General features: G+C 41.4%; 2 protein-coding genes across 2 annotated transcripts; one reads left to right on the top strand and one right to left on the bottom strand.

Annotated features, from left to right (window-relative positions):
* Positions 1–43924: 43924 nt before the first annotated feature.
* Positions 43925–92583, bottom strand: LOC311495146 (paired box protein Pax-6-like; the record flags this gene model as incomplete). Its single annotated transcript, XM_084554491.1, has 11 exons — positions 43925–44150; positions 50288–50429; positions 56838–56947; positions 59062–59212; positions 59625–59707; positions 63390–63542; positions 68846–69008; positions 69444–69659; positions 70575–70705; positions 84831–84884; positions 92571–92583. 11 exons carry the CDS (start codon positions 92581–92583, stop codon positions 44065–44067), a joined length of 1302 nt encoding a protein of 433 aa, XP_084410617.1. The 3' UTR covers positions 43925–44064.
* A 31235-nt stretch (positions 92584–123818) lies between these two features.
* Positions 123819–131752, top strand: LOC311495060 (uncharacterized protein). Its single transcript, XM_084554371.1, has 2 exons — positions 123819–129957; positions 130065–131752. The coding sequence occupies exon 1, from the start codon at positions 123958–123960 to the stop codon at positions 129607–129609; it is 5652 nt and encodes a 1883-aa protein (XP_084410497.1). The 5' UTR covers positions 123819–123957; the 3' UTR covers positions 129610–129957; positions 130065–131752.
* The last annotated feature ends 12427 nt before the right edge of the window (positions 131753–144179 follow it).

Below are 144179 nucleotides of genomic sequence, written 5' to 3'. Positions count from 1 at the left end.
GGCTGGCCCATCAGGCCCGCTGGATGCAGTGGGACGAGGCACTCGAGCAGCGGCTTTCTTGGAAGGAGCTTTGGGGTACCGAACCAGGGCAAGCTGAACTTTCTGCTGCACACTGTGGCCGACCTCTTGCCTACTCCAAACAACTTGAAGATTTGGGGCTAGGAAGAGGACGCAGTCAGTGCGGAGCCAGTCTCTGCACCCTAACCACATCTTGACTGGATGTCCAAGGGCACTCGCAGATGGGTGCTACAAGTAGAGGCATGACATAGTCCTTGTGGAGATTGCTAAATGGACGTGTGTGTTTCCTTTCCACAAATAATTATTATTATGATTATTATTATTATCATTGCGCTGTTTAGTGTCTTCTTGTAGTTTTGTCTGACGGTGTTGTTGTCTCTGCCTTGTCTGATTATCTTGTCAATTAACACTTTGCTTGTTTTGGCAACACTACCTGCCAAGACCCTTGTCTTGTCTTAAGAGTTTGTTCATGTCTGTTTAGAAAAGCTTAATAAAAAAATAGGGGTGGGACTTACAATTAATTAATTATACTTTAAACACTTTAATTCCGATTAATTAATTGTAAAAAAATAAATGCATTAAAAAAACGCATTTAATCGCAGTTTGCATACTCCGGCTTCCTCCTACTGTCCAAAAACATGCTCCTTAGGTTAATTGGTCGTTCTAAATTGGCCGTAGGTGTGCATGTGAGTATGAATGCTTGTCTGTCTTTCTGTGTTAGCCCTGCCTGGCGACCTGTCCAGGGTGTACACCCCGCATCTCGCCCAATGATAGCTGGAATAGGCTCCAGGTTTTTTTAAAACCATTTAAAGTCAATACTATACTGAAAAAGTACCTAAAGTACTTAAAATGGCACTTTAACTTTAGGATCTTTTCTTTCTTTTTCTACTGTTTTGAATTGAAACACAATTAAATGCATTTTTTCACATTAAAAGAGCTTGAATTTATAATATTCATGTCTGTGTCTATTATTTGATTCAGTCGTCCATTAAAATCCATTTAAATTGAAAAATGTTGCTTTTTGGGGCAAATCCTCCTGATTACCCCACAAAGCTCTATGTGCATTAAAGTCCTGACCACAACATTGCTCATAATGAAGCTTTTATTTTAGTACTTCAGCTGCAGCAGTGTGAATTAGCATATTAGCTAAATGGTTAGTTTCACCAAGCACTAGATATAACATTTAGATTTAACATTTAGATGTAACATTAACATTTATTTTACAAGAACAGTGAATATGTAAAAGTCCATGAATATTGCTGTAAATGTAATATAAAAGTGACTTTAAAAGTTCACACCTAATCATTTTAATGTTTTGGAGCTAAATGTGGGGGAAAAAATGCGTGTTCATTTTAACATGCAACTTTACAAACGACGCCTCATGCTAAACCACTCCTAGCAGCAGTGCTTGTTATTTTTGACAATTTAGACATAAATTGACATTCAAGGCCAATTGTAATATCAATATATTATATAATCTAAGACAAAATAGATCTCCCCAGCTCAAATCTAAGTTTATTTAAAATGTAACTGTGGACCTACAGTTTCAAGAGTATAAATTAGCAATATAACTTTTGAATTACAATCTGTTCATCCACAGCAGTAGACTTATTGCATGTTTTTATGGTAAATGGTCTTATAGTTTTTTGTTTATTTATTAGTACTTTACAGTCGCAATGACACATCAGACCATTTGAATGAGTGTGTGTGTGTTGCCAACTCTGGGTATAGTGTCTTGAAACTTGTGGTTCATAGGCTCTGGGAACTGAGCCACAGCTGCCTGTAAAAACACTACAATATAGTATTGCAGTATATATGTTACACACAACATTAAAAATCGCCCATCCTCCATTGCTTATAGCTGCCATCAACTAATGTTAGACGATTTGTACACAATCAAGAGCAATGACAAGCGTGGCATGGAGCCTACCATTTTATCTTAATAATAATATACAGGATAAACAACACTTCTGCCTACTTCCACCTAGTAGTTACAAGCGCAGTCCAAGTGTTCAAAGTAACCCATTTGGAGCTCAAGAGAGGACAGCAAACAATGCCACTTGGGGTAAATGTTCCAGCCAACATACTTAAATTAACAACACTGACAACCATTCACTTTGTGAAGTTAGTATTAAGCACCTATCATTATGGGACAAGCTGAACTCAGGACTAAGCATTCCAGTCGGAATTCTTGGGATTCAGCCATTCATACCTCCACAGCAATAAACTGAGCAAAAACTGCTGTGGGCTTCAGGTAGGGAGTCTCAGCTGTTAATTTGTCTCAAAAACCTTCTCTGAGGCTGTATTTAGATTTACTGCCTCTGTATAGAGATATACTGAGCTCTATTAAGATGAACAGAGCATTGAGAAGCACTGAGGTTGAAGTGAGATGTTTTGAGCCATATTTAAATTGCACTGAAGCCACATAGAAGGTGTATTGAGATGTATTAGAGCACAGCTAATTGAAGGTGAGGAGCAGAGAATGTCATGCTTTGTAACTGGATGGGATTGTCAGTGCTGTTGCAGCACTGCATTGTGATCTAAAGGAATCCTCCATGCTATTGTGGTATAAGAGATTGTCTATAGAAGAAGGTAAGAAAAGGAGAAAAGCCATGAAGAGAAGAAACACTCCAGTTGCCAGAGCGAATGTAAGTCTGTTTGGCTGTGTTGTCTATCTGAGTGATCTGTCTGAATAGCAAAGCTGAGTTCAGATTAAATGTATCAGTGTGTGGCCCAGGCCAACCTATCTGATATGTGGATCCATCTGACCTCCACATTTGATGTGTAGAGCAGCCTGGTCCTTCTTTTGTCCTAAAGAAAAGCTTCTAAAAATGAGAGTAAAGGTCTTTACTAGACTAGGGTTGGCTGTGGCATCTATATTTTACATGTGCATGTGCGTCAGCTATATTTTCTTTGTGTGCGTATGTGATATATGCCACAGGTTTCAGCAAAAATCATTTATCTGTTGGTTGTTCAGAATATTATTGTGGAGTTGTATAGAGCTGTAGAATACTGAAATTTCTTTATTCATTTCCCTTTGCACAGTTAGGTGAGGAATACTGAATGAGTGAATAATTGCTTTGATTGGATTTCTCCACTGATGAAATAACACTCTTGACAAGTTTGACAAGCAACTATTGTGCTCACAAAATTCCTGGTCTTTTACTTAGTTGTTATCAGAGAGTGCAGGACAGCCATGCATATCACAATGAGTTTATTTATTAGGGTCTGTGTGCACAGAGGCCTCACTAAACATATCTCCTTGCTTGAAATAAAAATTGTCAAAGTGAATCTGATGTCAAGCTAATTCCCATCTGCTCTGTGGTTTCATTTCGATTTGCCTTCATCTCTTTGTCTGTCCACACTGTCCGTTAATGCATTTGTGAAAAGGCACAGTGTTTCCATTATCACAATTTCATCCTGCTGTGATTGCCATGCAAATGTATTTCATTAGAATGTAAATGATCAACATAATGGTGATTTTTAATTAGAATGTAAATGATTATTATTTGTATGAATATATCAGCAGCTGTGAGGGTATAACTGTGAGCGAGCTGTTGTTTGACTGAATGGATGGATGCACGTACATTCATCTTCTAACAATATTCTTTTCCACTCTCATTTGTCTGTTTCTCCTATTTTTCCTGCATTCTTCCTTAAATAAATGGCCACACTTTATGCAATATTCAATAAGGTATCAACCCCTTTAACTCTAACTCTATACGCTATAATCAGGAATTCCATAGCGAGGGGCCCATGCCAAGGGATTTCACTGCTCGACTGCTGCAAGAATTGCTGTCCCTGTCACCATTGTGACCCCTGGTTCTGAGACTACACTACAATTGTGTGCTCGAGTAGATCCTGCCCAACATTTCAGCAGAACAGATCCATTATGGAGTTAAGAAGATTCACATCTTCTATGTAAGCTGCCTTTAAAAGGTTAACCTTTGTTGGATATGCCGGATTATAGCAGCAGTGCTAATTTGCATCCGCAGTCCCTAGGCAGGTAACGCAAAACATGATAAGACATAGGACAGGACAATAAATCACAATAAGAGCACATCAGAAGACAAGAAAATAAAAGTCAGTGGTTACAAGACTGGCTTGCTTTCAACCACTGCTTGAGGTTAGTTTTTAAGGTTTGTAATGTGGGACACTCCATTATGGAGGGTGTCAGACTGTTCCAGATCTTGTTGGCCTTTACAGAAAGGGCAAGTGTAAGTAAACAATAAATTAACCTCACTCGAGTGGCCCTTAGATTAACTTTTGATGACACAGTAATTCCACTAGTGGTGTAATGACACAGTTGGCCACTAGATAGCGCCTCCAATGCAGACGCCGCCTCGTGCATGCTTTCTCCAATCTAGACGTCTATTTAACCGGCTCAGTTGAGTCCTCCCACATTTGATTGATATAATAAACGGCACCATTCAAACATCTTACATCTCACTCAGCAGAGAAACAAAACGTACTTAACCACTAGCAAGCAGCACAAACTAAGGCACTCAGCCACTCACTTATGCACAATACGCAGAGAAACGAAATCGACTCATGACCGCTACTCGCCTAATCGAGACTCGTGGATCCCTGCTTAACTGAGCAGGAATAAGATTTGTTTGTCTGCAGAGCGAGTGGGCGAGTAAAGCGCCATTCCCATCTCAGAGAAAACACAAATACTGTTAATCTTCTTCTGTAACCGCTTGTTCCTGTGAATGGTCGCGGGGTCTACTGGAGCCTATCCCAGATGTCATCGGGCGAGAGGCGGGGTACACCCTGGACAGGTCGCCAGTCTATCGCAGGGCTAACACAGAGAGACAGACAACCATTCACACTCACATTCACGTACGGCCAATTTAGAATCACCAGTGAACCAAAGCATGTCTTTGGGCAGTGGGAGGAAACTGTAGTACCTGGAGAGAACCCACGCAGACACAGGAAGAACATGCAAACTCCACACAGAGGGGCCCAGTCGGACCGTGGACTGGAACTTGGGACCTTCTTGCTGTGAGGCATCAATGCTAACCACCTCGCCACTGTGCCGCCCATACTCTTAATCTGTTGCGCCTACTACTTGATATGATTTTCAGTGGCCAGTTTACATGACCACAATTAACCCGATAAATGGCAGTAACAGGTAACCGTAATAATCCATTCTTAGGTGTTTACTATACTTTATTATGTCTCGAATGAATGTACTGGAAACACTTTCTTTCGCAATCGGGCCATTTTGGGTCAGGTGACTCAAGTGGCTCGCACAACCCAAGTGACTCCACTCAGAATGATCCGAATGCCTCGAAAGTTCCGGATTTTACACTACTACTACAGACTGAGTGATTGAGTGACTGACTCTGAGCAGCGTGCCGCTGCACTTACGCATTACGCACTTACCCAGGTGGAAAAAAGTAGTTCCCACCAATCGTGTATCATTTAGAGAAGATCTGAATAGTTTAGTTACTTTACACTGTGTTCCTGTTAATGGTATAGATTACTTCAAATGACTTAAGTATCAAAATTATCGATATTTGGATTTGAGAATCGATTTTTTTGCATAAAGATCTGGTATATGAGGAATCGATATTTCAGTATCGATCCGCACGTCACTATTCTCCACCAGTGAGGAAGAGACGTTGAGCCATGGCTAAGAGCAGAGGAAAGAGAAAACTTGATTGAGAAAATCGTGTGTTTCAGGTGAAATGGGAAGAAGATAATCTATTAACAGATTTTAAAAGCAAACCTAGGTGCCTTGTGTGCTTCGAGACGCTATCTGCCATGAAAGATTTCAATTTAAGCTGCCACTACAACACGTTGCACAAAGCTAAATACGAGAAGTATACTGAAGCTGCAAGGGCTGCTATCGTCGCCGACCTCAAATCAAAAGTACACAAACAGCGACTTTTTACCAGTCCCACAACCACGCAGGAGTCTTCACTCAAGGCATTTTATGCCGTTGCGCTTGAGCACGCCAAAGAAAAGAAGCCCCTGTCAGATGGCGAAATTGTGAAGAGATGTGCTAAGGAAATGGACAGAGCTTTCGGTGACGACACCCTGGTTAAAAACTGTGATATGTGTAGCACTTATAATATAATACTGATATTAAACAATGCACAATAGATATGAGTAACAATAATAATTAAAGCTGTGAGCAGCGTTGAATGGGCCCTCGCACCCCACGCCCGCCGGGGACCGGCAAGTGTGGGGGTTACTGCAGGTCTCAGGGGATACACTGGAGTAACAATGCACCATGGCACGAAGCATAGTCTGTGCAGTTAAATATTTTTCAGAGCACATCATCTGTGACAGCTTTAAGTCTTGGCCATTTGAATGTATTCTCTCTGTGGAATCAAAGTATGTTAAAACAGCTTCACCAACTAGGTTAACCAACACACGCACACAGACAGACAGCCCACCAGAGAGAAATGCAATGGCTCCATCTGCTGGACAAAGTAGCACACTACTTGAAATGATACCAGAACTAAGGAGACTGTCAATGATTTCACTTTCACAACCAGAACAGGCCTAAATTTCAATGAAAACTCACAAGTTTCGCAGTAAGTCATCAAGACAATCGTAAGACCGTCCTGACAGCATTTGAAGTGAATCCAATCACCCTGACAGTAACAGCAGGTCACACTACAAACACACTACAAAATAAGACATTTCCTGCTCTCAATAGGTGGCGCTACAATAATTGTATGCATATTGACATATGGATGTGTGCAGTTAGGGACCATTAACAATACTCTAAAGTTTGATGCAGTTTGGACAAAGTATGGCTGAATTACAGCACGTTTAATGCAACTTCCTGTTTCATGGCAAGTCATGGAAATTTGAGGGGCCAGAATATCCACACCCCTTCAATGAAAAGTCAAAAAACTTTTGTCAGTTTCCTTTGCCTATCTTTCAACAACTTATTTCCAACTTTTGAAGTCAATCTGATAAGGCATCAAGCCTGCAGGTATGACAACCAAAACAAGAAATATGTCCAATTTTCACAGTTTCAAATCAAATAACAGGCTTCATGTTGGGTTTAGAATATGGCATCAATTGACTTTTTTGTGCATCCTGGGATTTTACATATATTATATATATATATATATATATATATATTTCTGATTTTTAGACGCAATGGGCTTCAGGAGCTGGTCTGTAGATGGCTCAACAGAGCCATTTTGCCACAGCCTTGCTCAAGACCCTCACAGATAAAAATTTTCGGGCGCATGAAGGCGTCTGCAAATTTTCACGACTTTTCGTGCATGTTTAGGCACTCTCAAATTTGATTGAAGAGTCATAAGACAAAGAATAATAAACAGTACGAAAACAACAGGGTCCTTGCAATTCCCATTTGCATGGCCCCGTTGGGCCCCTGCTACTTCGTTCCTTGGGCCCCAATAATGCTAGGCTACTATATGTAATTATTAGGATAACGCAGGGCTAGAGCTAGTGTAAGGTTCGACTCTTGGAGCTGTGTGAAGATTAATGACACACAAGACACAGAAATGATGTTGTGGCAAGGTTGGAGGAATCTAGAATTAAAAGAAAAAGATGTGTAAATTGAAAAAACAAAAGGCAGACAACGCCACCTAGGTTTAAGGAGCCTAGGACTCCTACAGAAAACGCAGGTTCTTATCTGGGTCAGGGTGAGCAGAGTTAAAGACCACAAATGGACTCAAAGCGTATACAACATTTATTACAATAAAATGAATAACCCCGCCCAAAGTCTCCCCCGAGGGTCCCACAGGTAGTCCCACTCTCCCATCAGGCTGAACCGACAGGTGTCGACTCTCGGCGGTGGCGGCCAAGGCCCTCAGCCGCTCCAGGGCACATACACAGGAAACAGATAAAAAAAAACAAAAAACGTAATAAACCTTTGGGCAAAAATCATTCAAGTTTCAGAAGGGAGCTCTAAAATCCTGGTAAAAACTCTAGTAAAACTACTACAAATGGTCAGAGAGGGTCAGAGAGGAGAGGGTACTTAGCTTGCAAGAGGGGTGTGTAGGGTAGTCTACACCTTTTAAATGTCTCGTTAGGGCACCACCTCCTGTTATCGTAGGAAGAACACGGTTTAAATCAATTTATCAGTCTCAATTAAATAATTTGCATATCTGAAGGAGTGAATCCTTTACTACAATTTGTACCAGTCATTCTCTGCCGTAAAATAACATCACAAACAACTTCTTAAGTGTGAAGTAATATTTATTTAATAAAGTGACAACTATGAATAAATGAGGGACTAATAGAATATAGGAGTGTAATCAAATGAACGAATATAATAAGGTATGAAATAATTTCTGGAGCGATGGTGAGAGATGGAGAGATGGAGATGTTTAAGTCCTAAACTAAAGGGAATGGATTTGATACCTAATCTAATCAATCTTCTCTAAAAGATGTTAGTAGGGAGTTTCAAAGTAGTGACACCAACTCTTTGTCTTAAGCGGTAGGAACGATTCAAGCCTACTTTTCCGTAGAGTCTTCTCGGCGTCGGTGATGGCGGAGCGTCGGTGTGACGAGATGGTGACGAAGCGGCACAGCTGATGCAGGTCTCTCTTGGACCGGTAGACAGGACTTGTTGCTTGATCTGCAACTCCAACACCCAGCTTTGCTTGAGAGCGTTGTAGGTGTTCAGTCAAAGGCAGTAGATGACACTTGGCAATGTCTTTACGTTTGAAGAAAGAAACTGGATCGTCACGTCTTCTTGATGTCGTTGCTATGGCAACAGCTTCTTGATTTCTTGATCCGTCGAAGAGATTGGGTCTTTCTCTGATATCCCAGCTGACTACCCCTGCAAACATTTCATCAACCTGGGGGTTGACGGCAGGTCTAAGGGGCGACCTCTAGCGTGAAACGAGTTTAAAATAGGTCTAGGTTGCACCTCGACCACAAACCAACTAGATGAAAAAATTAAACGTATACAACCAATCGGGTGAGAGCCCTTCTAGCCAATCAGAGGCGAAAGGGGCGGGACCTTCTACTTCAAACCTGGCAGCGGAACACGACTGCAGAGAAGCAAGCACGGCATGTACCGAACAGTGTTTTCGGTAAATTCGTTGACATAAAACATTAGAGACGGTTTATATGTGTTCATATCATAGACTGTAGGTTCATATGCAACTTTCTGTGTTTTAAAAAGTGGCATTGACCGACCGTGCGTTATGTGTTTAACTGTCGAGTGGATTTCAAGCTAGCTGCTCACTCGGCTAGCATGAAACGGGGCTCTTCAGTGTGCTTTCTGTCTAATATTCTGATATTTTTGGACTATTGGAGTTTAGAAATCCAGACATAAATCAGTGAAGCACTTATGCAGACGAGCTGACATGGAGGTGTCCAGAAAATGCATTTTTTCCCCAAGATAATTTGAAAATGTTAATTTATCTTCATAAAAAAACAATGATAGCCTAATCTATTGATTAGCTGTTAAAATGTTAACATTCAGTGGATTGTGAACATAAAAATTTGACTCCCAATGCAATGCCTAATTGTCTGCTTTGTTAATCAACAATGCTTCTTCTATTTAAAATCATGTAATGTTTTTATTTTATCATTATCTGGGACTTTTTGGCCTATGTAAATATAACCAAAAAGCAATTTATGTCTGTTTCATGACTTAACATTCATGTGATGTATGTAGTATGTACGTAGGTGAATTAGATGGTAAAACGGTATATAATTTCCCAAGATGTGTTTAAGAATTGTTAAGTAATATACTTCAAATGTTTTTCCAGCTTCACATGACAGAGTGAGGATCTCCACTCCAGGTGAAGAAGCCATTGATAGGAGGGAGAGGAGGCCAGAGGAGATCGTGATCGCCTACAAAGTGTTTTTCAACTGTGTTGGTGTTTACAAGGTGTTAACAGTTTTGGTCTCATTTTTTTTTTATATATGTTTATTGCACATACAGCTAAAAATAAAAAGACCACTGCTGAGATTAAAAATTGGGATTATTCCACCAATGTTGATTTCTAAACTCCTAAGTTTGAAAAGTAGTGTTGTGTTCTAAAATGAATATGAACCTGTTTTCTTTGCATTATACGTCTGAAAACACCAGAATTGTTTTGTCATTTTGACCTGTTGCCATTTTCTGCAAATACATGTTCTAAATGACAATATTTTTATTTCCAGTTTGGGAGAAATTTTGTCAGTAGGTTATAGAATGAAACAAAAGTGTTCATTTTACTCAAACACATAGCTATGAATAGTAAAACCAGAGGAACCCCTACATCAACTCATCCCTGTTATTGCTCTCAGAAAGTAGAAAAGAATAGAAATGAAGACAATGAAATGTAATAAAACTATTAAAATCTTATTATCTAATAAGACGAATAAAATAATAATATAGAGTACGATAAAGCAGATAAAAGAACAACAAAAGAAATGAATGTTTCCTCATCAAAATCAAGTTTACATAAAATATTTCAACACTTCCATGTTCAGGAATATTAACACTGAGTTCTTTATGTAGGGTGAGGAAGGGAAGTCCAGGCAATGCAATATTATTTGCATATCCTGATGAAGAAAATCTAGAAAGAGACTGAAACAGGGGCCAAAGGCGGTTGCGGTGCTCATGTGCTACCCCTAGAACCCCCCCCACTTTTAAAATTGCTGCTCCACCCCTGCACTGTATTTATATAAATGTGTTAATTTATAGCAAAAAATATTTTTAGTATCATTTATTATTCATTAAATGTATTATCTATATGTAAACACTGTAATTGTTTTTACAGTTAATCAGTCAATTTGAACAGATAACATTTCGACGTTGAACAGACGTTAAAACGACGTCGAGACCTAGACGCAGCCATGGGGTTTAAAAGTAATGCTGAAATGCAGGTTGAAAAGATGTCAGATCGCAACGTTAACATCTTCTCTACCTGCATTTGTCAACCTCTTTTTAACTCCACTTCACTGCAGAAACAACATCTAAAACTAGACACATACAGCTGTAAAAAAAAAAAAATATATATATATATATATATTTACACTGGATCATTTTTAGAAGGTGAATAATGCGCGTTTAGAAGACATCTGTGTTACAACGTGATGTTGTGGAGACGGTTAAAAAGACGTCGAGGTTGCAACGCGACGTCGTTTCAATTTGCATTTCAGCATTACTTTTAGACCTCCTGGCGACGTGTACGTTTAGACGTCGTTTCAGCGTTTATTAGACGTCGAAATGTTTGCAGGGAATGTTACGCTATAGTAAACAGAGAAACGTCAAGCACTAGGACCAAGCGGAAAACGGCCGCTCAAGCTGAAGCTTGTTTCCCTTAGTTTAGACCCGCCCACAAGCTCCTCGAATGGTTCTGCCGTTTCTTGTGTGAGTGGTCGTCCCCGCTCTCACTCCACCTTGCTTGCACACCGGTCTGCTTGTCTGTGGTCAGGAGTCCTTGTTAACCTGCTACTGTAAGTTGGGCGTTTGTTCTGCCTGGGTCACATCAGCTAGAAGGATTGTAATATCAGAGGTTTCATTTGCATTAACGTTTGAATCGGTGTCCATGTGCGTATGTGCATGCCGACATTTTAGACTTAGACTTAGATAAACTTTATTGATCCACAAGGGAAATTGCTTGGTTACAGTAGCTTAGTTGTCCATAAAAAACACACTCTTAAGAACCTCAGATAAAAAGAAAAGATTAAATAAAATAAAATAGAAATAAAAAATAAGTAGAATAAAATCTAGTAACATAAAATAGAAATAGTATAAGCCAAAATGTACAAATTATCATGTTAGCATATGAACAAATGTACAAGAAATGGAAGAATATCAATTATATATACAGGGTAAGGTGTAAGGTGCAGTAGTGTCCATTAACATTAATAACATTGAGTTATCTGTCACAGAAAGGTGAGTTGTTGTACAACTGGACAGAGAATGGTATGAAAGTAGTCCTGTAGCGTTCAGTGTGGGAGCGGAGCTGGATCAGCCTGTTGGAGAATGAGCTCCGCTGCCCCTCTATTGTCTGGTGTAGTGGATGTGACGGATTGTCCATGATGGCGAGCAGTTTGTCCAGTGTCCTCCTGTCCCTCACTGAGACAAACGTCTCCAACTTACTGCCAATCACATGACCAGCCTTTCGGATCAATTTGTCGATCCTACTTATTTCCTTTTTGCTGGTGCTGCTCCCCCAACAAACCACAGCAAAGTACAGGGCACTCGCAACAACAGACTGGTAGAACATCTCCAGCAACTTGCTGCACACGTTAAAAGACCTAAGCTTCCTCAGGAAGTAGAGTCTACTCAGTCCCTTCTTGTACACAGCATCACTGTTGTCCCTCCAGTCCAGTCTGCTGTTCATGTGGACTCCCAGGTACTTATAATGGTCCACTACTTCCACCTCCAGACCCTGGATGGTGATGGGCTCCACTGGTGTCCTCTTCTTCCTGAAGTCAATGACCAGCTCCTTGGTCTTGTCCACATTTAGGAGTAGGTGGTTTGTCTGGGACCACTCCACAAAGTCCGCGATCAGCGTCCTGTACTCCACCTCCCGTCCATCTCTAATACACCCAACCACTGCAGAGTCATCAGAGAAGTTCTGCAGGTGGCAGGACCCAGAGCTGTACTGGAAATCAGAGGTGTAGAGAGTGAACAGAAATGGAGACAGGACAGTCCCCTGTGGTGCCCCCACATTACTGACAACAGTATCAGACAGGGAGCCCCCCAGCCGCACAAACTGGGGCCCGTCAGACAAGTAATCAGTAATCCAGGAAACAATGGAAGAGCTGACACCCATCCTGAGCAGCTTCTCACTCATCAGAAAGGGCTGAATGGTGTTAAAAGCACTGGAGAAATCAAAGAACATGATCCTCACAGAGCCCTTTCCACCATCCAGGTGAGAGTGAGCACGGTGCAGCAGGTAGATGACAGCATCATCCACACCAACATGAGGCTGATACGCAAACTGAAGAGGGTCCAAGACAGGGGTCACCAGGGGTCTCAGCTGAGCCAGGACGAGTCTCTCCAGGACCTTCATGACATGTGTCGTCAGTGCAACCGGTCTGAAGTCGTTGAGGCCAGATGGGATGGGCTTCTTGGGCACCGGCACTACACAGGATGTTTTCCATAGCACCGGTATCCTTTCCAGCTTCAGACTCAGGTTGAAGATGAAGTGCAGGATGCCAGGCAGCTGTGAAGCGCAAGTTCTCAGGACCCGGGGGTTGACACGATCGGGGCCTGCTGTCTTGCCTTGTTTGACTCTCTCCAGCTGTCTTCTCACCTGGCCAGGCGTCACAGTCATAGGGCTGGTCTTCTCAGTGGGGGTGGGAGTAAGGGGGAGAGCAGAGGTGATAGGCAGGAAGGGATCAGTGGTGAGTTGTTGATTGGCCGTCTGGGGGGATGTAAAGACTGGAGTGGTGGGGGGTGGAGGGCCAGCAGGGGGTCCAGTGGTGAATCTATTGAAGAAGACATTAAGCTCGTTGGCTCTGTCTGGGCCACCATCCTGTTGTTTGGCTTTGATGTTGAAGCCAGTGATCAGCTTCATGCCCCTCCACACGTCCCGGGTGTTGTTCTGCTGGAGGTTGGCCTCCAACTTCCTCCTGTAGGCGTCCTTACACTCCTTCAGCTGGACCTTGAGTTGCCACTGTATCCTCTTCAACTCGTCCTTATCTCCAGATCTGAAGGCCTGCTTCTTCTTGTTCAGCAGATCCTTCAGCTGGCTGGTGATCCAGGGCTTGTTGTTAGGATAACAGCGGACAGTCCTTGTAGGGATTACTGTATCCTCACAGAAGTTTATATAGTCCGTGATGCAGTCTGTCATGCTGTCAATGTCATTCCCATGGGGCTGGCAGAGCACGTCCCAGTTGGTGGTATCAAAGCAGTCCTGCAGAGTGTCGCTAGCCTCCTCACTCCACCTCCTAACTGTCCTCGTGGAGACAGGCTGTCTCTTCGCTGCAGGGACATACCCAGGTGTTAACAACACCAAGTTGTGATCAGACCGTCCCAGTGGGGGCAGGGCAGTGGCACTGTATGCATCCTTTGAATTAGCACACAGTAGGTCCAGAGTTCTATTTTCCCGGGTCGCACAATGAACAAACTGGTGGAAAGTGGGTAAAACAGTGTCCAAGGTGATGTGGTTAAAATCCCCAGAAATGACAACGAGGGCCTCCGGGTGTTTGGACTGTTGCCTGGCAACAGTGGCGTGGATGGTGTCACTCGCTGCTGCCTTGTCCGCTGAGGGAGGGATGTAAACTCCCAGAAAGATAACAGACGTGAATTCCCTCAGTAAATAATATGGACGCATTCCCACAGCTAAAAGTTCAATGTCCGGCGTACAGACACGCTCCTTCACAGTCAAATGAGCGGGGTTGCACCATCTCTCATTCACAAAAACAGCAATCCCGCCGCCGTTCTTCTTACCGCTCAGGACCGTGTCTCTATCCGCCCGTAGAGTCTTGAAGCCGGGTATAGACGCACTGTGGTCCGGGAAGTTCGCGTGCAGCCAGGTCTCCGTAAAACACAAAATACTGCTCACTGCGTACTCCCTCTGGGTCCTAACAAGCGCACACAGTTCGTCCATCTTATTAACCAGAGACCTCACGTTCCCCATAAGGATAGATGGTACCGCTGGTTTGAATTTCCGTCTCCGCTCTTTCACTTTCGCTCCAGCATGGCATCTCCGGCGCTTCTTCCTAAGTTCCTCGGGAATCTCAGGCCTCGCTCCGGACAGCGCAGGGGGTATGGACAGCGCTAGCAGTTGCTCTTGTGTGTATACGAAAGGACGGCCACTCTGCTGAGCGCTACAGCTCAGCACTGAAAGTCCAGAAAAAACGAAAAAAAGCAGCTTAAAAAGACAAAAGCGGCCAAAAAACATGGTGATTGTTTTTTGGCATAGGATTCAAGAATAAGTTAGAAAAAAAAGATCGAAGGAACACACAAAAATTGTAAGAATCACGGAGCTACTGTGACCTGCTGCCACTCTTTCAGGCACTCGACACCTATGTCTAAAAAAAAAAAAATCAGGGGAGAGCGCGAACGCAGTCCCCCACTACCAGAAATTATGCAGTCGAGATTCCCACATTTGGGGAATTCGCACGGGTCAGCACAACCTGGAGTGCAATGGCTGAGCCTCGCCCTGGGTGAACCGCCTTCTTGATCACGGTATCTCCCCTGCCAGGTAAGTATGAAAAAAAAAAAAAAGGTTATTCAATTTCTCCCCACCTGTGATGCCAGTTTGACCTGCCCACCACTGGGGGGTGCTATGTAAATGAGGTCTGTTTACCATATGTTCCATAAATAAGTGTAAAATTGGGTTGAGTTGGAGTGATGTTGACTAACTAGGTCAAACACAGAATTGGGTGATAATGTTTTGCTACATGCTTTACAACCAGTCAAACCAAAAAAGGGAACAAAAGTTAAAAGTAGCAATAGAAAACTAGAAGAACTACTAGAAAACACAGTGACACACACACACACACACACACACTTCTGAAATCAAATTTTCGTCCTTGTGTGGCACAGCCGGACATCGAGGCTTCGGATGTCATTATTTTTGGCTCTCCCCCTAAACGAAGCAAGCCTCGATACGCGCTTCGCGGAAACTCCCCCTCCATTACTTGACACACACTTCATTCATTATATCATTATAATCATCATCATCACCATCATTATAATCATCATCATCATATAATCATATAATCATATAATCATCATCATCACCATCCTCATTAGTCTTTCCACGCTAATGTATGATTGTTGCTTATGTAGCCAGATGTAGTCTCCCTCAATGCCACTGTTGGGCACTGTGCCAGGGTCTCTGTGCTCTTATTTCTGGGTGGTGCCGTATGCACCTTTATAGTCAGATGCATGGCCACTCCTCTTCCCTCTCTCTTCCTCCTATCATCCCCGTGGTGGTGGCTGCAGCCTGGCGATGATCAGGCATGCAAGAAGTGTTGTTTACCAGTGTGTCCTATTGTTCACTTCTGCAGGTAATCTGCTCGGCCGTTTTCTCCTCTCCATTCATGTGCATAATTGGTGCGATGTGTGCTTTGGTGCCACTGGTGTTTGCTGTGTGCAATTGACTTTTAATGTTGCGGGAGACGGATTGCCCGCTTGGAGCCCTGTTTTGCTGCCATCCCGGTCTTTGTGGTAGGTCGGCGTTGCCTGCCAAGCCATCTTGGCTGGCACTAGGCTCTCAGCTGACTGACTTTTCATTAACGTTTGTTGCAGTCCCCTGTCACAGGATTAAACGACTACAGACCAGTCGCCCTCTGTGGTCATGAAATCCTTTGAACGACTGGTGCCGGCCCATCCGAAGGACATCACGGATCCCCTGCTAGACCCCCTGCAGTTCGCCTATAGAGCAAACAGGTCAGTAGATGATGCAGTCAACATGGCTCTTCACTACATCCTGCACCACCTAGACTCTGCGGGGACCTACGCACGGGTCCTATTTGTGGACTTCAGCTCTGCGTTCAACATCATTGTCCCGGAGCTCCTCCACCAAAAACTGTTCCAGCTCATTGTGCCCCCCTCCACCTGTCAGTGGATTACCAGTTTCCTGACTGACAGGAGGCAGCAGGTGAAACTGGGTAACTTCACATCCAGCACCCGGTCCCTCAGCATTGGCGCCCCCCAGGGATGCGTTCTCTCCCCACTGCTTTTCTCCCTTTACACTACTGACTGCACCTCAAGGGACCCTTCTGTGAAACTCCTGAAGTTTGCAGACGACACCACCGTGATTGGACTCATCTGGCACGGCGACGAGTCTGCATACAGAAGGGATGTGGAACAGCTGGACCACTGGTGCGGTCAGAACCACCTGGAGCTAAACCCGCTCAAAACTGTGGAGATGACAGTGGACTTCAGGAAGAGACCCCCATCAACCCCTCCTCTCACAATCCTCAACAGGACAGTCCCTACAGTAGAGTCATTCAGGTTGCTAGGGTCCACAATTTCACGGGACCTGAAGTGGACCTCCCACATAGACTCTGTAAGGAAGAAGGCCCAGCAGAAGCTGTACTTTCTGCGTCAGCTCAGGAAGTTCAACCTGCCTCAGGAGCTGCTGAAAATCTTCTACACTGCAATAGTCCAGTCTGTCCTGACCACGTCCATCACTGTCTGGTTTGGATCTGCCACCAGACATGACAGGGACAGACTGCAGAGAACAGTCAGGTCTGCAGAGAAGATCATTGGCACTGACCTTCCCTCCATCCAGAACCTGTACCGGTCCAGGGTCAGGAAGCGGGCCAGTAAAATCTCCACAGACCCCTCACAACCTGGTCACAATCTGTTCAGACTCCTTCCCTCAGGCCAGCGTTACAGAGCACTGTACGCCAAAACAACCCGCCACAAGGACAGTTATCTGCTCTTATTCTATATTTTATGTGTATAGATTGAGATTTATTTTATTTTATTTTTACTTTAATTTTCTTTCACTTATTTAAGTTTGTGTGTTTATGCACAAGAGAGTAAAGTTACCGGAGTCAAATCCCCTGTATATGCACATACTTGGCCATTAAAGCTGATTCTGATTCTGATTCTGATTCAGTGGGTTTGGGCTGCGGGCATGTTGCCCTAACCCTCCTGTCGCCAGTGAGGCTGTACCTGTGTTGCTGGTATGTACTGTAGAAGTCTTTTATGAATGAGACTCACATTGAAATAGTAAATAATTCAATAAATTATTAATTGTGTTGTGTTTGTGTTTTGTGTTAATTGCGTTCTGCGGCTCGTTCGCTGAGCCCACCTCCGATGTTTTGTTGCCCATAAATATCTATTTTCTTTCTTTATAACCACTCCTTAGTTATTTAGTAGTTTTTACTTTATTTTGTGTTAAGAATGTAAAAGAGGATTTGTTTGTTTGCTTCGTGAATATTTTTTTTGCACATTTGCAGATTTTTTTCTCACCACCAGGGTTTTTGTATCTTTTTTTTTTTTTTGGCAATGTGTTAATTTTTCTTTCTCCCTCTTGACAGGTGCTGTGAGCTCTGGCAGCAGTTCACTCCCCAGGTGGCGGGTTTCTTCACACTTATGTGTTTGGATTGCAGTGTCACAGGTGATTTTAGTGGTGGACCCCTTCCCCTGTTTCGTTTCCTGTTGCCGTGGTAAGCATCAGTTACCTTTTGAGTATTGTATTTTTGTGTATTTTGCATTAAATAAACCATTCAACTGAACACGTCTCTGGCCCAGTGGAATTTCCCTCGAACCTGTGTCCTTAAGAGTGGAATACAACTTTAATCAGACTAATTTCCTGGGGGTGAAATTCCACTGGGTGGCAGCGTCGCAACCAACCATCCCACCGCCCTGCCACACTTAGTTTGTCTCACCAGTGTTTAGCCAAATGTTTGAGTCACAACAGTGGCACTTTAGCATATTCACAATATATATTCACATCCAAGGCAGCAGCAGAAATGGTTGGGTAATGGTGGAGGCCTGTTAGCATTAGCATTAGCTAGCTTTGATACTGAAGAGCTTCCAACTTGTTTAAAAGGAGATTTGGCTCACCAATTCAAGGAAAAGTCCAGTTTCCAGTTTGCTGCTTCCAACTGGTTTATGGTAGAGATTTCTCGATGCGGAGTGGTGTGATCAAGTGGCTGCTGTGTGTCCAAAGCTGGATTCACTTCAAACATAGGGACAGGGTTGAATACCAGGTGGGAAAGTCTGCAGTTGATTGGCTCGAGTGACAGTGAGGAGGTCCAGTGCTATGAAGGTGACTGATTGGCTGTTTCCTGTGATTCATGTTGGCCAACAATGAACTGTGGCAGAGTGATTACCAGTGCTACATCCTCCCCCGTTGAAGTAATGCACGTCCCACTGCATCCTTTTTTTTCATAACTTTATTTTGCAGTTTTCCATTAACAAACTTACAATTTACAAACGTAGAGACCAAAAGACATGTACCCCACCCCCCACCCCCAAGACAAATACAAAAACAGTCAGATAGGAACTTTTCATCATACAGTGGGTGAATTGATGTCTTGAGCATGTTATCAATAGTTGTAACTATCCAATACAACTAGTGTTAAGATATATCATTGAAAGGGGAAACCTTCTACGAAATTCTATGAAGGGACTCCAAGTCAGGGTAAAGTTTTTGCGGGATTTACATATCTTGTATCTCAGTTTCTCTAAAGGTAGAAAAGACAGTACAACCCTCAACCACTGCAGAAATGACGGTGCTGAGTTTGATTTCCAATTAAAAAGTATGAGTCTACGTGCAAGCAGAGAAGCAAATGCTAAGGCATTTGCTTGTAAATTTGATACTTTGCAGCCTGGGGGTGGTACGCCAAAGATGGCTGTATGATAGTCGGGTGCTATAGTTTGACCACAGATTTTTCGGAAAATACAACAAAAATCTGTCTCCAATAGTCATTGAGGGTGGTGCGTGACCAGAACATGTGTCCTATTGTGGCGAGTACATAACTGCATCTCGGACAACCAGGATCTGCATTGGGGAAGAGTTTGAACAATTTATCCCTTGAATAGTGCAAGCGATGGAGTACTTTAAATTAAATTAAACCATGGCGTATGCATAATGATGAGGTATAAATACGTTTTAGACTATCTTGCCACATATCTTCAGAAAGCACAACCCCCAAATCTTTTTCCCAAGCCATTTTAGCTTTATCCCATAATCAGGGTTTCCGCGGAGTCTTAAAAAGTCTTAAATTTGATAATGTCAATTTCGACTTAACCGCGATTTAGCCGCGGGAGTTAGCCGCGAGCTAACGTGGAGGCTAGTGGGGTTAGCCACTAAAACTGTGTCAAACTGAAAAATATATTATTCCATCACATAAAGTAGGAAACGTTTATGGCTTGTAACAACATTAATGACAGTAGCTATATATATATAATTGGAGTAATTTAATATAATATGATATTTTTAATTAAATAAATAATAAGCTGTTGAACACTCATAAGAGTTATATTCAGTATGTTACATAACATTATTTGACATGTCTATTTGTCTGTGTATAGTTTTCCTCCAGCTGATCCAGACAGACTGCAGTGATGTCCAACATGAGACAAAGAGCTGGACTAACAGGACATTTTGAAGGTCTTCACTTCATCGCTGATTCCTTGTTACAGCCTGGATGTGTTAAGTTTAATATTGATGTTTTTCTAACTGTAAGACTGTGCCGTAAACTGTTAAACTATTGCTCAGGTAGGAGTAATGAGTTTTATTGTTAAAATTATTATGATTAACGATCAATTATTACGATTTGCTCGTTCTTTGTCTGGGGATCCTAGTGAGGACAGCCCTCTTAAAGGTGGGGGTGTGACGATCCCTCCCACTCTCTTCCTTATTTGATGCTGGCTTTCAGGTGGAGCTGGGAGGGGTCTGCTGCCTGTACCTGCCCTTCAGTTTGTAGAAGGCGAAGCATAAAGGACGACCCTTCTCAGTGTCTCTCTCTCTCAGCCAGGCCTACTGCATCCTCCTCATCCTGTTTGGTTTGTTGTACCCTGCATGACATCAAACTCACACCCATCCAGTCAGTAGGAACCAGGCCTTAAATGACTATTTGAATGCTACAATGCTATGATGCTAAGATGCTTTAATGATGCTACCATGCTATGATGCTTTAATGATGCTACAATGCTATGATGCATTGTAGTATCCTAGCATCATAGCATCTTAGTATCTTAGCTTTGTAGCATCTTAGTATCATAGCATCTTAGTATCTTAGCATCATAGCATTGTAGCATCTTGGCATAGTAGCATCATCATAGCATCGTACTATCACAGCAATATAGCATGGTATCGCAGACTGCTGCGGCCACTGCATCACTCTCGCGATTTCCCGCAGGGGAATTGTCTAGTTATTTTTTATTGTTTGATTCAGACTGGTATTTAATTGATGACAAGAGTGAAAATCAGTTATTATATATTCTTTGATATAACTGCTTTATGATCTATTTTGCTTGATCTTTGAGGAGGCAGGCTACATGAATGATAAATGTTAATGTCTGGTAATGTTTTGAAATGAAATACCTGCCACCTGTCTCTGTCTGTGTTCATTTCCATTCAATTCAGTTTCATGATTGTTTACAGTTAAATTGCCAGCCTGAATAGGTTTGTTTTCACTAAAAAAGGGTGAGGGGTTAACGGACAACTTCATCCAATCACACCCATTACAGTAGCTTAGCCAGCATAAAAGACAAGCCCATGTCATCAAGAAGTACATTCTTACCCATCAGATTTATTTTTGTGCTTATATTGCTTGTTAATTACTCAGAATTGATTTAGTTTTGATTAACATTTATTGTGAATGAATCTGTAGTTACACTATAGGGAGGATAGAAGTTACAATATTCTGAAATCAAGGAATGCCCCTGTCGCATATCCTCATTAGTGTTTTGAGTTGCTGTTTTTTCATTGAAACACACAGATGTCAGAAATGACCTATTGGACATCATAACAACGGTATGTGTAACTGATTTTCTCAAAGTCCCTTGACAAATAGCTGTTGTGATGTTAGTTTTCACACGGGTTCAAGAAGTCTGGTGGAATTAATTAACTGGCAAAAACAAATGAGCACATACAATATAAATTACTAATTCAGTTGTTAATCTGTCAGATATGATTACCTTACATGATTTTTCATGGGTTGAGCCTGCGAAGGGCTCTCGGAATCTCAGCCTGAGCATAGCTGTGTCCATGAAATGTGAAAATTCATATTTTGTTGTAGGACTATAATAAATATATCATTGGAAAGGTCTCAACCTGGGGTCAGTTAGGGGATTGTGAATGGCTCCTTCTTTGAACTATTGACCTTTGAACCCTGACTTCTGAGAAGTTCTGAAGGGCTGTAATTCTGCATCAAAAGGGGCTATAGACATAGGACAAAGTGTTCTAGAAAGCTTATGAACTCAGCTGTGTGACTATACCTAGTGGATATAGACAGAAAGTGGGGGCACTGTTCAAAATGGTAAACATATCTTTTCACCCACTTGACAATTATATACTTAAATTCTGGTCACAGAAATGTGTTTCCCACTCCCTTAAACCCCCGGCCACGTATTCACTTTATTATTTATAACCTCCTATTCTAGGAAATCACTAATCGTTGTAGAAACTACAAATCCCTTGAGCTGCGACATGTAGCTTGATACCAAGTCGTGATATTTGTAGTTTTTCGGTTTTCTAACACATATGTTAAAATAGGGTTGTAAAAAAGATATATATACTGATTACATCAAATATCTAGTATTGCCGAACTAGCGATGACATTGCTTTAAGTTGATATATGTTAAGAAAAAGTAAAGATAGTTTATTTAAGATGTGTTTAGAACCGCCCAATATAGATTTACGCCAAAAAGCAATGCAGTTTGGTTCTCCGGCTTTATAGAACAGTAGATAGGGTTAGGATTGGTTTATCTGCTTAACACATGAAATATTTACTACAGCCGAACTTGTAATGGCAGTGATTATAGAATCAGAATCAGAATCAGAATCAGACTTTATTGGCCAAGCATGTTTACACATACAAGGAATTTGCTTTGGTCCAAAAGGATGGACCGTGGCTACCCTCCGCGGAGCCATCTTGGAAAAATTGGGGTCAGAAGGGGTGAAAAAACAAGAGGAGAGAGGAGGAGAAAAAAGCAGCTCCCAGACTACACTCCTCATGGGGAGTGCAGTGTGTGACCAGGAAAAAACCTCAGCAACATAAGCACATGTAAACACACTTTACAACATAATAAGTCAAAACATCTTGCACCAGGAGGGGAAAGGGGGGTGGAGGTTTTCCAGCGTAGACAGGCATCTCCCGGCCACAGCCAACTGCGGCGCGGCCATGGGACCCCGCATATTTCACTGGAGGGGTAAAGCTGCGAAGGCGTGGGATTGGGGCTAGGGAGGTGTATTGCATATGTGTGTGTGTGTGTGTGAGTGTCCTTGTGTGCACATAAGCCTGGAGAGTTGCTTAGTCTAGCCACCAGTCAGTGCCTCAGTTCGCAGGATGTCATCGCGATAACACAGCAAGTTGCCGTGGAGACATCCCTGATTGGGTCCCAGGCGAAGTCAACAATCGCAGGTGTTTGTGAAGAAAGGGGGCAGGGATGGGACAGAGCATCTCACTACAGCAATCTCCTGGGGGGTTTGTTCCAGCAGCGGCCTTGGCCAAGGCCGGCTGGCTCCGGAATGCAGATTAGAATATCATTGTTTGGGTTAGGTCGAGTATTCGCATTACAATAGACACGATCTACTCTGTTTGTCCATTCTGGTCACCAAGGTCGTTCATTCGCCTTTGCAGAGCCGAAAGCTTCTCCATGATGTTTCCCATGTTGCGGTTACTGACCACAGTCAGAGCATGAACAGCCTCCAAGGTGGTGTCCATCTTGCGGCTAATAGTCACAATAAGTCTCTCCACGGTGTTATCCATGTTGCGATCTATAGCCACAGCCAGTGTGCTCATAGCTCTCTCCACAGTCTGAGCGCTAACAACTTTGCACCCTCCATCAATTAATTCGGGCAGCATCGTTGGGCTTTTGACTGCTGGCACCGACATCTGATTTTTCCGATACACCAGGAAAATGCCTAATCCAATCAGCAGAAATCCTGTTATCATGGACCAAATAAGTAAACATCCTCTACGTCCTCTACGGAAAGGATCGCCAGGCACACGACCCTCCACTTCTCCCAGGAGTCCATCGTGTATCCAGCAGCAAACATTCCGTCAGGGCAGGCAGGTTCCCCCGAACCAATGCTTCTCGTCGAGAAGATTCTGTCAATTGCGTTGAGAGACCAGTTGATCAATTCCATGATTTAGACTTAGAGAGCAATGCAGGAAGAGGCTCTTAAAGTTTGAGACAGAACAAGACGAGACGAGAGAGGCAAAGCAGGAAAGATAAGGGAGGAAGAGAGAGGGAGAGATGCGACTGCCTTCGTTGAGAGCTGAGAGGGAGTTGCTTTAAGTTAAGAAATGACACACAACTCTGCATTTGAGTCGTTTATTTGAAAATATTATGAAGCTTTGCTGTTGCTTGGTTGAGCGGCAGAAACCGAACGCAGCCAATCCACGGTGGACAGCTATAGACAGGAATCGAATGAGTCCAACTACGTCACTAGGCTTTCTGCCGATCTCATAAGCCTTCTTTTAATAATACAGTTCAAAATGCACATGTGTACCAGGTTTAACGAATGCATTGAATAACACGGCATTAGTAGCATTCACTTTGAGGATGTGGGTAGTATTTTCACACTAATCGGCTCATTTTTTACCCCAGGATGACGACAGAGGTTGACCGGCCGATCACCTCAGGAGGCCGGCTGCTCGCCTCTGAGATGACTTGCTGCTCCCGGTTCCACGGTGGCGCTTCACTTCTCCGAAAACGTCCGAGCAAACTTCCAAACAGGCGTTATTTGGATAAACTGATCACATATTCGGGATCTACACGGTTACTTTCTTGCATGAAAAAATATTAAAACTTAATTAAGTGACGTATTAACAGCTCTAGAGCAGGAATTAAAACAGCGCGGCTAGTCACCCTCAAACATAACAGTGAGTCGTAATTTGGGTACATGCAAAACGACAACTATGACCGGAGTGTTGATATTTACTCGACCACTAGAGGTCACTCAACTTTGAAACGTAACATGAGGTCGTAATTCGCCGCTTGTACATACGACGTACAAGTGGTCGTTTTTTCGAGGAGGACAGTCTCGATACTAAAACGTTCGTGTCTTGTAGCCTTCACCGGCGTCCACATCACGGAGATGGAGGAAGTCAAAAAAAAGAGACGGATGCAACAAGAGTGACACCTGCTGAACTAAGTGATGAAAACAAAGAAGGCGCCGCCGTGTGGCGTAAAGTGGTACTGCTCCATGTAATACTCTGGCTGTTACAGCTTGAACGAAATGATTTCGTTGATTAGCTGAAACGTGTATCGAACAATCCTTATGAGGCAAACTGCAGATTCTACCGATTCTGCTGCCTCCTCATCATAAAGTGAAAACAGTCCCCCCCCCGGACTGTTTTAATGCTCGAAAATAGCACACCTGGGGCATGATAAGGGTCCGTGATATATAATCTGTTTAAAGTGCGCAGTAAACTCTGACGGACTGAAATCACCACTGGCTCTATAAATATTTCCTCAGAGTTTTCCTGCCAATATGCCGGTGTCAACAAAAACAGTCACGTAACGCCCGGAGCTCTATAGCTGTCTACAGCGATGTGTTTCAAAGCCATTTAATTCCATTGAAATACATTACAAAACTATGCATGGCACATTGGATGGAGGTTAGGGCATGTCTCAATGCATGTTAAATCACATCTAGAGGGTAGCTGATAGTTGAATGACAATACATTTTATTATTATGAAAGTAATTCTGGGTCTCTGATTTTCCTTATTTTTTGTACTTCGAGTAGGTCTTAAATTTAACCTATAATGGTCTTAAAAAGATCTTGAAAAGTCTTAAATTTCACTTGCTCAAACCCGCATAAACCCTACATAATATCGATTTCAAGTCCCTTATTATACTGTAAATCACCGATACACGTTTCTTCTCATAAGGATCCAGTTCTAGAATTGCATCCAAGTGATTTCTAGGTGGCATGAAAGGAAATGAGGGAAACTTTTCTCTGGTAAAGCTACGTATCTGGAAAAACCTAAGATAATGCGATCTGGGTATATTGTGGTCATTTTCAAGTGTTTCAAATGAAATAAACGTGTTCTCAGAGTACAAATCACGGAAGAATATCAACCCATTCCTATGCCAATATTGAAATGCATTGTCAAATCCAGATGGGAGAAAGAAATGGTTATTTGCTACTGGGAAATACCTGTTGTGCTGCTTTAGATCAAAATGTCTCCTGAACTGTAACCATATCCTAAGTGAGGCTTTAACAACTGGGTTTGTGAACTGTGTATTACAGTTCTGTGGCAGGGATGATGTGAGTGTTGATAGGGGGTTGGATAATAATTCCATATGGACCCAGTCTGGACCCTGATTATTCTCATGTGTGTAAATCCAGTGAGTAAATTTTACTATGTTAGCTGCCCAATAATACCAAAGAAAATTGGGTAATCCTAAGCCCCCAGCATCTTTAGGAACCTGCAGGTACATTTTTTTCATCCTTGGATTTGAATTGTTCCATATAAATGAAGAGATTAGTCCATCTAGCTGTTTAAATGTTCTCAGAGGTATAAATATGGGGATCATCTGAAACACATAAATAAATCTAGGTAGAACTGTCATTTTAACTATATTAATGCGACCTGCTAATGAAATCAGTAATGTTGACCATTTCCCAAGATCTTGTTTGTTCCAATAATGACTTAAAGTTGTGTTTCTCCAACTTCTCCATCTTGTGGGTAACTTTAAATACAAGATATCTAAACATACTGTGTTCTATTTTGAATGAAACTGGGAATAGTCTCCATCTGTGCGGTCAATTGGAAAAAGCAGACTCTTTGAATAGTTCACTTTATAGCCTGAGAGGTGTCTAAAGTTTTCTAGCATCGACAATGCTAGCTAGGCTTTGGTATCGATACTATCAGGTTGGATATATACAAAAGCAGGTCATCTGCATATAGCGACACCTTATGAACTTTGCTGCCACAGGAGATACTGGTAATACCCTCTTCTGCTCAAAGGGCTATGGCAAGGCATTCGACCGCCAGATCAAACAGATACGGGGAGAGGCCGCAGGCCTGCCTACAAGACCTATGAAGAGGGAAATTGTCAGAGACGTTGTTATTGGTCCGTACAGCTGCAGTGGGTGCGTCATATATTATTCTAATCTAAAAAGTGAGAATTTTGTAGTCACAGTTTGAAAGGCTTATTGGGCGGTATGAGTCAGATAATAAAGGGTCTTTGTCCTTTTTGAGCAGCACTGAAATTATCATCTGAGCCATGGTTTGTGGCAATTTCTGTTTTTCAAAAATGTCCTGGTACAACTGGTTAAGTGTTGGTGCTAGCTTATCAGCAAATTCTTTGTATATCTTAACTGAGAACACATCAGGCCCTCCAGCCTTGCCGCTCTGCATCGATTTAATCGCCTGCATTACTTCACCTGCCGATCCTGGAAAAAGAGTGGTGAACTGGGGAGAAGAAGGAGTATTGCCTAGTACTTGGGTTGTCTCTCCTCCAGGGGTCAAAATGTGCGTATGTGTCTATGAATGACTGGACAACTGGACCAGAGTTTGAGATCTTATTATTGGGTCTGGGGTTCGATCTGTCCAGCTTCGGGTGTAAAACACAGTTGAAATCGCCCCCCAGTATCAATTGGTTGTTATTGAGATCTGGTAATACTGCTATAAAGTTAGTAAAAAAAAGTGGGTCATCCCAGTTAGGTCCGTATACATTAGCTAATGTTATTTGGGTACCGTACAATTTGCCAGTTACTACAACATATCTACCCCTGGGATCACACACGGTCTCCATGGCAACGGGGACGCTGGCTGCTCAAGCCGCTCCGTCTGACCTGTTTTTGTTTGGATTTTTTATTTTTTACTATTTTATTCCCGATTATTTTTCTTAAATTCTTGTATATTCGTTACTTTAGCTGTACAGTTATAGATAGCCTTTTTTGTTTTGATTGTTTGTTTTGTTTTTCCACACTTTTGTTGCGTTTTGTGGGGTCTGTCTCCGGTTCGCGTTTTGGTCGTTTTGGTGATCAACTGTTTTATTTATTTTTTTTCTGCTGGTTGCCATCGGCGAGGCCTATTTCACTGCTGTTGGACTTGCTGTCTGCTTGTGTGGTGGGAGCTGTGTTGGACTCGAGCTTGCTGGTGTCTCTCCTTTTCCATCCTGACGCTGGGCCAAAATAACGTCAGTATCAGGTAGTTTTCGAGTCTAGCGGTTGCTGTTCGTACAACACCTGCTCGGAGACTCCCTGGAATTGGTCATCGCTGCTGCTACCTCAGCTGGCAAAGTGGACACAGGACAACCTGGGCTCAGCTTGTCCCTGCCATCGTGAAGTGCATCTGGGAAGTCTGAAACCACCCATCGCCCCTGCCGCAGAGTTGGAAGTCCTTGTAGCTAGCATCCTGGCTACACGGCTAAAAACAACCTGCACTTCTTCCACGCTGTCGCCGGCACCACCACTATGTTGAGTTACACCCCCAACCAGCTGATGAATCTCAACAGTTTTTTCACTCCACCATGCACTGCAGTGATTAAGCAACTTGGACTTCTCCGCCGCCCACGCTACATCCATAGAAGTTCCCGCAGAAAGTTTGTCTGCTCACAGACAAGTCCTACCATCCCGGTCCATCCCGGTCCATGCATACGTCATCAGAGCGCTGTCTCCCACCGGATAAGTAGTTTGGGCGTCTCCATGGCAACACCTCTCAGTGAGCTAAATGGGAAACGCGGAGTGGATTTCAGTCTGCTACGGCCAGTGCAAAGACCTGTTGCATCATCAAGTAGCAAAATTGAACTCTTAAATGCACAGTCTATTACAAACAAATCCTGCCTTATTCATGACCATATCCTGGATAAACGTCTGGATTATATGTGCATTACAGAGACCTGGCACCCACCAAATACTTTTTCCTCTTTAAATGAGAGCTGTCCCCAGGGATATAGCTACCTCCAGAAAGCTCGCAGCACAGGACGCGGTGGCGGCCTGTCAGTTATCTATCGCAGCGATCTGGAGCTATCTCTGCAACCATTACCTGAACTGTCTTCATTTGAATGCCTTGCATTTAAATCTAAGTCCCCTTCCCCTGTGCTGTTCCTCCTCATTTACCGACCACCAAAACCAAACCCGTCATTTATCACTGAGATGTCAGATCTTTTCACAACTTTCTGCACATCCTCTGCCGATGTCATAATTTTAGGTGATCTGAACATCCACGTTGACACCCCCTCCTCCCCTTTTGCAGCTGAATTTCTTCAGATACTGGACTGTTTTAATTTAAAACAACTTGTTGATGTCCCCACGCACACCAGGGGACACACCTTGGACCTGGTCATTACAAATTCTGCCCCTCTCACCAACCTGCAGGTGTATGACCTAGGTGTGTCTGATCACAAGGCCATTTCTATGGATCTGCAATCCCCATCCAGCCTCTCCAAGCCTAAGCGGAATATCTGTTTCAGAAACCTAAAAAACATAAACCCAGAACTCTTGGCAGCAGACTTTCAACATCTTTCCACACACTTTTCATCAGCCGATGAAGCAGTGGACTACTACAACAGCCATCTGAGCAGCCTCCTGGACCTCCATGCCCCTGTTAAAACCAGAACAGTCACCTTCACCCGCTCAGCTCCCTGGTTCACAGATGGGCTTCGTAAGATGAAGGCAGCAGGGCGAGTCCTTGAGCGGTGCTTCAAAGCCTCTGGCCTCACTGTCCACAAACAAATGTACCGGGTGCAACAGCAAAAATATGCTCAGTCCCTCAAAGATGCAAGGTCACAGTTTTACTCCGATTTTTTCCACCGTAAATCACCTTCTCAAACCACAACCCCCTCCACTTACTGCCACTACAGAAGAGCAGTGCAATAAATTCATGGATTTTTTCACATCAAAAATTGCACATATTCGCTCTGCCCTTTTTGGTCCTCCCACCCAAACTGTTCCTACAGCGTATACTGTCTCACAACCCCTAATCTGCTTTCCTGTGGTTTCATCAGAAGAGGTGCAGAACATCATCAGGAAGATGAAATCCTCGACCTGTCCTCTGGACCCTCTCCCAACCTCCCTGGTGAAAACCCATATCACTGTCCTAACCCCCCTGATCACCGCTATTATAAATCATTCCCTCCAAACTGGTCACGTTCCCCCTGCCTTAAAAAATGCCATAATCAGACCATTACTCAAAAAACCCACTCTTGATCCGGACGTCCTATCCAACTATAGGCCCATTTCTAATCTCCCCTTCATATCGAAAGTACTTGAGAAAGCAGTTGCCACCCACCTTCTGGACCACCTCAAACATAATAACCTTTTTGAAAAATTCCAGTCCGGTTTCCGCTCCGCTCACAGCACAGAGACCGCCCTCGTCAGAGTCACAAACGACCTCCTCATGTCATCTGATGGTGGCTCTCCCTCCCTCCTCATCCTCCTGGATCTTTCTGCTGCTTTTGACACTGTCGACCATGGCATTCTTTTAAACCGGCTCCACCTCACCACTGGACTCAATGACACTGCTCTCAGTTGGTTCAAGTCATACCTCACAAACCGGACAGAATACATCTCCCTGGGTCACTCCAAATCACATCCACACACAGTCACCTGCGGTGTCCCCCAGGGATCAGTCCTTGGCCCCATCCTCTTCATCCTCTACCTCACCCCCCTTGGCCAAATCATCAGCTGTCACAAAATTTCATTCCACTGCTATGCTGATGACACGCAGCTTTATGTAAATACCACAGCTGCAACCCCATCCTCACTGTCATCCCCATCAAAACTCACCTCCTGCCTGGAGGAGATAAAGTCATGGATGGAGCACAATTTCCTCCAACTAAACAGCTCCAAAACCGAAGCCATACTGATTGGCACCCCTCACCAGACCAAATCATCATCCATAACCAGCATCACCTTCTCTGGCGCCAACATCCCCCTTTCATCAACAGTCACTAATCTTGGTGTAAAAATGGACTCTCAACTCACGTTTGAAGCCCATATAAATCACCTCTGCAAGACCTCCTTCTACCACCTCCGTAACATTTCCAAACTCCGCCCCATTCTCTCCCTCTCAGATGCTGAAAAGCTGGTTCATGCTTTTGTCTCCTCCAGACTGGACTACTGTAACGCACTTCTCATCGGGATTCCTAGCAAGAGTCTGCAGAGGCTTCAGTACATCCAAAACTCTGCAGCTAGGATCCTGATGAGAGTGCGGAAACATGAGCACATTACCCCCATTCTCCACTCACTCCACTGGCTTCCCGTCTCCACCAGGATTGAGTACAAAGTTTCCCTCCTCACTCACCAATGCATCCATGGACACGCACCCCCCTATCTCAAAGAAATCATCAATCCACAAAACACAACACGCTCCCTCCGCTCCACTCAATCAAACCTCCTCCACATACCCAGAACCAGACGGAGGACCATGGGAGATAGGGCCTTCTGTGCTGCTGCCCCACGTCTGTGGAATGCCCTCCCTGACACCTTGAGGGCACCACAATCCACTGACTGTTTTAAAAAAGGTCTTAAGACATTTCTTTTTAGCAAAGCTTTTGGTCCCCTTTAGATGTTTTTTTCTTTTTTAAAACCTTTTCTTCTTCTTTTTAACCTGTAGCACTTTGAGATATTTGATGTAAAGTGCTTTATAAATAAAATTTATTATTATTATTATTTATTATTATGAATGGGATGCCCTTTCTAATCAAAATAGCTGTACCACGTGCTCTATCCTCATTTTTGGAACAGAATAATTGCCCTATCCAAGCTTTCTTTAGCTTTGTACATTCACCTGATCGTAAGTGAGTCTCCTGTAAAAACATGATATCACTTCCTAACGTTTTCATATGTGCAAACACCCTACTTCGTTTCACTGGGTTATGGATTCCCTTCATGTTCCAACTCAAAAAACGAATATGGCCCGACTTTCGTATATCTGACATTGTGCTTCTAGGGTAGATAAGAAAAACAAGAAAGTACTAAAAAGTCCCTGTCTAACTACCAAACTAAAACTGAGCCTTAAATCCCTATGCTGATCTAATGAAACTGTCGAGATCGCACACCCCTCTCATAGCATTGTGCTGCAGATAACCATCTAACCTATCCTCCTAACAGACCAGGGCGAACCATGAAATATATACACTCCTAATCAAAATTTTAAGACCAGTTGAAAAATTGCAAGACTTTACATTTTGCACTGTTGGATCATAAGAAGGTTCTAAGTAGTGCTTCAAAATGCAAAAAGAAGAAATGGGAGTGAGACAAGAAAAAAATTGGAGTAAGCAATTTATTGCAAACAACCATTAAACTGAAATAGGCTGTTCATCAGCTGATCAAAAGTTTAAGACCACAGCCTTTAAAAGCCCAAATCTTCGCAAAAATGTGGATTCAGTGTCATTTTCTGTCAGGTACCCACACTGTCATGACCTCCTGGTGGCAAAGGCGGAAAAGCTTTCTCTCTTTGAACGCGGTCGGATTGTTGAGCTGCATCAGCAAGGCCTCTCGCAACATGCCATTGTTGCTGAGGATGGACGCAGTAAGACAGTCATTTTAAACTTCTTAAAAGATCCTGAGGGTTATGGGGAAAAAAAGTCAAGTGGTAGACCCAAAAAAATTTCACTGGCCCTGAGGATCCAATTTGCTGTTCGTCAAGACACGGGACGATCCTCGGCCCAGATCAAGCTTGTCACTGGTGCCAACTGCAATCCCATAACCATTAGACGGCATCTGCGAGAGAAGGGTTTTAAGAACAAAAAACATCTTCAAAGACCTCGTCTCCTTCAACGGCATAAAATTGCCCGTTTGGAGTTTGCACGAGAGCACCAAACATGGGACATTGAAAGGTGGAAGAAAGGTTTATTCTCTGATGAGAAAAAAAATTTAACCTTGACGGTCCTGATGGCTTCCAACGTTACTGGCATGACAAGGAGATCCCACCTGAGATGTTTTCTACACGGCACAGTGGAGGGGGCGCCATCATGATCTGGGGTCTTTTTCCTTCAATGGAACAATGGAGCTTCAGGTTGTGCAGAGGCGTCAAATGGCAGCTGGCTATGTGGAGATGTTGCAGGGGGCATCCCTCATGACTGAAGGCGATCGTCTGTGTGGTAATGACTGGGTTTTTCAACAGGACAACGATTCAGTTCACAATGCCCACCTGACAAAGGACTTCTTCCAGAGAAATAACATCACTCTTTTGAACCATCCTGCTTGTTCCCCTGATATAAACCAACTGAGAACATTTGGGGTTGGATGGCAAGGGAAGTTTACAAAAATGGACACCAGTTCCAGACAGTGGATGCCCTCCGTGAAGCCATCTTCACCACTTGGAGCAACATTCCCACTAGCCTCCTGGAAACACTAGCATCAAGCATTCCGAAAAGTAATTTTTGAGGTGATTAACACAAATGGCGCAGCTACTCAATACTGAGTCCTTTTTTGAAAATGTTATTTCTGTTTTAGGGGGTTTTTGTTTTTTTTTGAGATGTGGTCTTAAACTTTTGATCAGCTGATGAACAGCCTATTTCAGTTTAATGGTTGTTTGCAATAAATTGCTTACTCCAATTTTTCTCTTGTCTCACTCCCATTTCTTCTTTTTGCATTTTGAAGCACTACTTAGAACCTTCTTAAGATCCAACAGTGCAAAATGTAAATTCTTCAACTGGTCTTAAAATTTTGATCAGGAGTGTAAATTGGATTGAACTTAGAATGGAAATTATTTGCATATAGTCAACAGCAGAAAACAGACAAAGGTGCCACTATATGACCCATCCCACTTTTTTTTTTATTTTTTGGCCTTCACGTACTTCATGTTAACGGACATCCCTCCCCTATATCTGTATGTTTAATAAAGAAATAGAATAAAACAGGGAAAAGGAACCTGGTTATCAGACCTTCCACAATTGGACTCACCAGTTCGTTATTAACATCTAGTCTCCATTTTTCAATTGGTTAAATCAACTTGCAGAGCTCTTAGGCTTCAAGTTCCTTTTAATATATTCCACCGCTGCCGCTGGATCTTCAAACCGCTTCTCCTGACCAGTCGAGTCGGTGATGCGAAGCACCATGGGAAACCGGACACAGCATATGCTTTTGAAGTGATGGATGTTGGCTTGACTGTACCAAGATGATGCTTCATACAACAAGCTTTAACTGCTCGTCTGTCCTCCTCCACGTGAAGCAGCAAGAGTAACTCTGCAAAGGATGGAGGGTTGTCTCTCTTTTGCTTCAGCTGAAGATCACAGAGAAGAGTATTGTCACGACAAAACTGTTTCAGGAGATGACGATTGAATTCAGTGGGAGAGACACCATCTCATTTTATGGCTGTGTTCAAGACTACTTGAAGACGATGTAAATACTCCAGAATTTTGACAAGTGCTCAAAAACTTAGCAAAGCACTCATCCCCATCCGCTACACTGCCATATGCTGAATCCAAGAGCTCAAGATATGCATGAGGTAAGACTCGAGGGCCCAAGTGTTTCACAGTATCTGCAGCAGGTGGCAGCAAGCTTTCAAAAATCTTGCGAGATCTATCCAAATCAGTTATAGAAGGATCAGTAAGAAACAAATACACATTGGTTGACCATGTCTCATAGTCAGCTTCATTACTGGGTCGTGTAGTTTTTCCAGAAAAAGCTCTGAGTCAAGAAAAAACATGGAAATGGGACACAATATTGTCTGTCTTAACAATGTGTTCTACCACCACCTTTTGAACTTCTGGTGGATTAAGCATATCACTTGAAAGGTTGTAATGACTGGGGTGAGGTTTTGCTGTTGTTGGAGGGGCAAGATAAGAAGCAAATGTGTTGGTTAGGCTTGATGGAGTCATTTCAGTTGGTGTTGGATTGATATTAGCTATAGAATCTTTGGGAGGGACAGCTGGGATAGGCTCCAGCAGACCCCCGCGACCCTTAACAGGAATAACCGGGTATAGAAGATGAATGAATGAATGAATCTTTGGGAGGACATTTCACCCCGTCTTCTGTAGTAGTGGGTGATGCTTGTTCACCACCGTTCAATTCAGGCTTCACCTCAAGTTCCAGAGAAGAGGGGGTAATCTTTGCTAACTCCTCCTGTAGCAAGAGTTCAAATGGCTTGGCACTCAGTTTTGCAATTGTCTGCAGTGACTCCAGGAAAGTCTGGGTGGCTCGTTCCTACAAACGAGCGCACTGTATATGCTGTACTAGCCAAAGAACAAATTTTGTAGGTGCCATTTAGTGCAGTAGGACTTGTGTATGTTAAAGGAAGTGTGGGTGCAAAATACTGCATTGCACTGCATGTGTAAACTCTATAATACCATATCTTGGTTATTCAGGAGTGTCAACAAAGAAAACACGGTGCACGGTACCAAATGTAGCAAGGCAAGTTTCAATTTCCTTATCTATCTCATTGTTAGTCAGTCCAGCTATTACAACTGAATCTGGAACTTTTATGGACTTACTGGCATAACTATTTCCATGATTTCACAATTTTTCATTTAATATACCCAAAAATAGATTTTCATTAATCTTCAGACATAGCTCCTGGCTAGCTCGCCATGTTTGATGTAGTGCTTATAATAGAATACTGATATTAAACAATGCACAATAGATATGAGTAATAATAATATGTTACTATATGTAATTATTAGGATAACGCAGGGCTAGAGCTAGTGTAAGGTTCAACTCTTGGAGCTGTGTGAAGATTAATGAAACACAAGACACAGAACTGATGTTACTGGTATACTGAATATTCATATAACAAAAAAATACTTGAAATGTATCAAGGAAAACAATGAGCAAAATAATAAAGCAAAACAGTAACACAAAGTTCTTGCAGTTACAGTGCAATAGTTTGTATTCAAAGTTCTAGTAGTGGTTTCTTTCAGTGCACCTCAAAGTTTCAATCAAATTCAATCAAACATTTCAATCAATTAAACCATTAGCATTATGCAATGGTAGTTCTTTGTTCAATAGATGAACAGTGAATGTGGTATATGTTGCTATGTTCCTACCACACCGTTACGAAAAGGCATGAAGCTGTTAGGCTTGAATCCTGCCAATAGGTGGGGTGGGTGAATGGTTGAATCTCAGAACAGTGTTGTTTTCGTCAACGATGAAGATGACGAAATTATTTCGTTGATGCCCCTTTTTTTCATGACGATAACGAGACGGTGACGAGCTAAACATGGCTCTTTGATGACGAAAACATGACTAGACATTTGTAAGCTTTCATTGACGAGACGAGACTGGGCGAAAATGTTAGTGGGTGTTTTCGTCAACGATGACGATGATGAAATTATTTCATTGACGCCCCTTTTTTTCATGACAATATGTTGTGGGTGGTCTGTCAGACGTTCAAAATGCATGACATTTCTGCCTATTGTCTGTCAAAAGCTAAAAAGTATCAGCAATGGTGCTGCATCCTATCCTTGTTTGGTCACACCCACCACATGGCATCACGCCAGCATCTGTACAACACAGATGTCGGTCACACTAAATGATGGACCTTAGTGGCAGCGGCAACGGCCTTGGTGGTCAGAAACGACGAGATGATCTATGGCAGGGGTGCTCATTATGTCGATCGCGATCGACCGGTAGATGGCGAAGGTAGTGCGGGTAGATCGTGTGCCACTGAAAACTTTTTTTAGATGTTAGTCTAAAACATTTATCTGTTGCAACTCCAAAACAAACAGCAAGAAAAACGTTCATCTTTATTTATTTTTACTTTATATTTGCAACATGCCCTCAGTTCAGCGGCACACATCCACAGCCACGCACAACTTCAACAACAACTCTTTTTTAAAGAGACAGCGCTAGTTTTGTAAAGGTGCAGTGCACCAGTTTTTCTTGATAAAAATAAAAACAAAGATGGATAGAGCTTTTAACTCTGTAGCACCAATTAATATGACTATATATACACTGTTACCATTTTATCTGTGTGTAATGCATAATCCTTATAGTAGATCAGAAAGTATTTGCTGTTCGGTGGAAAACTTCCTCCATTCCTTTGTTATTGTAATTATTGGTGAAAATACTTTCTTTTTTTCTTTTAACTAAAATTGACTAAAACTAAAGCCTTTTTGAGTTTTCGTCGACTAAAACTAGACTAAAACCATCACATATAGAAATGACAAAAATGTGACTAAAACTAATAAGCATTTTCATCCAAAAGACTAAGACTAAGACTAAGGGGTATCTCATCAATTCTTTCGATCCATAAAAGCCTGACCTGTTTAGCAAACAGGCATCATTGTCTCATCATCACCATCCTCATCATCAGTCTTTCCATGCTAATGTACTGAACAGCTTCCAACTTGTTTAAAAGGAGATTTGACTCACCAATCCAAGGAAAAGTCCAGTTTCCAGTTTGTTGCTTTCAGCTGGTTTATGGTAGAGGTTTCCCGATGCTGAGTGGTGTGGTGTGATCAAGTGGCTGCTATGTGTCTAAATACAGCTGGATTCACTTCAAACAAAGGAACAGGGGTGAATACCAGGTGGGAAAGACTGCAGGTGATTGGCTCAGGTGACAGTGAGGAGGTCCAATGCTATGAAGGTGACTGATTGGCCATTTCCTGTAATTCATGTTGTGATTCACGTTGGCCAACAATGAACTGTGGCAGAGTGATAACCAGTGCTACATACGGTCTCCGTGTCTCGTCGCACAGCATTGACATTTAAGATCATGTCGAGGGGAAGCTGAAACAAGTTATGCAGGACTGCAAGTACTTCTCTTTGGCCTTGGATGAAAGTACAGATGTGATGGGCCTCAGGGTGGCCTCAGAGTCACACAAGAAATGTCCACCTACTATTTCGGCATACTGGAACCACAGGAACAAGATATCAGAAACAAATGGTAGCCTACTAAAAGGAGAAAAAAATCATTGTGCCCCATTCACTCAGCAGAAAGTTTGCGCAGGACACTGGGGGTTTGAAAAAATGCAAGCAACGAGCGAGAGATGTACTACTCTGTCCCGGGATGGATAAAGAGATGGAAGAATCTTGCAACATCTGCCTTTTGGGACGCAAAATCAAAAGGAGCCGATGATGTCACATCCGTCCATGGCAGGTGATAGCCAGAGATTTGTTCATATGAAACAACGCTGATTACATTGTTGCTGTCGACCACAGCGTAGATATTTTGAGGTGGAAAAAATCACCAGCCTCACATACACCACAGTCATACAAAAACTCAAGGTTATGTTTGCCAGGTTTGGAATACCACAGACACTAATCAGTGATAATGGACCTTGTTATAGCTCACAGGTTTTCATAGACTTTGCTTGTGCGTGGGATTTTGATCACATCACAAGCAGCTCACTGTACCCAATTACATATATGCTTTAATCACATGTAAGTATCTATGACAGATGTACAGTATGTTTAATCATGTTTTTCTGCTGTTCTCTGTTCTGGGGTGGCTGTGGCTCAGTAGATAGAGGGGATTGTCCACAAACCAGAGGATTAGCGGTTCAATCCTCGCAATGTGCCATATGCTGAAGTATCCTTGAGCAAGAACCCCCTGAATTGAACTGAACTGAACTGAACCCCCAGTTGCTCCTGGTGTGTGAATGTGTTTGTGCTTGTGTGAGTAAATGCGTAGAAAGAACTTTGAGTACCAATAGGTAGAAAAGCGTTACATAAAAACAAGGCTGCTTACCAGTTAAAAGGGAGGTTTTCGCTTGCCACCGTTGCCTTCAGGCTTGCTCTGGGGGTTTCAGGCTGGGTTTCAGACCAGATGTTGTAAAGCATCTTGAGACAATTTGTATTGTTATTGATGCTATATAAATTGAATTGAATTGAATTTACCACTTCCTGTTTTAACTGATGGTCTTCTGAGAATATTTTAAGGGTAGATATACAGTCCATTTTAGGTACAGAGAAAAGATCTTGTACAGTTGACTCAGCGTAGAAGAAGAGCAACAGCATGAATCCGTGGCTCACTAGCACCCTCTTCCATGAGGCAGAAATACTGGGTGCCTCATCTTGCGCTTTAATGTACATCATTCATTCATTCATCTTCTGTATTTAATGTAGATCATTCATTCATTCATTCATCTTCTGTATTTAATGTAGATCATTCATTCATTCATTCATTTCCTGTAACCGCTTATTCCTGTTAAGGGTCACAGGGTCTTCTGGAGCCTATCCCAGCCAGTGTTGAGAGTAACGCGTTACAAAGTAATATAATTACTGTAATGTATTGCTTTTTGCTGTAACGCTGTAATGTAAGGCATTCCAAAAAAAAATTAGGTAATATTTTACTCGGTACAAAGGTCAGTAACGCGTGTTACAATGCATTTTAACCCAAAATTAAGTGGTGTTTAGTTTTTATACTATCGCCAATAACACTGCGAGATCAGCAGAGGAGAACAATTCAGCGCAAATTGTAAAATGTTCCTTCCTGTAGGGCTACTGGCTACTGTCCAACGTCGAGCCTGCTTCAGCAGGCTCGACGTTGGACAGTAGCCTGTTTCCCAGCACCCCTAAAAATTGAAAAAAATAATTGGTTGTTTTATTTTAAAAGGGTTTGTCTATGATAAGATGACAAAAAATAGCACAATCGAAGAAAGTATGTGGTTTAAAAATAATATTTTAACAAGAAAATGCAGTTTCTGCAGTTTTTTCTCTCTCTGGTAAGCTAATATTGCAGGTTGTCAATCAACCACTGTCCACAGTTTATATTAAGCTTTTGGTTAGTGCATATGTGCTGATGTTAAAGCCAAGGTGTAAGACTAATACTGCCTATCTACAGAGGACATTTACAGCTTTTGCAGTGATGGGTGGGGCTTTGGTACCTTTCTCTTTCTCGTTAAGGAAAATGCCGTCCATCAGTTATATGAAATCTAAAAAAAAAACAAAACTCAGCATTCTAATTACCATACAAAGATTGGGGAATTAAAAAAAAAAACTGTGATTGGATAATATTTTTTTTTCCTGGTAGTCAGGAGGTTAGCTTGCTAGGGGTTGCTTTTTTGATGTTTATTGACCTTAAGTTTTTTTGCACTTAATGTTCCTACCTCATCTTCTCATTTAAATGCAATTTCTTTTCTTTATTTTGTAAACTGCGCCTATTACATTCTTCTGTTGTTAGCCTTAAGCCTAGGAGCATAATAAGATACATTTAGAATAAGTGTATATATATTTCCAGTTATTTTGGTGAAAGTAACTTAAAAGTAATGCAGTAGTAATGTAATGCATTACAATTCAGAGACAGTAATATTATAATGTAACGAATTACTTTGAAATGACAGTCACAAGTAATACATAATGTATTACGTTTTTGAAGTAACTTGCCCAACACTGATCCCAGCTGTCATCACGCGAGAGTCGGGGTACACCCTGGACAGGTCGCCAGTCTATCGCAGGGCTAACAAAGAGAGACAGACAACCATTCACACTCATATGCACACCTACGGCCAATTTAGAATCACCAATTAACCTAACAAGCATGTCTTTGGACGGAGGAAGCCGGAGTACCCGGAGAGAATCCACGCAGACAGGCCCAGTCGGCCCATGAATTCGAAGCCGGGATCTTCTCGCTGTGAGCCGTCAGTGCCAACCACTGTGCCGCCCTTAATGTAGATCAACAAGACTAAATAAGTTACGCTCATGAAATAAATTAACTAGGCTATGGAAGATTATGACATGTGATAAAAATGTGCACAACCATTATGTTGGTGACATACAGAGAGTTTGCCACATGGACAAGGACACAAGCTTAACCCAGTTTTTGAGAGATTGCGCAATTCGAAATTCGAACTGACCCTGTATTTACACAGGCAATACATAAATTCAGCAATTCTGACTCTAAAAATGATCGAAATAACTAGAATTGTACTGAAATTACATCGATATCACAGACCAGATTTAGATTTAGATTTATTTTATCATTACTTTTCAATGATGGCACCTGTCTCCCCTGACCGCACATCCCTGGTGCAGAAATAATAGAAACGATACAGTGACAGTAATTCTATCTTTTCTGAATTACAGCTCAAAATCTACAGCAGAAGTGTGGCCCAATATTATTTGAAATATTTTTGCTGATCTCTGTGTATATAAAATGTATGTAAGTGTACATTTACATAGTTTATTAATAATTTATTTACACCTTCTAAATGATCTTATGAACTACAGATAACTCTTTAATAATTAGTTTGTAAATACTCAAGTATTTAATTTATAAAGCATGAATTATGAAGCATTATTAATTATGGATAACAACATTTATAACTGCATTTATAAACTGCTTACTAATGTCTCTTAATGTCTACTACTAATGTTTATTGTAGGACTCATTCATTCTTTCATTTTCTGTAACCGCTTGTCCTCTAGAGCAGGGGGCGCTAGGGGGTCCTCAGATAATTGGAGTGGAGATAAGAAAAAATTGCAAAAATTGCAAAAATAGAATTTATTTTTAATCATTATTGTAAAATATAATCTAATTATTTTTAAAATCATTTTCATGATATAATAAAATATAAAATAATATTATAATAATTTGGATATATCAAAATGTTATTTCCCATGCTTATCTTTCCAGTCAAAACATTGTTCATGGCCTCATAATCTGTGTCGACCTGGCGGTTTGTGTTTATCAAGCTGCTTTGCCCCTCAAACTAGCGTGTAGCTAGTGCAAAATGGACAGGTTTTTGACAAGAAAGAGACTGAAGGAACAGACCAACAGCCCTGCTGTGGTAGACACTGCTGCAAAAAAACCTAAGAAACCTAATTCCAACTAAAATCAGAAAATATGAGGCAGCACTTATGCTAAACAAATGAATTAGTTATTGAATAGTGAATAAAAGTAAGAAAAAACATTCTAAAAGTTGATGTTTCTTTACATATTTTGTAGCATTGTCTGTGGGTTTGCAAAGGGGGTCCTCGGCTAGAAGCCAATGCTGTTTGGGGGACCTTGGCATGGAAAAGTTTAGGAACCCCTGCTCTAGAGGGTCACATTTTATACACGTGTCCAACATGGGTTCAACATATAATGGAAGATCTGCCAAAGTCATAGAAGGTTATTTGTCTCTTTCTTAGCTCTGCAAATGATTGGGGACTTGTCGAAGTTGTACCTCAGCTCAACCTCAGATAAGTGGTATAGGTCAATCATTTAATTATGTTGCAATATAACGCTTGAGCAGGCAAGTGTCTTATTTTCAGATATTAAAAAAAATAACTCAGTAGCTGCATATCCATCTCACTGGAAATTGTGACTGGCTTGCATGTCACTAATTAGCTCTGCAGCCTCAGAAGTTCCCCAACTGGTTTTAATCCACCACCAGTGTCTAGAACACTGAGCAGGGGCGGATGGTGTATAGGGGCGATTTGGGCGACGCCCTACCAGCTGGGAGAAAGAGGATTTTTTTTTTTACAAATTCTATCACAGAAAAAGTAGTTTTCAGTGTTCTAGACATAATATCTGTCATCAGAATCGTCAGGTTCAAGTCGCGTTTCAAATGGTCCCGCCTCTCTGGGCGAATTCATCAACGTGGAAAATCGCCCCAGCTTCTCCCATTGACTCTCATGTTAAAAGTTTTTTTTTCGGAAAATGAGCCTTCAATGCATTTTCAATGAGGATTTGGGGCTCGCCCTAACGCGCTTGAGTCATACGTAACTGAGCAAAGAGATGGCTGCTTGATTGGACAATTCATCAATCAATCACGTCCATCAGGAAGCATTCGCGCAATTTTCGTCGGTCGGCTGAATTGACTGTATATACTAGGTCGGCTGTGGGGAAGAAAAGGATGAAGGAGTTGGGACCCGACTGTCCGGACTTAAACATTTCGCAGCAGGCTACTGATCGTGGGAGGACATACACAAGGAGCTTCACCTCAAACGTGTTAAACGGCTTTTTTTGTTTCCCCTGCGTGCTGTTTCAAAGTCCCGGGACAGAGATGTTATGGACTACAACGGGGATGAAGGACTTAAAACTAGGGCCGGGACTTTAACTTGTTAATTAAGATTAATTAATTACACAAAAATAACGGGTTAATCATTTTTTACGCATTTTAATCACACTTATTTTTGCACCGCGGAACGTTTCTCACTGGATGAGTTCGGCGGACCGATTATACTGGAGCACCAACTAGCGTTCATTACTTCAGACTACAAACCACAGTGAACATGAACGAAGAAGCTGATGAAACCGCTTTGGTTGGCCCCGTGGATGGGAAATTTCAGTCATTATTCAATGGTATACTAAAAATCCATATGAAAAAATAACTGTTCTCAGGTCAAATATTTATATGCGATTAAAATGTTTGATGTATTAGCATTTTTAAACTTGCTGGATTTTACAAGGCAAATAAATTAAGTTAAAACTTAGTTCCATGGCCCCATTTGTCTTTGTAAGGAGATGTTCTATTTTGTCTTTATTATTTTGTCAGAATGCACCAAAATGCTTAGTTTGTACGTGAAAATCACAAAAATCTACTGGGGGAGGATGCCCCCAGAGCCCCCTACAGGGGTTTGATTTACAAACTTTGCGCCCCCCCTAATACAAAATTCACCAGCCGCCACTGACACTGAGTATTAATCTCCCTGCCCCTTGATGTATGTGATCAGGGCTAAATGCTTTCTCTAGCATCACTCAAAATGCATGTTCTTATGCACACTGTATTTGTTTCTCTTGATTGAAATACAGACAGGAATATATTTTAAATTACTTTATTATGGAAGACCTCCCAGATCACTTGAGGAGACAAATACTTTTACACTTTGAAATTACAAACAAATTCACAGGCACATACTAATGTTCATCTTATGAGCGTTTGTTCTGCTTCCAGGCGTCCATAGTTGGTTTTCTGGACATTGGAGCTGGCACTGAAACAAACTTCCCCCCTCCAAAATAAACTTAGTTTTAAGTTCAAAATTAGAATCCATATCATTTAATAGTTTACATCCATGTCAGAGATTTTACAATACCAAATACATATCAGTAGAACCCACAATCTCAAATTCTATACACATTCCAGGCCAGAACCTTTGAAATCTGATTCCCAGAATTCTAAATCCCAGAAGGAAATTCATTTGCAGTTTAATTAAGTTCTTCCCTTTATAATCTCAGTCAACAATTTTGTTTTTGATAAACACAAGTATGATGTTAATTACCAGTATGATATTAATTACCATCTTAAAATGGATGTAATAAGAAGAACCCAAATGGATACTGAGCAGTTTATTTCTGTCTGGAACATACAGTTAACAAACAATCATCCACTTACTACTGCTTCCTGAGTATAGTTCAGGGTAGAGCTTTTCATTCCTGGCAATCTGCAAAGAATTTGAACTTCTATTGGTTTGCAGTAATACTTAAATTTTTACAATCCTGAAGACCATTCAAATCTGTGGTGTCCTGGTTTTTTCCAGACGTTGGTTCAAATATTTCCTCACAAGCATTAATAAGAGCAATTGCTTCATTTATTTGCTGAGGTGCAGCCTTTTTCAGTCAATGACGAATCCTTTTTGACATTCAAGATTTGAATAGTGATCCATACAACCCTGTTGCTATAGTCACTGCTGATGCTCACTGTAGGAATGAATGATTGCCAAAAGAAATGGCTATTATGGTATGCGTGGCCAGTATTGTGACATATCTGCTTGACTCCCTGGAACTTGGACTGGAACTGAAACACCGGGGGAAATCAGACCTGGTACAAGAGGATACAAGAAGTCATAAAAGAACATTTATATAAACATGAAACAACAAAAATAAAGGTTGAGATGTGTTTAAAATAAATATGAACAGTGGGCAGGTGGAAAGGATGCAAATAAAGTTAATGCAAAGACACAAGCAGATTCAGGTGAATCTTTCCATATAGAGAAGAGAGAAACTGTGCTGATGCTGTAGAAGTTCTTATATAGGATAAATCCTATATGGGATCTTGAATTAAAAGGACTGAACTAAAATGGATTGTAGTCCTAAGCTTATTTTTAAATCTTTAAATGCCAGCTAAAGCTGCTAGACTATCCACCCTAGGCCATCCTTTGCAAACTAATATTGTCCAAAAGGATAAAACATCTATTTGAAATATTAGTCAACATTCGAAACTATGCAAATGTGATTAATTTGGAAATTTGTGGAGAGGTGTATAAAAATATGACAAATCTTTGCACAGTGATAAATAATAATAATAATCATTTTCAACCCAGGTCAACTAGGTTAGCCTATAATTAGTTTTTTGTTAGTGATTTGTATTTAATGTACAATTTATACGGTGGCTCAGTAAGTAGAGCGGCTTGTCCGCAAACCAGAGTATTCAATCTCTGGCAAGACACTGGACCCCAACTTGCTCCCAGTGCTTTGAGCTGATGTTAATGTGAGTGTGCTTGTATGAACGAATGGGTAGATGTTTCATTGTGACTGTAAAGCACTTTCAGTTATGGAGTTCCTCAGGCAATATTATTAGGAAAAACGGCATAAACTTCCATTGCTATGCAGATGACATCCAGCTATATTTATCCATGAAACCAGATGAAACTAATAAGCTGGTTATTCCAAGTATGTTTTAAAGACATAAAGGCTTGGATGACCTGTCATTTTTGTAGGGGAACCTGTCGTTCTCTCTATTCTCCCCCTCTCTGGAATTTAAATTTACGAAGTTGTTTTGCAGAAGAACTCTTCTAACAGATCAACCTTTTACACCTTAGCCATAAAGGTGCCATGTCCAAACACTGAACAGACCCACGCTATCGGATCTCCCTGATGCTGAGGACGTCATCTGAGCCAAAAAGGACAGATTTACACTTCTGTGGAATGTCCCACTCTTGTTAGAAATAACTGACAATTAGTCCTGAATCGAAAGAACATCAGCACGACATCAGGAACTACAAAGAATGAAAGTTTCCTCTTCTACTTCATAAGGACAAAATCTAGAAACCTTAATGTTATATTCATTGTTTTAAGTTTGTGATTCATTAATTCTCCTTTTTCAGAGACACACATGCAAACATACCACTATAACACGTTCTTGCTCCCCCCTCCCAGAGTGACCAAGGGAGTGAAACACAGATAAGCAGGTCGTAAATAACTTTCTTTCCCCAGAGCCAGACTCTGATCTGCATTCTCCTCTCTAAAAAGAGCCTAAGTTTGATAATATGACTATCGAAATTGTAATAACCTGGTAAGTTATATATTGTTGTTCAGGAAGGGCTAAGGGTCACAATGAGACGATTTTGATCCTTGTACGATAAAGCTAGCCCAAATTCACATAATTTCACAGTAAGGATGGATCGACAGTGCCCCAAGTGACATTCTTAAAAACATTTTCTTTCTTTTAATCATTGTTGAAGTTGAAGCATGTGGAACCTTAGATATGTTATTATTATACTATTGGAATTGTTATTTTAGAAACCCCAACCTTTTATTATTAGCAAAATATCCTGAAGAACCTGAGTTTATTAATTCACTGATGCTTTTGAGTTATTTTGATTTTGCCATTCAGATATGTCATCTTGTCGTGTTGTAATGTTGACTGTTGCCGCATAGGTAAGAACATCGCGAACAAGCCATGGTGAGTGATGGAATGGTCAAATTAAATAATCTAAAGTAGGTTAAGAAGATCAGGCAATAAGACATCTTGAGACAAAGAAGTATAGGCGTGCCCTTCTCTTTCTGCGCAAAGAATTTGGAAACCCGATCCAAACACGCCCTGAATAATTAACACATAAAACCAGAGGGATGCTCCCTCTTCTCCGCACTTTCTCCGCACTTTTAACTTTCCACTTTCCGTTTCCGTTTTACTTTTACTTGCTCTTCTTTTAGTCTTCTTCTTTACGTACTTAGTCACGTTTATACTTACTAATTTTGTTTTAAGAACAACTTGAATATTGTTCCGAGGTCATTTTTAAGCTCTGTTTGTTTCTAGTTGGATATTTTTCCCTGACGTACAATTTTTATAGTGACTTAAATATTTTTCTAGTTTTATTCACTTTTATACTCTACGAACCGAAGTACTAATCATCATCGTTTATAAGTTAGCCAGCATAGTCAGCTGGGATATCAGAGAAAGACCCAATGTCTTCGACGGATCAAGAGACCATAGGCTGTTGCCATAGCAACAACACCGAGAAGACGTGACGATCCGGCTTCCTTCTTCAAACACAAAGATATTGCAAAGTGTCATCTACTGCCTTTGACTGAACACCTACAACGCTCTCAAGCGACGCTGGGTGTTGAAGTTGCAGACCAAGCAACAAGTCCCGTCTACCGGTCCAAGAGAGACCTACATCAGCTGCGCCGTTTCGTCACCACCTCGTCACACCGACGCTCCGCCATCACCGTGCCGAGAAGACTCTACAAAAGTAGGCTGAATCGTTCCTACCGCTTAAGACAAAGAATTGGTGTCACTACTTTGAAACTCCCTATTAACACATTTTAGAGAAGACTGATTAGATATCAAATCCATTCCCGTTAGACTAAAACTTAAAACATCTCCATCTCTCACCATCGCTCCAGAAATTAATTATTTCATACCTTATCATATTCGTTTTATTTGATCAAACTCCTATATTCTATTAGTCCCTCATTTATTCATAGTTGTCGCTTCATTAAATAAATATTTGTTCACACTTAAGAAGTTGTTTGTGATGTTGTTTTACGGCAGAGAATGAATGGTACAAATTGTAGAAAATGATTCACTCCTTCAGATGTGCAAATTATTTAACTGAGACTGATAAATTGATTTAAACCATGTTCTTCCTACGATAACAGGAGGTGGTGCCCTAAAGAGACGTTTAAAAGTGTAGAATACCCTACATTTTCTACCCAAAACAAAAGTCATTGTATTTGGCCTTAAATATTTTACAGATTCATTATCTAATCACTTAGTTTCTTTGGATGGCATTACCTTGGCCTTCAGTACTACTGTGAAATACCCTGGTGTTATATTTGACAAGGATATGTCCTTTAATACGCACACAAGTATCAAAATGCTGCAGCAAGAACATTAACAGGAGTTAGCTAGAGAGATCGTATTACTCTAGTTTTAGCTTCTCTTCACTGGCTCCCTTTAAAATCTAGAATGGAATATAAAATCCTATCACTTACATACAAGGCCCTTAAAGGCCTAGCTCCATCGTATCTTAAAGACCCCATTGCACCATATCATCCCAGATCACTTCAATCTCAAAGTGCAGGCCTACTTGCCTTCTAGAATTTCAAAAAGTAGAATTAGACGTAGAGCCTTCAGGTATTAGGCCCCTCTCCTGTGGAACCAGCTGCCAGTTTGGGTTCGGGAGGAGGACACCCTCTCTACTTTTAAGGTTAGGCTTAAGACTTTCCTTTTTGGTAATGCTTATAGTTAGGGCTGGACTGAACCACCCCTTAATTATGCTGCTATAGGCCTAGACTGCTGGGGGACGATGCACTGAGCTCCTGAGATCTATTCTCTTCTCTCTCACACCGAGCTCCTCTCTTTTAATAAATTTTTTTCTGGCATCAAGCTCCTGGGGCCGTATTCCTAAAGATTCTGAAAATCCTCTCAGAGAGCTCCTAATTTAGCCTAAAAATTCCTAGCTAGGAGTCTTAGCTTAGGAGTGATTCCAGAAAATTCTTAGAGAACTCTGATCAAGGAATGGACAGAAACTCTTATCTTAGTGAGGAGGTGTGGTTGACCCCGTTGCTAGGTACGAGTCATTATTTCAGAAGGTGTGATTGGCTGATCCTAAAAGCTAGATAAAAATACACTTTTGGTGATAATTGGCCTAGAATGGACTGTCAAATCAATAGATTTAATAACAGAATCTAATCTCTATGAAGACTGTGTAATTATAAATAATACTTTACATAAGTAAAGCACGGTGGCACAGTGGGTAGCGTTGGTGCCTCACAGCAAGAAGGTCGCTGGTTCAAATCCCCGGGACGGAGGCCTGTGTGGGTTTTCTCCGGGCACTCCGGTTTCCTCCCATCGTCAAAACATGCTAGGTTTTAGGCACCAGTCAGGTTGGCCCACAGTGGCGGCGCGCGCAAGTGCAGCGGCTCAGGACCGACCCTCCATGTCTGACCATGCAATCTCGTTATATGATACTTGTATAATATAATGACAAATAAAGGCTCTTTATCTTTTATCTTTATAAAAATAAATAAATAGTAAGCTATACTTTAAAAATGTTCCTATAAAATGTGTGATTAAACTCAGGCCCACTTGCACAGTATTCACATGCTGATTGTTCTATTTATTTGCTTCCATTCATTTACCATGCTGGTCATTTTTGCCCTTCATCCATTTGGTATTAATGAGGGTAAAGTGGCTCAGCTTTCATCAATTTCTGTGATTGCTAACCAGTCTAGAAGAAGCAGGGTTGGCTGGTGTTCAAATCTTCCACAAACCGAACAGCAGTGGAGACGAAATGAAATAGGAAATCCAACTGGACAGAGGAACGGTGTTTGCTTCTGACTGAACTGGTCAATGTGAATAAAAGTGTTTTGAGATGTAGATTTGAACCCAAGTCATCACTGCTGCATTGTTGCATTTTTGCATTTTTTCCTGTTGCTAAATACCTCAGTGTTGTGATGACTTTCATTTCCGGTGATATTGCGATTGTAACAAGCTTGATTGTCATTCAGTGTTTGGAGAATATCTCTCCTGCCTCTTCTTTCAGCCATTTTCTCCTCTGATTAAGAAATTCCTAAGCCTCCTAAAAGTCCTCCTCCCTGCTCTGACAGATCTCACCTTAGGAGCACTCTTAAGAGCTAAGATTCTTTAGGAATACCTTTTATCTTTGCTAGGATCTACTCTTAACTTTGAGAGGAAATTCTTAGAAAACATCATGATTCTAAGAATTTTCTTAGAATTTTGCCACTAGGAGCAACTCTTTGCACTAAGAATTTTTAGGAATACGGGCCCTGTCCTCTAATTTCTTATCTTTCTTCTCTTTTACTGCTCATGCTACTATTGTATAACAGTGTTAACTGCTGTCTCTCTCTCTCTCTCTCTCCCCCTCCCCGCTGCTCCCTCTCCCCCTCTTTCTCCATCTTCTTGTGAGTGTCTCTGGCCTGGAGTTATGTGTTGCTGACCTGTGAAGCATGACCTGGAGAGGTCCCTCCATATGAGCTGGATTCTACTCAAGGTTTCTTTCTGTTAAAAGGGAGTTTATCCTTGCCACCATCGCCTTCAGGCTTACTCAGGCCGGGTTTCTAACTGGATTACAGGGGTGGCTGTGGCTAAGTTGTCCACGAACCAGAGGGTTAGCAGTTTGATCCCCAGAATGTGCCACAAGCTGAAGTGTACTTGAGCAAGGTACTGAGCTCCCAGTGCGTGGCACTGGTGTGTGAACGTGTGTGTGCTCATGTTGAACATGAATTAAAAATCAGTAAAGTTCACGATATTCAAGATTCAAGATTCAAGATTCAAGGGCTGCCTTTAGTTTGTTTCCCATCTTTATGACCGTTACATTAGACTCATGAAGCTTAAGACAAGGCCATTTACCATTTTGTAAAGCGCCTTGAGACAGTATTGTTATATTATACATATGTGTCATATATAGAATACAGTACATGATGCATGTCCTCTGTTCTATTTTGTCAATCTCACAAGTTTTTCCTTGAGTAGATGGGTCCAACTTTATGAGTTTCTGCTCAAAATTTCTTCCTGTTGAAAGGGAGTCTTTCCTTGTCACTGTTTCAGGCTCCAGCAAAGAATCTGTAAATATTCTGCCAGGATTATTGATACAGTTTTGATTGTCATTGGCTAATAAACAAAACCAAATGGAATTGAACAGAATAAACAGCAATTTAATTTTTAGGTATTATAGGGCACCAAACAGAAGTCAATTTTCCTCTTCCTACCTGTTGATGATGTTGCAGAGGATGACACTGACTGGCTGCTGATGGATGGCTGCATGTGTGTAGTAGTGTATGTCTCATAACTTCTTCTATTTACAGTGTGACTGGTGGCCACCATACAGGAATACGAGGTCTGGTTTGAAGCCTGGAAATAAGAATTAATACCATCCAGTAAATCAACTAAGTTTAGTAAGACAATCATCCATTTTTCAACAGTGTTGCTTAGGGGTGTAATGGTATTTGTATTTGTCCCACGGTGTCACAGTCGGTGCAAGCAGTCATATGGCAAATACGAGTGAGTAGCCTATTAAAAAAAAAAAAAGAGAGAAAAAGTCCTCACTTCAATCCAGGTGGCGGGAATGAGTCTAAAAGCTGCCAGTCATTACAATACAGAAGAAGAAAAATAATGGAGCGTGTTAGTAGTGTAAAACCCGGATCTTTTGAGGGATTCGGATTAGTCTGAGTCACTCACTTATATGGGCCGGGTTTTGCGAGTCACTTGAATCACTTGAGTCACTAGACCCAAAATGGCCCGATTGCAAAAGAAAGTGTTTCCAGTACATTCACTCGAGACATAATAAAGCATAGTAAACACCGAAAGGATTATTACAGTTACCTGTTATTGCCATTTATCAGTTGTGACACATAGCCACTGAAAATCATATCTTACATAAGCCTAAACCTGAAGCTCAAAATTAAGTTGTGCAAAATAAATAGATAAATAAAAATAAGAAATAAAATAAAAAAATAATAATAATAATGAGGACAGGGGTCTTATGGTCTAAAATATACGTGGAGTGGATGCAGAGGCTATTAATTCACTCACAACGTTAAGTTTCGTTTCTCTGCCGACCGAGTGAATGGCTGTTGACTCCCTGCTCTCGGTTAAGCAAGGGACTCATGAGTAGCGGATCCGCAGCGGATTCATGAGTGGCGGATTGGACTCATGAGTGGCGAATCCACAGCGGACTCATGAGTGACGGATCGGACTCATGAGTGGCAGATCCGCAGCAGATTCATGAGTGACGGATCTGAGTCATGAGTGGCTAATCAGCAGCGGACTTATGAGTGACGGATCAGCAGCGGGCTCATGATTGGTAGATCGGACTCATGAGTGGCGGATCTGCAGCGGACTCGTGAGTGGCAGATCAGCAGCGGAAACTGTAGCAGATTCGCTACTCATGAATCCCTGCTGGCTGAGTGCAGCTGGCGCTGCTTGCTAGTGGTCAGGTCGGGTAGTACATTTTGTGATCTCACTCAGCAGAGAAGCAAAATGTACGTATGTAAGATGTTTGAATGGTGCCGTTTATTGATTATGTATCAATCAAGTATGTTAGGACTCAACTGAGCGGGTTCAATAGACGTCTAGATTCATGATTCTTGAGTCTTCTTTGGTGGCCGGTTCAATGAGCCGAATCTCGTCTTGTCTCGTCTCGTCTTCTTCCGGTTATCTGGGTCCGAGTCGTGGGGCAGCAGCTTCAGCAGGGAAGCCCAGACAGCCCTATCCCCAGCCACTTCAGCCAGCTCCTCCGGAGGAACCCCCAGGCATTCCCAGGCAAGACAAGAGATATAATCCCTCCATCGTGTCCTGGGTCGGCCCCGAGGTCTCCTTCTGGTGGGACATGCCCGAAACACCTCTCCCGGGAGGCGTCCGGGAGGCATCTTTACCAGATGCCCTAGCCACCTCAACTGACTCCTCTCGACGTGGAGGAGCAGCGGCTCTACTCTGAGCTCCTCCCGTATGTCCGAGCTCCTTACCCTATCTCTAAGGCTGAGCCTGGCCACCCTACGAAGGAAACTCATTTCGGCCGCCTGTATTCGCAGTCTTGTTCTTTCGGTCATTACCCAAAGTTCATGACCATAGGTGAGGTTTGGAATGTAGATCGACCGGTAAATTGAGAAGAACCGACCGGTTAAGCATCCGCATCACTGCAGATGCCGCTCCGATCCACCTGTCGATCTCCCGCTCCCTCCTACCCTCACTTGTGAACAAGACCCCAAGATACTTGAACTCCTCCACTTGAGGCAGGAGCTCCTCCCCGACCCGGAGTGGGCAATCCATCCTTTTCCGACTGAGGACCATGGCTTCAGACTTGGAGGTGCAGATCTTCATCCAAGCCGCTTCACACCTGGCTGCGAACCGCCCCAGCAAGAGCTGGAGGTCGTTGTTTGATGAAGCTAAGACGACCACGCCATCCACAAAAAGCAGGGACGAGATCCTCCGATCACCGAACACGACACCCTCCCCCACCTGGCTGTGCCTAGAAATTCTGTCCATAAAAATTATGAACAGAACCAGTGACAAAGGGCAGCCCTGGCAGAGTCCAACCCTAACTGGGAACAGGTCCAACTTACTACCGGCTACACAGACCAAACTCGCACTCCTTTGGTACAGGGACTGAATGGCCCTTAGTAAGGGGCCATCCACCCCATACTCCCGGAGCACCCCCCACAGGATGCTTCTGGGGACACGGTGGTAAGCCTTCTCCAGATCCACAAAACACATGTAGACTGGTTGGGCAAACTCCCATTTTCCCTCCAGCACCCTCGTGAGGGTAAAGAGCTGGTCCATGGTTCCACGTCCGGGACGAAAACCGCATTGTTCCTCCTCAATCTGAGGTTCAACAATCGACCGGACCGTCTTTTCCAGCACCCTGGCATAGACCTTGCCGGGGAGGCTGAGGAGTGTGATCCCCTTATAGTTGGAACACACCCTCTGGTCCCCTTTTTTAAAGATGGGGACCACCACCCCGGTCTGCCACTCCAGAGGTACTGCCCCGATGTCCACGCAATGTTGCAGAGACGTGTCAGCCAGGACAGCCCTACAACATCCAGAGCCTTGAGATACCCAGGGCGGATCTCATCCGCTCCTGGAGCTCCACCGCCGCGGAGTTGTTTCATTACCTCGGCGACTTCTGCCCCAGAGATTGGATGATCCAACCCCAGGCCCTCTGGCTCTGTTTCCTCTATGGAATACGTGTTGGTGGGTTTGAGGAGCTCCTCAAAGTATTCCTTCCACCGCCCGACGATATCCCCAGCTCACCACCCCCACTGAGAACAGTGTGAGTGTGTTACTGCCTACCACCCCTGAGGCGCCGGACAGTTTGCCAGAACCTCTTCGGAGCCGATCGTTAGTCTTCTTCCATAGCCTCACTGAACTCCTCCCACGCCCAAGTTTTTGCCTCAGCGACTGCCCTCGCCGCTGACCACCTGGCCATCCGGTAACGGTCAGCTGCTTCAGGAGACCCACAGACCAGCCATGCCCTGTAGGCCTCCTTCTTCAGCCTGACGGTTACCACCGCGATCAGCACCAGCGACCTTGCGGCCGCAACTTGCAACAGCCGCCTCCACAATGGCGGAGCGGAACATGGCCCATTCGGACTCAATGTCCCCCACCACCCCTGGGACGCGGTTGAAGCTCTGCCGGAGGTGGGAGTTGAAGACCATCTTGACAGGTTCTTCCACCAGGCGTTCCTAGCAGACCCTCACTACTCGTTTGGGCCTACCAGGTCTGCGTGGCATCTTCCCCTGCAATCTGATCCAACTCACCACCAGGTGGTGATCAGTTGACAGCTCTGCTCCTCTCTTTACCCGAGTGTCCAGAACATACGGTCGCAGGTCAGATGATATGACTACAAAGTCAATCATCGACCTACGACCTAGGCTGTCATGGTGCCAAGAGCACCGATGGACAACCTTATGTTTGAACATGGTGTTAGTTATGGACAAACTGTGACTTGCACAGAAGTCCAATAACTGAACACTACTCGGGTTCAGATCAGGCAGCCGTTCCTCCCAGTCACACCCCACCAGGTCATGCTGTCGTTGCCCACATGAGCGTTGAAGTCTCCCAGCAGGACAATGGAGTCCCCCGTCGGGGCGCCATCCAGCGTCCGTCCTAGGGACTCCAAAAAGGGCGGGTACTCTGAACTGCTGTTCGGTGCATATGCGCAGACAACAGTCAGGACCCGTTCCCCGACCCGAAGGCGCAGGGACGCAACCCTTTCGTCCACCTGGGAGAACCCCAACATACAGGCAGATAGTTCCAGTCCCGACGCTATGTTTCGAGGTGAGGCCGACCACGTATATCTAGTCGATAGCGCTCAACCTCTTCCACAAGCTCCAGCTCCTTCCCCGCCAGAGAAGTGACATTCCATGTCCCAAAAGCCAGCTTCCATAACCGAGGATCAGACCACCAAGGCCCCCGCCTTGGTCTGCTGCCCGATCCACAAAGCACCGGACCCTTCATAATCCTCCTGTGGGTGGTGGGCCTACAGGGAGGCGAGCCCATGTCTCCCGTTCGGGCTGGGCCCGGCCGGACCCCATGGGCGAAGGCCCGGCCACCAGGCGCTCGCCCACGAGCCCCAGCCCCAGGCCTGGTTCCAGGGTGGAGCCCTGGTATCCCTCCGGGCCGGGTACTCAGTCTCTTCTTGGTTTTCCTCATCAATGAGCCGAATCCCGAATCTTTTTTTCCTAGAGCGTGTGGAGCATGGATGTACTAAGAGAAGTGTGGAGTTGGAAGAGCCGCTGGCTTTAAATCACCAGTGTGGAACACTTTGGTTTCCCTGTGCAACATAACGGCGATGGCACGCGAGTGGTGTACCGGACAAAGACTGTCTGCCGACAATGTTTTGCAGAAGTGCGGTACGTCGCTGGAAACACATCAAACATGCTAACGCACATAAGACGGCATCACCCCAAAATATCTATAACTGGTGCGAGGAAAAAAAACGTGTGTGCAACAAGTTAGTTTAGTTAGTTTCTTATGATGAAGTTACCAAAGTTGCCAGTTGCTACCTGACTACCTCAGTTTATCCCTACAAGAAATTGTGCTTTTTCTTTTCCTCGGTATGAACAAAATGAATGAATGTTGAGAACCCTCCTAATGCATTTATTTTATTTTATTCTATTTTTTACTTTTATAACAGGAGGTGTTTTTTTTTTGTTTTTTCTGTCTATTGGTGTCTGTTCAAAGTAAATGAAAAAAGCTAGTTTTATACATGTGGGAGTTTTTGTTGCTTTTTTCCCGTTGTACTGAACCTTACCGAACCGTCAACCCCACACCGAGGTACGTCCAGAACCGTGAATTGTGTGTACCGTTACACCTCTAGTGTTGCTATAGTCTTTTAAACATGGCTTAAAGGCTTAAAATTAACTTCTTTAAAACTGAAATCAAAATTCATTAAAAATGAGCTGTGTTTAGTATACTGATGTTGGTATTAGTATGGAGACTAAGCAGCAACAGCATATACCAAGTGCAAGTATATGTTTGTAATTTGCTATATACTTGTTGCTATGATGGAGTACACACTTCATAGGCCCCCTTCAGAACTTGCATTAACATCTGTCGTGGGGAATCCGATCACAAGTGACCAGCTTAAAGTATAGAGGTGAACACACCTATGACGCATTTGAGAGATCTCTGACCACATTTGGTAGTGTGAACATGGGTGGTGGGCCTACAGGGAGGCGAGCCCATGTCTCCCGTTCGGGCTGGGCCCGGCCGGACCCCATGGGCGAAGGCCCGGCCACCAGGCGCTCGCCCACGAGCCCATATGTCCTGAGACATATTAAAGACCTGCTACTCAACAGGGATCCTTTTGCAAGTTTTGCCTAATTCATCCATTAAAAAACACACAACCGCTTTTATAAATGATCATCTGAAAAGACAAAAGCACCATAAGGGATGTCTGTTCATTAATAATGAGAGAAAGTATTCTGTTCTTAGGTGCTGTAGTTTATAAAACTACAACTGTAAAAAAAACTATAATTAACAAATGAAATTATTGAATATGCACTGATTCTGTCATCAAATAACATATTGGCATATGGTTAATTGCCGATATGATCATGTTGGTGTATAAAGAGTCCTGTGTGGTTAAGTTATACATTTCCTCAATAATATTTGTATTACTGGAGTTTACGGTGTGTGTGGAAACTTCCAGGGTTGACTAACATCAGGGCAGAGATCATTAAATAGTAACTTAATGTGTGTGCCCAAGTCATGATGCGCACATGCAGAGATCCAGAAGCTGAGATCAAATCTGAGAGCTAGCTGGAGATGCATGTGGAGGTTTCTTTTAATGCGAAGTGATAACATACTGGTCACTTGATCGGATTGCCCAGGACGCGTTTTAATGCAAGTCTGAACAAGACCTTAAATTCAGAGACACACCATGTGCTGACAAGCTTTAAACTATGGCACTATGGCACTATGGCAAAGTGCTAAGTTTTCATTGACCACAGGAGACTTTCCTGGGGAGACTGCCTAACACAACTGCATCCCACTGAATGTTGTGTACATGACTCTTTAAGACTCAAACACAAATAGGCAATAAGAAAGAAAAAGATGGTGGCAAGAAAATGGTAAGCAAACAATCACATTAGTCACATTATTTAGTTTGTTCTGACTGTTAACACTGGCTTACTTAGGTAGAAACTTAATCAACTTAGAGCAGTGAGTTCAGATCTGTTGTGTGTGACCTCATCTAGTATGTAAGCCACCAGACTCTAAAGCAGTTGTGTAGTGTGCAATCCTGTTCAATAACCTTACTTGCATAGGCAGGCTGGTAGCCATACTAAAGCTGGGCATTGCTGGTAGGCTATAACTGTTGGACAGACCTTGATCTGACCTTCCCAAGATAGATCCTGATGGAAAGCACACTAGACAGACAAGGATAGAGAAATGTGGGGAAGAAACAACGTGAACATTTTCTACAGAATTGCAAAAAATATGATTTAGCATACATTTACTGTAGTTCAATGACATTAGTGAACACTACCAGTCAAAAGTTTGGCTCATTTACTGTTTTTTCGTTATTTTCATGGTTATTTACATTGTACATTCTCACTGAAGGCATCACAACTATGAATGAACACATAAGGAATTATGTAGTAAACAAAATAGGTGTGAAATAACTAGATATGATTCATATTTTAGATTTTTCAAAATTGCCACCCTTTGATTACTGCTTTGCACACTCTTGGCATTCTCTCAATGAGCTTCATGAGGTAGTCACCTGAAATGGTTTTCCAACAGTCTTGAAGGAGTTCCCAGAGATGCTGAGCATTTGTTGGCCCTTTTGCCTTCACTCTGAGTCCCACCTGATCCCAAACCATCTCGACTGGGTTTAGGTCAGGTGACTGTGGAGGCCAGGTCATCTGGCGCAGCACTCCATCACTCTCCTTATTGGTCAAATAGCACTTACACAGCCTGGAGATGTGTTTGGGGTCGTTGTCCTGTTGAAAACTAAATGATGGTCCAACTAAGCGCAAACCAGATGGGATAGCATGTCGCTGCAGGATGCTGTGGTAGCCATGCTTGTTCAGTGTGCCTTCAATTTTGATTAAATCCCCAACAGTGTCACCAGCAAAGCACCCCCACACCACCTCCTCCATGCTTCACAGTTGGAACCATGCATGTAGAAACGATCCGTTCACCTTTTCTGCGTTGCATAAAGACACAGCGGTTGGTCTCAAGATCTCAAATTTGGACTCATCAGACCAAAGCACAGATTTCCACTGGTCTAATGTCCATTCCTTGAGTTTCTTGGCCCAAACTAATCTCTTTTACTAGTTGCTTTTCCCTAGTAGTGGTTTTCTAGCAGCAATTTGACCATGAAGGCCTGATTGACACAGTCTCCTCTGAACAGTTGATGTGTCTGCTACTAGAACTCTGTGTGGCATTGATTTGGCCTCTAATCTGAGGTGCTAACTTGCAATTTCTGAGGTTGGTGACTCGGATGAACTTATCCTCAGCAGCAGAGGTGACTCTTGGTCTTCCTTTCCTGGGGCGGTCCTCATGTGAGGCAGTTTTGTTGTAGCGCTTGAAGGTATTTTGCAGCTGCACTTATACACATATAAGGGACATATTCAAAGTTTTTGCAGTTTTCCAGACTGATTAACCTTCAGTTCATAAAGTAATGGACTGTCGTTTCTCTTTACTTAGCTGATTGGTTCTTGCCAAAATATAAAGTCTAACAGTTGTCAAACAGGGCTGCAGCTGTGTACCAACCTGACTTCTGAACAAAACAACTGATGGTCCCAACCCCATTAAGAAGGCAAGAAATTACACAAATGAACCCTGACAAGGCACACCTGTGAAGTGAAAACCTTTTCAGGTGGCTACATCATGAAGCTCATTGAGAGAAGTCCAAGGGTTTGCAGCGCTGTCAACACAGCAAAGGATGGTTACTTTGAGGACTATGAATCATATCTGAAGTTATTTCACACTTTTTTGTTGACTACATAATTCCATATGTGTTCGTTCATAGTTTTGATGGCTTCGGTGAGAATCTACTATGTAAATAGTCATGAAAATAAAGAAAAACCATTAAATGAGAGGGTGTGTCCAAACTTTTACTGGTAGTGTAGGAAAGGCTGTCACACGCATGCCCAATTTGTAGTTCAGAAGGACAACAAAACTAAAATATACATTATTAAAAACAGATCTCAAATGAGCTAACTGACTGACTATGGCCACTTTACGTCTTTACTTTGTGAAGATTTTGATATTTCGGAGCAGGAAAATAATACTAAAATGGGGAGATTTTATGTAGGTTATTCACTTTCAATGTTTTCAATGTCCACTGGAATACTTGGACAGACTAGAACAAAGTTGTTACAAGTCATATTTTGCTTATTGCTATTTCTTGACACATATTAATGAATAAAGTTTTTTTGGGACTCTTCATAAAAATATTTTTCATCAATATCAAGCTTAGTGCTAGTTGAATGTGTAATACGAGTTGCAGTATACTGTGTTCACTAATTAATACCTGGAGTAGTAGTTTGTGGTAGAGGCTGGTAAACAGTGGTATTGAAGCTACTGCTAATAGGAATATGGTTGGAAGTGGTGGACACCTGATGACGCTGATTTCTCAGCTTCTCCTCTCTTCTCCACTTTGCTCGTCTGTTGGAAAACCATACCTGAACAAATAGCAGAAGGATGGTTGAGGGATATGTTAAAATATTTCCAGTTTTATCTTCCGTTATCCTGACATGATATGTTAACTGAATGGATTGTTGGTCACTGTAATTGTTCTTCCTCCCTCCTCTCAAGAAAACCACACTATTGAGTATACACTCACACGCACATACAGTAATTTTTGTACATCTCACGGACTATCAAATACTTAATTTTCTTTAAAACAAAGCTTATTAATAAAGGTGATGTAAGAAAAAATAGCAGAGGATATTGCCCTTTTGTTGTCAGAATCAGAATCTGGGTAGATAGCCAATGAAACTTCTTGGAGAACATTTGATCCTCTTTGAAACAGTGACTTCAAATAAAGGAAAAGGAAAAGGAAAAAGCCCTAAATACTAAATCAAAAAAACCTACCTGTATTCTTGCCTCTGGAAGGTCTATTTTGTTGGCAAGTCGTTCTCGGGCAAACACATCTGGATAGTGAGTCCTTTCAAACTCTAGAACAAAATAATTTAACAGTATGTCATGTAAAGTGTCATTATATAATAATAATGGATGTGTGGTTATATATGAAAATGATACAAGTGCTGCGAGGAAGGAGCCTGGGGAGACTCCGTTATATAGCACTCGCACTTCCCACAGGATAAATAACATATCTATCTGTCTGTCTGTCTGTCTGTCTGTCTATCTATCTTCGCAGCTACGCCTCCCAAGTAAGAGCTACTGGTTCTACTCCTTTAAAAAGTTAGTCCTTTAGTTATTGTTCTTTATGAAGTATTATATATTTATATACATTAAAGGCCCATGTTCTGTCTTTCTGTTGATTTACATTTTACTCTTAGCTGGTTTTGTGTGCTTATATTTTTTATTATGTTGCAATAATTTTGCCCTTCGAAGTAGAAGGGTGCAGTGCCTTACGTCACCTCCTTGGCACCAATGAGAGTGATAGCCTTCCCAGTACCTCTCTTTAGTTCCTTCCTTTTTTCTAATTTTTATTTATTTTTTTTATTTTTGGTTTGATTTATGGAGCTCTTAATGGATAACAACGTTGGTAGTATCGTGTATACGAGGGATCAGCTTTTCGCGCTACCAGTAATGGCCAACACCGGCTACACACCCCACTTACCTGAGGAGGTAAGACGGTTGTACTGGGGCTGCAGAGCTGGCGTCAAGCTGAAGGCTATGCGTTTAGCGAAGTGATGGAGATACAAGCCCTGTGTTCCATCGGTGGTTATGGGGAATGTGAACTCCCTGGCTAACAAGACGGACAAACTGCCTGGACTAGTGAAAAATATTAGAATCTACAGGGAATGCAGTCGGCTGTGCTCCACGGAGACGTGGCTAACGCCTAGCATTCCCGAAGCTGCCGTGGATCTATCAGGCTTCATTACAGTGGACAGATACACCAAGCCAAGTGGGAAAAGGAAAGGTGGGGGGCTTGGACTGTTTATTAATACTATGTGGTGTAACCCAGGGCACATAACGGTGAAGACGACCATCTGTTGCCATGATATAGAACTTTTAGATTGTCAGATCAACAATTTGGCAGTTTATGTCATGGTACGGACCTATGAATATTTTCTGCATTGATCTTTTGTTTTGGTTCCTGTGCTATAATCCTGTTTGGTTTCTTTGTGTTTCCTGTTTGTGTTTTGTAAAGTTCTATCTTGGTGTTTCTTGTCTTCACTTCCTGTGTTTTGTACCCTATGATTGTTGGATTGGTGTCACCTTATGTGACTAGTTGCTTTCTAAATTTCAGCACATTAATAGGTTAAGAAGAAATGTGACATTTTCATAAAGACTTTAAAGCATTAATTATGACAACTCCAGTCCAAATTGTTTTCTTAAGTGTGTGTACATACACTGTGTTAAAAGACACATGAACCTTTTTTCCTCACTGTCTGAAGTTAAATCAGACAAAACCTCTCCTGTTTTAGGTCAGTTAGGATTACTAAAATTATTTCTATTTGCTAAATGCCACAATAATGACAGAGAGAATTTCTTAGAGAATTTCATATTACTTTCTTCAAAGTCAGAAGTACACATACATTTCCTTAGTATTTGGTGGCATTGACTTTAAACTGTATGACTTGGGTCAAACGTTTTGGGTATCCTTCCACAAGCTTCTCGCAATAGTCTGCTGGAATTCTGGTCCTTTCCTTCTGACAGAACTTGTGTAACTGAGTCAGTGTTGTAGGCCACCTCGCTCGCACACGCCTTTTCAGATCTGTCCAGAACTTTTCTATGGGATTGAGATTGGGGCTTTGTGATGGCCACTCCAAAACATTGATTTTTTCTTCAGTATTTCCACATAATGTTCTTTCCTCATGATGCTGTCTATTTTATGAAGTGCACCAGTTCCTCCTGCGGCAAAACAGCCCCACAACATGATGCTACCACCCCCATACTTCACAGTTGGGATGGTGTTCTCAGGCTTACAAGCTTCCCCCTTTTTCCTCCAAATGTAACGATGGTCATTATGCCCAAACAGTTCCACTTTAGTTTCATTAGGTCACAGGACATGTCTCCAAAAATTAAGGTCTTCGTCCCTGTGTGGCTTTTTTATGTTGCTTTTGGAGTAAAGGCTTCTTCCTTGCTGAGTGGCCTTTCAGCTCATATTGGTACAGAACTCGTTTCACTGTGGATAATGACACTCTCTTACCAGCTTCAGCCATCATCTTGACATGGTCTTTAGCTTTTGTTTTGGGGTTGATTCGCACGTTTCGGACCAAAACACGTCCATCTCTGGGACATAGAACCAGTCTTGTGGAGCACCACAATTCTCTTCCTGATATCTTGGCTGATTTCTTTTGATTTTCCCATGATGTCAAACAAGGAAGCAGCGTGTTTGAGGTGTAGCCTTAAAATACATCCACAGGTGTGCCTCCAATTAACTCAAATGTTGTCTGTTAACCTGTCAGAATCTTCCAAAGCAATGACACCATCTTCAGGGCTTTCCTTCATTGTTTATTGTACACGATATAGTAATCTTTGTGTATGTAAACTTCTGACTTTGAAGAAAGTAATAAAAAAATCTCTAAGAAATTCTCTCTCTCATTATTGTGGCATTTAGCAACTTCAGACAGTGAGGAAAAAAATGTTTGTGTGTGTGGGTGTGTGTGTGTGGGTGTGTGTGTGTGTGTGTGTGTGTATAAACAAGAAAACACAACAGCCACAACATTAAAATCATGTAAATAACATTGACCATCTGATGACAATGCAATGTTCTGCTGGGAAACTTTTGGACCGGGAATTTGCATGGATGTTACTTAGACATGTACCACCCACCAGACCAGACACCCCTACCCCATAGCAATGACACTCCTTGATAGCATCAGCCATCCCTAGCAGAATGCACCCTGACACAGGCACACACACAAAATCGATCTGGAAACAACTCAAAAAACATGAAAAACAGCGCAAGGTGTTGATCTGAGCTCCAAATTTCCTACATCACAAACAGATCAAGTATGCACTGGGACAAGTCTGATTCACAGAGGCCCCTCCCACAGGACCCAGATCCCCCCCACTAACAACATTCTGTTGTCAGACAGAACAGGACACCTTCGGAAGGCTGGTGTCCAATCTCTGTTGAGTCAGGACTGTTTTGGATGCACAAGGGATACCTACACAATATTAGGAAGGTGGTGACAATGTTATACCTAATCAGTGTTAGCCTCATTGGTTAGCCTCTCATTTAGGAGAGTCTGAGGACCTAAGGACTATGATCATATAAGACAGCCGTGACAGTAAATAAAAACTGCTTGAAATATCACTGCAATCCAATTATCAATTCACCTGCAATTAGAATGACACCTTCAGTCTGAAGTTTCTTGCCATTAATCGGTCTTTAGACTTTCCCTAATTGTGGGGAAAAAAAATGGATACCACTAAGCTAATCTGAGCAACACTCTCTGATTGCAGGTGAGTATTGTTAAGGTGTAGTTAGCAGAACTTGTATTATGTGAGTTTTAGCTGGGTACCACTCACTAATAAAACCTAAACTCCCCCAAGTCTTTTATGAAGTAAAGAAGCCATATAGGGAAACTCAAACAAGTTCTGTTCCCTTAGTTTTAGTTTTGTGTTATAGATACAATTCTTTAGTGGTTAGCTATGGTGCACAATGTTGTAGCATGTTAAGCAATACAGTCCTCTGATGATTGCTTGATTGAATGTTACCTTTCTCCAATGCTTCTATTTGATCCTGTGTAAAGGATGTGCGGTTTCGCTGCAGTTTCCTTTTCAGCTGAAGCCTCAACTGAGTCTCTTCTGAGTCTTCACAGTTGGAACTAACAGATATGGTGTTCTCCCCTCCTTCTACCTGTGAACACTCTGCATCAAGAAAGGAAATTAAAAAAAGAAAGAAACAAATAAATAATCCAAAAAAATATTAGTACAGTCATTATTAGTAAAATAAGGATGGTGTGAATTCAGCTGTATTATTGCAATTTTCTAAATCTCTCTGCTGATCACTCGATACATTTATGAATTCCTCAAGGTGTCTATATTTTTATTAAGCATGGCTCGAAATGGATTATTACATAAGCACTCTTACACCCAGAGGTTGCGCTAGACTCAAGATTCAATAGCATTTAACTTTCATTCATTTTTAATTAATATTCAGTCCAAACAAGCTGAACAGAGAATCCACACCGTGGAAACATACATCAAGCAGATGAATATACATAGGCTAACTATCTGACAAAAAAAAAAAAGTTGACAGAAAAGTGTGTTCAGTGGCAGGCTGCTGTCTCAATCCTGCTCCACCAACAGACTGAAGAACTCTTTCATCCCCCCAGCCATCAGACTGTACAACAGCTCTCAGTGATGGCAGGAGGCACAATAGACAATGGACAAATCTTTTTGCACTACTTACTGGACACTCTGTCATTGCCATGTTTGTCTACCTCTGCTACATGTGATGACTGTGACTTTCATTCATTTATTCATTTCATTCATCTGTTTACAGCCTAATTTAATTGCACACAGTCCTCCCCATTTGTAGTTCTCATATTTATAAAAACAAAAAACTTCTACCTCTACTGGTCACTTTATATTTTTAACAGGTCACTTTGAATCTTTAACATAGTTTATAGTTGTATAAAACATTTTATTTCTAGTTACTTTCTATTTTTTATATAGTTTTTGTATTGTATGTTCAATGTATGTTACTGCTACTGGATGCTTGAATTTCCTTCGGGATCAATAAAATATCTATCTATCTATCTATTTCTATCTACATATGAACAATGAAATTAAACGATTTAACTAAAAATTAGGGGTGGGACTCGATTAAAAAAATATATTATCTAATTAATTACAGGCTTTGTAATTAATTAATCTTGATTAATCATATTTTAATCGCATAACAATATTTGCCCCAAAAAGCAACATTTTTTAATTTAAATGGATTTTAGTAGACGACTGAATCAAATGATAGACACAGACATGAATATTGTAAACTCAAGCTCTTTCAAATGCATTTAATTGCATTTCTATTCAAAACAGTAGAAAAAGAAAGAAAATATCTCTGGCCAAAACTGAACAGACCTAAGGTTACAGTGCCACTTTAAGTACTTTAGGTATTTTTTATTTATTTATTTATTTTTTTTGGTCTTAAATGGACTTAAATGGACCAGGGGCCTCATGTACTAACAGTTGCGTAGATTTCCACTTAAATCGTGACGTAAGCTCAGATCTACAAGCATTTATAAGCACATTTCCTTTGTACATCCCGATCGAGCGTACCGGACCCCTCCCTGTCCACGCCCCTTTTAAATATGCAAATCCGGTCCACGCCCTTTTTAAATATGCAACTCACTGTCCACGCCTATTTTAAATATGGAAATCATATTTAAATTGGCACTGCACCTGAGATTCCCCTCTCTGCGCGATCAGAAAACGAAAACACAAGAATGAGTAAGACGGGAAAGAAGAAGAACTTCACAGAAAGAGAACTGGAGACGCTACTCACTGGAGTGGAGATGCGTAAAATGTGCTCTTTGGCACGCTGCCACAGTGTTTACTTGCATTTGCGCATCACGTATGATCTTCCTGTTGACATTTACAAATTCATGCGATGGCGCTTTTATATCAATGTGTGTGCAGTCGATAGCTCTGATTACAGTCAGAAAACCGTCTCTCGCTGCAGATTGCTCTTGTTGACCTGTTCAGATGCATTGTATGGGAATCTGATATACCTGGCTGACATACGGATAACTCCGTCCCACGCGGCTGGCATGGCTCTGTTCAGGGTCGACCGGCACAGTCCCGATCGGTCGGAGTAATAGTTTTCACATTGATGACAGTTTCCCGGCATCACCTCTAAGTGTCGCCAAAGGATCGACATCTGTAGAATCCTACTTACGCCAGCCAAATAGTTGCCGTAGGAATGTACGTAAGTTACGGACCTTTCACTCTTGATACATCTGAACTTTTACGTGAGCGAGTACTTACGTAACGTTTTTGTACTTACGCAACGTTCGTACATGAGGCCCCAGGACTGCTAGCACTAACTGCTCTTAGATGGCACCATAGGGTTGGAGTGCTTCGGTGGTATGTGCTTTCCATCAGTCCTAGCAATGTGCTTTCTTCCGATTCTTCAATTTTGGAAGCCGTTAGCCGAGCTCTGACGTGTGTATCTGTGTAATCGGTGTACCAGGAAATTGTGCACTGACAAAAGTTCCGCAATGTTTGGAATGCAAACTGAGATTAGAGACAAGAGCCAATTACAGTTTTTTACGATTGTTTACACACTAAAATAAAAATTTCCACACAATTTGCAAAATTCTACTCCAAGGAGCAAAACACCTCCACAGATTTGCACAACATTACACACAATGTCTGTTTCACTCTTTTTGCAAAACATTACACACAGTGATTTGTAAAACTCTACACACATTTCGACACCTTAGACACAGATAAGGATTGTGAGGTGACTTCCTTGTCATTACAAAGCCCCGGATTGCCAATGACCACACTAATGAACGAATTGGATAATCACATCCAACAGGTGTGGAAGCACACGTGCTAATTTGAAAACACAGCACTCAGGTGTGCTATAAAAGGCAGCAGGTGAGTTCACCTGTATTCATCAAAAATGGAAGGAGCTAGAAGAAGAGTGAGAATGAGAGGGGGAGCTCAAAGAGGAGAAGAAGGAGGTAGAGGAAGAGGAGAAGGAGGTAGAGGAGGAGGCCCAGGTAGAGGAAGAGGAGAAGAAGGAGACAGAGGAAGAGGCCTAGGTAGAGGAAGAGGAGAAGGAGGTAGAGGAAGAGGAGAAGGCGGTAGAGGAAGAGGAGAAGGAGGTAGAGGAAGAGGCCCAGGTAGAGGAAGAGGAGAAGGAGGTAGAGGAAGAGGCCTAGGTAGAGGAAGAGGAGAAGGAGGTAGAGGAAGAGGCCTAGGTAGAGGAAGAGGTAGAGAAAGACTTGACGAGTTGATAGAATCTGAACAAAGAAGACGAGGACCAAATTTGACTCAAGAAATCCGTGCAACACTTATTGACCATGTTATCAACCATGGACTGACACTGATGGAAGCTGGACAAAGAGTTCAACCAATCTGTGCAGGGGTGGATTCGTCACACAAGGCGATTCTTCCAACGGTGCCTTGCCAATGAAGACATAGCCTGTGATGTGGATGAAATCTTATGGCCTGATCCAGCCAGACGGAGAGATGATGAATAGTTACAGTATTCTTGTTGCTTTTTTTTTTCTTCAGAGTCAAACTGTATGTACTTAATTTTTATTTGTCTACAGATTTTATTTGTTTCATTGATTTCATTGTTGGTTGATCACTGTAACTGATTATGCTAAGAAATACTGTATTTCTTGAATTGAAATAAATACTTGAAATATTCAGTCTGCAGCATCAGTGTTGTGCAGTGCTTGGTAAGTTTATAGTAGGCCTATTTGTGTACATTCTCCCAATCTCAAACTAATCATGAAGAATGTTGTGGGTTTGTCACTATTTTTTTGTCATCGAAATGATCCCTTACATAACAATGTCTGCCCAAAAATCTAGCACATGCTATTTCCTAAAATTAGTTTTTTTACAAATGTGTTTTTTATTTATCACAGCAGTGTGAAACTGGCTGCAATAGTGTCTGATCATTGAGGACTGTGTTGGTTAAATGAAAACTAATAGCATTTTCACAAATATGTGTATATGTTTTGACTGAAGTGTGTTTTTTTTGACTGAAGTGTGTCATTTTGCAAATTGAGTGTGGTGTTTGGATAATTGTGACTATATTTTGAAAAAAAGAACCCGGTTTTCAAAATTGTGTGTAAACAACTGAAAAAAACTGTAATAACCTCACTCGCCACCAAGTGGTCACGGGTGTGAATTACAGCCTGTCAAAATGACAGACAGTCTTCAGATTTTTCCGTCACGGTTTAAAAAAACGGTCAATTACGGAAAAAATCGGTTAATGCGACCTCTGCTTACACCAGTAAGTTTCGACTTGTTTTTCCACTGACTCTTGCACTGTCTCCCTCAATCTGACTGCCATGTTTCCTGGGTGCCATTCGGTAACTGGTGTTCAATTCATATTGTATATACATTAAACCACTGACTATACAGAAACTTCCATTATTATTCAGATAGGCTCATCGGACTAATCGTCTACTAATACAAATAATTAGAGGGATTATCACTTGAAGACTGTTCAAAAATCAATAAAATGTTTTTCTGTCAGGTGTTCTGTCAACTTAAAAGAATATAGACTGTCTCTCTGGATCTGTGTTGATGTGGAATTTATTAGGTTGCGTTAATAGACTTGTGGTACATGTAATTTTTTACCATCGTCCCAACTTACTTGAAACATGTTGGGCCAAAAGAATCCATGAGGAAATTGAATATGAATGTGTGATACTTTTATAAGTGAAATGATGTATTGTAGTTGTATATGTCTAATCTATTTAGTGACAAGTAACTCACATAAGATTTAGTGGGTTAAAAAGAGCAATATGAGCCTCACTGTAGAATGTCAACGCTACTAGTAGTCAAAAATGTTGCTGGACTAGTTTTGCTCAATTTTTGTTTTTGTTTGTTTCTTTGGTAGTTGGGGTTATTTTATTTTGTTAATTTTGTACCGATTACAGCACTTCTGTTTTATTTTTGCTAAACAACAAAGCTATTACAAGATGTTGTTACAAATGCATTACTGCAACCGTGCTTTTAACCTGGGGAGTAAGCAGTTGTCAAAATGTTTTCAAAACTGGGTCTTTAATTTCACCTTTAATCAGTGTTCTTTAACTTATACTATATAATTTCAATGTAGTCATTATTATGGGGACACTATTTCCTTTGTCCAGAGTAGAGTTGTAGGACAAATGCTGTAAAGTACATCCCATGGAAATAATTTTGTTTTTGTTTTCACACTCAAAACAAACGAGTTAAAGCCTATACGCACTGTTCTTAAAGGAGACAAAAGCAGTGAGCATGTCTGAACCTGTACCTGATTCCATCCATAACTATTTTCTTAATTAGAATATAGTCAGGCTTTTCTGGATCTGTGCCTGTTAATTCATACTCAGACATACTGATTAGGAATCACTGTAGTGAGTGCAGTCCCACTATTAATAGTATTAGAAGTGAAGATAGGGCATTGGTGTTAGCAGTATGAGTTAATGTCTTACCAGTAGGTGAGAGAGTGGTCCCACCATACCACCCTGAGCGTCCTCCCCAGGTGGCATGCGCATCGATAATCTTAAGTTTGTCAAACATCCCTTCAGCTCCTATGGTGCCCATTTGCTGCTTGTCACTGGCCAAATTTCTGAGCACTCGATTTATTGACGAAACCTGGTATTAAATACAACAACATTATTACATTAGATAACCTATTCTTGGATATTAAATACATGGGGTGAACAGCTGTCAAATGGAGCAAGCACAGTCTTTGTTTCTGGAAAAGTACAAGTTTGAAAAATATTTTGAACCTGAGAATACTATAGTTTTTTGGGTTGTTGATTGTTTGTTTTAACCAAACTTGTATTTCCCTAATGTACAGTAGTTCATTACAGTAGTGAATATCAGTCTGATACAGCCTGGTGCCGACTTTTAACATGAACATATAAGGGCACATTTTGTAGGGTCCCATCTGGGTATCTGGGTGTTTCAGTTGTTTGTTTTTTGTGTGGTTTTTCACATTTCAATGACGATGAGTCTAGACTTTAGCTCTGATTTGCCCAGAACAGATCTCAAATTGACATGACTTGAAAAACAGAAGCGTCTTACACTGGGTATATTGTCGTTGGTACAGACTCCCTCTGCCAGCAGTCTGTCTCTGATCTCCCAGGCAAAAATGGATGGACACTCACGCTTGTACTGAGCAATCCTTCCTACCACTTCTGGAGTGGCCACCCTTGGTTTACTCCCTCCTATGGCACGGGGACGGATTGAACCTGTCTCATAATACCGGCCCAAGATCTTACTGACACAGCCATTAGACACCTGTACACAAAAATAGCATACATCTTTGGTAGATAATCAGGGCAATGAACAAAGGGGATCTCCATTATTAAGGAAAATTTCACTGATGTCAGTTTATAGTTAGGGAGCACTTCTGTGTATGTAGAAGAAGATGTGTAAAGCCTTTTATGGCTTCAGAGGAAGCGTAATGGTCTGCTGGGTGAGATAACATGGTTGTGGTGTTACATTCATGGCTAAATTAACCTTCTGAAGAGGCGGTAGCAAAAACTTGTTGAACCCCAACAACAAACTTTCTTGTTGCCCACCAGTATACAGTGCAGTCAGCTACATTATTACCCCGGGCAACCAGAAGCTGACTAGTGCTCTAGAGCTGAAACTGTGATCTGGATAATTTTCATACAAACAAAAATCGCAAAAAAGTGCAGATTCCAGCACTTTTTGTTTGCATTACTTATTAAAAGAAAGCAGTCTATAAGAACATTACAATGTGTTCATACCAAACTTAATGATTATAGTCCCTCTTTGAAACTGGGGATAACACGATTTAGGCATAGGACCAAATATTCACAAACACATTTCTAAGAAATTACTAGTAACAAAGTTATTGAAGAGTGAACCAAAGGCCATGCGAACATCAGATGCCCTCGGGCAATAGATAGTAGCAATAGATTGATTACTGGACGAATGAGGAAATAAGCATTGTTCTCTAATGACAAAGTCTGATGCTTTTTCAATCTAATAATCTTCAAATCTAATCCAGTGTCACACCTATTCAGCAAGTGGAACTTTCCACTTAAATGCAAACATATATACATCATATTGACCAAGCAGCCATTGCTGCCATTTGTTAAGCAGGGATGGACTTGATATACAGTAATACGTATATGAAGTGCAAGTGGAAGCTTAAACCCACAACCTGCAATTCTGTCTACATACCTGCAGTATTCTGGATATGTCACATGGTCTAGCTCCACTGTGTGCGAGCTCCACTATCTTCTGCCTTGTAGAATCAGGTAAAGGTCTCCCATTCACAAACACACCTCCCAGCTGGTTCACTCCACTGTGACCTATGCACACATACGCACAGTGAAACATTACATTTAATCAATTACCAAGAGGTCCTACAGCAATAAAAGACTACACTAATTAGATACATGTATGAGGAAATAAGGCAGAAGACATGAAGAAAGCTTGCACACAAATGCCTTTACCAACAAATTAGTTCTGGTTCTTGAACTACTTTTATTTAGGAATGTTGGACTCCATTTTTAGAAATACTGTTTTCCTGAATTGAATAGTAATCCTCCAACGTATGTTGGATTATTCCTGACTAAACCACCAAATATTTCTCAATGTTCACCTGTGCTTAGTTGCTCATTCTGCAGACAAGCAAAACCAATCTGGGCAATAAGTGTAACACAGAAAAGCACCCAGTCAAAAGCACAAAAAATCACTCCAAGCCTAAAACAAAAAGCCACATTAGTAATGCAGTGATAGTTCTCAGTACCTGAGAGTTTGCACTTCAAGCTGAAGCTCAGAGGAAAGGACATTTGCCATTTAATCAGCCATAGATAAACACCGGATATTTTGGATTGATGCACTTAATGTGTGGCTTCACAGAGTATAAATGATATAGTTAGTGAATCTCAAATATCTAAATCAAGACCGATAATGATGCCTCTGAACATTAAATTTAATCTAATTCACAGCTTTGACCAAGAAGTACACTTTTTTCAAATCACAGTTTGGCCTATTTTTAAGGACAAAGAGACTAATTGCATGAAATTCCCAGTGGCAATTTTAAAAAAGAAAATCTGACCCACCCCTTTAAAGGCCTGGCTCATGTTTTGTTGTTTCTGACCTTTTACATTGCTCTTGCACCAATCCAGGTTTCAAATACTGAGGTCTATAGTTCATAAATAAATATTCCTTTGTCTTATTTGTTTTTACCCTTGTTGAGATGACACATTATGGTTAATATACCTACTCTACCACCTGCACCACCCATCTGCAGAGAGATGATATGCCATTATTTCAACTGCTCTTTGTTAGTAGTGTTTTGTTATTCTGCCTTCCACAGGTATTCCACTGGAGTCAAGCCATGGGAAAATAGGCTTAAATTACTAACTGTGCCAATGCAATTCAAATTAAATTTGTGTCTTAAATGTTAAACAGCATACATTATTTGGACATCCAAGAATGACTAATGAACCAATGATCACAGTTGTAGAACGTGTGTTCTACAACTTTACTTCATTACTTTACTACCCAGCAATCAAATCTTTAGAAGGCAGAATTTGCTAAGCATATCATCTACACAGTTACATTTACCATAACATGTGTTTCTTTGTTCTATGACATTTTAAGAAATAAAAGATTTAGTGTTAGGGTACTTACTTTAAATAAGGTTTACATACATTAACTGACCCAATACATTTTATGGTAAATGCAACTGGATGTGAATGATATGCTTAGCAAACTCTGCCTTCTAAAGATTTGATTGCTGGGTAGTAGAAGTAACTTCTTTTGAAGCAATTAAGCAAACCCAGTTCCATTTACCATGAAATGTACTGGACCAGTTAATGTATGTAAACCTTATTTAAAGTAAGTACCCTGACCCTAAATCTTTTATTTCTTAAAATGTCATAGAACAAAGAAACACATGTTACGGTAAATGTAACTTTGTGTAGATGATATGCTTAGCAAACTGGGTAGTAAAGTAATGAAGTAAAGTAACTTCATTAAGCAAACCCAGTTAAACTAATTAAGCTACCAACTGGCATATTTGTAAATTTGTGTGAAGTTTAAAATCCTTTGTCTGTTAAAAATGTTGCAGGTCTAACATGTTTCAACAGAAGATTAGAGCTTTCACTATGACATCGTATGGGTTAAGTAGAGATTTACACTGAATCAATTGTCTATTGTCTGTTAATGGCTGTGTGGAGGAAAGCATATTGCAGATTAATAAATCTCTCAACAGGACATTAATAAATCAGTCAACCAACCACAAATGCACACACTTGAGCATATGCACACACACACATGCATACAATATTATCTTAAAAAATATCTACAATTGTATTGTGTTGAACCTGTGTCTATGAACCTGCCCTCACAAGAAAAGTTTATTCAAATCCTTGACTATGACATGTTTGCAGGTGTTAGACTTTGAATGAATAATGAACACTACTGTTTGAAAATAGTTGTTGTTGGTTGAAGCTTAAACTATTGTGATGTTGAATCTTTTTCAGTGGAGTGTTAAGTCAAATGAAGGTTTCATCTTTATTTGAGGGGTGGGACTTTAACGCGTTAATTAATTCTAAAAAAATTAACGCATTAAAAAAATGAATGTATTCAATCGCAGTTTGCATTCCAAACAATGCAGAACTTTACACAGTTCAGTGTTTTTTTTGTTTGTTTGTTTGTTTGTTTTTCACCATTTAAAGTCAATACAGTTCTGAAAAAGTACTTAAAATGGCACTTTAACTTTAGGTCTGTTCAGTTTTGGCCAGGGACATTTTCTTTCTTTTGCTACTGTTTTGAATTGAAATGCAATTAAATGCATTTTTCTACACTGTAACGAATTGCTGTAAATTTACAGTTTATTTTCAACAGTATCTCACTGTATTTTACAATAATTGTAAAATACCGTACAATAATTGTAAAATACTGTTAAATGTGCATCCCTTGCATATAAATTAACAGTTAAATAGGTCGGTTAACAATCACAGTAGATAACTGTAATTTAACAGTATATGTAATGAATTGCAGTAAATTTACAGTGGATTACAACAGCAGTTTACTGTATTTTATAATAATTGTAAAATACTGTAAAATATTCATCCTGTGTATGTAAATTAACAGTTGATGCTTGGTTAACAATAAAAAACTGTAATTTAACAACATAAAACAGTATTTTCTGCACTTTACCTCCCCATAGGCACTATCATCGTCCCTTCACAAGTCCAGTCACAATCCATCTACATCTTACTGATGATTGTGGGCTTATGTTTCTTTTTTGATGATAAGTCACTTCTTTATTAATCAAACTCCTCACACTACACATTTTTTGTGACAAGATGTGACTGGCTGTTCTTAAACTTGACTTTGGACAGCACAACTTTGTCATCATTCCAACCAGAGCAGTCCATGTGGAGTTCAATCGAGGAGGTAAAGTTATGCACATCTCTTCCGAAATTTGCAGAGTTCAGTATTGTTTTGTCTGCATGATTATTGAACTGTTGACATTTCAGATAATGTTTCATTAGGTCAGGTTGCTAAAATTGGCGAAGCAAGCTCAAGCTAGCTCAAGTTAGCTTGTAGCTAGCTTATCTTATCGTCTTATTTGTTTATTTGATTTGATTTACAAATTCTTACAAATATATCAAATATATTAACAACACACTATTATGAAATAATTAACTTGTGTTTACTTTTGCTATTATAGAGCTGACTGTACAACTGCAAATGGGAAGGAACAGGAGGATTGTAAAAGGGAGTGAGGACTGGGAATTGCCACCGTGTCTTAGCTGATGGAGAATTGAGGTGTGTCACTGTGTTCTTCCTTGGAGCATTAAAACCAAAGCAAAAACATGTTATTATGTACTACGTTGTAGCCAACATCATATTAGCCAAGTATTGCCTTGTTGTCCTAACATATAGTACTTTGTTGTTCCTAAATGTCATAAATTTTCCTTTTCCCTTTTCAGTATGAGTTCAGTAAATCCTGTCATTAATGATTTTAATGACAGGATATATGGCAATGCAACACCTTGTCATGTTTTGTATTTCAAATGTATGTTACAAGTCTGCTGTACAAATGAGGGTTTGTAATAAACAACAGCAATGTTATAGAATGTATATTCTCTTGTGTTCAATACCCAGGATTCTCAAACTTATTACTCAGCAGTCTGCATGTGTTTTTTTAAAATTTGGTAAGAGGTCAGGAATGATTGGTGTGGAACAGAGTGACGTTAAATCAACATTTGATTAAATGTTGATTAAATGCAAAAATAGCAGATTTCATTACCCTTTGTGAATAAAACAGTAACACACTGGCACATACTGTAAAATTACCATTACCCACAGTTATCCTACTGTCATATACTGTAATCTAAAATACAGCAATATACTGTTGAAAATTACAGTAAATGCGCAGTGAAACTACCATAACACCTACCGTTATCCTACAGTTGTGTACTGTTATCCAAAATACGGTACTATACTGTAAAAATAAATTACAGTAGATGCACTGTAAAATAACAGTAAAATACTGGCGTCCCTGCTGCCAGTATTTTACTGTTATTTTACACTGAAATTTGTTACAGTGTAGACATTAAAAGAGCTTTAGTTTACAATTATTCATGTCTGTATCTATTATTTGATTCAGTCATCCACTAAAATCAAAAAATGAAATTAAAATGAAAAAAATAGCCATAGTTTTGGGGCAAGTATTGCAATTAACATGTGATTAAACAAGATTAATTAATTACAAAGCCCCTAATAAGTTTGAGGGTTTTTTTTTTTTTTTTTAAGCAAGTCCCCTACTTTATTTATAAATGCTACCTTGGTAAACTATGAAACTTTGATAGTGGTGAAGACTGACACAGAAGACCGAAGATACATTCTGAAATGTATTTAACCCCCCAAACCGCTCCCTGGATGATGCTCAGTGCAGCCCACTGCTCCGATGCATTAAATGCAAAGAAAGAGTTTCCCCATGAGGGATCAGAAATACAAAATAATTGTCCCTTCATTTATATGCATATAAATAAGAAAGATTAGAGGCAAACAGAGATTCTTTTTGAAACCAGCTGCACCCCTCAACCCCCTTTGGAGCAGCACTACTCCATTGGAAAACACATGGATTACTGGATTAGAGAGGTTTTTTTCCATTTCAATACATCTAACTCTATCTCGCCTGGTTTATTAAATTGTAGGAAAGATCATGGCTTCTCTAAAAGCAGCCATTGACCTAAAATGTGACAGTGGGCTGTTTCTAATTAAAGTTTTGTGGTTGATCATTTTACCATAGAAAACAATCACTGTGTCATTTCTCAGAGGAACAGACCCAGGCTTTCGTCTATAGACGCACAATTAATGAACCAACATATGGAGTCAATTTTGCTCTCTCCCACTGTGACACACTCAGTTGACAAGTAAACAGTCACACACACAGGGAGCAGGTTGGCCCTTGGGAACCACTCAGCAGCTTACATTTGAATCAGCTCATTTACAATGTACCTGACTTCAATTAATCTTCACTTTAAGAGTGTACTGTTATTATCAATAAAGTCCTCTATAACATGGAAAATACACTGTCCATAGAACAAAACAGAATGAGTTTCAGGCCTCCATATTGGCAGAACAACATAATTTGTCTGTGCTTTCCAAAAGGTTCAAGGAAACAATGTGGTTACTATAATTTTGGATATTTATTATAACTTTCTTGTTAAACTTATCAGTAGCTCATCAATGCACATTAAATACAAAGGGGATAGAAGGTAGTCATGTCTATGCTTAAAATAAAACTGCCTCAGTGCAGTGAACCATTTCATTAAACTCAACCTCCCCTCTAAACGGACTGTACCAATGTATAATAATGTTAACCAACATATTAGAAATACACAGAGAATTCCTTGACACAATGAAAACACTCTTGAATCTAATTCTCTGCTCTACACTTACATACACCAATCAGCCACCTGCCTAATATTGTGTATGGCCCACTTTTGCATCCCTGATCTGGAGTTATGGACTCCACCAGACTACACATTAAACCATGATTCTGACCTCTAGTAAATGTTACATGTAAAAAGCAAGCATATTATAATAGACATATTTGTGTTATTTGACTCTACTTATAAGATATAAATAATTCCAACTTAAAATGTCAAAATTATGCCAATCGTATTTAATTCAATTAAATATAACTTGAAAAAATGACGTTCATCCCCTGGTTCATCCTAATTTGCGCATAACATCCTGTTTGGTTTGAATTTTGGCGCATGCGTACACACATACTGCCATTTCAGGACCTTGGCGCACATGGTCGGTTAGCCTACTCACCATGGACACCTGCCAGATGAGTTGCAGACTCTTCATTCCACAACTGAATTCCTACTTTGGGTAAGTCTTTAATATTCATTGTTGTGTGTTAGTTTTACTTTAACCACAGTGTTTTAACTCATGTTGGTACAGCTATGAGCGCGTTGGATGGTGCAGCTAGCTACATGTCTGTGTTTTAGCCAGCTATGCTAACATGCTCCTAATACACGGAGCGTGTTATGTTTATTTTTTTAATGATTCTGAGGAAGTCAAGTGAGACAAAAACTAATAACCACTGAAGTTTAGCGCTACCAGCGACCACGAGAGTTCGAAACCTTTCTCCTCTCTGTACAAGTTCTAGTTTAGGCGTTGGCCTGCACTCAGATTTTATCTTAAGTTGTTGCTGTAGAGGTAGTTTTGTAAAATTGTTTTTACTAAATATACTCCAAATCTCCACCCTCCATCACTGCACTTGCTAATTTTGCTAATGAAATCTCAACAAAAACTTGCTAATCTCGCATTGTCATGACAGCATCCTCACCTGTTAATCATTCTTTTTTTTTCTTTTTTTTTCATCAAGGGACGCCAACTCTGCTTGGCCTCCTTGTGGACAACAGTGTGCAATACTGTATTTCACCACCCTTTCACTACGTAACATTTAGAGGGGCGCTGTTTTACGCATAGTTAAATGCTCAATAATTAGTGAAGAGAACTAAGGAAGAAGTGACAGTGACACAATAGAGAATAATTGTTGAAGCTGTTAAAAGGAGTGTTTTTATTTAATGACAGTTACAGTCTGATAAAAGAGAGGAAGCATGGCTTCCCTTGGCCTCCAGGAGAAAACCGATCAGTAGACGACGCGGTAGCAATAGCCCTTCACCACACCCTGCAACACCTGGAGAGCAGCAGAAAATATGCCAGGATGCTCTTCCTGGACTACAGTTCTGCATTCAGCACCATCCACCCAGGAAGACTGATCAAGAGGCTGGCAGACTTTGGAGTCCCTACTCCCACCTGCAACTGGATCTTGGATTTCCTGACCGACAGACCGCAGGTGAGGACGGGTGTCTGCTGAGCTCAGGGTCAGCACAGGATCACCGCAGCCTGCTGCCTCAGCCCCAAACTCTTTACCCTGTACACACATGACTGCGTCTCCACCCAGGACAGCACCATCATCATCAAATATGCTGATGACACCACCATCCTGGAGCTCATCAAGGGGGGAGATGAGTCAGGATACAGGGCCCTGGTCAACAACATTCTTGTCTATGGAGAGGAGAACAACCTCATCCTCAACACAGACAAGACCAAGGAAATAATTCTGGACTTCAGGAAGAATCCTCCCCCTCTAAAGCCTCTTTTCATCAGAGGGAATGAGGTGGAGAGGGCAGACAGCTACAGATTCCTGGGACTGCAGGTCACATCTGACCTGAGCTGGACTCTCAACACCACAGCCACAGTGACAAAAGCCCAGCAAAGGCTCTATTTCATCAGGCTGCGCAGGAAAGCTGGTCTGAACACCCAGGCCTACGGGGGGCTGATAGAGAGCATCCTCACCACAGGCATCACTGTCTGGTACCGCAACACCACACAGGCAGAGAGGAAGGCTCTGCAAAGAGTCAAAGACTGCGGAGAGGATTATAGGGACAGAACTTCCTTCCATGGACTGTATGTACGTGCAGCGCTGTAGGAAATGAGCAGAGGGAATCATCAGAGACTCACTCCACCCAGCTCACTCTCTGCTCAGACACAAACACTGCACGTACAACCTGAGACACAGCAGAGCGGACAGTATCATCACACATAAAACTCGCTTTTTCAACAGCTTCTTCCCTGCCACAGTTAGACTGATGACAAAACAAAACTACTGAACTTGTGTAAAAATAACCAAACACTACCTCACTTTAATTACTAGGGGTGTGCCATCTAAGGCACCTCATGATTCGATTCGATTACGATTCAGGGTGCTATGATTCGATTATTCAGCGATTATTGCGATTATCACGATTTTCGATGCATCTTTTTTTTCCCCATTCAGGATTTCTATTTTTCTCACTCTGTGGCTACTTCATACTCTTCATACTTTTAAACAAGGTATTTGTCTGTTTCCATTAAAGTATCCAAACAAATTTATCTCCATTATCTTTTATTTAGGTAAAACCACAAAATGATCCAACATATTTTCCACCTTGGAACCAACAGGAAAATAGTGTGCCTTTAGCAGCGCCCTATACAACAAAAAGCTGCTCTTATTCACAACAAATAAAGATTGCTAGTTACCTTCCTTATGTGCAAAACAGTTGCTGTATCAAAAGCAATACTTTTCAAGATATAGAATTCTCTATTAACAATTCTCTATTAAAAAATTGAAATGAATTCCATATTTTCAGGAAAACAAATAACATAGTGCCTTTAGAAATAAATAAGACTTCTTTTAATCAAAATCCTTGGTTTTCAAAGATTTCTGTACTAGCGGGTCTATTACAAAAAACCCAGTTTGCTTATTCCGTTCCATCCGCGACTTGTGTTGTTCCTGTCATTTATAATGTATATTATTAGCGGTGGAAAAAAGATTCGGATCCAGCTCATATAACCGGCCATCAAAGACGACTCAAGAATCATGAATCTCATCTATTTAAGCGGCGCAGTTGAGTCCTACCACATTTGATTGATATCAACAAACTGCACCATTAAAACATCTTACATCTCACTCGCAGAGAAACAAAATGTACTTGTACTTGACCATACTATAGCAAGCAGCGCAAACTAAGGCACTCAGCCACTCAGCCACTTACCCACAATACGCAGAGCAAGGAAACTTAACCGACTAATAACCGCTGCTCGTGCATCCCTGCTTAATCGAGAGTCAGCAGCCACTCACTCGCCGGCAGAGAAAATAAACTTATCTGACTCATAACCGCTGTATCCCTGCTTAACCGAGAGCAGGGATAAGTTTCGTTTCTCTGCCGAGTGAGTGGGCGAGTGAAGCGCCATTCCCATCTCGGCTCATATCAGTGAGTGACTCAGAATGTTCCAAATCCCTCGAAAGATCCGGGTTTTACACTATTAGTTATTATTAATAATCGTTTTTGAACATTTATGAATGTAATCGAATCGTCTTGGGTGGCATCGCGATGAATCTAATAATCGATGTATAGGCACACCCCTAATTACATGTGCAATAGTTGATTTATTATTATCTGTGAAATAGGACGATGTGCCATACCCCCTCCTGTACAATGTGCAATTTCCTGATCAACGTGTAGTTCTCTGATAAATGTGTAATAGTCTTATGGTAAATTTTATATAGCGCTTTTCTACCTATTGGTACTCAAAGCGCTTTACAGTCATAGACACATCTACCCATTCGCTCACACAAGCACACACACATTCACACACCAGTGCCACGCACACTGGGAGCAACTGGGGGTTCAGTGTCTTGCTCAAGGACACTTCGGCATGTGGCACATTCCGGGGATCGAACCGCTAACCCTCTGGTTCGTGGACAACCCGCTCTACCTACTGAGCCACAGCCGCCCCCTTATCAGTGCAATATTCCTAATACTCTCTCTCTCTCTCTCTCTGCCTCTCTCTCAGTCTCTGTCTCTCTCTCTCATGTCGTATAATGTTTCTATATTTTGTATTTATATTTTTCTTACTTTAGTACCTCATTTCCTAATGTTGTATAGAGATTTCTATATTTTATACTTTTTAAATTAAGTTTCTTTCTTACTACCTAAATTGTTGACTCTGAGAGCCCTGCACAACATGTCCAATGTGCCTGGACAATGCACAAATGGCCAATAAAGAACCTTGAACCTTGAACCTTGAATGCTACTGGTGAATAATTAGCTAGAAAAACATAGCATCTCTTTCCTTACTTAACTCTAATCTGTTGCTATGTATCTGTGTGTATATGTGTAACAGACAAATGCTGAATTTCAGCGAATTATAACACATCTTAAAACAACCTTCATGGCACAGTTGGGACAGTCTTCAGCTGCAGCTGACATCAGTTTTCCAGAAGAAGGGAGGTGTCACTGACCAGAAACTAGCCAAACATCTGCAGATCTTACAAGAGGTAACTATGTTCATTTAATGTTGTTTAAAATTAGTCATATGTGTGCTTTGATAAACTCTTTAAGTGTTTGTGAAATCCATTTTGGTTTCAATAACAGCCTGGATTATTACTGTAAGACACATTTCCAAAGAAATGATGATGTAATAAGGTTATTTACAGTATAACAGTATAATTGTACATTTTATGTTTAAGTTGCTGCACTGTAGGAACTTTGAGGAAAGAAATTTCAATCCTGTTATGTGTTGCACATGTCAGAATTGACAATAAAGCTGACTTTGACTTTGACTTTGAACCAAAGGCTGAAAATTCCAAAAAGTTTTGTCGTTATTCAAGTGCCTGGAAATGTTTTCAGTGGAATCTGTTCACACGGGCCACAAGTGATGTTCATTCAAGAAGAGCAGCAGTCCTCAGGGCACTTTGTCTCTACCTTGGTGAGGATGATGGACATCTAATCCATGAGTATATGGTAAGTTAGTGTATTTGCTGTAGTGGGTCCTTCACCTAGCAGAGGTGTCTAGTGTATGCAAAAGCATCATTTACTGTTACAGTACACTATAATGCACTACATGATTTAAATTTTCTTTTTTTTTTTTACAAATAAAAAACTGAAAAGTGCGGTGTGCAAAAGTATTCTGCCCCCTTTTCTCTGAGTGCAACCAATTGCCTCCAGAAGTCACCTGATGATTACTGAATGATCGAATGTTGACCCAATGACTAAACAGAGTCTACCTGCGTGTAATCTAATCTCAGTACAAATACAGCTGTTCTGTGACAGCCTCAGATGTTTGTTATGAGAATATAGCTGTCCACCTAAACTTACAGGCTGAACAAGGAGAGCATTGATCAGGGATGCAGCCAAGAGGCCCATGGCGACTCTGGACGAACTGCAGAGGTCCACAGCTCAGGTGGGGGAATCTGTCCACAGGACAACTATTGGTCGTGCACTGCACAAATCTGGCCCTTACGGAAGAGTGGCAAGAAGAAAGCCATTGTTAAAAGAAAACCACAAGAAGTGCCGTTTGCAGTTTGCCAGAAGCTATGTGGGGGACACAGCAAACATCTGGAAGAAGGTGCTCTGGTCAGATGAGCCCAAAATTGAACTTTTTGGCCTAAATGCAAAAAGTTATGTGTGCGGGAAAACTAACACTGCACATCACTCTGAACACACCATCCCCCCTGTCAAACATGGTGGTGGCAGCATCATGTTCTGGGGTGCTTCTCTTCGGCAGGGACAGGGAAGATGGATGGAGCCAAATACAGAGTAATCTTGGAAGAAAACCTGTTGGAGTCTGCAAAAGACGTGAGAGTGGGGCGGAGGTTCACCTTTCAGGAGGACAACGAACCTAAACATAAAGCCAGGGCAACAACAGAATGGTCTAAAACAAAACATATTCATGTGTTGGAATGGCCCAGTCAAAGTCCAGACCTAAGTCCAATCGAGAATATGTAGCAAAATCTGAAAACAGCCGTTCACAAACGCTCTCCATCTAATCTGACTGAGCTGACTGGGGTGTTTTGCAAAGAAGAATGGGCAAAATTTGTGCAAGGCTGGTAGAGACATACCTCAAAAGACTTGCAGCTGTAATTGCAGCAAAAGGTGGTTCCACAAAGTATTGACTCGGGGGGCTGAATACTTTTGCACACTGCACTATTCAGTTTTTTATTTGTAAAAAAATTAAAATAAAATCATGTATAATTTTCTTTGTACTTCACAATTGTGTGCCGCATTGTGTTAGTCTTTCACATAAAATTCCAACAAAATCTATTTATGTTTGTGGTCGTAATATGACAAAATGTGGAAAAGTTCAAGGGGTATGAATACTTTTTCAAGCCACTGTACATAGTCAGCAAGGAGACTGGAGATCCTGGACACCATTGGAATTTCTGTTGAAGGAGTGATCATCTTGGACAACATTGGATCTGTAGCCCAGGCCTGTGCAGTGATGCTTGGAGTGATCTACACGCTGAACCTGGCCTATCCTAGAGAACTGAGACACTATTATGAATTCATTCAAAAAGTACTCATGCAGATGGACGGGGAAAAGCCAAGGTCCTTGGACTAAAGAACAAAATCAGTGTTGGACTGTAGGAATTTTTCAGCCACTTTGGAATGACATGATGTGGTTTGTGTTTGTTTCCTTTTTTTTTTTTTCTTTGCATTTAACAGGTACATGTCTTATAAGACCCATTGTGCATGTTAAGAGCAAAAGTTGACTCCTGTCTTGTCTCTGATCAGGAGACTCCACTTACAATGTATCAGTTTGTTGTCTCTCTAATGGTCCTTTACAGAATCAGGGCCTCTGTTTGTTTTTTACAAACATGTTCATGTATCTTTTAAACAGTGTTTGCTATCTCTGCACTTAGTATTTATGAATTTAGTACACTATAAATTTAGTATTTATTAAATGTATTAATTATATTACTAATTATAGCTAAAACATTTAATTAGAATCAATTGAATTAAAAGTTTTAGTTTTAAGCAATTTAATTGGTTTGAAAGAGCACAAAAAACTTGAAAAAGCATTACTAATGTAATTTATTTGAATTTACTTGTTTATTTGTTGAGTCAATTTAAATAATATATCTAGCTTCAGATAAAAAAAACTTGACAAAATAAAATAAAAGGTTTGTTCAACAACAAAAAGAAAAATCAGTGTGTGGTTTAAAGTGTATCTAGCAACAAAACATTTATGTGCCGCAAGTTGTGAGGTGGGGACTCCATTGATTGAACGTGTTTGTCCAGCACGTTTTGATGGTCAGTTGACTTGAGAATTGGGGAATTCAGAGGCCAAGTCAACGCATTGAGCTCTTCAAACCATTGCTGAATTATTTTTGCTTTGTAGTTGGGTGGCTTTTCCTGCTGAAAGAAACTATTGTAATCAGGGAATGTCATTTCTATAAATGGTCTGCAACAATGCTAATGTAGCTCATACAATTCTGATATATTGTAAACTAGACTAAAGCAGACATCAGGTTCCTTAGTCTTCAGATTGCAGGCCAATGATATCTGTGGCTGTTTCAAGACCTTCTCCATAAGTAACTTGATTTTCTGTATTTTTAGCCATTATTGAAGACTGTGTGTTACTGATGTTTAGTGACAAATATTTGATAGATAGCTACAAAAAAAAGTGTAACTTGGAAATAAAGTAGGTGTAATGTGGAAAACTTAAGTTTAGGTTTTCCACTTTACTTTTCCACTTTACTCTTATGTTACATTTACCTAAAAAAATTTTTACAGTCACAGTCTTGATAAATTGTTTGTTCACAAGTTCACTCAAAACACTTGGTGACAATAATGTAATAGGCCAGTCCAGACCTTTGTACAGGGATCTACAAAAATGTTGTTTGACAACGTAAAGGTTTCTGGCACAAGCTTTTCACATCTTTTAATACTGGGACTAAAAGTGGTAAAATCTCCTTATCTCTGCCATGCTACAAAACCATGTTCAAAACATAATTTTACAATACTTATGTACTAATACTAATGTAAAGTGATGACAAGTTCAAATTAAGACAGGCACTGTGCTTTTTAGTAATTGTATTTGCAGTTTATATTGTACAAAGTTTTTTTATCTGTGTCATTTTTTGATGAGGCAGATAAAGATGCAGTCTAAGGTCAGGTTTCTTCTACAAATGAACTGAACACACTCTTCTTCAGTGTAACCTGTGCTCCATTCACTATGATCTTAGAAAATGAATGTTGACGTTCATCTTCAGTTATTTCTCTTCAACTTCCAGCTGCAAGTATTGGGGATAGCAGTTTATTAAAACAGATTATAATAATAGCAACCATTGATGAATGATGATGAAATTGTCTTACAGAAGGAAGAGCTTGCTTGGTGACTACCTTATTATTATTAATAAAAATAAAGACAAATGAAAGTTCTTGTGAAGCAATTATGTTTGAAGTGTGTTTAAGATAGGAACCTTTTATGTTAAAATGAGTATCATTCTTAAATATGTTTTAGTTGATTTTATTTATATATTACCTGGGTCTTATTTCATCTCACCTACAGTTAAAGATGTAATGTTAATACAACAAATCGTTTTGAGATGTAACTCACTGTTTTGCATCATGGAGGCAACGTCAGTCTCCCAGCTTGTTTGACTTCTGTAAACTGTAAAACCAGAGAAACAATATTTCATTATGCACTGAAAAAAGGGGGAAAGGGGGATTGTTCAATTTACATCAGGGGTCTCAAACTGATCCGTGAAAGGGCCACTGTGGCTGCAGGTTTTCATTCCAACCATGCAGCAACCATGCAGCACCCATGCAGTGGGTGTGGCTGGCAAGTTTTTGTTCCAATCAAGCAAGAGGACACTTGAAATGACTGTGTGAAGGCATAGACATATAGATAGACGCGACATTGACTGTGGAGGGACGTGCCTAAAGCGCCGCCATCTTGGTACAGGGCTCGCAGAGGCAGCGGTGCATGAACATATGAAGGAAAGAGGTACTCCTCAATCTCAAAGTAGAATTATTCGCTGAATTTTGGACCGATTTCAAAACGTATTGAACTGTTAAAAACGTCACACATGTAGCTATGATAAAAATATGGTTTTACTACCCAAATACAATTTTTACTTAATGTTATCAGCAGACTAGCTTCTGACAGAGGTTTGTAAAGAAAAGATGCCGGACTTCAACTGAGCGATTTATGATCACTTTTATTGTGTAGAAACCCCATTCCTCCATAGATGTAATCAGGGTTGGGTAGTAACTGATTACATGTAATCTAGATTACGTAATCAGATTACAAAAATCAAGTAACTGTAATCAGCCCAGACTACAATACAAAAATGCGTAATTAGATTACAGTTACATTGTTGGGGATTACCTGATTACATTTCATCATGCAAACAATGCAACTTTTTTATGATAGCCTAGCCAGTGTTTTCATTTGACAAGCAGCCCATTTGTTTGTTCACTAGATGTCATTATCATCCATTTGCCTGTGTAGTTTCTTGACAAGAAAAAGGTTCAAATCAAAACCCAAGATGGAGGAACCGTCAACGTCAACCAACCCAGATAGCAAAATCAGATTGGCAGATAGCAGACCGCTGGTGGCATGCCACTTGTGGTCCACCGTTGGACCACCATCTCTTGAAATTTAACTTATCATGAATATTAAGAAAATACATGAAATGTTATTAAAGTGATGGATGAAGTATAACTGAATAAATGAAAAAGGTTTTAGACCAATAGTGACAAAATATTGGGGCATTTGACGACAACTCTCTCGCGGACCGCCAGTGAACCGATGAGCAAAACTCCAGCGGACTGCCAGGTCTATCCCCAGTGGGCTGACGGTGGTCCGCCAGCCTCTTGCTATCTGGGAATAGACCTGTTCCAGTCGGCAAAAATACGTTCAGTACTTGGCAAAATCGCCACAACTTTGAATTAAAGACAGAGGAAAATAAGATTGTGTATGTCTTGTACAAGTTGTGTAAAAAGTAATCCTAAAGTAATCAGATTACGTTACATGTTTTGGGTAATCAAGACACTGAACCCCCAGTTGCTCCCAGTGCGTGGCACTGGTGTGTGAATGTGTGTGTGCTTGTGTGAACGAATGGGTAGATGCGTCCATGACTGTAAAGCGCTTTGAGTGCCAATTGGTAGAAAAGCGCTATATAAAAGCAAGGCCATTTAATCCAATAGATTACGTTACTGATTACAAAATTTGCCATGTAATCTGTAATCAGTAATCGATTACATTTCAAAGTAATCTGACCCAACCCTGGATGTAATGCACTGTAGGAGCGAGTGGCCCTGTTCCAAGATGGACGGCAGCGCTCAATGTTGCGTCTATCTATATATGTCTATGTGTGAAGGCAGTTCAGTTGATTGATTGAGCCAAGTCAGGTGTGCTGCTGCATGGTTGGAATGAAAACCTGCAGCCACAGTGGCCCTTTCACGGATCAGTTTGAGACCTGTGACTTACATGTATACATTTCGTATAGAAGACATGATTGAGTTATGTTCTCCTCTGAACATGCTTCAATCATGTATAGGTCCTAATCCCTTAAATCTTGGTGGATGCCAAGTCTACAAGTCTCAGCCATGTTAAGAAAACAGAAAATAGTTATGTTTCCTCTGGAAACTCCGCCTCCTTGGAAAACAGGAATTTTGGCCGCCATCTTTTCACCCTCACTGGACAAATTGAAGTCGACTTGGAGAGTTATGGACAAGGTAAGGAAAATTAAAACTTATCAAATGTTTGTCAGATTTCAAGGTAGTTACTTTAGACGTATAGTTTTCATAAAGCCGATGTTTTTATCAGCCAGGAACATTGAGCAACATGAATGAGACGAAGTTAGCTAACATTTACTGGAGTTTACGTTTAGTGGGGAGGGGAGGGTCATAACCGCCCTGTTAGCCTGCGGAGTCATATCCGCGGTCGTCAGGTGTGGAAAGTCAAAGTCGCCCATAAAAGTTTGGAGAAACAGCTACGGCTGCCTTTTACTGTGGATTTTTACAGTGGACGCCCCTACTCGGCCGAAGTCCATCCACATTATCCGATGAGAGAAAACTTAGCATTATGAATTATATCAGCCTTAAGGAGAAAAAAAAAACTTTCACAGTAAAGGCTTCATATTCAGCACATGAGGAAACTGTACACTGCTCTAATAACTGACCGATAGTGAGACAAGGAGGAGCTAACAGGCGCTAGTTATTTACATTTAGTTATATTCATCACATGGATTCCTGTCTTCCACATCCAGTTAGTACGGTGGCTTTGAAGATCAAAACACAACATTTCACAAGACACAACGACATTTGGAAATGGCTGGAACAACCAACACTTCTTGTTTCCGATTGGACAGAACCCGCCAGTGTAACGTCATTTCCTGTTTATACTTCACTGTTTCCGAGTTTTAAACCGCGTTGGAATAAATGGAGGACGAAATGGCATTAATAGATTATTATAAAATATTCAGAGGGATTCAGAGATTTGTATTATTTGTGCAGACATTCAGTATAATGTTTCAAGTGTATGTTTAATGCGTTTTGTTTGATCTCACTTTGTTTTTATTTTCTGACTGTGCGCTCTGCAGGCAGAAGATGAAGCCCTCGTTCCAAGGATCCATTGAGGAGACCATGGTGGGGGAATATATGTCGTTAGACATGATGCTACCAGTAAACCTGAAGACATTGTGGTCGTCTTAGAAGGCCAGATGGTACTGCATGATCTGGACAATATTGCATTAGATGCTGCCATGTTATTTGGCCTAATGTATGCTTTGAACCTCAGCTACCCTCTTTATAACTTAATAGTGTAAGATTTACTTGTCCGGGTCAGGTAGATTTAACAGAACAACAGTGTGTGTAATTTATGTAAAAAACTTATGTTGCTTTAACAGATGCTAACTGAATATAACAAGCATAAAAAAGCTTTAAAGTAACATTTAAAAAATTATGTTGGTTTAACATAGAGTAATTTAATACACTTAACATTAAAGAAAACTGTTGAATTAACATAGAAAAGTCATGCTTCTTTAACAAAAAGTAATTCGGTATATATGTGCAACCGATGTACATACTTTTTTCATTTAGATCCAACAGCCTTTTTTTTTTTTTGCAGTGTGTTATTATGAACATGAGAATTGGGAGGCAGATCTTGCACACAATATGTAAATCAAGGAGTTTATGTTTTAAGTTTAAATATCTACTGTAGAATTAGCTTTATCCAAGTATCTAGTGCTACTGTAAGTATACACCCTATTGGACATCATTAATGTAGTTTAAATGATTCATATTCTGTCATGGGCTGATTTTCCCACAGTTCACTGACAGACAGATTAAATCATACCAAACTAGGTGTTTTGACACCATGACATTTTATTGTGAAACAGAAATGAAACTCTGAGGCAAAAACCTACAGTATTCTAAATTAAATAAAGTATGGAATGAACACACACAGAATTAAAAAAAACTCAATTTTATGGCGATCAAATTGTGAATGATTACAAAAGGTAATTTCCTTTTCCATTCAATTTTCCTGTTTATTTTCACAAACATTACAGGTTATTCCTGGCTGTTTGTTATTACCAGACCAGAGACCGAACATTATTATCCTGACTTGGCAATAACTCATGGTATTAAGAAAAATATGTGGAGAAAATCACAGCATATATACTATATATGAATTAAGGAATGAACAGGATTTCTTAATAATCAGTTTTTAGGTGGTTTAACAATTTCATTGTTATCCTGTATATTTTTTTTGCAGTGTGTTATTATGAACATGAGAATTGGGAGGCAGATCTTGCACACAATATGTAAATCAAGGAGTTTATGTTTTAAGTTTAAATATCTACTGTAGAATTAGCTTTATCCAAGTATCTAGTGCTACTGTAAGTATACACCCTATTGGACATCATTAATGTAGTTTAAATGATTCATATTCTGTCATGGGCTGATTTTCCCACAGTTCACTGACAGACAGATTAAATCATACCAAACTAGGTGTTTTGACACCATGACATTTTATTGTGAAACAGAAATGAAACTCTGAGGCAAAAACCTACAGTATTCTAAATTAAATAAAGTATGGAATGAACACACACAGAATTAAAAAAAAATCAATTTTATGGCGATCAAATTGTGAATGATTACAAAAGGTAATTTCCTTTTCCATTCAATTTTCCTGTTTATTTTCACAAACATTACAGGTTATTCCTGGCTGTTTGTTATTACCAGACCAGACCGAACATTATTATCCTGACTTGGCAATAACTCATGGTATTAAGAAAAATATGTGGAGAAAATCACAGCATATATACTATATATGAATTAAGGAATGAACAGGATTTCTTAATAATCAGTTTTTAGGTGGTTTAACAATTTCATTGTTATCCTGTATTCATATATATATATATATATATATATATGTATATATCTTATCATCTTGTCTTAAAATCATGGCAAACTGCCTTGAATTAGTTAATGAGACATTTTGAAGAAAGAATGAAAAAGTCTTCAAAGGACCTCTTTCTATGTTGCTCTTGTCATTAACAACCAGCAACTGAATATGAAGCTGCTCCACACATGAACAGACGCATACATCAGCCGTCTATGGCTCCTTGTTACCGTTATAATCCAGTCCCTTTCTCTCTATAAAAGCAGACAAAGAGCCGTAGGAGCGGAGCCGCAACTCAACACGGTAAATACTCGCTCGTCTTTGTGAATCAACGGGATGGTGTCTTCTGCTCGTTAGCTGCGCCTCGTTAAAAACGTGCGACACAAAACCTCGGTGGGGAGCCCAATTTGACCAGTAAAACTGCCATAAAAGACTTCTGTTGAACACACTAATGTCAATATAGAAGTTTAATTCAGCCGCATTCAGTTCCCTGATACAAGGAGAAAGGAGCCGAAGAGGGAGTTTGCCGCTGCCAACCACATGAAAATCCCGCTTTTGAAATCACTTCACCAAATAATAAGAATAGAGAGTAATACGTGTTATTATTATTATTATTATTATTATTATTATTATTATGGGCAATAATAATAATAATAATAATAATAATAATAATGTTGAATGTGATTCTGTGAGATATATATTTTTAAGTTATCCAACATTATGCGCAATGCGAGACACTGACAAGAAGTTGGCCTTTTTATAAGGTATATTTTTAGTCCCCTTGCCGACATAAATAACATTGTGCTAGTCTAAATAGAGAAGTATTTACAGTTTTTATATAAATACCCCACCCCCTTTTTTTTTTTTTTTTTACAATTTTGTTGCAGTTGCAATGGTTATCAGCTTAACTTAAACCTTTAAATATGGTATGAAATGACCATTTAGAGAAATAACTTTTTATTAAAGGAAAGCAATTCAGTATAATCTTGAGTGTCAGTCAGTCAAAGAAAAAGCGTCTTATGCGCCACAGTCTGTTCTTTTTTCAGATAGCATTAGATGCTCTCGTACACGTGATTTTTGAGAGCGCAAACTAATCTTCGATAGCATGCGAAATGTTTTTTTATAACGTTGTATGACCACAGTGACATGCTCTACACAGCCTGCTCAGGTGGCAGAAAGGTTTGTCCACTGTTCGCAGGGTTGTAAGATCCCGCCACATCCGAAGAGGCTTTGGGCACTTTGAGAACTATTGAGGTAGAAAAGCGTTATACAAGTGCATACCATGTTGTATATTGTATACCATCTACAATTTTACAGATATTTGGAATCACATAGCCTTCACTGTATAGCTAGAATTTGGTGTTATGGATCTTTTTTTAAAAAAAAACAAAACAACAACCAATTAATCACTTCCACTTCTAATGTTAAAAACTATTATAGAAATTTAAATTGAAAAAGCTATTTATTTTGGTTTTTGGATCTGATAATATAATGTAATACAAACCTGTTGGTTGTGTTTAAAAAAAACAAAAAACAATTACAATAAAGTGACTCAGACGAACAAGGTGATCCCTTTTGCACATGTATTAAATCTTATGACTTCATTAGAACAAATGGTATAATGCTCAGCCTCTGACACACAAAAAAGAAAAATTCCGAATTCACACGCTGTATGAATTAATTTTTCCTGATTAATGTGTACAGCAGGCTTCAATTTAATTTGGATGGAAATTAACAGCTGACTTAAATAGATCATCAATTAAGATGAACACATCATCTTATATATGCTAGCTCTACATTTTTACAACCCCAAACACGCGTAAACATATAATAGAAGAGACTTTAATTAATTTTATCTCTGAATTGTCCTTGAACTTTCAAGCACCTACACACTGTCTAAGCCTATAATGTAATACTGAAATGAATAATGGAATGGATAAACTTATGTAAATTAAGTCATGAAAGTAAGTGATGTGATACCATGTACCTTCATTTTTATTTAAATACGGTTAAAGTAAGGACACCTTGCATGTACATGTTTTAGCTGACAACAAGTTTAAACAAATATGAATGTTTTCACAGATACCAAAAGATGGCTTTCAGTTTAAGTCAGCTATTTCTGTCAAGAAAACAGAGCAACATTTTTTTATCTCAAACACAAATATTCATGACTAGTTAGAACAGTGAACACACCATTTGGGCAAACATAGGGAAAGGTCAAAATATTTGAAACCCATGTGGTGTTCCAGATCATTTATGTGGCTCCACCTGCATATTTACACTGTCTTCAATTTTATTGTCAAACTTGAAGTTTGTCATTGTACATTAACGTTTTAATAGCCTGACTACAGAAGGATGTAAAACTATCACAGTGCAGAAATGGTTTATTAAAGAGGCTATTTTCACAGCGCTATACAAAAAGCCAAATAGTCTCACAGTCCTTCCTATTGTAAACATGGTAGTAAATTACATTTCCAACAATCCAACAACTTTATTGACAATTTGTTCAAAATAATTTCTGGACTTAAAGGTCCATGAAGTGTAAAAATTACCCTGGGAATTTGGGTAACTTATTTAGGTGAGAGATTGCTACAGTTAAAAGTGTGTTTTGTCATAGTCGTATCCTGGGCAAACCAGCCCAGAGGCAAGGCATATGCAAATGACAAAGAGACAAATGACTTCTAACATTTGTATGTGTTCCTTCTTTTCTCATTATGTTTTTAAATTCCTATTGCTCTTAAAGATGATATTTATATCTGTCCCGTCCAAACTATTGTCTTGTCTTGTTCTTTCTTTTCTTTCTTGCTGATAGAATGAAATGGTTTTTTTGGGGGGTTTTTTGTTTTGTCTTTTGGTCTTCTTGTCCTCATCTGTTTTGAAATACATGCCATGACTAATGAAGACAGGGATGATGAAAATAGAATAAAAAGAGTGCAAGCTTACCTTTCTGTGGCATGATATGGATAAGTTAAGTTTTGGTTCGTTTAGTTTTTCAACAGCTCCTTTCTTCTATTCTTTCCTTCAATTAGTTTCTCCTCGACTGAAGAGACAAGTGCAGAGAGACAGAGCTGGTCCTCTGAGGAGTTGACGAGAACAAGTGGGAGGGTTGAGAGGCAGAGAGAGAGAGAATGGGGACCAAGAGTGGCAGAGAGTGAATGGAGAGTTTGAATGGCGAGAGCCAAGACTTTGTTCATGAGTGAGAGAGGAAAGTGTGTGTGTGTGTGCGTGTGTGTGCGTGTGTGTGTTTTTGTGTGTGTGTGTGTGTGTGTGTGTGTGTGTGTGTGTGTGTGGCCATTCAGTTGCCGGGATAGGATAGCATCCCTTATTGTTTTTCAGCCAACACATATGCATGCGTTTAGTTTGGTTATTTTGATATAATCTAGTATAAACAGCTGTATCACAGCAACATTTGAAACTTTAAGTCAGGGGTGTCAAACTCATTTTAGTTCAGGGGCCACATACAGCCCAGTTTGAGGTCAAGGGGGCCAGACCAATAATACGATGTTTACCTATAAATAACGACAACTCCAAATGTTTCCCTTTGTTTTAGTGCAAAGAAGAACATTATAAAAATGTTTACATTTAATGACTGAACATTTCTTAAGAAAAATAAGTGCAATTTCTGTTTAGTTCTAGGTCTCAGTGTTGTGTTATGTCCACAACTCTTACTAAATCTTTGTGAACCCTAGGAATAGCAATTACTTTTAATGGAAAAATTGAATGTCTTCAGTGTAATTTTTGCAATTCGCAAATTCATTCCGCCGGCCAGATTAGACCCTCTTGCGGGCCGGTTTTGGCCCCCGGCCCGTATGTTTGACACGTATTGCACGTATTTAAGTTGACACTTAAAAACGTGGTCTGGGCTAACACATCTGAAAGGAGCTGGGAACACCTACACAGTACCTGGATGCTTCTGACACCTGTTGGCAAACCGGAATGACATTATAATGAATTTTACCATCTGACCCTGAAATATTTTGTACTTTGAAGCACTGGGATGGAGACCATATGAGACTGACTTCCATAAACACTGTACACTGTGTTTATTTACAAAATCTGTCTACAAAAAGTGATGTTTATATGGATGTTTAAGTTGTAATCTCAAAGATACTTAATACATTATAGCGACTGCACAATTAAAATTATAGTTTATTAAAGAGACCAAAAGAGATCTTTGAGAATACATCCTTAGTACGAAATAATTTTGCTGCCATGGGTATGTAAATGTATGTTTGTAAAATATAAAAATAAAATAATAAAAAAATAATATTAATGAATGTCAACAAGTTTTATTGACACAAGTACAAACATGGAATTTGTTTTCTGCATCCAATCCATCCACTTGGACAGAGAGTGGAGAGCACACTTGGAGCAGTGGGCAGCCAAATTAGCCGCAGAGCTGTTTTAATTGTTATGTGCCTTGCTCAAGGGCATGTTAGCCATAGAGCAGGGATTCGAACCAAGGTAAGGAAAAGTCACTTCCAGCACCATGCCTTGACATACTCAACAATTTGGGTATAACTTTAATATGCAGAAATGTATATCACTTCACTTCATTTCACTTCACTTTATTTCCATGTAGCATATATTCCAGTGGAACTTAAATGCAAGATATGTAGGCATACAAAAAACAGAAACATATTAAACTTAAATCAGACAGGGCAAAGTCCTTCATCACTCCCAGCCAAGATAAATTTAATTCAAATGACCATAATATCTAATTCTGCTTAAACTTGCAAAACACAATCCACATGGAGATCAATTGAATTATTCAGCACAAAGGGATGAAAACAGTACATGAATACAGTCAGAAGTCAGTTTTGTGCAAGAAATTATGTTGTTGAAAAACATTAGTAAACACTTTAACCTTATTCCAAATAATAAGAATAAAATATTACATGCAATATATGGTAACAAAGGAGATTTCTCTGCTCTGGATAAGAGCATTCAAATGCACAACAGAGAAGGTAGGTTGAACAAAAAGCAAAAGGCAAGCTTTAAAATACAAAAACCAGGCTGGAAAACAGTCACAGGGAATGCAGAGGATTCCATAGTACCATTTTTTTTTAATTATTATTATTCATTTTTTTAAACAAAGCATAAAAACAAAATGTCTATAAGGCTAAAATGTAAAGCAACAAAGACAATCTGAGTAAATGTGTGGTGGAGTACTGGGCATATACTTAAAAGTGGAAACAAGTGACTGTGAACTTGGAGCAGGTAAGGTGGGTGTGACTTAGCATAGAGAAAGGGACAGAGGACCTCTGGTGGCTGGAAAATACAAATACAAACAACAAGACCAGATAGATAGATGCTTTATTTAATCCCAAACTGGGAAATTTCACCATTGCAGCAGCAATGTACAGGCAATCGACACCATACATAATATATAACAAAAAGTTACAAGTAAAAAGTAACAAATTAACAATAAAAAAAGAAAATTAAAAAATAGAGAACTAAAAAAACAAAAATCTATACACAATATTTACAAGAATTATAAGATAAGTGTATATTAAAAAGAAGTGAATATTGAAAATTAAATTAAATTGCAATGAAATGTGATGAATTTACAACCAATAACCAAACAACCATGTGCAAGAAAAACAAAAGTCCAGAGTGTCATCTGTCACGCTCAGATGAGGAGTTGTACAGACTGATGGCTTGAGGCAGGAAAGATTTCCTGTAGCGTTCTTTGAGACAACGAAGTTGTCTGAGCCTTCTGGAGAAGGAGCTTAGTTGTCTGTCTATTGTGTGGTGGAGAGGGTGGTCAGGGTTTTCCATGATTGATAACAGTTTATTTAGAATCCTCCTCTCCATCACTGATTCAAATGTTTCCTGCCTGCAGCCAGTGACAGAGCCAGCCTTCCTGATCAGTGTGTTCAGTCTGTTAGCGTCACTGGCTGTAAAGCTGGTCCCCCACAGTAGAGAAAAGTGTGCTGGCCATAACAGACTCAGAGAAATCAAGATCAACAATATAGTTCCAGTCAAAGGTTTGGACACATTCAAGGCAAGGTTCTTTGCTGCCACCTAGTGCCCAACTTTAGTGCCAACCAGGAAGTCGGACAATAAGGAAACCGGAAGCTTGTAATCAACGCGATTCTAAACACCGGGGCATGTGCGGCGATCGCGGTTGTTCCAGTAGGCTCCTGGCTGTCGTTACTTTAGCCAGAGAATGTCTAATAAGGGGAGAAGTTCAACTCTCAGTGAACTTACGGCTTCTGAACTGTTCGTTACAATGGGACTTAGTAGAGAGTGGCGAGGCTCTCCGTAGACGGGCTCTGCTTTAGCCCTATTCGCACGGGACTACTTTTACTTGGGGACGTCATGTGATTCAGAAACGACCCCTCTACGTCTGTGTTTCATGTGGCGCATTCGCACGGGATTAGCAAACTCTGTGTTTTACTCTAATTTACTGCGTAGTTATGTCTCTGCTACTTTCCGCTTCTTTCCACTGCATGCAGAGGGCATTTTACACTTTTTGACAGCTTTAGTTACTTTGAGAATTCTAATTGATAATAAAAAAAATATATATTTTTAAAAATAAAATATGATGAGACTATTGATCCCGGGAAAGAAATTACGAACGACCTTTCTCCCACTGTCCAGACTTTGATTTACAGCACATCCTTCATAATTCTTAGTGACGCGAGGCAGAAAAAAGCTGAGAATCAAACAAAAGTCTTGAAAAGGTAAAAACACGGCCCAAAATCACAGAGATGACGATTCGCAGCGAATAACGGACATAATCGATTCGCACAGGATTAAGATCACAGACGAACTTCGCTATTTTACAAATTACCGGAGATCCCTGGGTAAAACTACCCCGTAAAAAAAGAAATTATTCGAGAAAACTTAAAATTTCAAGGCAACCTTTTGCAGTAAGATTTTTGAACTGTCAGTGATTTGCTGTCATTGTCCTAAGCAGGGCTGGTTCTAGGTAGGCATATATGAGGGGACAGTCAGAAATGTGAAGGGGGCATCGTGTGTACACATCATGCTCCAGCACTTTTTTTCTGTGCTTACAGTAACAGTATTTTCTTTATTGAATTGGGTTGTTAGCTATGTGTCCAACCCCAACCTGGAGAAGTGGATTGCACTTTGTCAGGCCTCTACCTTCAGACCTGTCCAACTTAGCTCTTAAGGTCACCAATGGGGCTGGGGAGGGGGAGACTGAAAAATAAAAATAAAATAAAATATCCTTCATCCAGATTTTATCAACCAGCAAAATAACATTTATCTTAACTGGATGGCCTAGTTCTCAAATAAAATGTAACCTAAAGTAGGACTTCACACATTCTATTCAATATTTACAATATTTCTTTCTTTTTTTTTCTTTTTTTTCTTTTTTGAAGTTTAAATATGTCTAAGAATTGGATTTTTTTGCAGCTCTTGCTTGTGGCTGGCTGTAGTCTGAGAGCCAAGTCGGATGTCTTCAATAGCTCCGGGCATCATCTTACTTTTTTGTTGACACCGCCTTATTGTCAGGAAAACTGAGGAGGTTCATGACAGTAACGTAACTACAACAAGTAGCTGTTTAATCCTGAATTTCTTTCTCATTGTTGATGGTTTTAGTGCTGAATGAGCAATACTCCTTTGTAATCCATGTTATTAACATTAGCCTAATTTGCCTTTATGAAAAGAAATCTGTGGGACATGGTGTTAAAAACATGCTAAATAAACAAGATAATGCACTTGGAAAACGCTGGATTCTGTACCTGATATAAAGTGATTGCTACACAAGACAAATCCTTTTCTTAAGGGATCCCACCGCTCCATTTTCTGGTTCCTACTTTTTGAGCGTATTATTGCAGTAATCCACATCTGCCGTCTTGAGGGATCTTTGGGAATCCTTTAAAACGATTTCCCCTTTTGTCCCCGACTATTCTGGCATCCTGGGGCAAAACAGTTGATGACCATTTTTGGATGTAACTGGTACAAGGACAAGTTCCCTGCAAACATTTCATCAACCTGGGGGTTGACGGCAGGTCTAAGGGGCGACCTCTACCGTGAAACGAGTTTAAAATAGGTCTAGGTTGCACCTTGATCACAAACCAACTAGATGAAAAAAATAAATGTATACAACCAATCGGGTGAGAGCCCTTCTAGCCAAACAGAGGCGAAAAGGGCGGGACCTTCTACTTCAAACCTGGCAGCAGAACACGACTGCAGAGAAGCAAGCACGGCACATACCGAACAGTTTTTTCGGTAAGTTTGTGTTGCCTCTAAGGCATTTATGTTGTTTATCTTTATCGTTTGCTGTAAAAAATAATTCATTTATATGTGTTTAAGTTATAAATAGCAGTAAAAAGGGTAAAATGGTTTGAGAAGATTTTATTTTGAAGGCGGACTCGCTAGTGACATCACTTCCTTGTTTACTTTCTCTTCCTGGTTGCTCTGAGAGGGAAAACTGACATGCTGTTCATGCTCTGAGACTTATACACAGTCTTCCACCTGGAAACATTGTTCGGGCAATGCCGTAAGTGTATATATTTCATGATGAAGATGTTAAAAGGCATAAATAGCGGTAATTGTTAAAAACTTATATTTCATTTTTAGTTTCGAAAGGTCATTTTGTACACGTTAAAAGAGCATTCTTCTGATGGTCATTACTGTTGCTCGAGGGTACATACAAAGATGTAAATTCATATTTTGAGTTGTTTCATAATGCAATATTAGTACAGTAAATATCCATTTTGTATTTACAGTTTTCACCGCTTGTCAAATGAAGATTCAGAGAGTAAAAGGTTAACTCTACTCGGACTCCTGTGTTCGTTGACGAAGGTTTAGCTTGGTGTTTAACCAGAGTTGCTACACTCTGCAACAGAACACTACAGTGAAAAGGCGGCACTTAATGTTCCAAAGTGTTGAAGATGGCAAGCAACAAGTCGTCGGTGTCAAACGCCAAGAGCAATGCAACATCAGCATCGTCTGCGAGTGCGGCTCGCGCCAGAGCTAAAGCAGAAGCTGCTAAGGTGAGAGCATCATATGCTAGCCAGGAGGCTAAATTAAAACTGGAAAAGGCTGCTAGAGAAGCAGAAAGGAAAACAAGAGAGGCTCAAAATCAGCTGGAAACTGCTAGAATTGAGACAGAGCTAGAAGTGCTAACATTAAATCGTGAAGCAGATGCAGCCATTGCTGAAGCACAAGTGTTGGAAGATGTAGCAGAAATAAATGGCATATTGGGAAATGTGAAATCTGAGTCAGAAGAAAGGCTTAGGCTGCAACGTACTAGTGAATATGTTCACTCCCAGAATGATCAGAATCATTCTACCGCCACACCAGTACCAGTCCCACCTATTAAATTTCCAGACCATGTTGAGTCACAATACAGCTTCAGAACATGGCATCCACCTGCAAGCATGTCAGAATTCCAACTCACTAATAACAAGCCCAAGCCTGAAAGTGATGTTGAGGCTCATCCACCCGCACCAATCGTGTCTGAACTGACGAGAGTTGAGCCAAAGACTGACATCAAAACGAGGAACCCTCACACGTACATACGTGCTCAGTCACAAACACCCCAACATATGCTTCCAACCAGCGCGTCACACCCCCCAGACCCTCTAGCACAGTATTTGGCACCACGAGACCTCGTTATGTCAGGACTGTACCAATTTGACGATAAGCCAGAGAATTTCCGTGCATGGCAGTCCTCATTCAGTAATGCAGTGGCTGAAGTCCAACTTACAGCAACACAAGAACTAGACCTCATGACCAAATGGCTAGGAAAAGAGTCTGGCGAACAAATGAGGTGCATACATGCAGTGCATGTGAACAACGTCGATCTGGCTCTACGCAAGGCGTGGGAGAAGCTGCGCGACTGCTATGCTGCCCCTGAGATGATCGAGCAGTCACTGTTCCACAGACTAGACAGTTTTCCAAGGATTGCAGCCAAAGATCACATCAAATTACGCGAACTTGGAGATTTGCTCATGGAGATACAAGGCGCCAAGGAGGATGGATATCTCACTGGGCTGTTTTATCTAGACACCTCCAGAGGTATTGGACCAATAGTAGACAAGCTTCCATATGGGCTCCAGGAGAAGTGGGTGTCATCTGGGTCGTGGTACAAAGAGGAGAACAATGGTTGCTTCCCTCCCTTTAGTTTCTTCTGTAACTTCGTGTGTCATGAGGCAAGGAAACGAAATTACCCCAGCTTTATTCGTCAAAGCACCAGCGCAAATCCCATAAAACCAGAAAGGTTACCTGTGAAGAGCTTTAACACCAACAAGTCTATCACAGTTCACAAAACCGATGTCTCTACAATCAACAACGACCCTAACAAGAACTGCCCACTGCATGACAAACCACATCCACTTAAAAAATGCAGGACATTCAGAAACAAGTCTATCGATGACAGGAAGGCCTTTCTAAAACAGAAAGGAATATGCTTCAAGTGTTGTTCTTCAACTTCCCATGTTGCCAAAGACTGCAAATCTTCTGTGAAGTGCTTTGAGTGTGAAAGCACTTATCATGATGCAGCCATGCACCCTGGCCCACAACCTCAACCTACCAAGGCTCCTCCACCGCTACATGAGAACGGCGGGGAGGGAGAAGATGGTTCTAATGTAACTGATGTTAGAACTAGCTGCACAGAGGTTTGTGGATCCGGTCAGTGGGGTCGTTCTTGCTCTAAGATCTGCCTAGCAACCATCTACCCAAAAGATTCAAAGTACAAAGCCATTAAAGTTTATGTAATCTTGGATGACCAGAGCAACCGCTCTTTAGCCAGACCAGAGTTCTTTGAGCTGTTTGGTGTGGAGAATAATCCACTCTTGTACCATCTCAGAACATGCTCCGGCATCATGGAAACATATGGCAGGAAGGCGGAAGGATTCCAGATAGAGTCGTTGGATGGCAAAGCTCTCATCTCTCTTCCACCACTCCTTGAGTGTCCTGAAATCCCAAACAATCGAGCTGAAATTCCAACACCAAGTGCAGTTTGGCATCAGCCTCATCTCCATCACATAGCCAGAAGACCCAGAAGCGGAGATACTCCTGCTACTCGGAAGAGATGTGCTCAGAGCACACAAGGTCAGGCAGCAAATTAACGGACCACATAATGCTCCCTTTGCACAACGTCTTGATCTAGGCTGGGTGGTGATAGGAGAAGTGTGCCTAGGTAACCTGCATAAACCGACGGTTGACACATTCAAGACTCATGTGCTGGATAATGGTCGCCATTCCATTTTTCAGCCTTGTACAAGTTTCATGCAGGTCAAAGAAACACAGCCGAGCTTCAGCAAGCCTAACAAAGTGCCAGAGGGGATGCTAGGAAACAGAGTGTTTGACCAAACTGAACACGATAACAAACCTGCTCCATCAATAGAGGACCTCCTCTTTCTAAAGATCAGGGACACAAACGTCCACAGAGATGACACGGGCAGTTGGGTTGCCCCATTGCCATTCAAAGAGTCACGCCAGCGTTTGCCAAATAACAGAGAGCACGTGGTCAAGCGGTTTGAATCCCTGCAACGTCAATTCAAGAGGAGACCTGAGATGCAGAAGCAATATGTGGCATTCATGGAGAAGATTATTGCCAATGGTCATGCAGAAGTAGCGCCACCTTTGGGGGAGGATGAGGAGTGCTGGTTTCTTCCATCATTTGGGGTATACCACCCGCAAAAACCCAACCAAATCAGGGTAGTTTTCGATTCCAGTGCCCAGTACTCTGGTATCTCCCTCAATGATGTGCTTCTGACAGGTCCTGACCTCAACAACTCTCTCCTGGGCGTCCTTCTACGCTTCCGGAAGGAAGGAGTAGCTATCCTCGCTGACATTCAACAAATGTTCCACTGGTTTTTGGTCCATGAAAATCACCGCAACTTCCTTCGTTTTTTGTGGCATGAAGATAATGACCTCAGTAAGGCGGTTGTCGACTACCGCATGAGGGTTCATGTTTTTGGCAACTCGCCATCTCCTGCGGTAGCCATTTATGGCCTGCGGAGAGCCATTGCCGAAGGTGCTCAGAAGCATGGGGCCGACACAGTGAAGTTTGTGGAAAGACACTTTTATGTGGACGATGGCTTGGTGTCTCTGCCATCTGAAGCAGATGCAATCGACCTTCTCCGACGGACTCAGGCTTCACTTGCGAAATCAAACCTTCGCTTGCACAAGTTTGTGTCGAACAGTCCAGCAGTCACAAGAGCTTTCCCGCCTGGAGATTGTATTCCAGCCATCAAGGATCTGGATTTGAATGAGGAAACAACACCCATGCAGCGCAGTTTGGGCTTGCTATGGGAGATCAAAACGGATACATTCACATTCTCTGCATCGACTGTTGTCAAACCTTTCACCCGACGTGGAGTTCTCTCTACTGTCAACAGTGTTTTTGATCCCATGGGTTTGTTGGCACCCGTCACGATTCAAGGTAGAGCTCTTCTTAGGGAGCTTACTTTGGAACTGACTGACTGGGACACGCCTCTCCCAGCAGACAAGCTGAAGAAATGGGAAATATGGAGAGATTCTCTTCAAGTCCTAAAGGAACTTCACGTGCCATGCACATACACACCAACCTCGCTCATCAAAGCCATCCACACAGAGTTGTGTGTATTCTCGGATGCCTCAACCATGGCCATTGGAGCCATCGCTTACCTGAGAGCCATTCAAGAGGATGGAAAAGTGGAAGTAGGACTTGTTATGGGCAAAGCCAAATTAGCACCTCAGTCCGAACCCACAATCCCAAGGCTTGAACTCTGCGCCGCTGTCCTTGCAGTAGAAATGGCAGACCTCATCTGAGAAGAGCTACATCTGAAATTGGATGCTATCAGATTCTACACGGACAGCAAGGTGGTGCTCGGGTACATCAATAATGTGACAAAATGCTTTTACACCTATGTCCACAACAGAGTCCAACGTATCCGACAATCCTCCAAACCAGAACAATGGCATTATGTACGCACGGAAGAAAACCCTGCGGATCATGCATCCAGATCTTTACCTGCATCCCATCTTGCACAGAGTTCCTGGTTCACCGGACCTTCATTCCTGCATCAACCATCTGCAGAAACAACACAAACAAGTGGGACGTTTGAGCTCATCGAACCAGAAAATGACTCAGAAATTCGGCCACAGGTATGCACCTTCACTACTCACCTGGAAGAACCTGTGCTTAACCCTGACCGCTTCCAGCGCTTTTCCACCTTCATCTCTCTACTGCGAGCGGTGGCGTTCCTTATCCATATGGCAAGATCCCACAAACACACCAACCAAAACAGCAGGTGCTCAGGATGGCACATATGTCACTTACCTCGTACTGTGGAAGAAATGGCTCAAGCGAAAGATGTCATTCTGAAAGCAGCACAAAGGTCAGCCTTTGCAAAAGAACTGTCAGCCCTCCAGGCAAACAAAATGGTGCCGACAAACAACCCTTTGCTTAAGCTCAGTCCGACCTTGGAGGGTAATCTCATCTGTGTTGGAGGCAGACTGAAACATTCTCAGCTTACATGTGAAGAAAAGAACCCAGTAATCCTAGCCAAGGACAGTCACATTTCCCTACTGCTTGTACGACATCACCATGAGCAGGTGAGACATCAAGGTCGGCATCTCACGGAAGCGCAGTAAGGGCAGCTGGACAGTGGATTTTGGGTGGTAAGCGACTGATCAATTCTGTCCTCCACAAATGCATAATCTGCCGGAAGCTGCGTGGGAGACTGGAAGAACAACGTATGGCTGACCTACCGCCAGAACGTCTGAAGGTCTGCCCTCCTTTCACGTATGTGGGGCTTGACGTCTTCGGGCCTTGGTCCATTGTAACCAGACGCACCCGAGGAGGACATGCAGAGAGCAAACGGTGGGCCATAATGTTCAATTGTTTGAGTTCAAGAGCTGTCCACATTGAACTGATTGAGTCTATGGATGCGTCCAGCTGCATAAACGCTCTCAGGCGTTTCTTCGCACTCAGAGGTCCTGCAAGACAACTCCAGTCAGATTGCGGCACTAACTTCATTGGAGCTAGCAAGGAGTTGGAGATGGACAACACTGTGCAGAGGTACCTCAGCAAGCAAGGATGTAGCTGGAACTTCAGACCTCCACATGGGAACGGATGATCGGTGTTGCCAGGAGAATCCTTGATTCAATGCTCTTGCAGCAAAAAAGTCGCCTAACCCACGAGGTGCTGTCAACGCTAATGGCAGAAATCACAGCTATCATCAATGCACGTCCACTCCTACCTGTGTCCACAGACCCACAACGACCTTTCGTTCTTTCACCAGCCATGCTCCTCACACAGAAATCAGGAGTTCCACCTCCTCCTGGAGATTTCACGGACAAGGACCTTTACACAAAACAATGGAGGCAGGTTCAAGCTCTCGCAAATCAGTTTTGGAACCGTTGGAGCCAAGAATACTTACCTTCATTACAACAAAGACAAAAATGGACAGTGCCACGCAGAAACCTTCAAGAGGGAGATCTGGTTCTCCTCAGGGACAAACAGACTGTCCGCAACTGCTGGCCCATGGCCATAGTCACGGCAACCTTTCCTGGGAAGGATGGATACGTGAGAAAGGTTGAGATAAAAACGACCGACCAAGGCAATGCAAAAACATTCCTCAGACCAGTTGCAGAAGTAATTCTTCTTCTGCCTAAGGACTGATTCAAGGACTGTCGTTCTGGACTCCTTCTAGTTCATAGTGGCCTCATATAGGCCAGACGGGGAGTGTGTTGCCTCTAAGGCATTTATGTTGTTTATCTTTATTGTTTGCTGTAAAAAAGAATTCATTTATATGTGTTTAAGTTATAAATAGCAGTAAAAAGGGTAAAATGGTTTGAGAAGATTTTATTTTGAAGGCGGACTCGCTAGTGACATCACTTCCTTGTTTACTTTTTCTTCCTGGTTGCTCTGAGAGGGAAAACTGACATGCTGTTCATGCTCTGAGACTTATACACAGTCTTCCACCTGGAAACATTGTTCGGGCAACGCCGTAAGTGTATATATTTCATGATGAAGATGTTAAAAGGCATAAATAGCGGTAATTGTTAAAAACTTATATTTCATTTTTAGTTTCGAAAGGTCATTTTGTACACGTTAAAAGAGCATTCTTCTGATGGTCATTACTGTTGCTCGAGGGTACATACAAAGATGTAAATTCATATTTTGAGTTGTTTCATAATGCAATATTAGTACAGTAAATATCCATTTTGTATTTACAGTTTTCACCGCTTGTCAAATGAAGATTCAGAGAGTAAAAGGTTAACTCTACTCGGACTCCTGTGTTCATTGACGAAGGTTTAGCTTGGTGTTTAACCAGAGTTGCTACACTCTGCAACAGAACACTACAAAGTTCATTGACATAAAACATTAGAGACGGTTTATATGTGTTCATATCATAGACTGTAGGTTCATATGCAACTTTCTGTGTTTTAAAAAGTGGCATTGACCGACCGTGCGTTATGTGTTTGACTGTCGAGTGGATTTCAAGCTACCCTGCAAACATTTCGACGTTTAATAAACGTTGAAACGACGTCTAAACGTACACGTCACCAGGAAGTCTAAAAGTAATGCTGAAATGCAAATTGAAACGACGTCGCGTTGCAACCTCGACGTCTTTTTAACGGTCGTAAACAACGTCTCCACAACGTCACGTTGTAACACAGATGTCTTCTAAACGCGCATTATTCACCTTCTAAAAATGATCCAGTGTAAATATTCTGATATATATATATATTACAGCTGTATGTGTCGAGTTTTAGATGTTGTTTCTGCAGTGGAGTTAAAAAGAGGTTGACAAATGCAGGTAGAGAAGATGTTGACGTTGCGATCTGACGTCTTTTCAACCTTCATTTCAGCATTACTTTTAAAGCCCCTGGCTGCGTCTAGGTCTCGACGTCGTTTTAACGTTTGTTCAACTTCGAAATGTTATCTGTTCAAACTGACTGATTAACTGTAAAAACAATTAGTGTTTACATATAGATAATACATTTAATGAATAACAAAATAATATTAAAAATATTTTTTGCTATAAATTAACACATTTATATAAATACAGTGTATTAACAGAACCTACCTTTGGGGGGAAATTATAAGTTTGACAACACAAAAGTTCTTTAAAGTTTTATTACCAACATAATCAGAACACAAAAAAATAATGAGACCAACATGATTCTTACACATACAGCTCTGGAAAAAGTTAAGAGACCACTTCAAAATGATCAGTTCCTCTGGTTTTACTATTCATAGCTATGTGTTTGAGTAAAATGAACACTTTTGTTTCATTCTATAACCTACTGACAAAATTTCTCCCAAACTGGAAATAAAAATATTGTCATTTAGAACATGTATTTGCAGAAAATGGCAACAGGTCAAAATGACAAAACAATTCTGGTGTTTTCAGACGTTGTATAATGCAAAGAGAACAGGTTCATATTCATTTTAGAACACAACACTACTTTTCAAACTTAGGAGTTTAGAAATCAACATTGGTGGAATAATCCCAATTTTTAATCGCAGCAGTGGTCTTTTTATTTTTAGCTGTATGTGCAATAAACATATAAAAAAAAAATGAGACCAAAACTGTTAACACCTTGTAAACACCAACACAGTTGAAAAACACTTTGTAGGCGATCACGATCTCCTCTGGCCCCCTCTCCCTCCTATCAATGGCTCCTTCACCTGGAGTGGAGATCCTCACACATTTCTTCATTTTACCCACAAACTGCATATCTAGACGTTCAGGAAAGCCTCAAGATGCCCAAAGTTAAGTCGGTTCAATGATTGGAAATACGGTTTGGCCACAAGTCCTTCCTGTTCAAGGCGATATTTCAGCATTTTCTCTCTCTCTCCCCGTCTTCCAACTGACATTCTAACAGGAGCAGTTGACCCTGGTAGCCATGACAACCAGACTCCAACCAGCTTACACACGTTCACACACGCAGCTGCAGGGGACGAGAGGCGGGAAAAGAGCTCTCAGTGGAAAACATGATCTGCCAAAACATTAAAACCCCCCAAACCATCCCTGTCTGCCATGGTGCTTTCACACAGCTGCTGGGCCTCTTAGCTATAGCTCTTCTCATTGACTGAATGACAACTTCATGTTTGACCTTTTCCTTTATTTTAAACAGAAATTATATCTGGCTGCTTTGCTGAAACTCCTGACACAACATCCCTGACCCGTTTCCTTCATCTTATTAGGTCAGTGAATAGCTAAACTGCTAACAGACGCTAACGACTAGCCGCCCAGTGATTTAGCCGACGACTAGCCTTCCAGCATAGCTCATGTATGTTAGCAAGCTAGCGGAGCTAACGGAGCTAGCTAGCCGCTACCTTAACGCCGCGGACTCAACCGCGGAGTTAGCCTCGAGCTAACCGCTAGCAAACCGGGATTTAACCGCGGACCCGCGGGAGTTAAACACGAATTAGCCGCGGCAGTTAGCCGTGAGCTAACGCGGAGGCTAGTGGGGTTAGCCGTCGGCTAATTCGCCGCGTTGCAAGCCGGGGGCTTATCACAGTAATAATGTTGAAGTTTTACAATTTAAAGGGAAGATATTTTTTCATTAAACTGTGTCAAACTGAAAAATATATTATTCCACCACATAAAGTAGGAAACATTTATGGCTTGCAACAACATTAATGACAGTATATATATAATTGGAGTAATTTAATATAATATGTTTTTAATTAAATAAATAATGAGCTGTTGAACACTCATAAGAGTTATATTAAGTATGTTACATAACATTATTTGACATGTCTATTTGTCTGCCTATAGTTTTCCTCCAGCTGATCCAGACAGACTGCAGTGACGTCCAACATGAGACAAAGAGCTGGACTCGCAGGACAATTTGAAGGTCTTCACTTCATCACTGATTCCTTGTTACAGCCTGGATGTGTTAAGTTTAATATTATTGTTTTTCTAACTGTAAGACTGTGCCGTAAACTGTTAAACTATTGCTCAGGTAGGAGTAATGAGTTTTATTGTTGAAATTATTATGATTAACGATCAATTGTTACGATTTGCTCGTTCTTTGTCTGGGGATCCTAGTGAGGATGCCCCTCTTAAAGGTGGGGGTCTGACGATCCCTCCCACTCTCTTCCTTATTTGATGCTGGCTTTCAGGTGGAGCTGGGAGGGCTCTGCTGCCTGTACCTGCCCTTCAGTTTGTAGAAGGGCATAAAGGACGACCCTTCTCAGTGTCTCGCTCTCTCAGCCAGGCCTACTGCATCCTCCTCATCCTGTTTGGTTTGTTGTACCCTGCATGACATCAAACTCACACCCATCCAGTCAGAAGGAACCAGGCCTTAAATGACTATTTGAGTTGTGCTTTTTGTTATAGCTGCTGCTCATGGTAGTAAAGACATGCTACTTAGTAAAGACAAGTAGCACGTCTTTACTACCAGTACTTTCATACCTGTCTTGACCTGACCATTACTTTTTGTAGTCAAACATGAAATTATTTGCAACGTTAGTCGCAAATATTTTCACCAGGATTATATTATGACTATATGAACAGGTGATCATTAAAGCATCATAGCATCTTAGTATAATTGCATTGTAGCATCTTAGCATCGTAGCAACATAGTATCTTAGCTTTGTAGCATCTTAGTATCATAGCATCTTAGTGTCTTAGCATCATAGCATTGTAGTAGCATCTTGGCATAGTAGCATCATCATAGCATCGTAGCATCGTACTGTCGCTGCAATATAGCATGGTATCGCAGACTGCTGCGGCCACTGCATCACTCTCGCGATTTCCCGCAGGGGAATTGTCTAGTTAGTGATGCAGTGCTACGCAATGCAAACTATTGACCCTCATAGCAAAGCTATGGGAAACAATAGTTTGCAGTGCTTCGCACTGCAAACTATTGTTCTTCACTACGTTTTTTCTTCTTATTATTAAACTTTTTCCACACCCGATTTTTCGAAACTTTTCAACTCAAATACCGTTCGTCGCACACAGACACAAAATACATCAAAACGTGCGTCTCGATCGGACTCGGTGTGCTTCTATACAGTTCTTTCAAACAAGATTTTTTCGCGACATAGTCGCGAAAAAAACGCGATAAATTTCCCATTGAAATGAATGGAGAAGCCCGAAAAAAGCGGCAACATTCCAAAATTTACAGCTTGGCTTTGTCGAGTGATTACTCGGCCATGCTTTGTAGTAGAAACTTGCTTGGAAGTTTGTACGAGGCACGGGAAGTGTATCTTTCTCTTCCTGAAAACGGCGTTTCGATACCTTTTACGGTTTGGTCAGGGTCGCAGTTTACGTTTTGGTGAAATTTGGGGAAAAAAATTAAAAATCAGCGTTTATAATGGGGCACTATGGGCCCACTCTGACCGACACTCTAACTTCAGAGTTTCGGTGATATTCTGAAAAAAAAAGGTTCAATCTCACGTGGTGGCCACAGATTTTGAGGTACAGAGATAAAACATACGTAAAAACGTAGGGATTTTTGTTGGCTTTCAGATGGTGTGGGTTTTATTTGTGTGAGACGTACGGTTTGGGCTGCAGGCTCCTCCGAGCGAGGAGTGCGCCGACCAGTTTTCGAATTTTTCCCCATGTGTGTGTATGTGGAAAGCGAGAGCGATTTTTCGACGATTTTTCACGTCGCATACTTTTTTTCTAAAACGACTACGGCCACAATTTTCGCAGTAGGCGCGTGGGAACAACACTAAATTGTAGAAAACCCTCGGCTGACGCTCACGATGTGTTCGTTTTCCCGATAGGACTTGTAGTTTTTGATTTATGAGCATTTGTTCGGAGGGCAAATCCTAGTTTGGACTTTCCCTCTGACTCAGGCAGAGGTGAGAGAGAGAAGGAGACTTCAGCGTCAGTTGACCCTGGTAGCCATGACAACCAGACCCCAACCAGCTTACACACGCAGCAGGAGGGGACGAGAGGCGGGAAAAGAGCTCTCAGTGGAAAACATGATCTGCCAAAACATTAAAACCCCCCAAACCACCCCTGTCTCCCTTGGTGCTTTCACACAGCTGCTGGGCCTCTTAGCTATAGCTCTTCTCATTGACTGACTGACAATTTCTCAGTCATGTTTGACCTTTTCCTTTATTTTAAACACAAATTATATCTGGCTGCTTTGCTGAAACTCCTGACACAACATCCCTGACCCGTTTCCTTCATCTTATTAGGTCAGTGAATAGCTTAACTGCTAACAGACGCTAACGACTAGCCGCCCAGTGATTTAGCCGACGACTAGCCTTCCAGCATAGCGCATGTATGTTAGCAAGCTAGCGGAGCTAACGGAGCTAGCTAGCCGCTACCTTAACGCCGCGGACTCAACCGCGGAGTTAGCCTCGAGCTAACCGCTAGCTAACCGCTAGCTAACCGGGATTTAACCGCGGACCCGCGGGAGTTAAACACGAATTAGCCGCGGCAGTTAGCCGTGAGCTAACGCGGAGGCTAGTGGGGTTAGCCGCCGGCTAATTCGCCGCGTTGCAAGCCGGGGGCTTATCACAGTAATAATGTTGAAGTTTTACAATTTAAAGGGAAGATATTTTTAAATTAAACTGTGTCAAACTGAAAAATATATTATTCCACCACATAAAGTAGGAAACATTTATGGCTTGCAACAACATTAATGACAGTATATATATAATTGGAGTAATTTAATATAATATGATGTTTTTAATTAAATAAATAATGAGCTGTTGAACACTCATAAGAGTTATATTAAGTATGTTACATAACATTATTTGACATGTCTATTTGTCTGCCTATAGTTTTCCTCCAGCTGATCCAGACAGACTGCAGTGACGTCCAACAGAGAGCTGGACTCGCAGGACAATTTGAAGGTCTTCACTTCATCGCTGATTCCTTGTTACAGCCTGGATGTGTTAAGTTTAATATTATTGTTTTTCTAACTGTAAGACTATGCCGTAAACTGTTAAACTATTGCTCAGGTAGGAGTAATGAGTTTTATTGTTAAAATTATTATGATTAACGAGCAATTGTTACGATTTGCTCGTTCTTTGTCTGGGGATCCTAGTGAGATCCCTCCCACTCTCTTCCTTATTTGATGCTGGCTTTCAGGTGGAGCTGGGAGGGCTCTGCTGCCTGTACCTGCCCTTCAGTTTGTAGAAGGCGAAGCATAAAGGACGACCCTTCTCAGTGTCTCTCTCTCTCAGCCAGGCCTACTGCATCCTCCTCATCCTGTTTGGTTTGTTGTACCCTGCATGACATCAAACTCACACCCATCCAGTCAGAAGGAACCAGGCCTTAAATGACTATTTGAGTTGTGCTTTTTGTTATAGCTGCTGCTCATGGTAGTAAAGACATGCTACTTAGTAAAGACATTCGCGACGTAAGTCGCAAATACTTTCATACATGTCTTGACCTGACCATTACTTTTTGTAGTCAAACATGAAATTATTTGCAACGTAAGTCGCAAATATTTTCACCAGGATTATATTATGACTATATGAACAGGTGATCATTAAAGCATCATAGCATCTTAGTATAATTGCATTGTAGCATCTTAGCATCGTAGCAACATAGTATCTTAGCTTTGTAGCATCTTAGTATCTTAGCATCATAGCATTGTAGCATCTTGGCATAGTAGCATCATCATAGCATCGTAGCATCGTACTATCACAGCAATATAGCATGGTATCGCAGACTGCTGCGGCCACTGCATCACTCTCGCGATTTCCCGCAGGGGAATTGTCTAGTTATTATTATTAGTGATGCAGTGCTACGCAATGCAAACTATTGACCCTCATAGCAAAGCTATGGGAGTCAATAGTTTGCAGTGCGAAGCACTGCAAACTATTGTTCTTCACTACGTTTTTTCTTCTTATTAGTGATGCAGTGCTACGCAATGCAAACTATTGACCCTCATAGCAAAGCTATGGGGGTCAATAGTTTGCAGTGCGAAGCACTGCAAACTATTGTTCTTCACTACGTTTTTCTTCTTATTATTAGTGATGCAGTGCTACGCAATGCAAACTATTGACCCCCCTCATAGCAAAGCTATGGGGGTCAATAGTTTGCAGTGCGAAGCACTGCAAACTATTGTTCTTCACTACGTTTTTCTTCTTATTATTATTAGTGATGCAGTGCTACGCAATGCAAACTATTGACCCTCATAGCAAAGCTATGGGAGTCAATAGTTTGCAGTGCGAAGCACTGCAAACTATTGTTCTTCACTACGTTTTTCTTCTTATTATTATTATTATTATTATTAAACTTTTTCCTACGGCCGATTTTCGAAACCTTTCAACTCAAATACCGTTCGTCGCACAGAGACACAAAATACATCAAAACGTGCGTCTCGATCGGACTCGGTGTGCTTCTATACAGTTCTTTCAAACAAGATTTTTTCGCGACATAGTCGCGAAAAAACTGCGACAAATTTCCCAATTGAAATGAATGGAGAAGCCCGAAAAAAAAAAAATTTCAACAGACATTTTCAACAATCAACTGCTCTGGCATACTTTAACCGAGAGACTTCATTTCAACTTTAAAACGTAGGTACTCTTGCCTTCTCTTCAGAGACTCACTTCACTTATAGACAACTTTTACCGTTTTTAAACTATGAAGCCTCAGAGTTGTGTAGGTTTTTACTCAAATTTCAGGGTTTATAATGGGTGTGTATTGCGCGGAATGTTTGTGCTAGAGTGGATGACATCATCAGCTAGAGTGAGGAGGGGAGACGAAAATTAGTCAAAAAACTGTACAGAAACTGCTCCCGTGGCCACAAATTTCACACGACAGACATAATTTATGCATAGAAACGTAGGAAAATTTGTCTTCTCACTCAAATTCGTCTGCTAAAGCTGTAAGTCTTATAGTTTTGGCGTCAGACACAAAGATGCACCAGCAACACCCATCCACAGCTCCATAGACTGCCATGTTAAAAAGGCAGGGAAATTTCTGGAGGAAAGCAGACGTAACCTTTCTTTGAATCGCTTTTAACAGGTCACATTTCTTCATTTTACCCACAAATTACATATGTAGACGTTCAGGAAAGCCTCAAGATGCCCAAAGTTAAGTCGGTTCAATGATTGGAAATACGGTTTGGCCACAAGTCCTTCCTGTTCGAGGCGATTTTTCAGCATTTTCTCTCTCTCTCCCCGTCTTCCAACTGACATTCGAACAGGAGCAGTTGACCCTGGTAGCCATGACAACCAGACCCCAACCAGCTTACACACGTTCACACACGCAGCTGCTGGGGACGAGAGGCGGGAAAAGAGCTCTCAGTGGAAAACATGATCTGCCAAAACATTAAAACCCCCCAAATCATCCCTGTCTGCCATGGTGCTTTCACACAGCTGCTGGGCCTCTTAGCTATAGCTCTTCTCATTGACTGAATGACAACTTCATGTTTGACCTTTTCCTTTATTTTAAACACAAATTATATCTGGCTGCTTTGCTGAAACTCCTGACACAACATCCCTGACCCGTTTCCTTCATCTTATTAGGTCAGTGAATAGCTTAACTGCTAACAGACGCTAACGACTAGCCGCCCAGTGATTTAGCCGACGACTAGCCTTCCAGCATAGCGCATGTATGTTAGCAAGCTAGCGGAGCTAACGGAGCTAGCTAGCCGCTACCTTAACGCCGCGGACTCAACCGCGGAGTTAGCCTCGAGCTAACCGCTAGCTAACCGCTAGCTAACCGGGATTTAACCGCGGACCCGCGGGAGTTAAACACGAATTAGCCGCGGCAGTTAGCCGTGAGCTAATGCGGAGGCTAGTGGGGTTAGCCGCCGGCTAATTCGCCGCCTTGCTAGCGGGTGCTTATCACAGTAATAATGTTGAAGTTTTACAATTTAAAGGGAAGATATTTTTAAATTAAACTGTGTCAAACTGAAAAATATATTATTCCACCACATAAAGTAGGAAACATTTATGGCTTGCAACAACATTAATGACAGTATATATATAATTGGAGTAATTTAATATATGATGTTTTTAATTAAATAAATAATGAGCTGTTGAACACTCATAAGAGTTATATTCAGTATGTTACATAACATTATTTGACATGTCTATTTGTCTGCCTATAGTTTTCCTCCAGCTGATCCAGACAGACTGCAGTGACGTCCAACATGAGACAAAGAGCTGGACTCGCAGGACAATTTGAAGGTCTTCACTTCATCGCTGATTCCTTGTTACAGCCTGGATGTGTTAAGTTTAATATTATTGTATTTCTAACTGTAAGACTGTGCCGTAAACTGTTAAACTATTGCTCAGGTAGGAGTAATGAGTTTTATTGTTAAAATTATTATGATTAACGATCAATTGTTACGATTTGCTCGTTCTTTGTCTGGGGATCCTAGTGAGATCCCTCCCACTCTCTTCCTTATTTGATGCTGGCTTTCAGGTGGAGCTGGGAGGGCTCTGCTGCCTGTACCTGCCCTTCAGTTTGTAGAAGGCGAAGCATAAAGGACGACCCTTCTCAGTGTCTCTCTCTCTCAGCCAGGCCTACTGCATCCTCCTCATCCTGTTTGGTTTGTTGTACCCTGCATGACATCAAACTCACACCCATCCAGTCAGAAGGAACCAGGCCTTAAATGACTATTTGAGTTGTGCTTTTTGTTATAGCTGCTGCTCATGGTAGTAAAGACATGCTACTTAGTAAAGACATTCGCGACGTAAGTCGCGAATACTTTCATACCTGTCTTGACCTGACCATTACTTTTTGTAGTCAAACATGAAATTATTTGCAACGTAAGTCGCAAATATTTTCACCAGGATTATATTATGACTATATGAACAGGTGATCATTAAAGCATCATAGCATCTTAGTATAATTGCATTGTAGCATCTTAGCATCGTAGCAACATAGTATCTTAGCTTTGTAGCATCTTAGTATCATAGCATCTTAGTATCTTAGCATCATAGCATTGTAGCATCTTGGCATAGTAGCAACATAGTATCTTAGCTTTGTAGCATCTTAGTATCATAGCATCTTAGTATCTTAGCATCATAGCATTGTAGCATCTTGGCATAGTAGCATCATCATAGCATCGTAGCATCGTACTATCACAGCAATATAGCATGGTATCGCAGACTGCTGCGGCCACTGCATCACTCTCGCGATTTCCCGCAGGGGAATTGTCTAGTTTAATATAATATGATGTTTTTAATTAAATAAATAATGAGCTGTTGAACACTCATAAGAGTTATATTAAGTATGTTACATAACATTATTTGACAGGTCTATTTGTCTGCGTATAGTTTTCCTCCAGCTGATCCAGACAGACTGCAGTGACGTCCAACATGAAACGAAGAGCTGGACTCGCAGGACAATTTGAAGGTCTTCACTTCATCGCTGATTCCTTGTTACAGCCTGGATGTGTTAAGTTTAATATTGACGTTTTTCTAACTGTAAGACTGTGCCGTAAACTGTTAAACTATTGCTCAGGTAGGAGTAATGAGTTTTATTGTTAAAATGATTATGATTAACGATCAATTATTACGATTTGCTCGTTCTTTGTCTGGGGATCCTAGTGAGGACAGCCCTCTTAAAGGTGGGGGTGTGACGATCCGTCCCGCTCTCTTCCTTATTTGATGCTGGCTTTCAGGTGGAGCTGGGAGGGGTCTGCTGCCTGTACCTGCCCTTCAGTTTGTAGAAGGCGAAGCATAAAGGACGACCCTTATCAGTGTCTCTCTGTCTCTCAGCCAGACCTACTGCATCCTCCTCATCCTGTTTGGTTTGTTGTACCCTGCATGACATCAAACTCACACCCATCCTGTCAGTAGGAACCAGGCCTTAAATGACTATTTGAGTTGTGCTTTTTGTTACAGCTGCTGCTCATGGTAGTAAAGACATGCTACTTAGTAAAGACATGCTAATTGCTAACATTAGTGGCTAATGCTTTACTACCAAGAGCAGCCAGCGTGCTAGCTGCTCATGGTCGTAAAGACATGCTAATTGCTAACATTAGCAGCTAATGCTTGACTGCATGTAAAGACATGCTAATTGCTAACAATTGTGGCTAATGGTAGAATTAGTGGTTCATGTGTGTAAATATACATGTTAAAAATTACTATTTGAGGTGTGCTTTTTCAATACACATCCCCGGCAACAGCCCACTCGGCACTTCAAAAATTTCCGCGGGAATTTTCTAGTTATTATTATTATTAAACTTTTTCCTACGCATTTTCGAAACCTTTCAACTCAAATACCGTTCGTCGCACACAGACACAAAATACATCAAAACGTGCGTCTCGATCGGACTCGGTGTGCTTCTATACAGTTCTTTCAAACAAGATTTTTTCGCGACGTAGTCGCGAAAAAACTGCGACAAATTTCCCAATTGAAATGAATGGAGAAGCCCGAAAAAAAAAATAATTCAACAGACATTTTCAACAATGAACTGCTCTGGCATACTTTAACCGAGAGACTTCATTTAAACTTTAAAACGTAGGTACTCTTGCCTTCTCTTCAGAGATTCACTTCACTTAGCGACAACTTTTACCGTTTTTAAACTATGAAGCCTCAGAGTTGTGTAGGTTTTTACTCAAATTTCAGGGTTTATAATGGGTGTGTATTGCGCGGAATGTTTGTGCTAGAGTGGATGACATCATCAGCTAGAGTGAGGAGGGGAGAAGAAAGTTAGTCAAAAAACTGCACAGAAACTGCTCCCGTGGCCACAAATTTCACACGACAGACATAATTTATACATAGAAACGTAGGAAAATGTGTCTTCTCACTCAAATTCGTCTGCTAAAGCTGTAAGTCTTATAGTTTTGGCGTCAGACACAAAGATGCGCCAGCAACACCCATCCACAGCTCCATAGACTGCCATGTTAAAAAGGCAGGGAAATTTCTGGAGGAAAGCAGACGTAACCTTTCTTTGAATCGCTTTGAATAGGTCACATTTCTTCATTTTACCTACAAATTACACATCTAGACGTTCAGGAAAGCCTCAAGATGCCCAAAGTTAAGTCGGTTCAATGATTGGAAATACGGTTTGGCCACAAGTCCTTCCTGTTCGAGGCGATTTTTCAGCATTTTCTCTCTCTTTCCCCGTCTTCCAACTGACATTCTAACAGGAGCAGTTGACCCTGGTAGCCATGACAACCAGACCCCAACCAGCTTACACACGTTCACACACGCAGCTGCTGGGGACGAGAGGCGGGAAAAGAGCTCTCAGTGGAAAACATGATCTGCCAAAACATTAAAACCCCCCTTTCACACAGCTGCTGGGCCTCTTAGCTATAGCTCTTCTCATTGACTGAATGACAACTTCATGTTTGACCTTTTCCTTTATTTTAAACACAAATTATATCTGGCTGCTTTGCTGAAACTCCTGACACAACATCCCTGACCCGTTTCCTTCATCTTATTAGGTCAGTGAATAGCTAAACTGCTAACAGACGCTAACGACTAGCCGCCCAGTGATTTAGCCGACGACTAGCCTTCCAGCATAGCTCATGTATGTTAGCAAGCTAGCGGAGCTAACGGAGCTAGCTAGCCGCTACCTTAACGCCGCGGACTCAACCGCGGAGTTAGCCTCGAGCTAACCGCTAACTAACCGCTAGCTAACCGGGATTTAACCGCGGACCCGCGGGAGTTAAACACGAATTAGCCGTGGGAATTCGCGAGAGTGATGCAGTGGCCACAGCAGTCTGTGATATGATATGATGCTATGATATAACGATTTGATACTGCGATGCTAAGATGATATGATGATATGATGCTACAATAATCCTTTGCTTTAATGATATAATTTTAAAAAAAGGATAGTGTGAGTTAAAATAAATAGTATATATACTTATATATATATATATACACTAAATATGTATATATATATATTTACATGCATACATTTACACACACACACACACACACACATCTATCTATAACAGGATCATAGCGTAGCTCAGGAATCTAACCTGTGTCCATGAGAGAGACAGAGAGATCGTGAACGCGCATATGTGTGTGCGTGTCTGTGAATCTGTGAAGCCCGCGAAAAATTCATCCATCTGATTGGACAGTAGCAATGACGTGTTCACGGGGAGGACTCTGATTGGTCAGGTCCGTTACTACGGAGTTAAATACCCTCGTCTGATTCTGCTCCTCCCCTTTCTTCTCGGCAGAGGTAAGTGTACGTTTCATTCCTCTTTAGATAACAAATATTTTATTAAATTGTTAAAGAAAAGTGATATTATTGAAGCTAGATATTGTTCTGTCGTTATTCTGTAAATGTATTTAATTATTTATGTTCGGTGTGTTTATATTAAAGAATATTAAGCCGCGGTAAAAGCTCGGTAAAAGTGACTGTGCCTTTTCTATATAAAACATTAAACAAAGACAAAAGCAAACAGCTCTAACTGTGGTAATATGTATATATCTTTATCAAAAGAGAGATTATTAAAGCTAAATATTACTTTCTGGTGATTTTACGGTTGGTTTGTTTCAATACAAGAACATTAAACCGAGCTAAAAAGCTAACGGAGCTAACTGGCTATAGACAGAGCTAAGCTAGCGGCCTGTACCGCCGCCATTATGCTAATGAAGGGCTAACGAAGCTCACTGGCTGTAGACGGAGCTCCGGTAAAGGCCCGAAGGGCCGCTATTGTGTTAATGAAAAGCCTACAAAGCTAACTGGCTGTGGCGCGAACGGCAGCCATTATGCTAATGAAAAGCTAACGGGGCTAACTGGCTGTAGATAGAGCTTGGTTAAAATAGCTAGGCTAATATGTTAAACACTTTTACATCATACCTTCATTAAATAGAAAAGCATTTTGATACAAGACTATTTTTTTTTACTTTTGGTAATAAATGTTCATTCAGATGTTGATACAATCCTGTACATTTGCTGAAGTTGATGTTATCTTTGCTTGTGTGGAATATCTATTTGTCATAGTAATTATTTGTTTTTATGAAAAAAAAAAACTTATAATATGATACTGTTTAAAATAAATTAATATAGTAGTATAATTATCATCCATAGTTATTATAATATAGAAATATTGTGCCCAAAAACACACACTTTATGACAACTACAGATGTTTAACATGTGTTTGCTTTGTTATTAGCTTGTTGCTTACACTTACTTATAACAATTGAAAGACATTTCAATTTTTTTGCATTGTCTTTGATAGGATTAAAGGGTTCCTGTGCTTCGACAGCTGAGAGTTGATTCATCGCCCTCAACCATCGCAGAGTAGTATCGCCACCTCACCCACACACATACATTCACCACACCTTCATCTACACAGATTTAATTTAAATATAACATATTACATTAATTTGTCTTAGATTAGATTATTTTACATTAGGTAGTTAGAGTTTAGGTAAAGGCTAGGGTTTAGGTTAGTTTGATAGGTTTGATAGCCTGTTAAACTTTGAAAAGTATTTTGTCTTGTTTTTTTTTTCTGTCTATTTTTTGTCAGCAGGATGCCTAGGAAGTCCAGACGTTCCATGGCGGTGAAGCAGCGCTGGAGGAGGCTCGACCTGGAGGAGCTGAGGTCCACCCCTTCCCCCCTGGAGGTATTTACACAGTAGATAAGCTTCTGTGCCACAATGACATCTGTCTGCGTGAAAATGGCTCTAGAAATGTTACATCTATTGTTTTCTCCTTAACTGCTGAGTTCTGTATGTGTTTGGTCTTAATGTTTCATCAGACGTCCCCCCCGGCCGGAGAGGAGCCTTCCCACCGACCCTGCTCTCAAGCTCGTCCCCCCGTTCGTGCTCGTGAGTATCTCTCAATGATCAATAAATTAATTCAGCATCAGTATTTAACTTTCTAAACTGTTTTTTTCTGTCCTGTTGTACTCATATTAACAAATGATTGTTGACATTTCCTGGTTTGTTTTCAATTCAGTAACACCGTTATCTCGTGATGTGTTTTGTCGTTTACTAAACAGGCCGCGGTACCGGCTACCGCCATCGGGTCCTGCGGTGGCCAACTTCGTCGCTCACTGGACGGAGCCACAAGTTGGTCATCCCACCGGAGTCTCCTGACAAGAAGGTGATATTATTAGCCACTTTATGAAGAAAGTGATTGATGTTTAGAGGGATTAATGATTTTCATGCTAATTACATTTTCTTGGTTGTTACAGTTCATTCTGATTGTCGGGGACTCCCACCTGCGCTCCATCGCCGACGGATTCGCCGTGATGCCAGACACTAAGTATTCGTTCGGTATCATGTCGACCCCTGGGGCCCATGCCGCTCAGTTGCGGACTGAGGTCCTTAATGCTAATGTACCTCTCTCACCTGATGCTGTTTGTGTTCTTGCTCCTAGTAACAACCTGACAGCCAGCAGGACCATCGAGGAGGCGGCCGTCGACTACGCCCGTTTCCTCACTGCGGTGAGGAGCCGTTGGCCAGAGGTAAGTTTAATTTCATGTCTCACTTGTCCTGTATTTGTAGTAGTTTAACAAGACTCGAAGTTCATTGACTCTGCTTAAACGTATGAGATTTAAAAAAAGAGATTTAAAAAAATTAATGTGTATTTATTGTAACGTGTGTGATTTTGAAAGAAAATGTCAATTGGTAGCGAACATGTTTTGTTTTGGAAAATTTTGCTTTATTACAGGTCTTTGTGGTGGACTTCCCCCCCCGCCTGACGGAGGACCAGACGTACCAGGACCTTCTTCGCCAGGAGTACCACCGCGTGTCGGCTCGTATGGGTGTGTACAAATTATCATGTCAATAAAAACAAGGAAAAAGAACTTAAAAGTGTCTGTGATTCATGGTACATGTTGTAATTGCTTGTTGTTTTCTTTTGTGTATTTTCAGGTGTGAGGTTCTTCTCTGCGGCGGAGTACTTCCCCCTGACGCGCCTGGAGCTCTGGAGCAGAGACGGCGTAAGTAGAAAATCAATGTGTGATAGAAAAAGTCAAATTTGTTATAATGTCTTGTGTGTTGATATGAAACATTCAACACGAGCTACTGTTCTATACCTGAACTTTGTATGTGTCTTTGTGGGTTTGTGTTCATGTGTGCAGGTTCACCTGAGCGACCGTGAGGGGATGGCCATCCTGACCAGCCTGCTGTGGTCCGCGACGGAGCGGTACCTGGAGACACCACCTCCCCCCCCGGTGTCTCCTACTCCTCCACAGCCACTTAGGAAGGTTTCTCCTAAGCTGGTTGTGAGGGGAGAGGTACGTGCTCCGCTGGCTTCTGACCCCTTCCGTTGGAAGGTCGTTGGTCAGAGCAGCAAGGTTAGTAAAGTTTTACTGTTGTATCATCATGTGTGTTTACATGTGTTTGTGAACATGTTGGAGATCGGGTTCACAGTCTTAAAAAGCACCTATTTAATCAAATGTGATGTGAACTTTTCCAGGTTCCCTCCCCGGCCAGCGCGACTCAGCAGCAGGAGAAGGAGTCCTTCCTCCCACTGAACCCTGTTTGGTTCAGCAGCACGCTTCTTCGTGCTGTGGAGGAAGTGTCTCCTTCTCAGCTGTCTGGTGTCGTGGACCCCCCGTCTCCTCCAGCGCGGAAGAAGGTAAGTTGTCTGATTCTTCTCAGCTGTAAAGTTTCTCCTTGTTCCCTACAGTTACTGTTGCTATGTTCTATCTGACTGTGCAGGTGGCCTCCCCAGCAGCAGCCAGACGACGCAGGACCCCCCGCCCCCAGACTACAGTGACTAATGTACGTTTTTATCTGCCACAACACACACAATGTGACACAGAACACACAGTGTGTTCACTGAGTGAATTTTAACATGTCTATTCTCATGTGTCAACAGCTGGTTGGATCCCCTCCTACCAGGTTGGCCTGCAGTCTGGGATCTCCGGAGACCCCCACCTGTTCACCGGTGGCCAAGGTACATATTATTCCTATTGAATAAAGTTGATGATGTCATCAAAGTCTTCATTCTACTGAATTCTTGTTATGATTTGTTCTCAGGTGGCCAGGATCCAGACACCTTCCCCGGCTGGACCTTCCCTTTCCCTCACCGCTGTGGCCCGCTCCTCTCCTCGCCCAGCTAAGGTATTTAATCCACAACTGACACACACACAACGTTTACTGTAAATTCAGCTGTAACTACATTAACCTGGTTCATCTTCCTCTGCAGTTCATAAATGCAGAGAAAGTGAGTAATAAAAATACATTTAGAAAACTTTTCTCGTAACAACTTAGTGCTTGTTCTAATACTGGTCTTATGACTTGTCACAGACATTTAGAAAACTTTTCTCGTAACAACTTAGTGCTTGTTCTAATACTGGTCTTATGACTTGTCACAGACCCGGACACCGTTCCCCTCATCAACTTCCTGGCCCTGGATCATCGACGACGGACTGTCCACCTCCTCTGCTAATGAGGTAAGAACATTTACCTTCTGGTTTATCGTGGGCTCAATAAAGTGTTTGTTTGAGGGAGAGTGTAATTTCCTTTAAACTGTAATGTATAAAAAAAACTTGAGGAAATGAAGGAGAGATTTAATTTGTTTTTTGATCATTATTAATATCTTGGTAAACTTACCAAGATATTAATAATGATCAGAATACCAGTAATGTGTTCTAGTCAAGTGTGCTCATGATATGTGTGTAAGATTGTGTCAGCTTTTTATAGATGTTTAGTTGATCTGAAAAACTTGCTGGAATTGATGTTCTACAACAATGTAACTTGATTCATTACTACTTCTGCTATTAATACTAGTAATAATAATAAAGCTAACTATAATAATACTGATACTAATAATGTGTAGTAATTAATAGTATTTTAATACTAATAGACTAATAAAATTAATTATGACTAACCTACTAATAATTAACCATTGAACATCTTTACAGGCAAGCATAAAGGTAGGTACTCAGGTAAGTGGGGGTCAGGCTGTCACTGTTAGGGCTAGTCATAGTCAGAGGGACAGGAGGTACAGTAAGTTCTCTAGGAACAGTCAGTGTACCTGCATGTCCCTGACTTTTCTCGCTTTCGAGAATGAGGGTTGTAGCTTTAACACAGCTACCCTCGATAGAGTGCTGGCTCAGGGAGATTCACTCTACGTAGGAGTGAAACAACAGCTGATCCTGGAGCACAGGTATGAAAATGATCATCTCACCGTCGAGAAAATGCCTAAACAAGTCCTGACAGACACTGCAATGTACGATGTCCACATGTGCGAAGTTAAATGTGGAACCGTCAAAGCCTCCAGCGACGGAAACGGCAACTTAATTTCCCTTGCTGAAGAGCTGCAGTGTCTGTCAGGAGATGTGAGGCATGCGTTTATCATAGTAAATCCAGAATGCATTGCAGTGTTCCGTACCCAAACAGGGACGTATGGTGTGTTTGATTCACACACCAGAGATTCGGCAGGTTTTCCAAAATTCAACGGAACTGCAATCATGAAGACCTTCACTGAAATCAGTGACCTGGCTGAACACCTGCACAACCTCTTTGCTGATCGTGGACCTTCTGCCAGCTATGAGCTTGTGCCTGTGTCATTTGAAGCCGTCGGTTCCAGTGAAGGTCTTCAACAACCGACGGTAGAAGTAGATTTAGAAGTCTCCAGGACAGCTCTCCCTCCAGTCATAAAACTAGGTAAATTAGGTAAACAACGAAGACAAAAAGTTAAAAGGAGGGAAAGTGACAGCCATGTTATCAAATGTGAAAAAAACATTAATGAAAAAAATAGGTATGACAACTGCCCGGAATTTAGAATTAAAAAAATAGAAGCAAACAAAATAAAACATTCCCAAGACAGTAATCATAGGAAACAACGGTTACTGTCTTTCAGAAATTATTATTCAAAAGTTAAAAATACAAAAAAAATAAAACTTAATCAAAAATATAAGGAAGACCCAACATTCCGGAGCAGTAGAAAAAAACATTATACAGACAAATACAGGGCCGATCCTGCTTTCCAGAGCAGGAAGAAAAAAATTTTTACAGAGAAATATAACATGGATCCTGCCTTTCAAACTAGGCAAAAAAAATATATTAAAGAAAAGTATAAGGCAGACCCTGCCTTTCAAACTAGGCAAAAAAAATATATTAAAGAAAAGTATAAGGCAGACCCTGCCTTTCAAACTAGGCAAAAAAAATATATTAAAGAAAAGTATAAGGCAGACCCTGCCTTTCAAACTAGGCAAAAAAAATATATTAAAGAAAAGTATAAGGCAGACCCTGCCTTTCAAACTAGGCAAAAAAAATATATTAAAGAAAAGTATAAGGCAGACCCTGCCTTTCAAACTAGGCAAAAAAATTATATTAAAGAAAAGTATAAGGAGGATCCTGCCTTTCAAACTAGGCAAAAAAAATATATTAAAGAAAAGTATAAGGCAGACCCTGCCTTTCAAACTAGGCAAAAAAAATATATTAAAGAAAAGTATAAGGCAGACCCTGCCTTTCAAACTAGGCAAAAAAATTATATTAAAGAAAAGTATAAGGAGGATCCTGCCTTTCAGAGTAGGCACAAAAATTACATTAAACAGAAATATAGGGCAGATCCTGATTTTTGTACCAAAAAGAAAATGTACATGTTAACTAGGTACAAATCTAATCTTAGACTTAGACAAAAGAAAAAAGAAAGTTTAAATAGAAGGTATCACAATGATCCTGAGTTTAGGTTACGCTGTATCCAACGCAGAGTAACTAAACTCGCAACAAATGCTACTTTTTGCATCTTTAACAAGATGCAAAACGCATTAAGGATCAAACAAAAATATAGAAGGATCGTGCCCTATAACCCCCCCCAACCGCAGCCGTTAATAAATCCTGTGATGGAAGCCGCCATCACAGTGTTTCGTGAAACTATTCGACACGGGCCGACGTATGTCTGCACCGTGTGTAACAGAGCAATGTTTCCTAATCAGGTCAGATTGTGCAAAAGAGAAAAATATAGACAAAAACCTGCAGTGGCAGCATCCTGTTTAACAGGAAACTATGTCCACTTTTGTGACAACGACTGCGCTGCACATTGCTCTGTTACACACGAGCGACTAAAAGAGTGGATCTGTCACACGTGTGACAGCCACTTGAAGAGAGGACGGATGCCACCGGTTGCGACGGCGAACAACTTAGAGTTGTCGCCCATCCCCCCAGAGTTAGCGAGGCTCAACGTGCTCGAGAGGCAGCTAATTGCTAAAATACTGCCTTTTGCTAAGGTTGTCGCTCTGCCGAAAGGACAACAAAAAGCAGTCCATGGAGCTGTTGTCTGTGTTCCATCAGAGGTGGAAGCAACAGTCAACAGTCTCCCAAGACCCAGATCTGAGTCACAACTACTTCAGGTTAAATTAAAGAGGCGCATTAACTACAAGGGCTACCAGCACTTTTATACTGTTAATATGAGAAATGTATTAGCTAGTCTCGCCACACTTAAAAGGATACATTCTGAGTATCAGGATGTATCCATAGACGATAGTGTTGTTTTTGATGAGTCAGTCGACGATGACGACTCACAACTCAATGTTGCTGATGCTGCTCAGTCAGAGCAGCATCAGGGAGACATTGAGGCAGACGTGGACCTCGAGGAGGTCTTTAATAGGAAAAACGACCCAGACCAACCACAAAGGCAGCAGCCAGACCCAGACATGGACAAAGACTTAGAGGAAGTTTTTTCTAGTCAGAACGACCCAGACTCTAGTAGAAGTCAGCAGCCTCAGGGAGCTGACGACGAACAGGAGGAGCTGAGGCCTGGCCTGACTCTGGACACGTGTATGCAGCCGCCTGACATTGCACAGGAGAGTCTTTCGTATGGTGATGGAATATTTAGCATTGCCCCCGCCCAGGGCAACAGACCAGTAGGCTTCTTCACCATACCAAAGCTTGAAGCCATGGCTTTCCCTGTGCAATTCCCGACAGGAGAGAACACACTGGATGAACCCAGAACCTTCTCCCTGTCACCTAGCATGTATTTTAACTGCAGGTTGTTTGCTGTCGATACACGTTTCGCTAGCGACCAAAGCTACCTTTTCTTTGCGCAGTTTGTCACAGAAACCCACCTGGCGACAAACAGCATGTCAATTCAGATGCGCAAAGGAAAGTCCAGAGCTAGAGACGGCCGTCGTATTAACAACCTCATGCTCCTGGACCAAGACGAGGTGCAGCGGCTCATTATGAGCCAAGATGCAACTCGCTTCATGCAGCCTCTCAGAGGCACTCCAGCCTATTGGACCAAGACTCTGAAAGACGTCCACGCCATGGTGCGACAAATAGGCAAACCCACATTTTTTGTCACGTTCTCGGCTGCTGAGATGAGATGGCCTGAGGTCATAGAGGTCATCAAAGCTCAGCAGGGAGAACACGGGGACTTTTCAGAGCTCGACTGGAAATCAAAGTGCGACATTCTGCGGAGCAATCCGGTCACAGTAATGCGCATGTTTGAAAAGAGAGTCGACGCTCTGATGACCAACCTTCTCCTCTCACCAGCGCAGCCCATTGGCGAGGTGGAGGATTATTTTTATAGGGTTGAGTTCCAGGCTAGAGGAAGTCCCCACATCCACATGCTAATTTGGATTAAAAATGCACCTAAATTTGAAGAAGAGTCCGACCAGAAGGTCGCGGCTTTCATAGATAGGTACATAACATGCAAGATGCCTGATCCTGAGACAGACCTGGAGCTCCACAGAATTGTCTCAGAGGTTCAGGTTCACAGCAGGAAACATTCCAAGTCCTGCAAAAAAGGCAACGTTGCCTGTAGGTTTGGCTTCCCGAAGCAGCCCATGGATGATACATTCATCACTAGACCCCCCATTAGTGCTGGCACCTCAAAACCTTTAGATCAAGACCAGAACCAAGATGAGGTCGCCAGAATACTGGAGCAGAAGCGGGCACTCGCTAAGAAGCGAAAGGAAGCCAAAGTCAAACTTCAGCAAGTTAGAGACTTGCTCTTGGATGCAAACGCTTCATTCAGTAGTTTGACAGACTTGCTCGACCAGTGCGGCTTGACGTACACGGAATACCGAGCCCTTGTCCACCGCCTGGCGAGCAGCCATGTCGTGATCCTGAAGCGGCATCCAAACGATTGCTGGGTTAACGCCTATAACCCAGACCTGCTCCGAGCCTGGAACGCCAACATGGACATTCAGTACGTTGTGGACGATTATAGCTGCATAATGTACATGATGTCCTACGTGTCCAAGCCGGAGCACGAGATGACGCAATTCCTTAAGAACGTCATCGGAAATGTTAAACAGTCCAATGTTAACGAGCGTGACGAAATGAAGCAGATCATGCAGGCCTATGCTAAACATAGGGAAGTCAGCGCTCAAGAGGCTGTTGCTCGCACCTGCAGCTTACGGCTGAAGAGGTGCTCCCGGACCGTGGTGTTCCTTCAGACCGACGAGGACGGTCTGAGGATGAGTCACCCTATCGGTAGACTCCAACAGATGGAACCGGGTTCAGAGGAGGTGTGGATGTCCGGCCTGCCAGAAAAATACGTCAACAGACCTCGCGGTGCTGAGTTTGCGCGTATGTGCATGGCCGAGTTTGCGTCAGAGTACAGGGTGCTGTACGGTGAGCAAACTAAAAGTAAAAGCGCCATCCCCCTCCTGAATGAAATGGGCTTTATTCAGAAAAGAACTGCTGGAAAGCCGGCAATTATCAGATTTCCTCGGTTCTCAGAGAAGAAAGCTCCTGAGAAGTTTTATAGACGACTGCTCAAACTTTATCTCCCACACCGATCTGATGACGACCTGAGAGATGAAGCTAACCCCACTTATGAGCAGTTTTATACGTGTGGCGAGATCCCGGGTATGAGTGTTAGAGATCTCGTAACCCGTAACAAAAAACGCTACGAAGGTCAGGGTAAAAGGATCGACGAAGCGTTAGAACAGTATCAGGTGCTGGGCCCTATAGTTAATGAGTGGAACTGTTTTGCGCCTGAAGTAGAAGCTGAACGGTTAGAGTGTCTTGCAGAGCGACAACCTGCCGAGCACGAAGACCCAGGAGAGGTCCCAGAGTTTCAGGTCACTAGAGATAGGGGGAGCTCCATGCCGAGGATAGAAGCGCCGCAGTTGAGTCCAGACTTTGTTAGAAAAATGTATCAAAGTCTGAACGAAACGCAGGCTTCTATCTTCTACAGCATTCGTCAGTGGTGCTTTGAGCTGGTGTGGGGCCGCGATGTAGAGCCGTTTTATTACTTTTTGACAGGGGGAGCTGGCTGTGGTAAATCGCACGTAATCAAGTGCGTTCACCAGGAGGCAACGAGGATTCTGCGTGAGCTCCCCAGATTCAGGGACCAAGCAGACATGACGCAGCCTGCAGTGCTGCTGACTGCCTTCACTGGCACAGCAGCCTTCAACATTTCAGGCGTCACGTTGCACTCACTGCTCAAACTGCCGAGGTCCTTGAAGGCACCGTATCAAGGTCTCGGCAACGCCCTGGATGAGGTCCGAGCGACACTTTCCAACGCGGAGATTCTCATCATCGATGAGGTCTCCATGGTTTCCAAGGAGCTGTTTGCTTACGTCAACTGGCGTTTTCAACAGATCCGAGGAAACAGGAAGCCGTTCGGGGGGATTTCTGTCCTCGCTGTTGGTGACTTTTACCAACTGCCGCCTTTAGGCAGAGCCAAGCCACTGTGTGTGTATGAGGAGACTGAGTTTGATCTCTGGAAGGATCACTTCAAGATGGTCATCCTTACAGAGATCATGCGACAGAAGGACGATCGAGCTTTTGCTGAACTCTTGAACCGCCTCAGAGTGAAGCAAAAGCTGGATCCTTTGAGTGATGAGGACAGAGAGTTGCTCACACAGGCAGTGGCTGACGTCAAAGATTGTCCAGTAGATAGGCTACACATTTTTGCTACCAACAAAGAAGTTGACCGTCACAACTCTGGTACTGTAGCCTCCCTCCACGACGACGCTATCGACATCGCAGCTCGGGATTATAGGAAAATGCCTACGACCGGCTGCATGACGATAGTGTCGAACGTTAACGGCACCAAGCGAGATTTGCCTGACAACATAGTGGCTGCTCCAGGAGTACGCGTTATGTTGACCAGGAATCTCGACGTGGAGGACGGAATTGTTAATGGAACATTCGGAACCATCTCGCACATTGTAATGACGGACAGCGAGCCAAAGTCTGTTAAGTTAATTGGACTCGAGCTGGACAATCCCACAGCAGGACAGAGATTCCGCAAAAAGATCTTGGGTCCCTCAGACAATCTGGCCTACATTGAAAGATCTGAGGAGAGCCTGAGTAACACAAAAGGGGTCATTCGGCGCCAGTTCCCCATGAAGTTGGCTTTTGCGTGTACGGCCCACAAAGTTCAAGGTATGACGATGGCGTCAGCGGTTGTGTGTCTGAAGCGCGTGTTTGAACCGGGCATGGCTTATGTAGCGCTCAGCCGCACAACTTCGCTGGGAGGTCTCACTATCTGTGACTTCGACGAGAAAAAGATATATGCTGACCCCGAAATCAAGACAGCTCTGGAAAGTATGCCTCAAGCCTCTTTCCAGAGCTGTCGACCATTGTTAGCATTTTATAGATTGATGGAACAAACTCCAAAGACCTTGACAATCATCCACCACAATACTCAGGGACTTCCGTCCCACATTTCAGACCTGAAGGCTCATCACGAACTGCAACTAGCAGACGTGCTGTGCCTCACAGAGACACATTTGTCAGGGTCCTCTGTATCCCCAATTTTCGACCTGGAGGGATACACCATGTTCACACGCAGTAGGTTGCTGTCTTACAACAGCTGTGTGGACATGGCTCGAAAAGATGGAGGTGGAGTTGCAGTGTACTGTAGAGGCAACGTGCAAGCAGAGCCTCGCAGGTACATGCACCAGGTCACTGATTTGGAGTTTGTTGTCATCAAAATTGAGGCTCCAGTCAAACTACTTTTAGCGACTGTTTACAAACCACCAAATTTCCGATGGTCTATGTTCTTACAAAACTTGAGAAACCTCTTAGACTCATTGGACGTGATAAATCACCAGCCCATCATTGTTTGTGGCGACTTTAATGAGGATCTCCTCAGTAAAGGCAAAAAAAGTATAAAAGACTTGTTTCAGGCCAGAGGTTACACTCAACTAATTAGTGAATCCACCACTGAGAAGAACACTCTGATTGATCACATTTATATTTCACATCCTGATAAATGTCTTCAATCAGGTGTTCTCCAAACTTATTACAGTTACCACAGTCCAGTCTATTGTATTTTGACTGACTAAGTCTCTCCAGCCAACACATGGTCCATAGAAAAGTAAGTGTGACTTTAATCATGATGTTGTAATGGCATGTGTTGGCTGGAAATAGTTGAATCATGTATTGATGTAGTGTTTTTTTATATTTATTAATGTAACAAAGGGGTCAGCATTATCTTATCAAGCCGTTCTCATCATCTATTGAGATGATGAGAACGGCTTTCAATGTATAATGTTAAATATTTTGTAATTAGCTTAGCTAATGTAATTATTTAAATTACATTAGCTAACCTAAATAATGTAAATCATGTATTGTAAATTAAATCATGTAAGTTACAGGTCGACAATCTACGTGTCAACCAGGTCCATCAAAAGGTGAGTATCTCTCTTTAAAATGATTAATCACATTGAATATTTGAACTAACCTCCCTTCTCTTCTCCTGTCTGTCTGTTCTGTCTTTACTGTCATTCATGTTCAACAGAAGGAGACATCAAGAGGACCACAGCTGATCTCTCTCCAGTAGAGACAGCAAACCAACACCAAAAAAAAGGGAAGTAATATTTCACATTTTTTGATCAAATGTTTTAACTAATGTTTTGAGCCTTTAACTTATGTCTGTTTTTGTTTAAATTGTGTGAACTAGATCTAGGAAGAAGACGCCCAGATGACAGCAACACAACAACAATAAGGGAAGTAATATTTCACATTTTTTGATCAAATGTTTTAACTTAATGTTTTGAACCTTTAACTTATGTCTGTTTTTGTTTAAATTGTGTGAACTAGATCTAGGAAAAAGACGTCCAGATGACAGCAACACAACAACAATAAGGGAAGTAATATTTCACATTTTTTGATCAAATGTTTTAACTTAATGTTTTGAACCTTTAACTTATGTCTGTTTTTGTTTAAATTGTGTGAACTAGATCTAGGAAGAAGACGTCCAGAAGACAGCAACACAACAACAATAAGGGAAGTAATATTTCATTAAGTTTGTGATCAAATGTCTCCATGATGATTTGAAACCTCTAACTTATTGATCTTTTAAATCCAGGATCAAGGACCCAAGATCCAGGAAGAAGACGTCCAGAGGACTTTTTTTTTTCCTTTGTATCTTTAGTTTCGTGATGGGTTCGGTGGCCGTGTTTTTACAACTTTGTTTCTTGTTAGATTAACGTTTTTTACCGACTCATCAGATGTTTTCGTGTTCCTTGATTGTTTTGTTGAAAAATAAACTTAATTTCTGTTGCAAACTGTCTGTTTATGGCTGTTTTATCACTTATCTTATAGTTTCAGCTTAGTTAAAGGTATATTATAGCATTTTAGCATCTTAGCATTAAAGCATCATTTAAACATCTTAGCATTGTAGCATCATAGCATTGTAGCGAATTGGCATTGTAGCATCTTAGCATCATAGCATTTTAGCATCATGAAAGCATGTTAGCATCATAGTATGGTAGCATGATAGCATTGTAGCAAATTGGCATTGTAGCATCATAGCATCATAGCATGGTAGCATCATTAAAGCATCTTAGCATCATAGCATGGTAGCATCATTAAAGCATCTTAGCATCATAGCATTGTAGCATCATTAAAGCATCTTAGCATCATAGCATGGTAGCATGGTAGCATGATAGCATTGTGGCAAATTGGCATTGTAGCATCTTAGCATCATAGCATTGTAGCATCATTAAAGCATCTTAGCATTGTAGTATCTTAGCATCATAGCATCTTAGTATAATTGCATTGTAGCATCTTAGCATCATAGCAACATAGTATCTTAGCTTTGTAGCATCTTAGTATCATAGCATCTTAGCATCTTAGCATCTTGGCATAGTAGCATCATCGTAGCATCGTAGCATCGTACTATCACAGCAATATAGCATGGTATCGCAGACTGCTGCGGCCACTGCATCACTCTCGCGATTTCCCGCAGGGGAATTGTCTAGTTATTATTATTATTAAACTTTTTCCTACGGCCGATTTTCGAAACCTTTCAACTCAAATACCGTTCGTCGCACACAGACACAAAATACGTCAAAACGTGCGTCTCGATCGGACTCGGTGTGCTTCTATACAGTTCTTTCAAACAAGATTTTTTCGCGACGTAGTCGCGAAAAAACTGCGACAAATTTCCCAATTGAAATGAATGGAGAAGCCCGAAAAAAAAAAAAATTCAACAGACATTTTCAACAATGAACTGCTCTGGCATACTTTAACCGAGAGACTTCATTTAAACTTTAAAACGTAGGTACTCTTGCCTTCTCTTCAGAGATTCACTTCACTTGTCGACAACTTTTACCGTTTTTAAACTATGAAGCCTCAGAGTTGTGTAGGTTTTTACTCAAATTTCAGGGTTTATAATGGGTGTGTATTGCGCGGAATGTTTGTGCTAGAGTGGATGACATCATCAGCTAGAGTGAGGAGGGGAGAAGAAAGTTAGTCAAAAAACTGCACAGAAACTGCTCCCGTGGCCACAAATTTCACACGACAGACATAATTTATACATAGAAACGTAGGAAAATGTGTCTTCTCACTCAAATTCGTCTGCTAAAGCTGTAAGTCTTATAGTTTTGGCGTCAGACACAAAGATGCGCCAGCAACACCCACCCACAGCTCCATAGACTGCCATGTTAAAAAGGCAGGGAAATTTCTGGAGGAAAGCAGACGTAACCTTTCTTTGAATCGCTTTGAATAGGTCACATTTCTTCATTTTACCTACAAATTACACATCTAGACGTTCAGGAAAGCCTCAAGATGCCCAAAGTTAAGTCGGTTCAATGATTGGAAATACGGTTTGGCCACAAGTCCTTCCTGTTCGAGGCGATTTTTCAGCATTTTCTCTCTCTTTCCCCGTCTTCCAACTGACATTCTAACAGGAGCAGTTGACCCTGGTAGCCATGACAACCAGACCCCAACCAGCTTACACACGTTCACACACGCAGCTGCTGGGGACGAGAGGCGGGAAAAGAGCTCTCAGTGGAAAACATGATCTGCCAAAACATTAAAACCCCCCAAACCATTACTGCAGTACTGTAGGGGGCCAGAACCTGACATTATGACCTTTTCCTTTATTTTAAACACAAATTATATCTGGCTGCTTTGCTGAAACTCCTGACACAACATCCCTGACCCGTTTCCTTCATCTTATTAGGTCAGTGAATAGCTAAACTGCTAACAGACGCTAACGACTAGCCGCCCAGTGATTTAGCCGACGACTAGCCTTCCAGCATAGCTCATGTATGTTAGCAAGCTAGCGGAGCTAACGGAGCTAGCTAGCCGCTAGCTTAACGCCGCGGACTCAACCGCGGAGTTAGCCTCGAGCTAACCGCTAACTAACCGCTAGCTAACCGGGATTTAACCGCGGACCCGCGGGAGTTAAACACGAATTAGCCGCGGCAGTTCGCCGTGAGCTAACGCGGAGGCTAGTGGGGTTAGCCGCCGGCTAATTCGCCGCCTTGCTAGCGGGTGCTTATCACAGTAATAATGTTGAAGTTTTACAATTTAAAGGGAAGATATTTTTAAATTAAACTGTGTCAAACTGAAAAATATATTATTCCACCACATAAAGTAGGAAACATTTATGACTTGCAACAACATTAATGACAGTATATATATATAATTGGAGTAATTTAATATAATATGATGTTTTTAATTAAATAAATAATGAGCTGTTGAACACTCATAAGAGTTATATTAAGTATGTTACATAACATTATTTGACATGTCTATTTGTCTGCGTATAGTTTTCCTCCAGCTGATCCAGACAGACTGCAGTGACGTCCAACATGAGACAAAGAGCTGGACTCGCAGGACAATTTGAAGGTCTTCACTTCATCGCTGATTCCTTGTTACAGCCTGGATGTGTTAAGTTTAATATTATTGTTTATCTAACTGTAAGACTGTGCCGTAAACTGTTAAACTATTGCTCAGGTAGGAGTGATGAGTTTTATTGTTAAAATTATTATGATTAACGATCAATTGTTACGATTTGCTCGTTCTTTGTCTGGGGATCCTAGTGAGATCCCTCCCACTCTCTTCCTTATTTGATGCTGGCTTTCAGGTGGAGCTGGGAGGGGTCTGCTGCCTGTACCTGCCCTTCAGTTTGTATAAGGGCGTAAAGGACGACCCTTCTCAGTGTCTCTCTCTCTCAGCCAGGCCTACTGCATCCTCCTCATCCTGTTTGGTTTGTTGTACCCTGCATGACATCAAACTCACACCCATCCAGTCAGAAGGAACCAGGCCTTAAATGACTATTTGAGTTGTGCTTTTTGTTATAGCTGCTGCTCATGGTAGTAAAGACGTGCTACTTAGTAAAGACATTCGCGACGTAAGTCGCGAATACTTTCATACCTGTCTTGACCTGACCATTACTTTTTGTAGTCAAACATGAAATTATTTGCAACGTTAGTCGCAAATATTTTCACCAGGATTATATTATGACTATATGAACAGGTGATCATTAAAGCATCATAGCATCTTAGTATAATTGCATTGTAGCATCTTAGCATCGTAGCAACATAGTATCTTAGCTTTGTAGCATCTTAGTATCATAGCATCTTAGTATCTTAGCATCATAGCATTGTAGTAGCATCTCGGCATAGTAGCATCATCATAGCATCGTAGCATCGTACTGTCGCAGCAATATAGCATGGTATCGCAGACTGCTGCGGCCACTGCATCACTCTCGCGATTTCCCGCAGGGGAATTGTCTAGTTATTATTAAACTTTTTCCTACGCATTTTCGAAACCTTTCAACTCAAATACCGTTCGTCGCACACAGGTCAAAATACATCAAAACGTGCGTCTCGATCGGACTCGGTGTGCTTCTATACAGTTCTTTCAAACAAGATTTTTTCGCGACGTAGTCGCGAAAAAACTGCGACAAATTTCCCAATTGAAATGAATGGAGAAGCCCGAAAAAAATAAAAATTCAACAGACATTTTCAACAATGAACTGCTCTGGCATACTTTAACCGAGAGACTTCATTTAAACTTTAAAACGTAGGTACTCTTGCCTTCTCTTCAGAGATTCACTTCACTTGTCGACAACTTTTACCGTTTTTAAACTATGAAGCCTCAGAGTTGTGTAGGTTTTTACTCAAATTTCAGGGTTTATAATGGGTGTGTATTGCGCGGAATGTTTGTGCTAGAGTGGATGACATCATCAGCTAGAGTGAGGAGGGGAGAAGAAAGTTAGTCAAAAAACTGCACAGAAACTGCTCCCGTGGCCACAAATTTCACACGACAGACATAATTTATACATAGAAACGTAGGAAAATGTGTCTTCTCACTCAAATTCGTCTGCTAAAGCTGTAAGTCTTATAGTTTTGGCGTCAGACACAAAGATGCGCCAGCAACACCCACCCACAGCTCCATAGACTGCCATGTTAAAAAGGCAGGGAAATTTCTGGAGGAAAGCAGACGTAACCTTTCTTTGAATCGCTTTAATAGGTCACATTTCTTCATTTTACCCACAAACTGCATATGTAGACGTTCAGGAAAGCCTCAAGATGCCCAAAGTTAAGTCGGTTCAATGATTGGAAATACGGTTTGGCCACAAGTCCTTCCTGTTCGAGGCGATTTTTCAGCATTTTCTCTCTCTCTCCCCGTCTTCCAACTGACATTCGAACAGGAGCAGTTGACCCTGGTAGCCATGACAACCAGACCCCAACCAGCTTACACACGTTCACACACGCAGCTGCTGGGGACGAGAGGCGGGAAAAGAGCTCTCAGTGGAAAACATGATCTGCCAAAACATTAAAACCCCCCAAACCATTACTGCAGTACTGTAGGGGGCCAGAACCTGACATTATGACCTTTTCCTTTATTTTAAACACAAATTATATCTGGCTGCTTTGCTGAAACTCCTGACACAACATCCCTGACCCGTTTCCTTCATCTTATTAGGTCAGTGAATAGCTAAACTGCTAACAGACGCTAACGACTAGCCGCCCAGTGATTTAGCCGACGACTAGCCTTCCAGCATAGCTCATGTATGTTAGCAAGCTAGCGGAGCTAACGGAGCTAGCTAGCCGCTAGCTTAACGCCGCGGACTCAACCGCGGAGTTAGCCTCGAGCTAACCGCTAACTAACCGCTAGCTAACCGGGATTTAACCGCGGACCCGCGGGAGTTAAACACGAATTAGCCGCGGCAGTTCGCCGTGAGCTAACGCGGAGGCTAGTGGGGTTAGCCGCCGGCTAATTCGCCGCCTTGCTAGCGGGTGCTTATCACAGTAATAATGTTGAAGTTTTACAATTTAAAGGGAAGATATTTTTAAATTAAACTGTGTCAAACTGAAAAATATATTATTCCACCACATAAAGTAGGAAACATTTATGGCTTGCAACAACATTAATGACAGTATATATATATAATTGGAGTAATTTAATATAATATGATGTTTTTAATTAAATAAATAATGAGCTGTTGAACACTCATAAGAGTTATATTCAGTATGTTGCATAACATTATTTGACATGTCTATTTGTCTGCCTATAGTTTTCCTCCAGCTGATCCAGACAGACTGCAGTGACGTCCAACATGAGACAAAGAGCTGGACTCGCAGGACAATTTGAAGGTCTTCACTTCATCGCTGATTCCTTGTTACAGCCTGGATGTGTTAAGTTTAATATTATTGTTTATCTAACTGTAAGACTGTGCCGTAAACTGTTAAACTATTGCTCAGGTAGGAGTAATGAGTTTTATTGTTAAAATTATTATGATTAACGATCAATTGTTACGATTTGCTCGTTCTTTGTCTGGGGATCCTAGTGAGATCCCTCCCACTCTCTTCCTTATTTGATGCTGGCTTTCAGGTGGAGCTGGGAGGGCTCTGCTGCCTGTACCTGCCCTTCAGTTTGTAGAAGGCGAAGCATAAAGGACGACCCTTCTCAGTGTCTCTCTCTCTCAGCCAGGCCTACTGCATCCTCCTCATCCTGTTTGGTTTGTTGTACCCTGCATGACATCAAACTCACACCCATCCAGTCAGAAGGAACCAGGCCTTAAATGACTATTTGAGTTGTGCTTTTTGTTATAGCTGCTGCTCATGGTAGTAAAGACATGCTACTTAGTAAAGACATTCGCGACGTAAGTCGCGAATACTTTCATACCTGTCTTGACCTGACCATTACTTTTTGTAGTCAAACACGAAATTATTTGCAACGTAAGTCGCAAATATTTTCACCAGGATTATATTATGACTATATGAACAGGTGATCATTAAAGCATCATAGCATCTTAGTATAATTGCATTGTAACATCTTAGCATCGTAGCAACATAGTATCTTAGCTTTGTAGCATCTTAGTATCATAGCATCTTAGTATCTTAGCATCATAGCATTGTAGTAGCATCTTGGCATAGTAGCATCATCGTAGCATCGTACTATCACAGCAATATAGCATGATATCGCAGACTGCTGCGGCCACTGCATCACTCTCGCGATTTCCCGCAGGGGAATTGTCTAGTTATTATTAAACTTTTTCCTACGGCCGATTTTCGAAACCTTTCAACTCAAATACCGTTCGTCGCACACAGACACAAAATACGTCAAAACGTGCGTCTCGATCGGACTCGGTGTGCTTCTATACAGTTCTTTCAAACAAGATTTTTTCGCGACTACGTCGCGAAAAAACTGCGACAAATTTCCCAATTGAAATGAATGGAGAAGCCCGAAAAAAAAAAAAATCCAACAGACATTTTCAACAATGAACTGCTCTGGCATACTTTAACCGAGAGACTTCATTTGAACTTTAAAACGTAGGTACTCTTGCCTTCTCTTCAGAGATTCACTTCACTTGTCGACAACTTTTACCGTTTTTAAACTATGAAGCCTCAGATTTGTGTAGGTTTTTACTCAAATTTCAGGGTTTATAATGGGTGTGTATTGCGCGGAATGTTTGTGCTAGAGTGGATGACATCATCAGCTAGAGTGAGGAGGGGAGAAGAAAGTTAGTCAAAAAACTGCACAGAAACTGCTCCCGTGGCCACAAATTTCACACGACAGACATAATTTATACATAGAAACGTAGGAAAATGTGTCTTCTCACTCAAATTCGTCTGCTAAAGCTGTAAGTCTTATAGTTTTGGCGTCAGACACAAAGATGCGCCAGCAACACCCACCCACAGCTCCATAGACTGCCATGTTAAAAAGGCAGGGAAATTTCTGGAGGAAAGCAGACGTAACCTTTCTTTGAATCGCTTAGAATAGGTCACATTTCTTCATTTTACCCACAAATTACACATCTAGACGTTCAGGAAAGCCTCAAGATGCCCAAAGTTAAGTCGGTTCAATGATTGGAAATACGGTTTGGCCACAAGTCCTTCCTGTTCGAGGCGATTTTTCAGCATTTTCTCTCTCTTTCCCCGTCTTCCAACTGACATTCGAACAGGAGCAGTTGACCCTGGTAGCCATGACAACCAGACCCCAACCAGCTTACACACGTTCACACACGCAGCTGCTGGGGACGAGAGGCGGGAAAAGAGCTCTCAGTGGAAAACATGATCTGCCAAAACATTAAAACCCCCCAAACCATTACTGCAGTACTGTAGGGGGCCAGAACCTGACATTATGACCTTTTCCTTTATTTTAAACACAAATTATATCTGGCTGCTTTGCTGAAACTCCTGACACAACATCCCTGACCCGTTTCCTTCATCTTATTAGGTCAGTGAATAGCTAAACTGCTAACAGACGCTAACGACTAGCCGCCCAGTGATTTAGCCGACGACTAGCCTTCCAGCATAGCTCATGTATGTTAGCAAGCTAGCGGAGCTAACGGAGCTAGCTAGCCGCTAGCTTAACGCCGCGGACTCAACCGCGGAGTTAGCCTCGAGCTAACCGCTAACTAACCGCTAGCTAACCGGGATTTAACCGCGGACCCGCGGGAGTTAAACACGAATTAGCCGCGGCAGTTCGCCGTGAGCTAACGCGGAGGCTAGTGGGGTTAGCCGCCGGCTAATTCGCCGCCTTGCTAGCGGGTGCTTATCACAGTAATAATGTTGAAGTTTTACAATTTAAAGGGAAGATATTTTTAAATTAAACTGTGTCAAACTGAAAAATATATTATTCCACCACATAAAGTAGGAAACATTTATGGCTTGCAACAACATTAATGACAGTATATATATATAATTGGAGTAATTTAATATAATATGATGTTTTTAATTAAATAAATAATGAGCTGTTGAACACTCATAAGAGTTATATTCAGTATGTTGCATAACATTATTTGACATGTCTATTTGTCTGCCTATAGTTTTCCTCCAGCTGATCCAGACAGACTGCAGTGACGTCCAACATGAGACAAAGAGCTGGACTCGCAGGACAATTTGAAGGTCTTCACTTCATCGCTGATTCCTTGTTACAGCCTGGATGTGTTAAGTTTAATATTATTGTTTATCTAACTGTAAGACTGTGCCGTAAACTGTTAAACTATTGCTCAGGTAGGAGTAATGAGTTTTATTGTTAAAATTATTATGATTAACGATCAATTGTTACGATTTGCTCGTTCTTTGTCTGGGGATCCTAGTGAGATCCCTCCCACTCTCTTCCTTATTTGATGCTGGCTTTCAGGTGGAGCTGGGAGGGCTCTGCTGCCTGTACCTGCCCTTCAGTTTGTAGAAGGCGAAGCATAAAGGACGACCCTTCTCAGTGTCTCTCTCTCTCAGCCAGGCCTACTGCATCCTCCTCATCCTGTTTGGTTTGTTGTACCCTGCATGACATCAAACTCACACCCATCCAGTCAGAAGGAACCAGGCCTTAAATGACTATTTGAGTTGTGCTTTTTGTTATAGCTGCTGCTCATGGTAGTAAAGACATGCTACTTAGTAAAGACATTCGCGACGTAAGTCGCGAATACTTTCATACCTGTCTTGACCTGACCATTACTTTTTGTAGTCAAACACGAAATTATTTGCAACGTAAGTCGCAAATATTTTCACCAGGATTATATTATGACTATATGAACAGGTGATCATTAAAGCATCATAGCATCTTAGTATAATTGCATTGTAACATCTTAGCATCGTAGCAACATAGTATCTTAGCTTTGTAGCATCTTAGTATCATAGCATCTTAGTATCTTAGCATCATAGCATTGTAGTAGCATCTTGGCATAGTAGCATCATCGTAGCATCGTACTATCACAGCAATATAGCATGATATCGCAGACTGCTGCGGCCACTGCATCACTCTCGCGATTTCCCGCAGGGGAATTGTCTAGTTATTATTAAACTTTTTCCTACGGCCGATTTTCGAAACCTTTCAACTCAAATACCGTTCGTCGCACACAGACACAAAATACGTCAAAACGTGCGTCTCGATCGGACTCGGTGTGCTTCTATACAGTTCTTTCAAACAAGATTTTTTCGCGACGTAGTCGCGAAAAAACTGCGACAAATTTCCCAATTGAAATGAATGGAGAAGCCCGAAAAAAAAAAAAATCCAACAGACATTTTCAACAATGAACTGCTCTGGCATACTTTAACCGAGAGACTTCATTTGAACTTTAAAACGTAGGTACTCTTGCCTTCTCTTCAGAGATTCACTTCACTTGTCGACAACTTTTACCGTTTTTAAACTATGAAGCCTCAGATTTGTGTAGGTTTTTACTCAAATTTCAGGGTTTATAATGGGTGTGTATTGCGCGGAATGTTTGTGCTAGAGTGGATGACATCATCAGCTAGAGTGAGGAGGGGAGAAGAAAGTTAGTCAAAAAACTGCACAGAAACTGCTCCCGTGGCCACAAATTTCACACGACAGACATAATTTATACATAGAAACGTAGGAAAATGTGTCTTCTCACTCAAATTCGTCTGCTAAAGCTGTAAGTCTTATAGTTTTGGCGTCAGACACAAAGATGCGCCAGCAACACCCACCCACAGCTCCATAGACTGCCATGTTAAAAAGGCAGGGAAATTTCTGGAGGAAAGCAGACGTAACCTTTCTTTGAATCGCTTAGAATAGGTCACATTTCTTCATTTTACCCACAAATTACACATCTAGACGTTCAGGAAAGCCTCAAGATGCCCAAAGTTAAGTCGGTTCAATGATTGGAAATACGGTTTGGCCACAAGTCCTTCCTGTTCGAGGCGATTTTTCAGCATTTTCTCTCTCTTTCCCCGTCTTCCAACTGACATTCGAACAGGAGCAGTTGACCCTGGTAGCCATGACAACCAGACCCCAACCAGCTTACACACGTTCACACACGCAGCTGCTGGGGACGAGAGGCGGGAAAAGAGCTCTCAGTGGAAAACATGATCTGCCAAAACATTAAAACCCCCCAAACCATCGCTGTCTCCCTTGGTGCTTTCACACAGCTGCTGGGCCTCTTAGCTATAGCTCTTCTCATTGACTGAATGACAATTTCTCAGTCATGTTTGACCTTTTCCTTTATTTTAAACACAAATTATATCTGGCTGCTTTGCTGAAACTCCTGACACAACATCCCTGACCCGTTTCCTTCATCTTATTAGGTCAGTGAATAGCTTAACTGCTAACACACGCTAACGACTAGCCGCCCAGTGATTTAGCCGACGACTAGCCTTCCAGCATAGCGCATGTATGTTAGCAAGCTAGCGGAGCTAACGGAGCTAGCTAGCCGCTACCTTAACGCCGCGGACTCAACCGTGGAGTTAGCCTCGAGCTAACCGCTAGCTAACCGCTAGCTAACCGGGATTTAACCGCGGACCCGCGGGAGTTAAACACGAATTAGCCGCGGCAGTTAGCCGTGAGCTAACGCGGAGGCTAGTGGGGTTAGCCGCCGGCTAATTCGCCGCGTTGCAAGCCGGGGGCTTATCACAGTAATAATGTTGAAGTTTTACAATTTAAAGGGAAGATATTTTTAAATTAAACTGTGTCAAACTGAAAAATATATTATTCCACCACATAAAGTAGGAAACATTTATGGCTTGCAACAACATTAATGACAGTATATATATAATTGGAGTAATTTAATATAATATGATGTTTTTAATGAAATAAATAATGAGCTGTTGAACACTCATAAGAGTTATATTAAGTATGTTACATAACATTATTTGACATGTCTATTTGTCTTTCTATAGTTTTCCTCCAGCTGATCCAGACAGACTGCAGTGACGTCCAACATGAGAGAAAGAGCTGGACTCGCAGGACAATTTGAAGGTCTTCACTTCATCGCTGATTCCTTGTTACAGCCTGGATGTGTTAAGTTTAATATTATTGTTTTTCTAACTGTAAGACTGTGCTGTAAACTGTTAAACTATTGCTCAGGTAGGAGTAATGAGTTTTATTGTTAAAATTATTATGATTAACGATCAACTGTTACGATTTGCTCGTTCTTTGTCTGGGGATCCTAGTGAGATCCCTCCCACTCTCTTCCTTATTTGATGCTGGCTTTCAGGTGGAGCTGGGAGGGGTCTGCTGCCTGTACCTGCCCTTCAGTTTGTAGAAGGGCGTAAAGGACGACCCTTCTCAGTGTCTCTCTCTCTCAGCCAGGCCTACTGCATCCTCCTCATCCTGTTTGGTTTGTTGTACCCTGCATGACATCAAACTCACACCCATCCAGTCAGAAGGAACCAGGCCTTAAATGACTATTTGAGTTGTGCTTTTTGTTATAGCTGCTGCTCATGGTAGTAAAGACATGCTACTTAGTAAAGACATTCGCGACGTAAGTCGCGAATACTTTCATACCTGTCCTGACCTGACCATTACTTTTTGTAGTCAAACATGAAATTATTTGCAACGTAAATCGCAAATATTTTCACCAGGATTATATTATGACTATATGAACAGGTGATCATTAAAGCATCGTAGCATCTTAGTATAATTGCATTGTAGCATCTTAGCATCGTAGCAACATAGTATCTTAGCTTTGTAGCATCTTAGTATCATAGCATCTTAGTATCTTAGCATCATAGCATTGTAGTAGCATCTCGGCATAGTAGCATCATCATAGCATCGTAGCATCGTACTGTCGCAGCAATATAGCATGGTATCGCAGACTGCTGCGGCCACTGCATCACTCTCGCGATTTCCCGCAGGGGAATTGTCTAGTTATTATTAAACTTTTTCCTACGGATTTTCGAAACTTTTCAACTCAAATACCGTTCGTCGCACACAGACACAAAATACATCAAAACGTGCGTCTCGATCGGACTCGGTGTGCTTCTATACAGTTCTTTCAAACAAGATTTTTTCGCGACGTAGTCGCGAAAAAAACGCGATAAATTTCCCATTGAAATGAATGGAGTAGCCCGAAAAAAGCGGCAACATTCCAAAATTTACAGCTTGGCTTTGTCGAGTGATTACTCGGCCATGCTTTGTAGTAGAAACTTGCTTGGAAGTTTGTACGAGGCACGGGAAGTGTAGCTTTCTCTTCCTGAAAACGGCGTTTCGATACCTTTTACGGTTTGGTCAGGGTCGCAGTTTACGTTTTGGTGAAATTTGGGGAAAAAAATTAAAAATCAGCGTTTATAATGGGGCTCTATGGGCCCACTCTGACCGACACTCTAACTTCAGAGTTTCGGTGATATTCTGAAAAAAAAAGGTTCAATCTCACGTGGTGGCCACAGATTTTGAGGTACAGAGATAAAAAATACATAAAAACGTAGGGATTTTTGTTGGCTTTCAGATGGTGTGGGTTTTATTTGTGTGGGACGTACGGTTTGGGCTGCAGGCTCCTCCGAGCGAGGAGTGCGCCGACCAGTTTTCGAATTTTTCCCCATGTGTGTGTATGTGGAAAGCGAGAGCGATTTTTCCACGATTTTTCACGTCGCATACTTTTTTCCTAAAACGACTACGGCCATAATTTTCGCAGTAGGCGCGTGGGAACAACACTAAATTGTAGAAAACCCTCGGCTGACGCTCACGATGTGTTCGTTTTCCCGATAGGACTTGTAGTTTTTGATTTATGAGCATTTGTTCGGAGGGCAAATCCTAGTTTGCACTTTCCCTCTGACTCAGGCAGAGGCGAGAGAGAGAAGGAGACTTCAGCGTCAGTTGACCCTGGTAGCCATGACAACCAGACCCCAACCAGCTTACACACGTTCACACACGCAGCTGCTGGGGACGAGAGGCGGGAAAAGAGCTCTCAGTGGAAAACATGATCTGCCAAAACATTAAAACCCCCCAAACCATTACTGCAGTACTGTAGGGGGCCAGAACCTGACATTATGACCTTTTCCTTTATTTTAAACACAAATTATATCTGGCTGCTTTGCTGAAACTCCTGACACAACATCCCTGACCCGTTTCCTTCATCTTATTAGGTCAGTGAATAGCTAAACTGCTAACAGACGCTAACGACTAGCCGCCCAGTGATTTAGCCGACGACTAGCCTTCCAGCATAGCTCATGTATGTTAGCAAGCTAGCGGAGCTAACGGAGCTAGCTAGCCGCTACCTTAACGCCGCGGACTCAACCGCGGAGTTAGCCTCGAGCTAACCGCTAGCTAACCGCTAGCTAACCGGGATTTAACCGCGGACCCGCGGGAGTTAAACACGAATTAGCCGCGGCAGTTCGCCGTGAGCTAACGCGGAGGCTAGTGGGGTTAGCCGCCGGCTAATTCGCCGCCTTGCTAGCGGGTGCTTATCACAGTAATAATGTTGAAGTTTTAC

The sequence above is a fragment of the Chelon labrosus genome, assembly GCF_963514085.1.
Source record: "Chelon labrosus genome assembly, chromosome: 11".
In the NCBI taxonomy this organism is placed as follows: domain Eukaryota; kingdom Metazoa; phylum Chordata; class Actinopteri; order Mugiliformes; family Mugilidae; genus Chelon; species Chelon labrosus.
Note: the sequence above shows the minus strand (reverse complement) of the source record. Positions and strands in the feature narration are given on the sequence as shown.

Bases quoted from the DNA above. Each gene is read 5' to 3' on its own strand.
- LOC311495060 (XM_084554371.1), top strand. From the start codon at position 123,958: ATGTACATGTTAACTAGGTACAAATCTAATCTTAGACTTAGACAAAAG.